The 136082-nt window shown below is 56.9% G+C and overlaps 8 protein-coding genes across 18 annotated transcripts; 2 read left to right on the forward strand and 6 right to left on the reverse strand.

Annotated features, from left to right (window-relative positions):
* Positions 1–6657: 6657 nt before the first annotated feature.
* Positions 6658–26961, reverse strand: L1CAM (L1 cell adhesion molecule). The gene is made up of 27 exons (XM_058658944.1): positions 26865–26961; positions 19255–19445; positions 14909–15014; positions 14514–14716; positions 13731–13853; positions 13459–13629; positions 13107–13218; positions 12829–13013; positions 12597–12728; positions 12356–12499; positions 12007–12118; positions 11743–11909; positions 11506–11662; positions 11186–11310; positions 10952–11062; positions 10560–10757; positions 10412–10482; positions 10030–10252; positions 9556–9671; positions 9226–9427; positions 9023–9145; positions 8771–8941; positions 8550–8669; positions 8303–8458; positions 8082–8216; positions 7870–7942; positions 6658–7625 (listed from the first exon to the last, which is right to left on the reverse strand). Exons 2-27 carry the CDS (start codon positions 19328–19330, stop codon positions 7394–7396), a joined length of 3744 nt encoding a protein of 1247 aa, XP_058514927.1. The 5' UTR covers positions 19331–19445; positions 26865–26961; the 3' UTR covers positions 6658–7393.
* A 12219-nt stretch (positions 26962–39180) lies between these two features.
* On the forward strand, positions 39181–40866 carry AVPR2 (arginine vasopressin receptor 2). The gene is made up of 3 exons (XM_004598852.2): positions 39181–39348; positions 39614–40498; positions 40660–40866. Exons 1-3 carry the CDS (start codon positions 39324–39326, stop codon positions 40863–40865), a joined length of 1116 nt encoding a protein of 371 aa, XP_004598909.2. The 5' UTR covers positions 39181–39323; the 3' UTR covers position 40866.
* A 950-nt stretch (positions 40867–41816) lies between these two features.
* On the reverse strand, positions 41817–53574 carry ARHGAP4 (Rho GTPase activating protein 4). Its single transcript, XM_058658583.1, has 20 exons — positions 53196–53574; positions 50576–50783; positions 50339–50501; positions 50153–50215; positions 49736–49927; positions 49146–49274; positions 48831–49052; positions 45929–46030; positions 45667–45858; positions 45486–45570; positions 45350–45377; positions 45097–45199; positions 44400–44460; positions 44230–44307; positions 44007–44141; positions 43800–43905; positions 43491–43724; positions 43102–43386; positions 42830–42929; positions 41817–42245 (listed from the first exon to the last, which is right to left on the reverse strand). Exons 1-20 carry the CDS (start codon positions 53260–53262, stop codon positions 42057–42059), a joined length of 2742 nt encoding a protein of 913 aa, XP_058514566.1. The 5' UTR covers positions 53263–53574; the 3' UTR covers positions 41817–42056.
* Positions 53575–56170: 2596 nt separating this feature from the next.
* Positions 56171–58822, reverse strand: NAA10 (N-alpha-acetyltransferase 10, NatA catalytic subunit). The gene is given in 9 exon segments (XM_004598853.2): positions 56171–56345; positions 56348–56459; positions 56788–56872; positions 57121–57165; positions 57270–57385; positions 57471–57516; positions 58049–58107; positions 58241–58339; positions 58699–58822. Coding segments are annotated over 9 exon segments (693 nt in total). The 5' UTR covers positions 58720–58822; the 3' UTR covers positions 56171–56235.
* A 315-nt stretch (positions 58823–59137) lies between these two features.
* RENBP (renin binding protein) lies at positions 59138–63299 on the reverse strand. 4 transcript variants are annotated; one of them, XM_058658370.1, is made up of 11 exons: positions 63193–63299; positions 62935–63044; positions 62763–62838; positions 62585–62660; positions 62265–62437; positions 61647–61871; positions 61242–61323; positions 60957–61132; positions 60740–60871; positions 59366–59453; positions 59138–59275 (listed from the first exon to the last, which is right to left on the reverse strand). In XM_058658370.1, the coding sequence occupies exons 1-11, from the start codon at positions 63244–63246 to the stop codon at positions 59154–59156; spliced, it is 1314 nt and encodes a 437-aa protein (XP_058514353.1). In that variant the 5' UTR covers positions 63247–63299; the 3' UTR covers positions 59138–59153. The 4 variants fall into 4 exon arrangements, with proteins under 4 accessions (XP_058514353.1, XP_058514355.1, XP_058514354.1 ...); XM_058658372.1 differs by lacking the exon at positions 61647–61871; XM_058658371.1 differs by lacking the exon at positions 59366–59453.
* A 3085-nt stretch (positions 63300–66384) lies between these two features.
* HCFC1 (host cell factor C1) lies at positions 66385–88232 on the reverse strand. 8 transcript variants are annotated; one of them, XM_058658201.1, is made up of 27 exons: positions 86937–88232; positions 81300–81448; positions 80963–81123; positions 80211–80419; positions 79432–79516; positions 78898–79004; positions 77445–77624; positions 77000–77374; positions 76577–76737; positions 75917–76114; positions 75265–75489; positions 75046–75150; positions 74635–74854; positions 74327–74469; positions 74092–74230; positions 73733–73953; positions 72013–73266; positions 71796–71922; positions 71349–71509; positions 70294–70870; positions 69699–70022; positions 69400–69518; positions 69172–69309; positions 68402–68587; positions 67346–67646; positions 66784–66847; positions 66385–66604 (listed from the first exon to the last, which is right to left on the reverse strand). In XM_058658201.1, the coding sequence occupies exons 1-27, from the start codon at positions 87127–87129 to the stop codon at positions 66565–66567; spliced, it is 6162 nt and encodes a 2053-aa protein (XP_058514184.1). In that variant the 5' UTR covers positions 87130–88232; the 3' UTR covers positions 66385–66564. The 8 variants fall into 8 exon arrangements, with proteins under 8 accessions (XP_058514184.1, XP_058514187.1, XP_058514183.1 ...); XM_058658204.1 differs by having other exon boundaries at positions 69699–70019; positions 70294–70738; positions 71796–73266; positions 77000–77359; XM_058658200.1 differs by having other exon boundaries at positions 69699–70019; positions 71796–73266; positions 77000–77359.
* Positions 88233–91961: 3729 nt separating this feature from the next.
* TMEM187 (transmembrane protein 187) lies at positions 91962–93110 on the forward strand. The gene has a single exon (XM_004598899.2). The coding sequence runs from the start codon at positions 92098–92100 to the stop codon at positions 92980–92982; it is 885 nt and encodes a 294-aa protein (XP_004598956.2). The 5' UTR covers positions 91962–92097; the 3' UTR covers positions 92983–93110.
* Positions 93111–124716: 31606 nt separating this feature from the next.
* IRAK1 (interleukin 1 receptor associated kinase 1) lies at positions 124717–130906 on the reverse strand. The gene is made up of 14 exons (XM_004598856.2): positions 130607–130906; positions 130334–130501; positions 130107–130217; positions 129927–130036; positions 129598–129786; positions 129374–129438; positions 129086–129200; positions 128345–128463; positions 127898–128105; positions 127048–127113; positions 126478–126714; positions 125872–126250; positions 125358–125519; positions 124717–124948 (listed from the first exon to the last, which is right to left on the reverse strand). Exons 1-14 carry the CDS (start codon positions 130740–130742, stop codon positions 124887–124889), a joined length of 2127 nt encoding a protein of 708 aa, XP_004598913.2. The 5' UTR covers positions 130743–130906; the 3' UTR covers positions 124717–124886.
* Positions 130907–136082: the final 5176 nt, after the last annotated feature.

Below are 136082 nucleotides of genomic sequence, written 5' to 3' on the forward strand. Positions count from 1 at the left end.
ACTGAGACAAAGATCTGCCATCTTCTGGTTCACTTCTCACAAACCTAAAATACAGCCAGGGTTGTGCTAAGGCAGAAAGAGTGTCCCAGAACTCCATCCAGCTCTCCTATGTGGGTGGCAGGGACCAAAGTACTGCCACCCCACTGCCACCCCCGCCTCCCAGGGCGTTGTCAGCAGGGAGCAGGGACCCAGAGTGGAGCTGAGATGCAAAGCCGGCCATGTGGATTCAAGCTGCAGGTGTCCTGGCCACAGCACCAAGCGTAGCCCTCCTCTTCCCGCCCCGCCTCCCCCCCCCCCCCCCCCCGCAATGCTTGTCCCTGAAACTCTGCTAACATGTGTTCTGTTGGATTTTCTTTCCTGAAAAGGTCTTTTTTTTTTTTTAAGATTTATTTTTTTTTTATTGCAAAGTCAGATACACAGAGAGGAGAGAGACAGGAAGATATTTCTGTCTGTTGATTCACTCCCCAAGGGGATGCAATAGCTAGAGCTGTGCTGATCTGAAGCCAGGAGACAGGAGATTCTTCTGGGTCTCCCATGCGGGTTCAGGGTCCCAAGGCTTTGGGCCGTCCTCAACTGCTTTGTCAAGTACTTCAGCAAGGGAGCTGGACTGGAACAGGAACAGCCTGGACTGAAATTGGCATGGTGGCATCAGAGTGACTGCTTAACCCGCTGTACAATGCTGGCCCATATTATCTGTTGCTTTTCTAATTATCACATTTTCTTCCCTCCCTGTCCCCTGGTTATTTTTTATTGTGTGCTGGTTATCATTTTATTGTGTGCTGGATTAGAACCAGCGCTCATATGGAATCCCAGCACGAGCAAGGTGAGGACTTTAGCTACTTGGCTTCCATGTTGGGTCCTTTTTTAAGATTTATTTATTTATTTATATTTTATAGACATATATTATAGAGAGGAGACAGGCAGAAATCTATCTGCTGCTTCACTCCTCAAATGACTGCACTGGCCAGAGCTGAGCTGATTTGGATCTAGGTGCCAAGAACTTCTCCCGGGTCTCCCACACAGGTGCAAGAGCCCAGTGACTTGGGCCGTCCTCCACTGCTTTCCCAGGCCACAAGCACGGAGCTGCATAGGAAAAGGATTAGCTGGAACTCAAACTAGTGCCCATATGGGATGCCAACATCTCAGGCACTACCTTTACCTTCTATGCCACATTGTGGCCCCTCAAATAAATAAATCTTTAAGGAGAAAGAGAACGACAATGACCCAACAGCCTCCCCACTGGCAGGATCATCCCCGGCTCTCCTACTTCCAATCTCCAGGCCCTCACTGCCAGGAGCACTCTGGAAGGACACAGCTGTGGACAAGGGCCAGCAGCCCTGGTGCACATTTGATGTCAAAGGAATTGGAGACACCTGCCTGTTTGATGCCTGCCACCGCCGGAGTGTGGTCCTGTGTCCAGTCTCTACGCAGATGTTGCAGCACAATGTGATTTGTCGGATAGAGCGTGTGCTTGTGTCACGGCCCACTAGTACAGCTGGGAAAAAAGAGTGTGAATTTCCCATCAAACCCTGGGGCTGTGCACTCCTGACCCCACCCCCACTTCTGTGGCTTCTGGACCCCCACGCCCACCCTGCTACACAGCCAGTTGCATGCCGAGTGGGGCTACAACAACACACTCTGCAGGAGACAGGCAGAGACTGCCTTTCATGGCAGGAGACCACAGTAACCAGAGGGACTTACATTTCCACAGGGTTGGGCCCACACTTCCCTGACAGAATCTACCCCCGGACCTGGTTCTCTCGTGTGCTGGTTAGTGTCTTGATCTGCCAAATGTGACCCGTCACTGTTCCACCACCCAGTCAGGTACTGGTACCTAGCCTTGCGAGACAGGCCCCTCCATCCATAGCTTTTGTGTGGACTGGTGTGTGGCAATCAGTGATGCTCTATGCTAACAGCCCATCTCAGGATTCCCATTTGGGCTGGTGAATCAATCTGGCCCAATTAGATCTTATGGACTCTCCCCTCCAACCACCAGGTCTCAGTCCCCACGCTTGCCAGAAAGTTCTGTGACTCCGTTGCTGGGAATCACCCAGAATTCATCCCTCACCTACACTCACACTGGCCTTATGCATGGATGTCCCTAGGCAGCAATTACACACCCTAAAACCCCAGAGTTCGCCGCCAGGTGGCCAGCAGGCAGAGCCTTGTGCCCAATAGGAGCACTGGCAGCCCAAAGCCTAGGACTCGGTCACTGCCTGGTGGCAGTGGCTTTGGCTTGAGTCCCCAGCATTGGGTTCGGCCTGGCGGGGGCACCCCACAGCCGCCACACTGCAGGGAGCTGCAGTTGCCCGAGCCCCAAGGTCAAACACCCAATTTTTTAAAAAAGCTTTATTTATTCTTATTGGAACGTCAGATATACAGAGGAGAGCAGAGACAGAGAGGAAGATCTTCTGTCTTATGATTCACTCCCCAATTGACCGCAATGGCTGGTGCTGCGTCAATCAGAAGCCAGGAGCCAGGAGCCTCTTCCAGGTCTCCCATGTGGGGTGCACCATCCCAAGGCTTTGGGCCGTCCTCAACTGCTTCCCCAGGCCACAAGCAGGGAGCTGGATGGTAGTGGGGCTGCCGTAATATGAACGGGCACCCATGTAGGATTCTGGTGTTTGTTAGGCGAATATGATAACCACTGCACTACGGAAACCTAGCTGGATTCTGGTGTTTGTAAGGGAAGGATTAGCCAATAGAGCCATTGGGCCTGGTCCATGATCCCTCTTTTATTAAAATGTGTTTTCATATATTTGAGGGAGAGAGAGAGAGAGAGAGAGAGAGAAATCTTCCATCCATTAGCTGAGCTGGGTCAGAAGCTGAGCAGCCAAGACTGGAATATGCATGCATTTGTAGGATTGTAGCACACCAGGTAGCAGCTTACTGCACTCAGTCAAGAGGAGATTGCTGATGCCACTCTGGGTACCCCCGTGATCCTGCATCGGACCACAAAGTAGGGACCATGACCAAGTGTCCTGCAGTTGCACACGGCAAGCGTGTTCTTGTCAACACCTTGATCTCCAAGAGAGGAAAGAATCGATTTCCACGCTGGGGCTTTGCTAGGGCCATTTTGGCTAGAGACCAAAGGGCTCCTCCAGCTTGGCAGGTCAGACGGGGGACTCCAGCACTGACACTGGCCATGCCCAGCTGCAGCTCATGCTGTCCAGCCCACAGGTGTGGCTGGCACAGACAGCTGCCTTTGCGCCCACCTGACAGTTGGTCAGGTGGTGCCTCTGACAAGGCTGGTGGGCTGAGGAAGCAAGTCCTTCCTCCTCCTCAGTCTGTGGCACCATCAAGAGTGGGTGAGCTGTGGCCAGAGGTGGCAGATGAGGGCAGCTCTGTCCAGAGCAGTGACAGGCAGAGGTTTGATCAAGAGATGGCTCAGTGTGTGCTCTGCCACATACCAGCCCTGCAGCAAGCCAAGCAGATTGATCTGGGGAACTCTGAGAAGGATTGAGGGGCCTGAGGCCATGCCCCTTCCTGCTTCATTTTTATTTAAACACCAAACTGCTCTTAGAAACCAAACGTGGGAGTTCGGCTGAGGGGCTTGGCTGGTGGGAACTTTCAGCAGCATAATGGCTGCTGAAGGTACCTCAGCCACGTCAGAATCAATGCTTAGGGGGCGAGCAAAACTCAGCTCACTGGCAAGAGCAAAAACCAGGCTGGAGCACAGGTCAAGTTGAGCTAGGCTGTCACACCTACCAGTTTGCATGAGCCTGGGATGGAAGCAGACTGAGCAGGGCCAGGTTCCAGCACCCGCCAATGAGTGGTGGGACTATGCCAAGCTCAGTCAGAGGAACCACTGCCACATGCAAGATCAATAGCTGGGAACCGACCTGGTTGGGGAGCTAAGGGGGCACCCTGGCTGGGTTGTGGTTCCTGGTGGTAAGCATGGGGCTGGAATGGGAGCCGCCAGCTGGTGCTTGTGAGGACCAGGGTAGATGTAGGATGGGCTAGGCTAGGTTTTTGCCACTGCTGAGCCAGGTGTGAGCTGCGTCGGTGTGTGGACCAGGCTAGGCTGGGCTGTAACGCCCAACAATAATAATCAGAATGGATTGAAGGCCAATCAGGAAAGGTCATTGTTCCTCTAGGTTAGGAGGTGGACTGAGTAGGGCTGGCCCATGGACCCACTGGTGTGTGCGAGATCTGGCATTGGGAGAGACCCTGATGGAGGAGCTTGGGTAACACCTCTGTCAGGACACAGTCCCTGCAGGTGAGCACAAGAACCATGATAGGGAGCAGCCCAAGACCAGGTAATGGTGCCCACTGGCATACTTGGCACAGGTCAGGGTAACCCAGGCAGGGCCAGTTCACATCACCTGCTGGCGAATCCGAGCACCAGAATGGAGTGTGGGTCGGGCCAGGTTTGGTTGCACATGTGGGCTAGGACTGGGCTAAGCTGGGCTGGGCTAAGCTGTAGCCCTCACCAACGTGAGCTGGAATTGGAGGTGGGCTGGGCTGGGCCAGGCTACAGCACCCACTGGCAAAAGCCGAGGTGAGGCAGGCCATGCCAGACCGGGCCGCAGCACCCAACCAGCACATGCAAGACCTGGGCAGGGTAGGGAGAGGGGGCAAAGATGGTAGTGGAGCTACAAGGTGCTTTCCTGCTGGACAGCCACTCCCACTGGAGAGCGTGAGTTGAGATGGGGGCAGACCAGACCTGGCACAGCTACAACACCTGTTGGCCTCATGTGAGCTGAATCAGGGAAAAGCCAGGCTGGGTTGACTGTTCCTACTGTGGCAGGCATAAGTCAGAGTGGGTGTGGGTTGGTTGGGCTCTGCCACAGCATCAGCTGGCAGATGCTGGCACTGAGGGCTAATTCTGTCAAGCTAAACTGCAGAACCACCTGGAGAGTGCATGATCCAGGAGTGGACCCAGTAGGGAAAGAGTGGGCACCTTCCTCTTGGCTTGCCACTCTGACTGGTGAGCGTGAGAACCAGGACTGGGACAGGCATGGCTAGACAGAGTGGTACCCAGCAGCACATGTGTGGGCTGGATAGCAGGGCTGGTTGAATTGAACTAAGCTACAAAGCCCATTGACAAGCACGAGAGTTAAATGGCATATAGGACAGACTGGGCCAGTCTGCTGTACATATTGGCAAGCACGGGAACCAGGGCAGGGGCGGGCCTGGTGGGGGTTATTGGGAGTCGCTCTAACTGGGCTGCAGCTCCCTCTGGTTTACATGGCCAAGTGTGTGGTGGGCAGGATTGGATTGGGTTCCAACACCCATTGGTTTGCGTAGAAGACGGGGCTGGAGGCAGAACTGACCCGGCATTTGCAGCCACCAGCATGTGTATAGGCTGATTGGGGCGACGGTCTGTGCCAGACCCTCTACTGGCAAGCACACACAGAATCTGGTCTGGGATCACCTCAGATGAAGTTTCTTTGGGGATCCCCCAACTGAACTGCTGGGCTGAGAACCCCAACCTTGAAGAGAATTGCAGGCTCCCTGGTCTGACCGTGGAGTTCATGTGTCAAAGCTGAGCCTCCTTAGTGGCTCAGTCGGAGCAGTGGACAGCATACCCAGGTGCACATGGAGGATATGGCAGTACATTGGAGCCTGCAGAGGACACCTGGTACCATAACAGGACAGAACAAATTGATCAACTAGCCAGCCAAGTGTTGGCAGTGAAAATCTGGGCAAGTGGAGACGGTAAGATGGCTATGTCAATCAGCGGATTCCGAAGAGATTTTATCGTGCTTGGAACGGCGAGATTGGCAGCCATTCAGAACAGCTGAACTATCAAAACCACTTGAGCAGTGCCCTCGGAGCATGCCCCCATCGGGGACCTGGGATGGCTGGGAGTCCGAGTGTGACTTCTCCCTTTGTCGCTCCTCTTCCCCCAGATACAAGAAGGAAAAAAGAGAATGTGGAAACAATAGTCTTACGCACTTTCCTGTAGCCCTTGACCCTTTAAGCCCTAACCAACTATGTAAAGATCATTAAAAACAAAACAAAACAAATGTGTTAATTCAAAACCAAACCCAACCAGGGAGGCAAGAGCGGGTGCCAGGCACAGTGTTGTTATAGAGTGCTGGAGTGAGGCTGTTCTCATCGTCCCGCACAGGGTACTGGCAATGGACGACTTAGTGGCTTATACTGTCACAGCTGGAGATCAAGGTCACAGGCACACCCCTCCTTCCTGGTCTGTCCCCACAGATAGGCCCAAGGTCTGCCACAGTGCAACCACAGCCAGGCACCGGGAGAGAGGCTGGGACTCGCAGCGGAGCAGGGGCCCGGAGACAAGCGCCTAGGAAAAGGAGTGAGAGCCCACGCAGCTGCAGGTTTTTATTCGCCTGTTAGTTCTGATATGTCTGTACATATATAGAGACTTCTGTTTTCTGTGGAGGGCTCTGAACAGACCAAGCAAAGGCATACGGACAAGGGCATAGCCGAGCTGAAAGAAACAATCTCTCCTTGTTCTGTGTCTGCTTTCAATTTTCCTGGGCTGGGATCATCAAAGCTAATTGCTCTAAATCCTAGAAACCACCTAGAGACTCAGACATCTGCCTACACACTAGGGGCCTGTGGGGAAAGGGCCACGGTACACACTTTCAAAGTCACGGTGTATTTACATTCCCAAGGAGCAGGAAGGATGCGGAGGGGGGGGGGGCGGGGGGAGGTGAGGCACGGGGCTGCTAAGCTGTCCTGGGGTGCAGCGTGGCTGGTGGCTGAGGCACTGGGCAGGAGACACCAGAAGACGTGCACCCGCTCCGTTCCCAGCAGCGCTAGAGGCCACTTGCACGGTGTCTGGTGGGTACTGAAGGCAGCGTGTGTGTGGAGCTGTGAAAGCCAGCAGCGGCTGGGGCATGCACCTGTGTGTGACACTGCAAGAGTGGGGACCCTGGGGTCTCCAGATGGCCTCCTGCGCACCCGTAAGCAGTCCTCGGCTCGCTTGGAGCCGAGGAGATGGCAAAGCAAAGGGAACAGATGGTGGGGACACCGAATTCTGTCCTCAGTCCCAAGCAGGCTGGCTGGAGAACGGCTGGGGGAGGGGAGGGCATTGCTGCAGAGACAGCAGCATACCCGCCCCTGCCCGGTCAGCATCTCAGAGGGTGCTCCTCGGCCACCTTCCTTCCTCCCCCCAAGTAGATGAGCAAAGCAGCACCCAAAGGCCCCTGGCGCGAACAAGGGCAAAGCAGCATGTGCCCAGGACGGGGTACAGCTGGGTTTTGGCAATCAAGTGGGGAGCAGGTGGTAAGAAGGGGATTTGAGACAGTGAGTTCCTCTCCTCTGCCCCAACTCAAGCTTCACACAGGCCTGCTACAGAGAGGAAGCAGAGAGAGAATCGCACGGTCTGGGGCACCACCCAGGCTCTGCGGAAGGGTGCGCACAGTGGCCTCCAGCTGTCCTGCACCTGTGACTGTGCGGTGAGCCAAGCCTGTTACTCGAGGGTCACGGCGGGGTTGATGGGGGACGCGGCCCCTGAGCTGTCATTGCCCCCTGCCGCTTCCTTCTCCTTCTGGCCGCTGTACTGACCAATGAAGGAGCCGTCTTCATTGAACTGCACATCCACGCTGCCTCCATAATCAGCCAGGCTGTCGTCACTGCCCAGGGCTTTGATGTCTCCGTTCAGTGATGGCTGGCTGCTGCCAAAGGCCTTCTCCTCGTTGTCACTGCAGGGCAGACGGAGGGTAGTATGTGAGTAGGATGGCAGCCAAGCCCAGCTGGAGGCACCATCTGCTCAGCCAGCCGAGGGGAGCCCTGGAGCAGCAAGCGTCCAGTGTTGCCTGCCCCAAGCGTGCACTGCCTTACCTCTCCAGGGACCTGAGGTCACCCGCAGCATAGAAAACAGAGGCAGAGAGTTAGACAGGCAAGTGAAGCTGTAGCCAGGCTGTGCCTGCAGGGCTGCTCGCTCACCTGTACTCGCCAAAGGTCTCGTCTTTCATTGGCCGGGCCTCAGAATCCACCTGCGTGTCCTCCTTATCCTTCACTGTGGACACACAGGGCAGTCTGAGGTCTCTCTCTCACCCTGGCGGGCCCGCACTCCCACTCCCTCCGCCCCCTGTCTTGGCGGCACTTGTCCCCAGCCCAGCAGGCCAGTGTGACCCGAGTGCTCCTCTCCTGGGTACCTGAGTACTTGCCGCCTTTGCTGCGCTTGATGAAGCACAGGATGACAAGGATGAGGAAGAGCAGAATGATGGCACTGATGAAGCCGATGAACCAGCCCTCAGTGGCGAAGCCCACAGGAGGCAGTCTCACGCGGCCTGAGGCAATGGAGGGGCATGAGGAGCCGCTGCACCACCGCACCCCCATGCCAGCCTCTGCTGGCTGTGTGGGAGTGGGGCCTCACCCGTGCCATTGGTCTTCACGGCCATCTGGTGCAGCAGCGTCTTCTCTTTGAACAGGTGGATCTCGTAGTGGGTGTCGGGCTGCAGGTTCCACTGCGTGTACGAGCTTTGGTTGTAGCTTACATACTGCGGTGGTGGGGAGGCATCTCCCTTCCCATCTGTACAGGTGACAGCACAGCAGTGGGGTGACCAGGAGACCCACCTCTCTAGAACATGTATCCTGCTCCCTAGGGACCCCTTTGTGCTCACCGCCCAAGGCTTTGAATAGGATGCGGAAGCCGAAGTTACACTGGCCTTCCTTGGGGATCCAGGAGATCACACTGTAGTTCTCACCCGCCATAGCTGAGATGTTGACAAAGTCCGGGGTTCCTGAGGGGTGGGGGTGTGCAGGAGCCACAGAGGGGGGTGGTTTGCAAGACAGCCTGAGCCCCCTCATCAGCCCATGCAGCGGCATAGAGCCCCCAGCTCACCAGACACCGTGGTGCCTCCGTCCCGCACGATGGCCTCACCAGGCCCCTCCCTGGTGGTGGCCTGCAGCTGGAAGCGGTATTGCAGCTTGGGGCTCAGGTTGGTCAGGTTGTGGGTGCGAAGCTCAGGATCCGGGAGGTGGAAAGACAGCTGTTCCTGACCCCCGTTGCCCACTGTGGGGATAGCTAGGTTGGCTTAGGCTGCCAGCCTGCTTGGCCACCCACACCCCTGCCCCCTGCCCCTGCTGCACGCACGGGGGTGGTAGGAGAGCGTATAGCCAGTGAGCACGCCATTGTGACTGAGTGGCGGCTTCCAGTGCAGCAGCAGGCTGGTGTCCGACTGGCATTCTAGGTGCAGCGCCTCAGGGTGGCCGGGTACTGTGGGCAGAGACGTGTACCAGTCCTTGCCCACGTGCAGGGTGGAGGGCTGAAGGCTGGAGGTGGGGAGCCACACTCACCTCCCTCTGGGGTATTGAATGTGCGTGTGCTGGCAGGGCCCAATCCCCGCCCATTGAAAGCCTGCACCTCCAGTTCATAGGAGCTGAAGGGTCGCAGGCCACTGAGGATGGCGCTGGTGACGTTTGCGGGCACCACGACATGGCCTTTCTGCACGTGCCTCTTGCTTTGCTTCCTCTGACTACTTGTCCACCAGTAGGTCACCTGCATGGTGCATGGGACACCTCACCGGGGGGAAGGCAGCCAGCAGGAACGCTCTCCTTGCAACCCCAGGGCTTGTACTATGCCACCCTGCAGAGCCATTCCCTCGGTCCCCTGCCTTGAACTCTTACGTTGTAACCCCGGAGGTGGCCTTTGACCTGGGTCAGGTCCACGGGCAACCAGCTGACCAGTACAGTGCTCGAGTTGATGATCTGCACTTCTTCCAGTTCTGGGCTCACCTGTGGGTCTGCAAACAGCCAGTGAGCTGCCAGCCAGGCTGCTCTGTGGGCTGGGGGTACTTGGGCGAGGGATAGGCTGATGGCGTAGTGCCAGGGTCTCTACAGGCTGTTTGTTAGACACAGGGAAACCAAGAGCAAAGCTAACCAGTCCCCAGTGCAACAAAGGGAGCGGCAGGAGCAGGCACTTGTCCCAGATCCGGAAGCCCAGCACATGGCCCAGCAGGTCACAGGCCATCATTATACTGAGGTTTGCACACAGTTGTTTCTGGAGGTGGGGGTTGCTGTTGTGGGGGGGATAGGTGAAGCATTTGCCTACAGCGATGTCAAGTGCGCTCAGCCCCAGGAACGGGCAGCCCTGGTACTCACAGTCCTCGCCCGAGTAGCCAATGACGACCTGGGGCTCTGGGCCCTTGCCCTGGCTGTTGACAGCCTGGACTTTGATCTCATAAGGCACAAAGGTGGACGTGTTGGCTACCACCAGGATGGGGTCGCTCACAATCTGCTCATGCCAGGCCCCCTCCATCCCCACAGGGCGCCACTGCACGCGGTACTGAAGCTGGGGCGCATTCCAGTCGATCCACCGCAGCGGCTGCAAGAAACAGCAGAAGAGAAACTGCGCCCCTTCTCCCACATCCCCTGAGGGCACCCAGCCTCTGTGACCTAGCTCCCCTGTGTCTCACACCACTGCCCCATTCATAACCAGCACAGCGCAGCAGCCACCAGTGGAGGCCTGGCCTGCGACCCTCACCTTCCACGTGATGATCATGTTGTTGGTCTCATTGCCTTCGCCCTGCACGTCCACAGGGTTTTTCTCCGGGGCTGCAAGGAGTGTACTGATGCATTAGCACGGCAGTCTCCCACCCAGGCTTTGTGCAGCAGGTATGCGTGCATCTCACCTGCTTGTGGTGTGTCTATGGTCTCGGAAGGCAGGCTTGGCTCCCCAGGGCCGTATTTGTTTATGGCAGTGACCCTAAAAGTGTAGTGGACGTAGGGCGACAGCTTGAGGGTGGTCGATGTCTGGTTCCCGGGCACCTTGCCCAGACTGTGCCATTTGCCTGGTGCCATCTTCTGGTCCTCAAATTCAATGTCATACTCTGCCAGGAAGCGAGGCAGCAATGGAGAGACCGGGGGGTTTAGGGGAAAGGGTAAGGCTCGGGGAGAGGGAACTCCAGCTCTCATTAAGGAACCTTGAACACACATGCATGCCCCAACAATCTGGGCACCCTGGTGCCCAGTCCCTAGAAGAAGGGGGAAGCCAGGAAGAGGGTGTGCTGGCAGGGCGTCTTACTCTCAATGGGGGCGTTGTGGTCTTCAGCCGGGCTCCAGGACAGGCGCACCTGGCTCTGCTTCAGCAGGTGCTGATCAGACAGCTCCAGCCGAGGCACTGGCCCAGGGCTCCCTAATGGCCAAGCAGGTGCAGAGTGTGGGCCCTGCAGAGCCTGCCTCAACCTGCCCCTCCCAGGCCACATCTGCAGCGCACACAGACACACACACATATATACACACACACGTGTGTACTTACCCACCACCAGCAGCTGCGCCCTGCTTTCCACCTCATCCAGCTCCGTGCTGGCCACACAGCTGTAGTTGCCCTGGTCGCTGTAGTCCAGACTGTAGATGACCAGGAGCCCCTCCTCAAGGAAGTACCTATGGAGGGCCCATTTGTCTCTGGGCTCTCAGCATGCCAGCTGCTCCCTTGCCATGTGGGCTCCTCTCCCCCACCCTTCTCGCCACCCTCTCCTCCTTTTGTAGAACCTGCCCCATCGAGGACTTCCAGTGTGGGTCTGGTGCTTTTCCCACTGGGTCCCTTCCACCAAGCCCAAGCTCTGCTGGGGCCCTCACTTGTCTCTGTCCCCCAGCTCCTGGAGGTCTCGCCCGTCCCCACGCCAGGTGATGTGCAGCTGCAAGGAAGGGTCGAAGGAAGCCTGGCACGTGAATGTCACCTTGGCGCCTTTCTTCTCGATTGCACTGCGGGGCCCCTGCGTGATCTGGGTTGCTTCTGAGGGCGAGGAAGGGGCAAGGCGTCACTGTGATGTTGGCCAGAGCCTGCCCCTGCTGGCACTGCAGGCACTGCCTCACCTTTGACCTGCAGGTTTGCCACGATGCTCACGTTGTTCTGGTCATTGGCAGCCTGGCAGAAGTAGCGGCCAGTGTCATTGGCCTGGAGGTCCCGGATACCCAGAGTGCCGTTGGCGTAGGGAAAGAAGCGTTCATCCCGAAGCACTGTTGCGCCTTCGTCATCCAGCCTGGAGAGAGCACGGGGCAGGGGATGGGCAGCCCGGGACTGCCACCCAGCCCAGGCACCGCCCCTCTCCAGCTCCCAGGACTGTGGGAGTCCCTCACCACTGGATGCTGGGCACAGGGGCTCCGAAGGCCTTGCAGAGCAGGTGGGCAGTGCTGCCCTCCACGGCCATGTATGTCTGGTTGTCCCTGGTCAGAATGCGGGCTGGCAGCTCTGGGGGAGGAACAGGGTCAGGAAACGGGCCAGGCCTTGGGGCCACCACGGTCAGAGAAGCACAATTCACCCATGGAGCCCCACACCATCTAAGTGTACATGAGTGCTGGGGCGCAGCGTACGGCCCGCCTCTTCCCAATGCCTCCTGGACAAGCCCTCAGGCTGGCACCAGTGGCATCCAGGCTGCGCCTCCACCCTTTCCACCCGCCCTGGGCAGCTGTCCTGGCGCTCACTCACGGACTACATAGATGTAGGCATTGGCCAGCAGGACCCCATGCCGGTTGCGGGCCTCACACTGTGTCACCATGGTGTCACTAGGCTGAGCATTGCTTAGAATGAGGGCGCCATGCTGGATCCGGTATTTCTGGTCCCCAGGCAAATCTGTGTAAGACAGGTGGGGTGTCATGAGCTCGGGTGCCCCTCCTCACCCTCCTCTTCCTCCCAGCACTCTGGCGTCTCTCCGTGCAGCCCTGCTCACCATTCACAGGGATCCCGTTAATTCTCCAGGTGACTTCCGGCTGGGGCCTGCCCTGAACTTGGCAGTCCAGGCGGACGGTCTCTCCTGGCCCATACAAATGGCTCTGGGGCTGGTGTAGCCAGTAGGGAGCAGCTACAAAGAAAGGAGAGGCGCTGAGCCCAAGGCTCCCTTTCCCCCAGGGATAGGCAGTAGGTGTGCCAGGGAGGGTGGGCAGCCACAGGAGGCCCCATACCCTCTACGGTGACATAGTAGGCATGCCGGGCAGTGCCCAGCGAGTTCTCAGCCAGGCAGCGGTACTCGCCATCATCCTCCTCACCCACATTCATAAGCTGCAGGGTCTTATTGTGGTTCTGGTAGGTGACGCGGTCAGTCGGCATGGGGCTGCTGGGCCGCAGCCACTTGATGGTGGGTGTGGGGCTGCCCGTGGGAGAAGAGGGGAGAGAAGTCAGGCACCGATTCGCATGGGTGGCCCCAGACTGGCCCGTCACTGCCCCAGGCAGCCCGACTCACAAGCCCTCTGCGATGCACTCCAGCACCAAGGGCTGACCCTGCAAGGCCACCAGGTGGCTGCTGGAGTTGGCGGGGAAGAGAAGGCGCGGCTTCCTGTCGATCATGCTGTTGGCTGCCAGGAGAGAGAGTGTGGGTGGCCTGGCTCACTCCTCCTTTCTTTTGCAGAGTCACAGAGCTAGCGCACTGGGGAGTCCCCCGATGAGCCCCCAAACCTGTGCTTCCTCGTGCTAAGGGGAGAGCCCCATGTCTGCCCTCAGCGCCTGGCTGGGAGGGGCCCAGGGAAAGGTGGACTTGGGAGGCAAGTGAGCTCTGTGATCAGATGGCACGTGGGTCACAGCTGCAGGGCACTCACTGGCCTTGACCCGGAGGTCAATGGGCTCCTTCTGAATGATGGTCCGTGTGCCAGGGAAGTGGGCATTGCAGATATAGTCGGAGTGGTTGTCTGAGGTGATCACGTTGGCAAAGTAGAGGTTGCCATTCTGGCCCATTGTCACCCGCTCATCCTGTTTGATGTGCAGGATCTCTGTGCATGACACACGGAGCAGCGATCAGGGACTCCCTCAGGGAACGGCCCTCCCAGCTCCGGCACCCCAAGCCCACACAGCAGCCCTCGCTGGCACGCACTGCTGTTCATCCAATAGATCCGCAGCGGCTCAGCACTGGGCGGGGGGTTGCAGGGCAACACCACCGATTCGCCTTCCTCCACCTCCACAGGTTTCACGTTCTCCTTTGGCCACTTAGGGGCCCCTGGAAGACACAGAGGTGCTGACTCTGTCCTGGTCAAGGCAGCACGCAGGCAGGAGAGAGCAGGAAGCTGGAGGCCAGGTGGCCGGCAAGGGTTAAGCCTCCATGCTTCTCCCCAAAGAAAAGCTGAGGAGGGGAGGCTGAGGTGTAGCAGTGGGGGAGGGACAGCCCGGGAGCCACAGACCCTTCCATCATCCTGACATGGAAACTATGGCAACGGTTCCCAAGGTAACCAGAGGGGTTGTTATGGGAGGCAGAAAGCTCAGAGGATGGAGCACGGTGGGAAAACCCCAGGGAAAGGGACGCTCAGAGAAAGACCCAGCCCAAGAGCAGGACGGAGCGAGGGAGCTAGCCAAGTGGGGTTAGAGGGGAAAGCAGCGGAGTCAACAGAAGGGGCGGGTCATGGGCACACACAGGCCTGGGAGTGATGGAGCAGGAAACAGGGACAGAGCAGTGAGTGGGGCAGAGACAGAGGGGACAAATGAGCACTGAGGCGGGTCACCTGTTGCAAGCCCCCCACCGTTGCCCCAAGGGGAGCACCAGACGGGGCACCGAAAGGGAAATGGTCAGAGCTGAAGAGGAAGCAGGCATGGTGGGCGAGGGCCGGCAGCGCACCTGCTGGGGAACAGCAGCTCCCCGTGTGCACCCTCTGCAGCGACATACCCTCAGCCATGAGCTGGATCTCGTGCGACATGGCCGTGCCCAGCTTGTTGCTGGCAAAACAGCGATAGACGCCCTGGAAGCGCTGGGGGAAATTGCTGTTGTTGCCCATGATGGTGAAGGAGCCAGAGTGGGGCGCCTGGTACACAGTCACTCCCAGTTCCTCCTCGGGCTTGAAGTGGACACCATCCCGTGTCCAGCGGAACCTGTGTGCACAAAATACCTTGGCACCTGGGGTAGGCACTGGCTTGCAGAAGTGACAGCAGTTAGTAGTCCCAGGACAAGACAAAGACTCAGTGGCATGAGGGAGGTCTGCCACTTCAACTCAGAAATTAGGGGGCCACAGAGTCATAAGAGCCGGAAGCTGGGGGGGTTGTCAAAGGGCAAAAGTCACTCACTCCACTTCTGGTTTGCCACTGGCCTCACACTTGAGGCTGATGTCATCTGTGGGGAAGACGACCAGGCGTCGTGGAGACTGTTCTGTGATGACTGGTGGCTCCATGACTGGGGACACAGTACGGAAAAGCAGTGGTGAGGGAGGCGTCTGGCTAGCCTCATAGCCCCCACCCCATCCCGTCGTGGGAAAGGAAAGAACTAAACAGAAGCTTGTGGGGCTGAAAAGTGGGGGCGGAAGGAGAAAAGGATACAGAGCCAGTTAGGGATCCCGGCAAACAGGTGACTACAACAAAAGAAGGTGAGAGAGGCCGCACAAAGAGTACCACACAGTTGAGAGAACCCAGGATGGGCCCGGCGCCTGCATGGCCTTGGCCTTCTGACATATAGCCTCCCCCTGCCACAACTTACCATGGTATCCTTCATCTGAGCCATCCAGGCAGCCAGGGAGAGAAGGGAGAGATGGTGACAGGCAGCCCAGGCGGGGCCCATGCACAAACGGCGCTGGCAGCAAGAGACCCAGGATGGACTAACATAGCTCACCCCAGGTTAGGCCAGGGACCCGGAGGAGTCAGAGAAGTCAGGCCAGGCCAGGGGAGCCGCCGAAGGCTCCAGAGAGCAGGGAAAGGGGAAAAAAAAAACTGCTCCGGAATGGCCTACACAACGGCCCCTGCCCCTTGCCTGAAGCCAGGGCCCCTGCCCACTCCTAATCCAATTAACAAAGCTCGGTGTTTTCAATTACCCAGGCCCAGTGTGCAGAGCTCTCCTCCCCTCCCGCTCCAAGCCCTCCCAAAGGTCCTCTGCATGGGAGTTTTCAAGACTCACAGACCAGCCTTTGCCCCACCCTTCTTCCTCTCAGGCATCCCTCCCCCTCCCTGGGGCAGAGGCCAGAGAAGGAGGAAGAAGGGGGAGGGGAGTGACGGGCTACTGTTGACAGCTTTGTGTCAGCAGATGACCTCAGTGTGAGGGTCCAGGAAGGGAGGTTGGGGGCTCCCGGGGGACGAAGTGGCAGGGAAGGGGCTGGGGAGGGGCCAGGCTGGCTGCTGGAGAGCAAGCTGCAGGAGCCAGAATGACACAGAAAACCAACTGAGTGGAAGAAGCAGAAAGCAGACAAAGCGGGAACAGCGAGAGAAGGGGTGGAAAGGACGCTTCCTATGGGGACTGCCTGGCTAGCACCTGGACCACACCAGGATCACCAGGCAGCCTGGGAACCACTGTGGGCTCTTGCCTACCCCTCCCCAACCTACAGTTTTCATGTAATTCTTCCCTGCCCCTGACACTTACAGATGCTCGGCTGTGCTGGCTCACCCCTCTGGTAGAAAGGCAGCCCTTGAAAAGCAGTGATTGCCTGGCACAGCGATGGGAGACAAGTCAGGCTGCGGACACTCCTGGGGATGGCCTAGGATGGGATGTCACAGCGGCTGTGGCTATATGGCTGTCTTACCTGACTCCACCTGCAGGCTTCGTTCTGCATGTTTCCTTTTCCCCTGGGAGTGTTGTGTTGGACACCTACTACTCTGTGTGTATGAATGACCATGTTCTGAGTTTAAAAACTTCATTTGGGGAACTGGCACTGTGACACAGTGAGTAAAGCTGTCATCTGACATGCCAACATCCCATAAGTGTGCCAGTTGGAGTCCCAGCTGTTCTACTTCTGTTCCAACTCCCTGCTAATGCACCTGGGAAAAGCAGGTGGAAGATGGCCCAAGTCCTTGGACCCCTGTCACCCAAATGAGAGACTTGGAAGAAGTTCCTGGTTTTACCTTGGTCCAGCACTTGGGGAGTACACCAACAGATAGAAATTCTGTATCTTGGGCCCAGCGTGCTAGCCTAGTGGCTAAAGTCCTTGCCTTGCATGCGCTGGGATCCCCTATGGGTGCCAGTTCATATCCTGGCTGTTCCACTTCCCAACCAGCTCCCTGCTTGTGGCCTGGGAAAACAGTCGAGGACGGCCCAAAGCCTTGGGACCCTGCACCCACAAGGGAGACTCAAACAAGCTCCTGGCTCCTGGTTTCAGATCAGCTCAGCTCCAGCCATTGCAGCCACTTGAGGAGTGAACAAGAGATGAAAGATCTTTCTCTCTGTCTCTCCTTCCCTCTGTAAGTCTGACTTTCCAATATAAATAAATAAATAAATAAATAAATAAATAAATAAATAAATAAAATTTAAAATAATAAAAACTTCATTGGGGGGCAAGTATTGTGTTGTAGCAGGTTAAGTCACATCTTACTTAGGTCACCCACATTTCATAGCGGAGAACCTCATTCAAGTCCTAGCTGCTCCATACTTCTGATCCAGATTCATCCTAAATACCCAGTCTGGGAGCCAATGGATGATGACCCAAGTCCTCGTGTTCCTGCCATCCCATATGGGATATGTGGCTGGGGTCCTGGGCTCTTCACTTTGGCGTGATCTCTATTCAACTGTTGACCTCCACAGGTATTTGGGGAGCGAACCAGTGGATGAAAGACCTGTCTCTCTCCATCTCTGTCACTCTGACCTTCAAATAAATAAACTTTCAAAAACCTTCACATGTATACTGTTGTTTCTGTTTGTGTAGCATTTGGTTGCATATGGGAATCTGTCTCCATGCTGTGTTTTTTGTTTGTTTTGTTTTATATTTTGTGTTTTTAATTTGAAATGCATCCATTTCTCTTTTTTTAAAGATTTATTTATTTTTATTGGAAAGTCAGATATACATAGAGGAGAGACAGAGAGGAAGATCTTCCATCCGATGATTCACTCCCCAAGTGACCGCAACGACTGGTGCTGTGCCAATCTGAAGCCAGGAGCCAGGAGCGTCTTCCAGGTCTCCCACACGGGTGCAGGGTCCCAAGGCTTTGGGCCGTCCTCGACTGCTTTCCCAGGCCACCAGCAGGGAGCTGGTTGGGAAGTGGAGCTGCCAGGATTAGAACCAGCGCCCATATGGGATCCCGGAGCGTTCAGGGTGAGGACATTAGCCGCTAGGTCACCACGCTGGGCCCATCCACGCTGTGTTTATGGGGGCATCCCCAATGTTTGTCCTGTTAGCCCCTTTTCACTTCCTCTAAATGCTGACTGTGTTCCCCCAGCATGGTAAGTGCCTCCCAAGTTCATGTCCTGGCATAAGTTCCTCCTGGGCACTCAGTCTCCCCCACCCCATGACACCCTGTGAAATGTGCTGACAAGGCCCACCAGGATCTGTTAGAACAGTGGGTGTCCAGTCTTTCATACATAAGAGAAAATACCATTGCAGTAACAATACCTGCCATGTGCTAACAGCCTCATTCACAAATATACAGACCAGTAATTAACAGCAATATTGCATGCATACATTTATCTGTATCAGAAATCAGATTCACAAATATTCCCTCAATCAATCGTAACCACATACAATCACACATACAAATACAGTGTATGGGACTCACAAGTAAACACAAATACTCAAATCAATCTCCCCCAAACTCCCATACCTACCCATGACTTCCCACAAACCCTAGAAACCCAGATACATGTTCCTGCAGTTCCACCACCACATTTGCACCAAATAACTATCCAGAAGCATCTAGAAGGATACTAGACTACACCCATGTGTTTGTTCCTGTCTCAGTTGAAACATGGAGCTACAAATGGTCGAAGGTGGAATCACATGTCAGAAGGGCAGGCAAGTGCCCAGCATGACAGCTTAGCGGCTAAAGTCCTCATCTTACATGTGCTGGGAACCCATATGGGCGCCGGTTCTAATCCCGGCAGACCCACTTCCCATCCAGCTCCCTGCTTGTGGCCTGGGAAAGCAGTGGAGGACGGCCAGATGCATTGGGACCCTGCAACCATGTGTGAGACCTGGAAGACGCTCCTGGCTCCTGGCTTCAGACTGGCTCAGCTCCGGCCATTGTGGCCGCTTGGGGAGTAAATCATTGGAGGGAAGATCTTCCTCTCTGTCTCTCCTCCTCTCTGTATGACTTTCCAATAAAAAAAAAAAAAAATCTTTTAAAGCAAAGGGCAGACAAAGCTTGAATAGAAGCCTCTGCAAGAGCTGGCTGAGGCCTGAGAACATGCCCACTCTCTACCTGACATACCCTTGGTGGCAGGTAGGACTGGCAGAGGACAGGTGGAAGAGGCCGAAAAACCAAGAGCCCAGCGGATGCCGCTGTCCACGGTACTGAAAAGCCTCAGGGCTTGTGCCCCAACCACTGTCCATGGTGCTGACACACTCTGTGCACCCAAAAGCTCCTAGGCCCCTCTAGCCCACCCTAAATCCCAGGAAAGGAGGGAGAGATTGTAGAATGGGGAGAAGGTGAGGTGGAAGAAGATAAAGAGTGGACCAGCTCAGCAGCAAACAGAGGCACTGAGACTGCCATCAGCTACTCACATTCCTTGGGGATCTGGATGAGCAGACACGGGCTGCATAGGAAGAGAGGCCACACGTACCGCAGCGCCGCGATCATTTTTCCGGCAGTGCCAGCGGCTCGGCACAGCACAGAAGGCCTGGTCTGGCTCAGGCTCTGACCAGAGGGAAAAGGGCTGATGGGTGGCTTGGGGCGGGAGCTGCAGGTGGAGGCACTGGGAAAGAGGAGAAGGGAAGGGAAGAGTGGGGAAAGAAGGGATGGATGTTAGTGACTAACATCTGGGAGAACCCAAGCTCCTGGCTCCGCCCACAGATCCGCCCTCAGCCGGCCAGTTTTGCTAGCCCTGCCTCCACCACCCCACCCCACCGTGGAGGCAGAAACCTGGCAGAGACTGCTCTGGCTGGGCTTGCAGGTTGCCTTTCATCACCTCCCTGTTGTCCACACCCTCCCTGCCAGCTGCCTCCTCAGCACCAACTTGTTGCCCCCATCAGCTCCTCTGTGCTTGCCAGAAGGCACTCGGTGTGCGCTGTTACCATGTGTGTCTGGATTTGACTGTGAGCAGGTGTCCATGGGAATGTGTGGGCGTGCGGCTCTGGATAGGGAGTATGTGCAACCATCATGAGGTGTGTGATGCAGCCCGTCTGCTAGCTGTGTGCTAAAAATCCCTATGTCTTTTACCTCTGCGTGAACACCCAACTATGTGCACACACATATGCAGAACAGAGCTAACCGCCCCCTGGATGTGGTGCAGAGTTAAAATTGTGATAGAAAGGCTTTGCAATGGGTGGAGAGACGAGTAAGTAAATGGCCCCAAGATGGATGTGCTCCAGAGAACAAATTCACTGAAAGGAAAAAAGGGGGAGGGAAGCCAGCCATCAGGACTCAGTAGAAGGAAGACGGAGGAAGGAGGCCAGGTGAGAGAGGTGATTGTGGCCTCCCCTTCCAGATGCTTTAAGCCAGCAGTGGTCAGGACAGGGGTCACAGAATGCTCTGGGACATTTCCCCAGTGTCCCTTACGGAGTGTCTGGCAGTACTAGCTTATGAGTGTTTTCCTGGGTCTTCAGGGTTGAACTGATGACCACCCCTGCTGCTCTTGTCACAGTGCAGAGTTGAGCCTCCAGGCAAAACACCAACAGAATAGGTGCAGTGACCTCAGATCTGTCAGAAGGGAACCAAGCGGGATGCTCAGACCACTGTATGCCAGGGGCGACCTGGGAAGCATGGCCATGCAGCAGGCCACCTGGGGCCTGGGAGCAGGGCATCAGGACCATTTTCCACCACTGGAGCTAGGTTGCGCGGTCCCCCTCCCCCCAGAGCCAGTGTGAGCAAGTGGTCCCCAGGGGCCAGACTTCAAGGCCTGTAGGAAGCAGTAGGGGACTGAGATCAGAGAGCAGGCGATCAAGCAGTAGCCTTGGGAGCCTGGGCAAGCAAGAGGGAGAGGAGGAGGGGAGGGAAAGTGCAGTGTAGTGTGGTCCCCCCTCCTCTCTGCTGCTGGAGGAAGGATGCTCCTCCAGAGAGGAAGCTTGAGGGCTGTGTGTCAGCCTGTGGTGCTGGCTCCTCCATGTATCCTCCAAGTCTAGCTTCTCAGAACGGTGTCCCACATGTACCCACAGGGGACATGCAATAGCTCCAACCCTCCAGTCCCCTCCTTTGCCCCATCCAACTGCCCCTAGCTTCACATGCAGCCTGCTGGTATTTGGCATGCAACTTGCCTCCACTCTGGGTGCTCGGGTGACAGGCAGGAAGACAACAGAAGGTTGAGAAGCCCCTGACAGCTGGGAGGGGCTCCCCCTTCACTCCTCCCAGCACTGCCTCTAATCTCTCCCCACCCCTCAGGCAATGACAGAGCAAGCAGCTAAGATTGTCAGCTCGGCAGCACCCCCCCACACCCACACCGCCCACCAGCATCACCAAGGGCAAAGGAGCAGGGGAGGGGGGACCACACTACAGATGGAGCCAGAGCCAGGTCTGCCAAAGGTGACAGACAGGGTGAGAAAGGAGGCAGGAGGAGCTGCAAGAGAAGCTGAGCAGTGGGGCGAGGGAAGGGGCAGAGGGAACAAAGGACGCCCAGACAGAGCTGCTAGGAGAGCAGAGCCCAGACAGCACAGAAAAGAGGAGCGACACAAAGCGGAGCGGCAACGGCAAGCTTGCCAGCGACCCATGAGGGCTGGGCCCCCGGAAATGCGCCCACTGTCACAGCAGCCCGTCCCCAGGTGGTGTACCACATGAGGGGCTGGGAAGGGTGGGAGAAGGGTGTGGATGAGCCCACGGGGCATTTGGAGGCTTGGCCTCTATGGTTGGGATGGAGCAGCAGGGCAGAGGGACCTGGAGGGAGACGAAGCCCCACAGCAGCAGCAGCAGCAGCAAGTCCCTGCCCACTTGTGGCACTGCTGCCAGGCAATGGTTGTAAAACAAGATGAATGACCCACTGCTGGCATACCCCGGCATGCCAGGGAGCAGGTGGGGACCCTGCAGGGAGAGGGAGGGGTGGAGGGGGAGAAGCCGCTAGAAGATCCCAGCTGATCCTTGCAACATTAACAGCCGCCCCGTGGAGGGGCGGGGGAGTGAGAGGTGCACACACATCCACAGGCATCACCACGAGCATGTGTGGGTATGGGTGTGTTCGTGTGGCTGGCTGTGTACAAAGGCGAGCTGTTTGCAGGTGGGTCCAGCCCCAAACTCATCTTCACCAAGTACATGGGACTCATATACACACACACGCACGGACATACACAAATACACATATATGTCTAGACACACATACATATACTAAGCAGGCAGGGACACAGGGCACAGCAGCAGCCCAGGGGCCCAAGGATGGGAGAGCAGGGGCAGGCCCATTTGGCACTGACGGGGCTCCAGTCAGGGCTCTCTGCTTTGCCACTGAAGTAGGCTCTGGGGAGGAGCCAGGGAGGTCGTGGAGCCCGCAAATGGCATAGGCGCCACCGGCTCCCAGGTCCTGCCCAAGAGCCTTCTCCAACCCGAGAATGATCAGGTGCTGCTGCACTGTCTGCTGGGAATGTCGGGCACAAGAAGGCAGAGTGTGGGAGGGGCTCTTCGTGCCTGTTAAGGGGTGTGGCAGTGTGGAAGTCACCTGCACCCTGGCACTGCATCCCTTGAAGGCCTTTCCTCGCCCTCTTCCCCACCCTCTACCCCGGCTGGCAGGTTTCCATGGTGATGGAGCACAGCTCAGCTCTCTGCTGGCAGGAGAGGCTTAGGGGAGTTGATTGGATTACTTCAGTAATGCAGGAAGGAAGCTGCTGGAGACAGCCCCCAGGGTAGCTGGAGGCCCTAAAGTGTGCTTCCCGCCTCACCCCTCCCTGGGCCCACCTGGCACTCTGGTCTCCAAGGCAACCCGGCCAGCTCACCTGCCATGATGCATTCTCCTTGAGGGATGGGGGGAGCACCTGGGCCTTTGTGAGTGGGAGCACAGTGTTACCAAAGGCACAGGGCAAACCACCCTGGCCCACCACACTGCACTGAGTGCATTCGGGACCAGAGCGCAGCACATCCGAGGGACTCCCCAAACTCTTCTCCACAGGCCAGGTGAGGAAACTGAGGTTCAGAAAAAGGCACCACTGTGTTTTGAGTTGCAATGCTGGAACTGGTACTCACCATAGGTGAGGCTCAAGACAAGATCTTGAGGCTCCTAAAGCCACCCCTCCCCTCAGAGCCTATTTGCCAAGCAGATGGTAGGCAAAGGGGGCAAGAAGGGAATACAGCCTTTGGATGCAGGGCACGCAGAAGTAGGATGTGACCAACGGCACGTCCCAGGTCTCAGGTCACAACAGGAGCCTGGCCGCAGACCATGCATGCACCGAAGGCCAATTCCTTTGCTTGCAGACAGCTGGGCTTGGTTATCCCTCACCCCACCCCCAGTTCACTCAGACCCCTTTCTTGAGCCCACAGGCCTCCTAGAAGGCCCTTCAATGCAGTCAGAGCTCAAGGACTGCAAGGGCTGCTCTGCTGTACTCGGGGCAGATGGAAGGCAGCGAGCAGAGGCGCTGGGCTTCCCAGAGCCTGAGAAAGCAGTGGGTGGCACAGGGGCTTCGCCAGTGAGCCAATGACAGCGAGCAACATCTGTGAGGGCCTTCCGGAAGCAGACCTACAGGGCTGGAGAAGTTGGTGGGGGGGTGCTGAGCAAAGCTGCAGAACCTGCAGCCAACGCGGGCCCTTATCTTCAGGTGTGCCAGCCATACCCATCCATCCAAGACACCTGGGGGCCTGGAAACAGCTCAGCCCCAGACAGGCTCCCCACTCGCCAAGGGCAAGAAGTACACAGGAAGCCTAGGGCAGACAATGCTGCCTCTGTCCTCCCCAAGGCCTTGGCATTCCTAAAGCATGAAGAAAGGCGGCTGGGGAGGGGGCCGAGGCCGTGGTCCTGCACTGCAGTCACAGGCCTGGCTGGCCTCCGTCCCACGGAAAGCAACCACCGCCCTTGGCCCCACCCCTTCCCAACACTGGCCCTGATGGGGCATTTGAGGGCTTCCCGTGGCCATAGGGAAGACATGTGTATGCACACTCTTTCCCGCATGTGCACATGTGCAACCAGATATGTACTCCACACACATGCAAATAAGAATGCTACAAGATATGCGTGCCTACACACACACGCCCCAGCCTGCCAGCCCTCCCATGCAAATCTCAACCAGTTTGTCCTCTCGTTACATCACCTGATGCTTTAGATAGGATCCTGCCACACTTCTGCACCATGAACATGGACAAGTGCATAAGACCATGGAGCGTGCCACACTCCTGTCCTACCCAGCTGACACAGCTGCTGCCCTGCTGGGTTTGGGACCAGAGACGGGCTGGGCCTCCTCTGCGTTTTTCCAACCTGAAAAGGGCCAAGGTGAACTCCTGAGGCCTTGGGTGAGGGGCACTGGACAAAGAAAAGCTTCTAGAAAGGCCATCAGCCTGGCCCCTCCCCCGGCTCTCTCCTTTCCTTCCAGCCATAGTCCTTAGGAAGCCACAAAGACCCTGTTGATATCTGGTAGCAGCCTAGCCACACAGGCTACTTCCCACTGCTGGCTGCCAGGTATCCCCTCCATTCTCCAGGTCCCCACCTGGAGTGTGGAGCCCCAGTAAGGAGAGAATGGTCACACGCTCTCTCTCACACACACACCCAGTGTTGGGGCTTGCTGCTTTGTAGGAGGCCTCTAGAAAGGGAAGGGCTTCCGGCAACAGGGGAAGAGCTCAGACACTAAAAGGGGGAAGCAGAGCGAAGAAGCTCTGCATGTGGGGCACCGGCAGAAGGAGAAGGGAGCACCCCACTCGTATATCAGGTCACCCCTGCGGGAGAGGAGTGGGGGCAGTTAACAGGAACAATGCCAACAAAGGGATGTGTAGCATGGGGCAAGTCACCAGAAGTGAGAGTGTGTGAGGAAGAGAGACAGACAGACACGTGGGACAGGGGCAGGGCAGGTGGCCACCGGCTTTGGAGTGGGAATTCGGAACAGCTGCCCCTCCTGTTGTCCCCACTGCACGCTTGGCTGGCATCCCCACCCCGGCATTCTCTCCACAACCCCACCTTTTCCCCCAGACCTTGGTGGGGCTCGCTGGTGCTGCAGACCATGGCCTGAACAGCCACGCTGAGCCGCAGCACCAGGTCACAGCACCCTCACTGACTGGGCAGGGACTGTGTGTCTTCAAAGGAAACTTAACAATCAGTGAGTATGCGCCTCATGTGACAGCCTGAAACAGCGAGGGCAACTGTCATTAGGAAACAGGCAATATGGCAGCAGGCAAAACTGCCTGTTCTGCCCCTCCCCTGCCAGTCTCGGGGCCAAGTGCATGCCAAGGAAGGCACCTGCCACAGGAATCAATAGCATGGATGAGGGAGTGGAGAGAAAGCCAGTCAAGGCATCCGCCTAACTGGAGTACACTCGGCCAAGACCATCATTCACACTGTCTTCCTTTCCCCTTCACATATAAATACGTAAATAAGTAAATAAATAAATAAACCGACTCCAGACCTACCCCAGGAGAACGAACAGGGTGCAGGTACACGTGCCCCCAGTGAATGGCACCCCACCCGCAGGCTGCTGGGCACGGCCCCACCCCGTGGGGCTCTGCAGGGGGCTAAGGCAGGCACTGAGGGAGGAGCCTCTTGAGGAGACTTCTAGCAAAGCAGGGAGGCCGCCAGCGCTTCCCTGTGGGTGGCCAGATCACCAGCGCTGCTTAATTTCTTTTGTTCTTTGCTGTGGTAACTCGAGACGCTTTCCTGGCAGCATCACCTACCCAGCCTAACAAGCACGGAGAGAAAGACATTGGGGCTGTAGCCAGGGAGGTGGGCAGGGTCCTGCCCCAATCCTGCCGGGAACTCACCATGTGGCAACAGCAAGAGCCTGAAGGAGTGGCAGCCGCGAGGCACACAGGTGCTGCCACTGCTGGGGTGCTTTGCCAGCTGAAGGGCTGGGCAGGGGGAGTCCCAGCAGGCAAAGTAGAATGCCCTCAGCACAGCCACCCAACAGGGGACAAGAACACTGGGGCACCATTGCACTGGCCACAGGCGGAAGGTTTGGCTGGACCCAGTCACTCTCACAGCCACATGAGTCAGCAGAGATGGCCCTGGCCTGTCCAGAAGTCCCTGCCCTCTGGGTGGCGTCAGCCAGAAATAGGGCACGCACCTGCAGGGATGTGCCAGGCTGCCGTTGCCTACTTGTGCTGGGTGTCCTCTGTCAGCCCTGCCAAGCAACTGACCTAGGAAGGAGGGACTAGGGGCTGAAGCCCTCATCCGTAAGTGCTACGGACAGGGAGACCCGCAGTGAGACAGGGCCAGGGCCCCAAGCAATGTTGCTGTCCCGAAGATCCTGGCCCTGAGCCAGTGAGGCCCTCCCCTCACCTCCACCGTGCAGGCAAGGCTCGCGTCCTGCAGCTGCACGCCAGTCAGTGGCCCAATCGGCCTCTACCCTGCCCCGGGGACGCTCCCGGAGCCTTGGTAGGGCTGTGGGGCCTCGGGCGTTCCCGCGGCCCGAGTCTGGCCCTGCAACAGGGGCCGGAGGGGGGGTGCCCCGGCTGGAATTTGGAAAGCAACAGAAGAACAAAGCCCTCCCCACTCGGGCTGGAGGAGCAGCCAGCGCCCTGTTCGGTTCCCTCCCCTCCCCCCAATGCTAGGGCAGGTTAGTCCCGTTTCCCTTCGCCACGTTGGGACCCGGATTGCCAGGCAAAACAGGGCCCGGTTCTGGGAGCTAGGGGCAGCCACGCCCAGGGCCACACCCCACAGCGGCTGGTGTGGGGCGTTTGGATGCGTTCCCGCTTCCCTTCTGCCAGGCGCGCACACAGCTATAGGGGACACGTCGTGTTCTGCCCTACCTGGGCACCCAAACCCTGTCTGACCGCCCGCCTGCATGTCTCAGGACCCTCCCAGGTCCACACTAAGGGCACCGCCCGGGCTCCCTCTCACCTACAGGGCTCCGGCCCCCGGTCTTCCCACCCCGCCCCGCTCCCGTCCTCGGTGCCCAGAGTCTACGTGCCGGCATGGGTGGGGCTCCAGGGCAGCCGCCCATAACCACCGGCACGGCCGTGCGGTGCTCCCTCCTGGCCCCCGCCCGGGCCAGGGATGGCGCTGGGGGCGCGGCGGGTAGTAGCCGCGGCCGCAGCCCCGGCGCCGGGGCTGGTGGGGCCGCCTTACCTGCGCTGCAGCCGCCGCTCGGGCTGGCCGCCCAGCCTCGGCGCACGCCGGCCTCGGACTCGCAGCCCGAGCGCGTCTGCGAAGCCGATGCCGCTGCTGCGGCAGGGGCGGGGCGGGGCGGGCGCGCACGGGGGAGGGGGAGGGGAGTGAGATCACCTCCCGGCCCCCGGCCCCGCCCCGCCGCGCGCCCGCCCCGCCTGGCCGCCGACCCCCGGCGCGCGGGCCAGGGACTCCCTCGGTGCTCCCCTCCTGCAGCTCAAAAGGGGTACCCCCCTTCCCGCTCCCAGGTGTCCCCGACCGAGAGTGTCGCAGACGGAGCCCGCCAGGGAACCCCGGCCGAGGAGGCTCGGCCTGTCGTTGCCCCTGAGGACCTGGGCTCCGCAGTGGAGGAGGGAGTGGACGGGGGCAGCGGATTCCCCCCTCGCCAGCCCGCACCTGGCCCGGGAGGCCACCTGCCCGGCACCAAATGCGACGTGCTCCGGGCCGCGCCCTGCTCCCTCGCGCGTGGACCCTTCGCCAAACCCTTCCCTGCCCGTCTCTGACGCCCGGTCCCGGGCCTTCCGGGAGGGGCGCGGGGGCGTCCCTCCGCAGCCTTCCAGGAAGTAGCTGGGAGAGGCGCGGACTGCGAGGCATAGGCGACGCCCGGGGACAGGGGTCTCGGAAGGAGGTGCCTTCCGGCTGCCACTCCCAAGTCCTCACGTTGGCGCCGGGTTCCCCAGGCCGGTGTCATATTTCTTTGTCCTGGGGACTGGCCTCGGCCCGACCTTTCCCGCCAGCCCTGCTAGAAAGGCATGGGGAAGAAGCGCCCCTCCCAAGCGCCCGGCGACTGTGACCTACCAGCCCAGGCGAGACGAGGCAGAGGGGGCGGGGATTCCAGGATGCAACTAGCTGGCCCCGGCCTCGGGGCAAGGAAGGCCCGGGGCCCAGATGGCAGATTGCAGTCCTGGTGGCCACGGTATTTTTATGGGCATGCCTGTGCCCGCTGAAGCGTCCCGAGGCCTGGGCTTGGCCTCCTGAGAGCCCTGAGGGGTGCAGGATCCCTCCCGGGGGAGCGTAGCTGGTCTCCTGACCTGGACTCCTGCCCCCTTTGGAGGACCTGCTCCCCAACCCCCATTGCATGAAAGGGGAGACTGGGGGTCCTCTCTCCTGGATGGGAGGACATAGAAGATGAAGGGCTGGGAGACAGGCAAGGGGGCGGAACAGCCTAGTACCACCTGCGGCGCCACTGGGCCCAGCACCTGGAGAGAGCCCACCCTGGCCGTGAGGCTGGGGGCCCCGAGCTGGGCCCAAGGGGGGGATTTTCCATGAAGCATTGAGCTGTAGTCCACTTCCTTCCCCGCGGTGATCCGGGCTCAGATAGGCTGCACTGGTAGCTGGCCACAACTTCTCCACTTCCTCCCCCGTGAAGTCCCTAGCTTTGGCAGATCCTGATTTCCACGATGCCTTCCCTAGGGGCAGAGCCAGAAGGGACTAGAATTCATTTAGTACACACCTGCAATGTATAATGCAGGGTTCCGTGTCTCTTTAAACCAAGAAAAAAAATCATTACTATTCTTCCAGTAAATCCCATTGAGCAGGCCTGCCACCCACTTGCTCTTGTCCTCAGTGTGTCCCCCCAGATTAGAACTAGTCCAGCCAAGCGCTAGCCTCATGTTAGAGACCCAGCATGGCCAGAGTCACTTGCTCTCCAGGAGCTCATCACAGGCACACAACTCCGCTTGACAGGCTACTGTGTCTGACCCAAGGTCACACAGAGGGCAGATGGGCCAACTGGGGCTGGAGCTCCCTGCTATTGAACGGCCACGCCCTTGCTCTGGTCTGCGCACCCACCTAGATGGACCATTGGGAGCCCAAACAGCGAGGAGAGAGGCCTTCAACGGGGGTAGGGGGCAAAAAGACAGTGGGCTCCTGGCCTTGTGAGCACCACGTGGCTCCCACTCCTTCCCTGTCCGTGTGCTCACAGCTCTCACTGGGCTCTGCTTTACTTTCATCCAGTCTCACAATTACATGCATGTGTGTGTAGAAGTGCAATTCACACAGAGTGAAATCTGCCCTCTTGAGGTATACAACCATCTTCACACTTCCACATGCCTCTTTGTTCATATAAGTGTGTGTGTGTGTACACATACAGATAGAAACATATTGAAAGGCACATATATATTGAAAGGCAGAGGTAGAGCGAGAGACAGAGATCTTCCATCTGCTGGTTAACTCCCCAAGTGGCCACAATGGCCTGGAGCCAAGCCGATCAAAAGCCAGGAGCCAGGAGCTTCTTTGGGGTCTCCCACATGGGTGCAGCGTCCCAAGGAATTGAGCCATCCTTTGCTGCTTTCCCAGGCCATAAGCAGGGAGCTGGATCAGAAGCAGAGCCACTATGACATGAACCGGTGGCCATATGGGATGCTGGCACTCCAGTTACAGATCCACCAATACCAGCTTCTCACATGCCTCTCTGCAGCTCATCACTGCCCCTGTAATGTCCTCTAGCCCCAATGATCTGCTGTGTTTTGTAGACCTTCCTACAAATGAGTCATAGAGTATATGTTCTTTTTTTCTGGCCTTTATAATGCAGCATAACTTTGGAGATGTGTCCACGTTGTGTGTGCCTGTATGTCCCTGTTCCTTTCCATTACATGCTAGGTACTAAATGACAGTGGGGTTCTTTCCAGTTTTCTCGCAGCCACATGACACTGTTCACGGCATGCATGGCCAGGCTGCTGAGGGAATCTGTCAGGAGTGTGCTGATGGGCCCGGGCTGATTTGGTTCTTTGTCATCCATACGTATGATGCAGTTGCTAACATGCGTGATGGCCACAGTTCTATTTGGCATTATTCATGTCAGCTGCCACAGTCTTAGCTCCTCCCTGGGAGTAATGGTGTCCAGTCAGCATGCCCTAGGTTAGGGTAGACGCGCCGGCTCACTCCAGATCATGCATAGGGGCCCCAGGCACTTGGGGAGCACCTCCACAATGTCCTGCCAGCTCACTGCCTGCCTCCAACACACCACCCATCCAGGTCGCTCTGCGTCCCTCGCTGTCACATCCGTTCATGGCCCGGAGAGTGCATCTTGTCGATCTGCTGCAGTTTCTCATTAAAGGGCACTTGGTGGGAATGAGGGAGATGGGCAGGGCTGGCTGGGGAGTGGCCACGTGGCCAGGAGCCCAGGCAGAGGTGCCCAGCTGTGCTGTCAGAACTCAATCAAAGTCTCCCGCATGGGGCCCGGCAGTGTGGCCTAGCGACTAAAGTCCTCGCCTTGAAAGCCCCGGGATCCCATATGGGCGCCGGTTCTAATCCCGGCAGCTCCACTTCCCATCCAGCTCCCTGCTTGTGGCCTGGGAAAGCAGTCGAGGACGGCCCAAAGCCTTGGGACCCTGCACCCGCATGGGAGACCCGGAGGAGGTTCCAGGTTCCCAGCTTCGGATCGGCGCGCACCGGCCATTGCGGCTCACTTGGGGAGTGGATCATCGGACGGAAGATCTTCCTCTCTGTCTGTCCTCCTCTGTGTATATCTGGCTGTAATAAAATGAATAAATAACAAAAACGTCTCCCGCATGGGCACATGGGTGGCAGGTGTCCCATCACTGAGCCCTAGCCTGTGCCTCCCAGGAACTGCATGAGCAGCAAGTCAGAATCGGAAGCTGGACCGGGGGCTCCAACTCAGGTACTCCAATGTAGGATGCAGACATGAGATAGAACGAGAGGCAGACTGGCACTATAAGCATGGCTTCACCCACTGCACCACAGTGCCAGCCCCAAATGCAGCCATCTTAACTGCAGTTTCAATCCCAAGGCCAAACACCTAGGGCCTATTTAGCTAGGTTCTAGGGGGAGCATGGTAAGCAAGCTGAGGCTGTGAGCTCAGGCTGCTGTGTACCAGTGGCCCCACTGGGGCCGTGACCGTGGCTTTCTGGAGTTGGGACTCTGCAGGCCACTGGGCAACCACTTGCTTGTCGCTGCTGTAGCCAACAGGGGCTGGCATTGAGCTTCCAAGCATGAAGCTGCTGCTTATGACTGACATCCTGTGTGGGCTCTGCTTCCCACCCAGCTCCCTGCTTGTGGCCTGGGAAAGCAGTGCAGGACGGCCCAGAGCCTTGGGACCCTGCACTCACATGGGAGACCTGGAAGAAGCTCCTGGCTCCTGGCTCCTTGCTTTGGATCAGCTCAGTTCTGGTGGTTGTAGCCACTTGGGGAGTGAACCAGCAGATGGAAGATATTTTCTTTCACTGGCTAACTCTTCAAATAAATCCTGCACCTGCGTGGGAGACTCGGAAGAGCTCCAGGCTTCCAGCTTCAGATCGGCTCAGCACTGGCCATTGCGTTCACTTGGGGAGTGAATCATCGGACGGAAGATCTTCTTCTCTGTCTCTCCTCCTCTGTATATCTGACTTTGTAATAAAAATAAATAAATCTTTTTGAAAAATTGTATTTAAAAAATTTAGCAATACAGAAAAGGGGGGGAACTGACATTGTGGTACAGTGGGCTAAGCCAACACCTGTGCTGCTGGCATCCCATTTGAGCATGGTTCAAGTCCAGGCTACTCCACTCTAATCCAGCTCCCTGTTAATGCACCTGTGAAGGCAGCAGAAGATGGATCAAGTCCTTGGATCCCTGCTCCCACATGGAAGACCCGGATGGGGTTCCAGGTTCCTGGTGTCAGCCTGATCTAGTTCTGGCAGTTGCAATCATTTGGGGAGTGAAGCAATAGATAAATGTGTGTGTATGTGTGTGTGTGTGTGCGTGTGTGTGTGTGAATGAGAGAGAGAGAGAGACAGAGTTGGAGAGAGAGAGACTATATCCTGGGAGAGAGAGGGAAAGAGAGAGACTCTGGCTCGAGAGGCAGAAGTGTTCATTTAAGTAATTTTGTTCATGCAAACCATGCGGAGGCCTGAACCAAGTTCCTGGCTACCAGGTTCCAGTCTAGCCCTGACCCAGCTTTGCCTATTGCAAGTGCCTGGAGAGGAAACCGCCAGATAGAATCTCTAGCTCACTGTTCTTCTGACTCTGAAATAAATAAATGAATGAAACTTTAAAATAAAACAGTATGGGTCTGGGAACATCTCAGATGAAGTTTCTTTGAGGATCTCCCCAATCGAAATGCCAGATTCAGAACCCTAACCATGAAGAGAAGTGCAGGTTCCATGGTCTGCCATGAAGTGCAAGTGCCAGAGCCGAGCCTCCTCAGAGGCTCAGACGGAGCAGTGGAGAGCACAACCAGGTGCACATGGAGGATATGGCAGTCCATCGGAACCTGCAGAGGACACCTGGCACCACAACAGAGGACAGAACAAATCGATCAACTACCCCAGCCAAGTGTTGGCAGTGAAAAACTGGGCAGAGACTCTATGATGGACTATGTCAATCAGTGGATTCTTCAACGACCTCATCGTGCTTGGGGTGGCGAGTTGGTAACAATTCATAACTGTTGAACTATCAAAACCACTTGAGCAGGACCCTCGGAGCATGCCCCACATCAGGGACCTGGGATGGGTGGGAGGTTGGGTGGGGCTTCTCTCTGTATCTCCCCCTTTACCCCAGATACAGGAAAAAAACCAATGTGGAAATAATAGTCTTACCCACTTTCCTGTAGCCCTTGAGCCTTTGTGCCCTAATTAACTACGTAAAGATTGTCAAAAAAAAAAAAATAAATAAAAAAATAAAATAAAGCAGTGCAGAGCCGCTGCTGGGTCTTTGGTTGGGATGCTGCCTCCCATATGGGAGGGCCTGGGTTCAAGTCCCTGCTCCATTTCAAACTCTATCTGCCCTCTCACACAGAGCCTGGAAAACAGAATCCCGGATGAGTTTGTGACATTGACTAAGTGCGTGTTGCAACAGACATGTGGCAAGTGAACCTGCAAAGTGGATAGGTCTCCCCCGTCTCTCTGTCTTCGAAACAAATGAAATTGGAAAAAATGGATGGCAGCTGAGTCCGGCACTGTGGTGCCCCAGGCCAAGCCACCACTTGGACCACCATGTGCCACAGTGGAAGGCTATTCCAGCTGCAGCACTGCTACCCCTGCTGACACACCGTGGAAGGCGGCCGATGGGGGGAGAATCAAGATGGCGGAATAGGGTAAGGACACGTTTAAACTGACGGAAAAACATTTAATCAGGATGAAGCAGAGAGGACATATTTCAGGAAATAGGAAAGGACAGAACAACAGCAGAGGGGTACCTGGAGACTGACAGACACAGGAAAGCAGCGGACACAACGGTGTGGTGTTGCAGAGACTGATACTCCAGCAGTATTCAGCAAACGGCAATCTGAACTCCACCAGCAGCCGGAACTCCACCAGCAACCAGGTGGGAAGGGACTTTCACTGGGAGCTTGGGAGGTGAACCCAGACAAAGAACCATCCGTCCTGCTGGTCCGTTTGATTTGACCAGGAGCAGAGACAGAGCAGCAGATCTCAGACGGGCAGTGTGAGAACAGGGTGGATTTCATAGCCCAGTCAGCCCCCTAGAGCCGAATTGGACACCATTTTGCGTAAGGAGGCAAAGGTAAGGGAAAGGACTGAGCATATGCTGAGCTGGGAGTGAACTCGTTTTGACTCAGGGAACTGCAGCAACGCAGCATTCCACAGGTTCCACCCAAGACAGGTCTAGGTAGCCCTCAGATCTGACTGCCAGCAGATCAAGAACTCTAGTAGTGGTACATCAGGCGCCATTTTGCGCACTGTGTCAATAGCTTTAGGACTGTAGGGGACAACAGTGAACTGCATATGTGCTGAGCTCGTGAGAACTCGCTGAGGTCCGTGGATTGCACTGGTCCCGCAGGAAAATAATACCGACTGTGGCATCGTACCGGTCAAATAGGTCCATGTGGCACCCAGACCTAACGTCCAACAGGTTCCAACAAGATCAGAGCCACCAACAACCTAATTATATAGGACACCTGGTGTCTCTAATCCTGGGACCTGCTCCAACCGAAAGTGGGAGAAAGGTTGCAGAGACAACGGTGCAGCCTCACCACGGTATCACAGGAGGTGGAGAGTGGTGAGCCAAGAGCTGGGGCTGTGGAGACCACGGTGGAAGTCTGACATAAGAACCCAGACCTGGAACTCGCTGGAGGTTGTGGCACAATTGGCTGCAAGCAAAGAGTTGTGTACCAACTGCAATAAGTAAAATCGCATTGTAGACCTGTGGGTGACACAACTTAGAAATCTGCCCCAAGGAGAAGACTCTGCTAACCAGAAGTACAATGACCAAGAGCAAAAGAAGAGACAAAGGCACAATGAATAATACTGAAAACTCCCCTGCAAAGGAGCAAAACCCAATGCCAACCTCAGAGTTCACTGAGGAAGACATCGAGAAAATGGGGCATACAGAATTCATAAAACTCATTTTAAAGCTTCTGATCAAAAATGAGAAACACATGCAAGAGTTCAAAGAATTTAAGGAAGCAATAAAGCAAATCAAGGCTGATACATCAGAAATGAAGAACACAGTAGAGCAAATTAAAAGTACAGTGGAGAGTCTCCAAAATAGAATGAAGCAAGCAGAAGAAAGAATCTCAGAATTGGAAGATATTTCCTGTCATCAGGGGGAAGCAAACAAAAAGCTGGAAGCAGAGCTGGATCAGGCCAAAAAAAGTATTCAAGAATTGAAAGACACTATTAAGAGACCTAATATAAGAGTTATGGGAGTCCCAGAAGGTGCAGAAAGAGAAGCTGAGTTTACAAATGTATTTAATAAAATAATAAAGGAAAATTTCCCTAATCTGGAGAAAGAATTGGGAAACAAGATCCAGGAGGGGCACAGAACTCCCAACAGCTTGACCAAAAGCGATCTTCACCATGACACATGATCATCAAGCTCTCTTCAATTGAACATAAGGAAAAGATCCTTAAACGTGCACGTGAAAAAAATCAATTGACATAGAAAGGAATGCCAATTAAACTCACAGGAGATCTCTCACAGGAAACTCCACAGGCCAGAAGAGAATGGAGTGACATATTCCAGATTCTAAAAGAAAAAAATTTTCGGCCCAGGATAACATATCCAGCAAAGCTTTCTTTTGTCTTTGAAAATGAAATAAAATTCTTCCACAGTAAAGAAAAGTTAAAAGAATTTGCCTCTTTTAAACCTGCCCTACAAATAAATGATACTTCAAGATGTTCTCTTCACAGAAAAGAGGAATAGCACCTACCAAAACCAAAGGCAAATGGGAAGAACATCCCAGTAAAATGACAACAGAAGACTAAGCCAATGAACAACCCATTCCTAAAATGACAGGACCAAAGTACCACCCATAGATATTAAACTCTGAATGTAAATGGCTTAAATTCAATCAAATGGCATAGATTAGTAGACTGGATTAAAACACAAAACCCATCTGTTTATTGTCTGGAGGAGATACACCTCACCAACAAAAATCAGCAGAAACTATATCACATGGGTTTTGTTGTTTTCTGTCGGTTTCATCTCTTCAAAACACTTATTTCTGATTAAATCATTCAATGACTCATAGATCATGCAGTAGCATCATTTTCTTCAAGAAAGTTCTTGAGTTTCATTTCTTCAGCTACACGTTAGTCATTTAATAGCAAGTTATTTAACTTCTTGGTGTTGTTAATTTCTTGTTTCTCCCTGATGTTGATTTTGTTTTGTGGCTTTTCATTTAAGGGGATGTATAGCAGCTGTGTAATGGAGACTGTCATATCTAGTAACATGTCATTTAACCTCATGGCATTGTAAATTTCTATTTTTCTTTCTATTGTTGATTTTGTATTATGACTTTTCATTTAAGGGGATGTACAGTAGCTGTGAAATGGAGACTAACATCCAGATGTGAGGATACAATGCAGTATGCATTTCTGCTTCCAGACAAAGATGGACTTACAATGAAACTGTTTACTGTATCTTGACAATAGGATGCTGGACTCTCTGCCATCGTCCATGCCCGCAATGATGGACATATGATTGTGTATGAAGAACTATATGTTAGTAATGATATAGAGGAACTAGATGGAGGGAGGGAATTGGGGAGGGGATAAGGGAATATGGAACTGTATCATCAAATGATAATAATAATAATAATAAAATGTAAAAAAAAAGATTTAATTTTTATTGGAAAAGCAGATTTACAGACAGGAGGAGAGACAGAAAGATCTTCTGTCTGCTGGTTCACTGCCCCAGCGGCCGCAAAAGCTAGAACTGAGCTGATCCAAAGCCAGGAGCCAGGAGCCTCTTCCAGGTCTCCCACGCTGGTGCAGGTCCCAAGGCCTTGTGCCGTCCTCGACTGCTTTCCCAGGCCACAAGCAGGGAGCTGGATGGGAAGCGGGGCTGCCGGGATTAGAACCGGCGCCCATATGGGATCCCAGTGACACAAGCGGAGTATTAACTTGCTACACCACGGCACCAGCCCCATTTTTCAATTTTTTAAAAATTATGTTCATTTACTTGAAAATCATGAGTGAGAGAGAGCGATCCTCCATCCACTGCTTCATTCCCCAATGGCTCCTCAGAGCTGAAGCTTGCCAGGAGGAGAGCCAGGCAGCAGGAGCTTCTGTCACATCTCCCACATGGGTGCTCAGGCACCTGAGTCGTCTCCATTGTCTTCACAGGCACATTAGCAGGGAGCTTGATGGAAGTGAAACAGCCAGTGAGCCTGGCGTGGTAGCTTAGTGGCTAAATCCTCACCTTGCACGCACTGGGATCTCAAATGGGTGTTGGTTCGTGTCCCAACTGCTTCACTTCGCATCCAGCTCCCTGCTTGTGGCCTGGGAAAGCAGTAGAGGACGGCCCAAAATCTTGGAACCCTGCACCCACATGAGAGACCTGGAAGAGGCTCCTGGCTTCAGATTGGCTCAGCTCTGCCTGTTGTGGCAGCTTGGCTAGTGAACCTGCAGATGGAAGATCTTTTTCTCTGTGTCTTCTTCTCTCTGTATATCTGTCTTTGCAAATACAGAAATAAATGAATCTTTAAAAAGAAGAAGAAGAAGAAGAAGTAACACAACCAGGACACGAAGAACGCCCGTAAGGCTTGCCAGCATCGCAGCCAGCAGCTTACCGCACTATGCTACAGCAGCAGCCCTTGCATTAGTTGGCTGAGGCGCTTCTCTCCTGGGTCCTTCCCAGACTTCCCTGGGCTGGGTAACAGCAGACAGGCGCACCAGGGAGCAGAGAGGGCCACAACTGGCACCTTGCTTGGGGGTATCTGCTCTATGTGGCCACATTGGAGCTGAGCTGGCTTCCTCCATCTTTCTGTAAGCATCCTCCCACACCATCCAGCAGGGTTCTCAATGGAAGGAAAGAAGGTGTTCCAGGGCTGCTATCGGGGCATAGCAGGTTGAACCACACACCCCTTCTCAGTGTCACTCGGGCTCCACTCTCTTGTGGCCTAGGTGCTTGGGGCCCTGACACTCTTGTGGGCGATCTGGCTGGAGTTCCTGGCCTTGCTATTCTGGTCATATGGACAATGAACCAGAAGACGGAAAATATATTTTCCTGTCTCTTCCTTCCTGTCTGCCACTCGGCCTTTTAAACAAATCAGTAGATTGCTGGTGGTAGCCTCATGCCCAGGCCTTTGACTATCTTACTGCCACCATTTGTCTTTCCATCAGTCAGATGAGGCCAATTGAGAGGAGCCATCATGTGACAAGGAGATCTGTCCCCTGGATTCCAAGCCCCCAGGGCAGCACACAGCCCAGCACACAGGAAGCCCTGGGCTGGGACAAGAGCTGTGCGTGGTGGCTTTCCCTGGAGTGTTCTAGTAAGAAGCCTGCAGGATTTCTATAACGCACGAGGGCGCTGTGTGCAGCACGTTGCATCCTTACCAGGCACGAATGGGCGGCACAGGCTCCCATGGCCAGGTGGTGCGCATCTCGGTATCTTTTTTAAAAAAAAAGATTTATTTATTTTTATTGGAAACACAGATTTACAGAGAGAAGGACATACAGAAAGATTTTCCATCTTCTGGTTCACTCCCCAAGTGGCTGCAACAGCCAGAGCTAAGCAGGTACGATGCCAGGAGCCAGGAGCTTCTGCTGGGTCTCCCACACGGATGCAGGCTCCCAAGCTTTGGGCCGTCCTCCAATGCTTTCCCAGGCCACAGGCAGGGAGCTGGATGGGAAGGGGAGCTGCCGGGATTAGAACTGGTACCCATATGGATCCTGGCACGTGCAAGGTGAGGACTTCAGCCACTATGCTACCCGTGTCTCCGTATCTTTGGCAGGCACCCACCGCAGCATCCTGTGTATCCCCTAAGGACTGGGTATGGGGAAGGCACAGAGCTGTCTCCAGGTTCTCCTCGTAGGAGGAGGAGGCCTTGGCAGCTGCAGGCCTCGGGTATGGTGGGAAGTCATTTGGGGCTCCAACCCTGCAGATGAACAAACAGCAAGTAAGACAGGAGCCCCGCCCAGAGCAGTGGGCCACGGCTCGCTGGCTGGGGCTGGGCTACACAGAAAGCCACCCGGCTGCAGGGGCTGCAGGGGCCGGACAGGGTCAAAGCAAAGCAGAGGGAGGGGGAAGGGCAGGAGCAGGTACAAGGAGCACAGGGCCGGGGCACCCCAGCAGGAAGCACGCGTGCGTGTGCATGCGCGTGCAGGAGTGCGTGTGTCTATGTGTGTGGGGGAGGAGAAGGCCAGCGCCTGGAGGGCAGGCCTCTTCCCGGGGCAGGTGCAGCCAGGGCGGGGCGCAGGAAGAGGGTGGGGGTGTCCACGGTTTCCACAGGCCCCTGGAAAGGAAACTGGATCTCATAGGGGCACTTAAAACCCTGCGTGGCCCCCACCACACCACCTCACTTCCTGGCCCTTATCACTGCTGGGCCCTCTTTGAGGGCAAGGAGGAGGAGGGGGAAGAGGAGCCGGTGCAGGGCTGAGTTCTGCGTGGTGGAACTCCCTGATCCCGTGTGTTCCAGTAAGGTGGGCTGCTTGGCGTGGGGGTGGCGGTGGGCAGCTGGGCCTGAGCCTGGACCACAGGCACTGGGGCCAGGAAGGGGTGTGGAGGAGGGCGGCTGGTGGAGAAGGGCGGGGGAGGAAGTCCTCGCCTGGGCAGCTCACCGGGAGGCTGGCTCGGGGCGGGGCGGTGATGGAGAGCAGAGCCGGCCAGCAGCCACCTTCACACCTCTGCTCAGCTGCCAAGGAGCCCCCAAGAGCAGCCAGGTAAGGGGCTCCCTGAGGGACTCCAGGGAGGTCCAGCCGGCCCCTCTTCCACGCCGTGCTGTGCCATTTCTTGGCTTTTGTTGGGGCAGGGGGAAGGGTGTAGGAACCTGCATTCCTGCCCTAGGGGCAGATCTGGGTGGGCTGCCTGGGCTGCCCTGGTTTCTGACCGCCTGTTCCTCTGCCTGTGAGAGCAACTGTCCCTCTCTAGCCCCCTGCAGGCACCCACGCCAGGCAAGCGCTACCCCAGCTTCTGTCCCGGCTGTGGCGCAGAGCCCCCAGGACGGACGGCTGGCCCCTTGCCCAGTGTGGGCCAAGTTGGGCCTGTCTCTGGCCGCTGACACCTGCCTCAGGGGCACCATGGTCATGGCGTTTACCACTTCAGGTAAAATTCCAGCTGCCAGCTGCGGGGCTCTGACTGAGGGAGCAGGGGTAGGGGGATGACAGTGCCTCTCCAGGCTGGCGGGCAGGATCCCCACTCCCCGGCTGGGGCTGCTCTGTTGCACCCCTGGCCACTGGAGCCTGGGCCACAGACTTGCTTCCTTAGGGCTGGCAAGCAAGGGAAGCAGGAGGCACTGGGCAGGCACCCACTGGGAGCCGTGTGCCTGTGCACAGCCCCTGCCTAAGTTGGCGTCCCCTCTCCCACCCAGCCTTGCCAGGACCACTCTCTCCACCCAGCCCACCCAGCAACAGCAGCCAGAAGGAGCCGCTAGGCCCCCGTGACCCGGTGCTGGTTCGTGCAGAACTGGCCCTGCTCTCCACTGTCTTTGTGGCCGTGGCCCTGAGCAATGGCCTAGTGCTGGGGGCCCTCGCCCGGCGTGGCCGGCGTGGCCGTTGGGCACCCATGCACGTCTTCATCGGCCACTTGTGCCTGGCCGACCTGGCCGTGGCGCTGTTCCAGGTGTTGCCACAGCTGGCCTGGGACGCTAGCGACCGCTTCCACGGGCCTGACGCCTTGTGCCGGGCCGTCAAGTACCTGCAGATGGTGGGCATGTACGCCTCCCCCTACATGATCCTGGCCATGACGCTGGACCGCCACCGGGCCATCTGCCGCCCCATGCTGGCGCACCGCCAGGGAGGTGGCGCTCACTGGAACCGGCCCGTGCTGGTGGCTTGGGCTTTCTCGCTCCTTCTCAGCCTGCCCCAGCTCTTCATCTTCGCCCAGCGAGACGTGGGTGATGGCAGTGGGGTCTTCGACTGTTGGGCCCAGTTCGTGGAGCCCTGGGGCCTGCGTGCTTATGTCACCTGGATCGCCTTGATGGTGTTTGTGGCACCTGCCCTGGGTATCGCTGCCTGCCAGGTGCTCATCTTTCGGGAGATTCATGCCAGCCTGGTACCAGGATCATCGGAGAGAGCTGGGGGACGGCGTGTAGGGCGCCGCACAGGTGACCCCCATGAGGGAGCCCGTGTGTCAGCAGCCATGGCCAAGACCGTGCGGATGACGCTCGTGATTGTCATTGTCTACGTGTTGTGCTGGGCACCTTTCTTCCTGGTGCAGCTGTGGTCAGTGTGGGACACCGAGGCGCCTCGGGAAGGTGGGTGTGGCTCTGCCTGGGGCCGAGGGGGGACTACTCAGGCTTGGCAGCCACATGCCTCTGCCCTCCATGCCACCCGCGGCTGGAGGCCCCCATGCGGGCACTAGGGGCAAGCTCCTGCACAGCCTCGGCGGCCACAGCCTGACTCCTCCCCACCGCAGGGCCCCCGTTCGTGCTGCTCATGCTGCTGGCCAGCCTCAACAGCTGCACCAACCCCTGGATCTATGCCTCCTTCAGCAGCAGTGTGTCCTCGGAGCTGCGCAACTGGCTCTGCTGTGCTAGGAGGCGTGCTTCTCCCAGCCTGGGGCCCCAAGACGAGTCCTGTGCCACGGCCAGCTCCTCACTGGCCAAGGACACTGCCTCCTGAGAGCCTGCCCGGGCCAGCCCTGAGAGCCGCCAGCAGAGAAGGGCCTGCACTGACGGCCAGAGGCTGGGAGCTCATCGCTGCCATCTTGTGCAATTCCTGCAACACACGAGGCCTTCAGACTCCGAGGCTGCCGCTCCTTTGTGCCAGGCAGGAAGGCAGACTGCGGTAGAGCGCCATGGCGTCTGGGGCTGCTAGGCAGCCTTCTACCCCACCCTGTGCTCCCAGGACTCACCTGTCCCTTGTCACACCCTGCCCTCCAAATAGAACTTACAGCTCAGTTTCTACACATCGTGAGTTTTCTGTGGAGGGTTCTCCTGGGATAAGGAGCCAGCAGGGGCGCAGGCACTTCATATGCACATGCGCGTGCACACACACACACACACACACACAGCACCTCACGCCACAGACATACGCCCAGATTTGGTAAAAGGCGAAAGATTTAGACGATCTAAAGAGAAACTAGAGTATATATGCCCAGATTTGGAACCCAGAAGGCTGGCAGCCAAGCCTTTAAAGCCACACGACTTGGGGGGCCAGCATGGTAGTACATCAGGTTAATCCTCCGCCTGCAGCACTGTCATCCCATGAGCGCTGGTTCTAATCCCGGCAGCTCCACTTCCCATCCGGCTCCCTGCCTGTGGCCTGGGAAAGCATTCAGGATGGCCCAAAGCCTTGGGACCCTGCACCCGCATGGGAGACCTGGAAGAAGTTCCTGGCTCCTGGCTTCGGACTGGGCCAGACCTGGCTGTTGTAGCGACTTTGGGGAATGTACCAGCAGATAGAAAGTTTTTTTTTTCTCTCTCTGAGTTTCAAAATAAATAATTTTTTAAGGCACAGGTTGCAAGCAACATAACCTATGGGTAGACAGCTGCAGGGTGCCATGGGTCTAAACTGTTAGCACAGTGTGGGCATGCCAGGGGCACCCCCCACACAAGACAGAACTGGCTCACATCAGGCAATGAGCACATAGGTCTTTATGAGTTATCACCAATGCCCACCCAGCCACCCACACCAGAGGCCACCACTGAGCGAAGCCACAGAGGGGCGGGCCCCAGCTTCCTTGCTTGGCCACCTCCTGGAGGAGCCTAAGCTAGGACTGAGGGCAACCAGGGGGCCGGGGGCAGTGGGCAACCTTGCCAACAGCCCTCAGGAAAACAGGGCAGAGGCTGGCCAAGAGCTAGCCACGACAGCTCAGTGTGGCTTCAAGGAGGAGTCCAGGCCCTGTGGCTGGGCCTCTGCTGGGCCACTGGAGAAGCCTCGGCTTTGGCTTCGGCGGCCACAGGCTGCAGACTGTGGGCTGCGGGTGCCAGAGCCAGAAGAGGCAGCAGACGTCTTTCCTAGCAGCTCTTGAAACACGGACTCCATGCGCTGCGCCACAGCCTGCAAGAAAGATGGAGGGTGCAGTTCCCCAGCTCCCGTCGGCTTTCCCTCCTCCTACTGCATCCTCCAGGGCCAGCAGTTGCTCTGCGTAGTTCTGCCCCCAACGCCCCCTGCCTCCCCACCCCCGCTTATCTACCCCGACCCCTCTCCCTGGATGAGACTTCAGCCCGTAGCTGCAGGAACCCGCAGTACACTATGGACTCCGGGGGCGTGGAGGGGGATTGATAAGGAGGCGAGTCCAGGCTGCCCCAGCCCCCCAGCACAATCCACATAACTTCCCAGCCACCCCTTCCTGCCTCCTACCTCCCTGCCATCTGGCCCTCTGCTTCTTCCCTGGTGTGCCAAGCACCTGGCACATCACTGCCTGTCACCTAGTTTGGCTCTAAATGCCAGCCTTGAATTCTGCCCAGAGCTCTTCACACACAGGCACCCCAGCAGGCTGCTCCAACAGCCGCAGACTTGCAGCTAGGCCAAGGGCTCACCTGCCACACAACCCCACCCTGTGCTCCGGCCTTCCTTCTGACCAGCCCAGCCTTCTGCCCCTCAGAGCTCCACCTCCGATCTGCTCAGCACCTGCCTCCTACCTTGTCCACCTCCACGGGTCGCTCGGGGGGTGTGGGAAGCAAAGAGTGGCCCCTGCGCCCAGTGGGGCCTGCAGTCTCCGCTGGGGTGCACAGTTCAGGCCTGCAGGGCACAGTCAGCAAGTCCCTGGCTGCACTGGAGAAGAGGTGCTTCCCTCCGGCCTCCCATTGCACTGCGGCGACACCCAAGTCCAGCCCTTGCCGACCGGCCGGGCCCTCACATCTCCTCGGTGGCAGATAAGAAGTCAGCGCCACCCTGCGCACAGCTCACTCACCCAGCAGGCAAGGAGATGTACTTGTGGGGAATGAGCCCCCGTACACCGCCGAGCTCTCCCCGCCACCAGTCGCTCGAGGCCCGCGTGTGCAGCCGCAGCACATCCCCACGCTGGAAGGTCAACTCCTGTGCCGTGCGGCCCGTGTACGCGAAGCAAGCCACGGCCTCCATGCCGGCCTCCAGGTCCGAGTGGGACACTGGAGAGGCCCCCGGGGCAGGCATGGAGGGGGGCCCCTCAGTGTCTTCTGGCTCCAGCTCCCCTGGCAGGCTCTCTAGCTGCATGCCCCTGGGGCGGTGGAGGGGGTGGTGAGGCAGAGGGAGGCGAGTGAGGAGGCCAGGGGGTCTCCCCTCCACCACTGCCCTCTCCCCCAGGCAGGGCCGAGGCTGTACCCCAGGCAGCTGGCAGCTGGTGGTGCCATGCACTTCTCGTACACGGGGCCTGGCAGCACGGTGGCGGGTGGGAACACCCTGGCCGGCTGCATGATGAGTGTCTGCACCAGCTGGTTCAGGCGGCCTTGCACGGCCACAGGGTCCTGCCCCGTTGGCACAGGCAGCAGCGTGGGTCCGAAGCATACAGCCAGGTTGTAGGGGTCCATCATGTTCTCGTCACTGTACTGGGCCAGGCTGTGGAAGGGTACGCGGGTCACGGCACCTCGCTTCCCCCTGCGCCCACCCTGCCCCGGCCCCTAGAATACTCACTGGTTGAGGAAGGTGAAGAGGTAGCGCAGCACCACCAGCACCGAGCCAGGCAGCTTGGCCAGCAGGTGGCTCACAGATTCCACCCGTTCGGCCACCGACTCCAGCTCTATGGGACAGTCCCGCCCCAGCCCAGGAGAGGCACATGAGCAGGGCAGTGGAAGCCGGCCAGCAGTACCCCCGCTCTCCCAGCCTCAGGCCTGGTCTCACCTGCTGAAGCCAGAAGCTCCTGAAACAGGTCCAAGGGGAAGAGTGGGGGATCCAGGCTCCGGAAGTAGAGCTTCAGCACCCCGGCCACCGAGTCCAGGTCGTGGGCTGTGCAGCCTTCCACCAGCGGGTCCTCCCCTGCAGGTGCAACTCACAGGTGAGGAGGTGGAGCACACCTGCCTCCCCCCCACCGCCCCTTGCCGCCAGCCCACCTGCCTGTCCCCACCTCTCTCAAAGGCATCGCGGATCTCTGAGACCCGAAGCTGGGCACCTGACACCCGGAAGATGCCCTCATGCTGCAGGCCTGCAGGGCGGGGAAGGAACTGGTGAGTGCCATGGGGTCCCACCCCGTGCCAGGTGCCAGCGCCCGAGGGACCGAGCCACTCTAGCTCTTACCATTCAGATTAATGAAGCGGATACAGCTCTCCACCACCAGGGGCACAAGCTGGCCTGAGCTCTGGAAACAGAGAGGGCGTTTACTGCAGAGCGCTCTCAGGCTCGCACATGGCTTTTCAGCCTGTGCTGCGGCGGCACAGCACTCGGCACAGCACTCGGCACACAAGCCCAGCGCAGTGTGCTCCAGGGTCTCTAGGTCTCTGCCACTCCCGATGCTAGTTTAGGGAGTACTTTACATTATGTTGGCAGAGTGTTAATTGCTGTGATATAAAAATGCATAAAATTTTGTACATTAACCTTGAATCAAGTGACAATGCAGTAACAGGTTAAAGCCACTGCCTACAGCACCAACATCCCACTTTGGCACTGGTTCAAGTCCTGGCTGCTCTACTTCCCATCCAGCTCCCTGCTAATGTGCCTCTGGGTGATTGGACCCCTGCCCCATGAGGGAGCCCCAGAAGAAGTTCCTGGCGTCTGGCTGGTCCAGCCGTGCCCATTGCAGCCACTTGTTGCTGGTTACAGCTGCTCCCTCCCATCGGTATTGCAAAGGGGAGCCCAGCAGAAGCTCACAAAGGCCTGGGGAGGGAGGGCCCACAGGCTCCCACTCTAGGAGGGTCAGGGACACAGTGGCTGGAGAAGCACCAGCAGGTGCAGTGTGGGCTAATGGTCAGTTCAAGGCCCAGGTGAGACCAAGTACCTGGATAAATGTCTCCATGTCTCCCCCAAAGAGTCTCTGGTTATACTGCGAAGTGGGGCGGGGTTGGCGGCTCTTCTGGAACCTTCTCTGCATGTGTTGGGTTCTGATGTGGACAGGAGATGAATGAGGGGGATGGGCATAGAGAAGAGAATGTGCCACCTCACAGCCCAGTCACTCGGAACCCTGGGCCTCCCCAGTGCCTCCCAGAGGGCAGTGGTTCAGTGGAAAATGAGGCCAGGTAGGAAGGACTCACCGAGACAGCGCCTGCTCTGCCTTGTCACCTGGGGAGAAAGGATATTGGGCACCCACAGAGAGAGGCATGGCTCGAAGGCTGAGGGGCAGAGCAGGGCCGTTGCTGGGTGGGGAGGGCCTGGAGGATGGAGGCATACCTCGCTGGATGGCCTCCTGCAGCTTCTGGTGCTTGGCCTGCAGCTTGGCGAGGACACTCCGTCCGCTCAGGTACTCCTGCAGTTTCTAGAAGCCCCGAGAAGCACTGCCAGTGTTGGCCGCGCCCAGGACCTCTGCTCAGCACCCCTCCCCCGGCCCAGGGCCAGTGCCATTCTCCCCCACCGTGGTGTAGAAGGTCTCTGTCTCCTGCTGCTGGCCCCGCCTCCGGCCCAGCTGGCGAGTGCCCGGGTCTGAACTGCTGGACTTGAGGGACTCGCTGGAGGGGCTGGCCTGGAAAGAATCCAGTGCGTCCCCATCCTCCGATGCCACCACCTCCAGGAGGGCCTGCAGGGTTGCCTTCAACGTCTTGTTCACCTGCAGAGGAGGCAGCAGGGCAGTGGTGGGAAGGGGCTGAGCAGCAGGCTGCAGGCCCCCATGAGCATACCTCCTCGGTCTCAATGCTCTGTCGGTCCAGGCGGCTTCGGATGTTCTGGGCTCGGGGCAGAAGTTCATCCCTCAGCTCCATGTCTACTTGGATCTCAGCCTCCTGCAGGGAGCAGTGGGCAGGGGCTACCAGCTGAGTCTGAGCACAGCAAAAACACCCCAAACAGCCCCAGGAGAACCAGTGTGGCATGTGCAGGCAATGGGATCATGCTCAGCCCTACAACGGCATCATAGCAGGTGGGCTGTGCACTCCTAGCCAAGCGCAGTTTGAGCCCTAGCCCCACTTCTTCTCCATGCTAACCCTAGGAGCAGCAAGTGCCTGAGTCCCTGCCACCAAGCCGCAGGAGTTCTGGGCTCCTTGCCTCTGACCCGACTCAACCCTGGCTCTTGTCCATGATCTCTAGCGTTCTTTCTCTCTCCACTTTAAGTTCGTTTAAAAAAAAAAATATTTGTTTGAAAACCCAAATGACAGAGAGAGAGAGGCACACACACAGACACAGACACACACACACAGAGCAAGTGAGAAACAGAGACCTTCCACTCTTGTACCCGCTGGGTCACTCTCCGGATGGCCTCAGCCACTGGGCAGGGCCAGGTCCGGCTGGGGCTGCACCTGAGCCCCCCTGTGGGTGCAAGGCCCAAGCACTTCAGCCATCTCCCACTGCTTTCTCAGGCCACAGACAAGGAGTTAGAGCGCAAGTGGAGCGGCCAGGACCATGGCAGCAGTTTTACCTGTTACACCACAGCACTGGTCCCTGAAATAATTTTTTTTTTTCTCATTTTTGAAAGGGTGAGCATTGTGGCACAGTGGTTTAAGTTACTAGTTAGGAGCCGGTGGTCCATGTCAGAGCACCAGTGCCAGTCCTGGCTCTTCCCCTTTTGATCCAGTTTCCTGATAACACAGCCAGGAAAAGCAGCAGGTACCCAGATGGAGTCGCAGGCTCCTGGTTCCAGCCTGGCTCAGCTCTAGCCATTAGAGCTCTTTGGGGACAAAGTGACACAGTGCAGCAGTGCCAGGGCCGCACATCCCGGAGTCCCCACGGCAGAGCTGACTGGGCAGCTCTGCGAACACACTCGAGTCACAGAGTGTGACTCCTCACTGCCGTGTTGTGTGGCATGTGAGTCTCATTGCAGTAAAGCTGCTTCTTTCCAACAAATGGTGGCGAGGAGGGTGAGGCCCCACTGCCTCCCAGGGACAGGGCAGCTGGGAAGCCGGCCCACTGCAGCATGGAAGCCACTGCTTGGCTGAAAGCCATGCTGGGAGGCCACGCTTTGGTTCTTGTTTTTCACAGAATATAACTTCCAGGTTTCTAGTTTCTAAGAAAATATTTATTCATTCACTTTAAGCAGCAGAGTGATGAGAGAGAGAGAGAAATGTTCCATCTGTTGGTTCACACCCAAACGGCCAGGGCTGGGCCAGACTGAAGCTAGCAGCCAGGAACTCCTTCTGGGTCTCCTATGTGCCTGGGCCACCCTCTGCTGTTTGCCCAGGGATGTTAGCAGGGAGCTGGAATAGCAGCTGGACTCCAAGCTGCATTCAGATATGGGATGCTGCTATTCGAAAGTAGAGAATCAACCCACTACATGATGACACAGCACCCTGAGGAGTTCCCTCTTTTAAACATGTAAGTATTCAGAACTTGGGCATTGTAGGGTTAATTTAAAATTAAGACTGCAGGGCCCGGCGGCATGGCCTAGCGACTAAAGTCCTCGCCTTAAACGCCCCAGGATCCCATATGGGCGCCGGTTCTAGTCCCGGCAGCTCCACTTCCCATCCAGCTCCCTGCTTGTGGCCTGGGAAAGCAGTCGAGGACGGCCCAAAGCTTTGGGACCCTGCACCCGCGTGGGAGGCCCGGAAGAGGTTTCAGGTTCCCGGCTTCGGATCGGCGCGCACGGGCCCGTTGCGGCTCACTTGGGGAGTGAATCATCGGACGGAAGATCTTCCTCTCTGTCTGTCCTCCTCTCTGTATATCTGACTTTACAATGAAAATAAATACATCTTTTTTTTTAAAGATTTATTCATTTTATTTTATTTTATTTTTTTAAAAGATTTATTCATTTTATTACAGCCAGATATACACGGAGGAGGACAGACAGAGAGGAAGATCTTCCGTCCGATGATTCACTCCCCAAGTGAGCCGCAACGGGCCGGTGCGCGCCGATCCGAAGCCGGGAACCTGAAACCTCTTCCGGGCCTCCCACGCGGGTGCAGGGTCCCAAAGCTTTGGGCCGTCCTCGACTGCTTTCCCAGGCCACAAGCAGGGAGCTGGATGGGAAGTGGAGCTGCCGGGACTAGAACCGGCGCCCATATGGGATCCTGGGGCGTTTAAGGCGAGGACTTTAGTCGCTAGGCCATGCCGCCGGGCCCAAAATAAATAACTCTTTAAAAAAAAAATTTTACAAGGGACAAAAGTTCCAAGGAGAAATATGTTGCCTGCAACATCCTACAAAAGAACATTTCAAGCCTGAATTCTATGCGTGGCCATAAAGCAGCAATGGAGAGCAGGAAGGGCATGCAGAGGACAAACCAGGATGAGGGAACCCATGCGGTGGGAGCACTCCCAGGAAGAGAGCTCAGGAGAAGCACCAGCCTGAGGATGCCCATGGTGTCGCACACGGCTCTTGGGACCGTGGGGCCCCTCAATCGCACTGCGGTCACAACTTAGAGGGATTCAATTACTAAGATGCAAGTCAGCCACCAGAAGCCAGGAGGAGAGAGCAGCTCCAGGCTGGGCTGGAGGAGTTGTGGGCATCCTCTCCTCCCCAATTTGCAACATGTAAATTTTCCCAAGATGCAGGAGGGCGGTGTGTGGCCAGCTGCACGGCCTCCACAGGGAGCATCCTAAGCACAGGTACACTGCCACACTCACCAGCCCCACGAAGCCCTCTGCCACGTGTCTCACCTCATCCCCCTCATGCGGCTGGTAGTCAAAACGCAGTGGGGGGCAGAAGGCACTTGCATGCACCTCAAGCACCTTGGCCTTGTCCCCAGGAGGGTCCAGGGCCTCCACGGCCTGTTCCAGGCTGCCCAGGCCCTGCATCTGGGAAGCTTGGGTGCGGCTCTCAGCGGCCATGTAGCTCCGCAGTGCCTGCCCCAAGGCCAAGTGGAAGCCTGTGTCACAGTACTGCAGAGAGGCAAGGAGACACTTGAGTGTGCACAGCGTACACCAGAAGCCCCGGGCTCCCTGGATGCCACTGCGCAGCCAGGCAGGACTCACGTCAATGAGGTCCAGGACGTCCCGCAGGTAGTAGTTGCTGACTGCGGCATTGACGCTCGCCAGGCTCAGCAGGTACTCATTGCGTGCCTTCGTGCACTTGAGTTTGTGCTCCAGGAACCTGGCCTGGCGCTGCTCAGGCGGATGAAGGGAAGGGCGCTGGGGTCACATGCTCGATCTCTCCCTGTCTCCCGTGCCAGCCCTGAGCCCAGGAGACACACCTGCTCCCTGGTTGCCACGAGCCCTGCCCTCTTGCCTGGCTCCCAGCACCCAACTCTCCTCACTGACTTCTCCCAGGACAGCAGGTTCAGGGGTGTGGAACTACAGACCGGGTCAATCAATCAATCTGTGAAGGTGGGAGACCTGGGGGCCGCCCAGAAGCAGATCAAGCCAGTGGGGGAGGGGGTTACACACAGGAAAAGGCAGGGTCTGGGGAGAAGGGACCACAAAGGTCATCTTGGGGGGACAGTGGCAACAAGAATGACAGCCTCACACCAAGCTTCCCCCTTCCTGCGCCCCCATCAGCCACCTCCACGGCTAAAACCTAAGCAGCAGTGGGGCAGCACTCGCGGGCCCTGACCCTACAGCTGCACCTTTTCCAGCAGCCGGCTGCCTTTCTTGACGGAGCTCTTGCGGAGGGGCCCAGTCTCCATGGCAGCAGGGCCAGCTGTGGGGGCGACCGGGCCAGTCCGGCCTGCACGCTTCTCTTCTTGGCGCTCAGCTTCTCGCAGCTTCGCCTCAGCATTCATACTTTCCACACGGTACAGCTGGTAAGTCTTCTTGGCCTGTAGGGAGGCCAGGCTAGGCAGTTCCACTGTAGGCCATGGCCACGGCCAGCCCTGCCTCACTGCCCTCCTTGCGGCCCACACGGGGCTGCCAAGTGAGAACTGCACAAGCCCATGGGGGCAGACTGCTGGGACACAGAGGAAGCCCCTGCCTGTGGTCTGCTCCCCTCCCATAGTCTCCCCTAGAGCCCTGTGTGGGGAAGTGAGCCCCCTGCTAGTGCTCACCGCCTGCAGCTCTGACACCACCTCCAGGAGCTCCTCCTGCAGCTGCTGCACCAGGTCCTTACTCTGGAGGTCGAGCAGACAGTAAGCACCCCGGCTGCTGCTCAGCTCCTCCCAGCTCCCATCCTGGAGCTGCAGAGCTTGTGTGAGGGTTGTCGCCGCCGCGGGCCGCCCGGACTACAGCCTCACCTTCTTGACGATGCGCCCCACGTCCTCAGCGATGTGATTGAGGCGTTGGGTTAAGCAGCCGGCCAGTGCCTCACCGAAGGCCGCACTCTCCCGGCTCTGCTGGCGTGTATGCTGCAGCAGCACGGCCCAGCAATGTAAGGGCGACAGGAGCAAAGGCTCCTTGCTGTGGGTGCAAGGGGACACTCAGGCCACGCCACAGGACTACCTTCCACCTTACAGACAGACACTGCTACCTACCGGAAGCTTTGGTGCTCCCGGCCACTGCCCCCAAGGCGGCCTCCACGGCTGGAGAAGCGCTCTGCCAGCTTCTCCAGGCCCCGGGAGTACTCCAGCTCCACCTCGGCGCGGCGGCGTGTGAACTCGGCCAGCTCCTGCAGCAGCTCCCGTCGAAGCTCTCCCTGTAGCTCCAGGCAGCGCAGCTGCTCATTCAGCTGTCCACGCATCTCTGCAGAGGACCATGGGCTCAGGCCGGGCCGGGCCGGGGCAGGAGCACAGACCACTAGCCTGGAGCCCAGGCTAAGAGTCGTGTTAAGGCAGGAGGCAGGCACTGTGGGTCACCCACAGCCAGGTAGAAGTGAAGGACAATGATCAGAGCCAAGTGGTTGAGCCAAAATGGGCAGCATGTTGCAGCGAGCGCAGAGCCCCACCTTGCCCATGGCTTTCTCTGCCCTCCCGGGCTCTGGAAAGCTTCCCCTGCCACTTCCTTCCTGCTCCCTGTAGTTGCTCAGCAAGCAAGGCTGCGTGAACTCCTAACCTCAGGGCCAGGAGAGCTGCCCACAAGCTGCAGGGAAACGCAGCTGCGCAGTGGCGCAGTGAACTGCTGGCCCAGGTCTTCTGTCCCGTCAGGCAGAGCCGCATCCTGGACACCACACACCTTACTATTGGCTAGATTTGTGTCAACTCTGCTTCCGGGGCATGCCCTCTCTTGCACAGCTAGGCTCAAAATGTGGGGTAGGAGGGGGGCACAGATAGCAGCTGGGCAGACATACAGCAGCATGTTCCAGAGCAGTGGTAGCTAACAAGACACATAACAGGCAAGGGCAGGCAGAGGTTTGCGGATGGCGATGAAGAAGTGGCGGCGCTGCAAGTGCGGGGGCCCGGCAGGCCTCCTATGTGCGCTGCAGGCCGCAGGCCCCACGCAGCACATGGGAACGCTGTGCCAAAGGCATTTCTGTGCTGCTGGCGAGCCTACAGGGGGGCGAGCCTACTCCCAAGTTGGTGCAGGACGAAGCTCTCTTCCGGAGTCCAGGCATTGCCCCCACCCCCAGCGCAGTGGCTCGGCGAGGGGCTTTCAACCGGAATTCCTGAGCCGGAATGATTCCTCTCCAGCGCCAGCAAGCCTGCGCTCAGGCTGCATAAAGGCGAGCCTCGGCTGGGAGCGCCCCCCTCTGGTGAAACGCATCCAGGGTAGGGCAGAACCCAGGACAACGCGCTGGTGAAGGAGGGGGTGGGGTTGGGGGCCCTCCGTGAGTCAGAGCACCATTTGGGGAACAAAAGCAAGTTTCATCTCCCACCAGCCTCCCCTTGAGCTGCTGGCACACACATGTTCTAAGCACGGACACGTACTGCAGGTGAAGGGAGCAGCAGACGCGCTGTGCTCCTCAGGCTACCCAGGGGAGCCCCGCTCCGGTCTCAGCACATGAAGGCAGGCTAGCTGGCGTAGAACCACAAGCACAGGAGGATATCAGAGCCATTCCCAGTGGCCGAGCGCCGTGACTCTCCCAGGGCAGCCCGGGGCCGCAGCAGCGGTGCACAGCACATGTGGCCCAGGGAAGGAGGGAAGGCCCCACAGATTGGAGTCACAACACTGGCCCGAGGCCCCAGCACCACTTCCTGTGAGCAGGCCACTTGCTCTCACTTCTGCCTCCCAAACTGTGAGGTGCTGACCTTTCAGATTTCGGAGAGCTGAGGCAGTGACCCTGCTAGCGTGCTGGGGTGGGGGGTGCAATTGAGGTTCCAAACAGTGGAGGCCCTGACCGAGGAGCAGCAGGTGTGCAAGCCATCCTTGTGACCTAGCAGCCATACATTGCTGAGGAAAGCTGCAGTCTTTCAGGCTGCTGGGCTGTGGAGAAGGATGCTGGTACTGTTTACGTGCATCTAAGACACGCGGGCGGCAGGGGCTGGGACCAGCTCCCGGCAAGTCACCCCAAGCCAGCTAGCGCTGCACAGGAGGGCTGCGCCACAGCTGCTTCATACGCTCATTTTATCCTGCCTCCTAGGCAACCTACCACAGGTCCCTGGGCCTGTGGATACCATCTTTAAAATGCAGCAGAGAGTGACAAAGGGGAGAGGTGGCTGAAGGCTCTAGCACCTTACATGCTACCGATTTTCCGTTGCAAAGCTGGTCTGGCCTTGAATCCGACCACTAGAAGCTTGACAGAGCTGATTTGCATGTGATTTGCACAGAGGTGTTTACCAGCCACCCTGTTGAATCTCTCAAGCCAAGACACAGCCGCCATCCCTCTTTGCTGGGGGTGCAGGGAGGTGACGACGGCGCTGCTAGAGAGGGCGGCAGCCCATTTGCTTTCACTGCTTTAGTGTCTTCCCCACCCCCCAGCAAAGTCAAAGCATCCCACGTCGCCTTCTCAAGGGCATCCCGGTTCATGTGGCCAGCACGCGAGGAACAGGGAGCTCGAAGCAGAGTGGAGAGGGGCCGGAAGGAGGAGTGGGGACCGGTGGGATCCAGCAGGCCCGCAGGGCATTGGGGCTCCCTCCTCCTCCCACGTCCGGGAGTCACATCCCATACCAGGTGGCAGGGGGTGGGGGTTGGGGGGGGAGGACGATCCGCTTTGAACTCTGCCGCGACCTTCAGGGCCTCAGCAGGGAAGCAGATCTGGAGCACCGGACGCCCTCTCACCTTTGATTTGCGTTTCGTACTCAGCCTGCGGCCCCCGCTCCCGCCTCAGCTTTCCGTGTGCGGCCATGACGGCCGGCCAGATGGCAGCGCCGTCGAGCCCCGCTGCTCCCACGCGGCCACGAAGAGGCCGGGCGCTGGGACCTGGGCCGCTGAGCCCAGCACCCTGTTGGGCTCCGCCCCTCGCAGCCCCGCCCCCAGCGAGGCCCCCGACGAGGCGGGGCCAGACGGCCCTGGTTTGGCATGGCCTCCCTGAGGAGCTGGTGGGGGGCTGTTTCAGAGCGCCCCTCTCAAACCCCACTACTCCCCGGCCTCATTATCCCCTCCCGCTGGGCCAGCCCTTGGGCTACCTGTGCCCACTGCCAACCTGCGCCACCTCAGTCGCCCCCACCAGCTCCAGATCTGAGCCTCCCTAGCCGTCCTCTGCTTCCCCCAGACTCCCAGACCTTGCTTTCCAGCAGCCCCAGCCCTGAGACGGGCCTAAGGAGCCCTGGGAACTGGGGTGGGGCTCGTGGGCTACTGCTGTGGGGGAGGGAGCAGGGTGAGCCATGCTTCCCCTTCTGCTCTAGCCTAGCAGAGGAACAAGCCTCATTTCCTCATAGGTGGTTAGCACTTCCTGCTGCCGGAAGAGGCTCCTTTGCCTTCTCCCCCCTGTAGCTTGCACCTGCCTGCTCCTGGCCGGGGGTGGGGCAGAACACTACACGCAGCCTCTCACACCAAGCTCTCTTCCCACCCTGCACTGCTCTCCGGGCCTCCCTATGCAGAGGTAGTACATTTCCTTTCAACAGCTTTCCTCCATGCTGCCGGGGAGGCCGGAGACAGGTGGCAGCTGAGCCAGACTAGATAACTGTGCGGTGGGATGGCAGGCAAAGCATGCAAGTTTCAACAGCATTGTGGCCTCTCATCCTTAGCCAGCCCCTCCCTGCCAAAGGAAGAAACATTCCCCGGGCTGCCTTGTCCTCCCAAGCCCATTCCCAAGGTCAACGCCTGGGAGGTTGCCAGACCCTCCCAGGCACTGCAACACTTGCAGTAGCTGACGGCAGACGTGCCCTTGTTGGCTTGGAGTCCCAGCTTCCCTCTAACGTACACCTTCGGAGGCAAGTCCTTCACGTGCATGGGACACCTGACTGTTGCCTGGCACAGCCTGGGCTGTACGGGGCATCTGGGGAACGGGCACCTATCTGAGCTGGCAGGCAATGGCTGCTGAACTGACATCAGCCATTGTTTCCCAAAGCTGTGTGCTCAGTGCTTCTCTGTCTCCTTCAGCTCATATGGGGGTTAACCCTGCATTGTCGCACAGCCTTGTCTGAAGACTGACAGGTACTGCTGCTGTCAGCACACAATTGCACCGGCCCCAGGGGAGGAGCAGACTTAGAGGCCCGGGCAAACACAGACCCTGGCGCGATGGCTCACTGACTAATCCTCCCCCTTCAAGCACGAGCATCCCATATAGGCGCCGGTTCATGTCTAGGCAGCTCCACTTCCCATCCAGCTCCCTGCTTGTGGCCTGGGAAAGCAGTCGAGGACGGCCCACAGCCTTGGGACCCTGCACCTGCGTGGGAGACCCGGAAGAGCTCCTGGCTTCAGGTCGGCTCAGCTCCAGCCCTTGCGGCCATTTGGGTAGTGTGGCAGTGCATGGGAAGTGTGCCTGTGCTTTCTATAAATCTGCTTTTCCAACAAGAAAAGAATAATAATAAAGCTGGTAAACGTGAGGAGGAGGGTGCACATCGTCGTGAGGATTTGCACAGGGTAGATGCAGTGAAGCGTTGTTGTGGGAACCGGAAAGAGAGGCCATTGATGTGCTGCCTCCCCTCCAGGAACAGGTACTCGGAGTGCAGGTTGATGGGCGTCGGGCTATTCTTAGCTCACTGCCACACCGGCACTCACTATCCACACAGCAGGAGAAGCGCTGTACCCCTCCGGCAAGCTCGCATCCTGCCTGCAAAGCCGCGGCGGCGGCCCAGGACTCGCAGCGGAGGACGGCGGACGTGCCGAAGCGCTGGGCGTGTTTGAGGAAGGCGGCCTCTGCCGGGCGCCGTGGGAACCTCCATCAGCTCCCGCCAATCCGCGCCGGGGCGCGGCCAAGGTAGCACGCATGCGCGCCTGCCCTCCGCCGACAGACCAATCGGAGCCTGGGAGCGTAGCTCCCGCGGCCTGCGAAGCGCTGGAGACTGACGACGGGCGCGAGGGGCGGGACTGGTCCTTGCCCTGCGAACTACACAAAGGGAAGTGCGCGCAGTGAGCCAATGAGCGCCAAGCGTCCTCCGAGCCGCGGCTGTGCACAGGTGCACCGTAGCGGCCCGCCCCGCCCCTGGCCGGAGCCGACCACTCGTCAGGAACCAACGTAAGAGAAAGTTGGGGTCTGGAAGCGGGACAACCTTGTGGCTGCTGCTGTGCAAGGGCCTCCAGGGTGGTCAGAGTCCGGGAGGTAGGCAGAGAACCTGGTGCAGAGCCCCTGGCGACGGGGGAGTGCTGCCCTTAGCAACAGTGTCTCCTACACAGCATGCCCACAAGAAGAGGCTGCACAAGGCACACGGTGGGCAACAAGCTCCTCCTAGCTGAGTAGCTTGTCTGCCAGTCTAACTGCACTAAGGGTCCAGATGAGGGCTCAGGTCCAAGAGGGAAGGCAGGGCAGCGATGCCAGAGGCTGCCTGCCAGCTGTGTACCTCTGGCAAGCGCCAGCCTCAGCTAGCTGAGTACAGCCAGCACACTCCCAGGAGGAGCAGGGTTTGGAGCAGGCTGCAAACCCCTGGCTGTCAGCACAGCCCGGAGCATTCCCAGCACGAGGGCCTCCTTGCCCGGGCCAAAGCCGTCACACTAGGCAGTCACACTGGCACAGTCCTGCCACTTCTGCCATCCTAGTTGGACACGGCGACCTGCTCACAGCACTGGAGGGGGTCATGAGCCTCCAAACATGCTCACACCCCCTCACGCATTCTCAGGCAGGCGCGCGTACACACACACACACACACACACACTCCCCAAGAGCACAGGCTGAGGTTTATTGGGAGGGCTCGTGGGGCGAGGCCAGGCGGGGGGCAGCTTAGGAAGCTGAGTCGGAGGCCTCGGAGCTGTCCCTGACGTCCGTGCTCTCTGTGGCCTCACTGGCCTCGCTGAGCTCCTTGCTGTCCCCGCCACTGTCATCAGCAGGCAGCCCTTCTCCTCGGCGCAGGCCTCGCCAGGGGCAGCGAGCGCGTTGCCTCTGTTCTCAATGGCCCCCAGCACCACGTGTCTGCCTTTCTCCTTCAGCTCCAGGTGTCTCCGCAGCTGCCAGGCAGAGCACAGGGGGAGGACAGACGGCCTTAGCTCCGGGCAGTGGAGGAACAAAGCCAGCCTGGCCCCACGGCAAGAACCAGACCTGGTAGGGCACATAGCCCCTGGCTAGGCTCTGCCTCCCCAACAGACACATGACACCAGGCAAGGTCCCAAGGAGGAGTCACCATCAGGACAGTCAACATTCCATACTTAGGTGGTCCCGCCTGCTGTCCTGCACACTTGACAATATGACGAACGACTGAAGTGTGGCCAGGACTTGCAGCAACAGACACGGGGCAGAAACCCAAAGCTGCTCACTTTCCCCAGCAGCCTGGCTCACCTCCTCAGCCATGTGCGTGAGGTCTCGCTTCATCGCGTACGCATCTTCCCCGTCCGCGTAGTACTTGGGCTCTACCTCACTGATCCTGGGGGGGGGGGGGGGACACGGAGCAGGCTGCAAACCCCGGGCTCAGCTCCTGCCCTGCGGATGCTACTGAAGGGCCTCCGGAAGGAAGCCAGGCCAGGGCAGCGCAGCCGGGCCACCCGCAGCAGCACCTCCCTTTGCCACCCCGTACCCCCGCCTGCCCCAGCCAGCTGTGCCTGTCTGGCGTGCTCACCCACGAGGCCTGCACCTCCCCTGGGTGGCCGGGCTGCCGGCAGGTGCACTACTTACTGGAAGTTGAGGGTGTTGGAGTAGAGGTGCAGCGCAGCACGGTTGCTGTGGGGAATACATGCTGCTCAGAGCACAGCCCGTGTCCCCCAGCCCTCGGGCACCCAAGCCCAGGACTGCCCCTATGCGGGAGTCCTCACCACCACACACACCTTTTCCTGACATGCAGGGAGACGTATTTGGCGTTGAAGTTCTCGATCATGGCTCGTGATGCCTGGTCCATAAGCTTCTGGGCCAGGCCGAGGCGCCGGTGGGAGCGTTTCACAGCCTGATGGGCCAAGGAGAGCAGGGCATGGGACCAAACAGCTACTCCCACTAACCCCAAAGCCTGGGTGATCAGGGGCACTACGCACCAGCGAGGTGATATGTCCGTGCGGCACGTCGTCCGGGTCCTCTTCCCTGGCGGAGAGAGGGGACCGGCTGGAGAGCAGGCTGCTGCTGGGAGCTACTCCTGCACCACACACTCCTCGGGGAGGACTGGTCCCCAGTGCCTCCAGACCCAGACAGGCCGCGGCGCACTGTCCCCTACTGCCTGCCACCGCAAGGGCCACAGCCTGCACCTGGCATGCACTGTGTCCTCAGGCAGCCCCGGATGCGCTTGGCTTTTAGAGGGGTGGCCTGGGGGCGGGGTGCACTTGGAGCAACTTCCCAGCGAGAACCCCAGTCAGTGAAAGGGCACAGTTACTAATTTTGTATGTCAGGGGTTCACTTGTAACAAGAGGAGCCAAGAAACAATTGCACAGTGCCAGGTCTCAGGCCAGGGAGCAGGGGAAGGAGTTGTGCCTGGCCCGCCTCCTGCAGCTGGGAACTTGCAATTGTACTGAGAGGAGAAAGCATTGCCCACAGCAAGAAGAGCAGGTGCAGACACGCGCCAAGCAGCCCCTCTCCCCCACAAGCAGCCTTCTTTCTGCCTTCCGCCTGTGTGACTTACATTTTGGCCAGAACATAACCCACAATCTTCCCATTCTCGTCCTCAGCAATATAAGAGAGCTGGGAAAGCAGAGAAAATGGAGGTCACGAGCCCACGCCAGGCGCCCCAGCCCCGCCAGCTCCGGGCCTGCAGGCGGCCAGGCGGGGCCGCGGCCGGGGAGCAGGTGCCCAGCCCTCCGTGGCGCCCGCGCACCTGCGGCCAGGACAGGCCGTGGTAGAAGTAGTACTTCATCTGGTAGTTCTCGGGCAGGCAGAGCAGGTTGCAGTGCTGCATGTTCATCAGGTCCTCCGGCTGCAAGGCAAGAGAGCGCTCGGTCCCGGGGCGAGAGCCGCCGGCGCGGGAGCCTGCTCCCCGACTGCCCACCTCCTCGTCCCCCACCTCCGCCCCCCAGGCTGGGCAGGAACGTTAAGTCCCGCACCGTGCACAACGCCTGGCCCAGGGCCGCCGTACAAATCCAGCAAGGAGCGGGAGCGCCCGGAGGCACCAGGAAACTAGGCAGTAGAGTCCCGACATCAGCCAAGAGGGGGTCTGCGCCTCCTTCATCGCCCCCGCCTTCAGCGGACTACTCTTCGGGCTGCTTCACTCTCACACCTTTGCCGGCCCCCCCGGGAGCATGCGCACGCGGCCAGCTCCGCGTCACGGCCCCTCACCCTCGCATTGCGGATGTTCATAACGGCAGAGAGGCTTTCACGTCCAAGAGGGTCAAAAAGGTGCAGTCAGTTGCCACCGCGCTCCGAATCGACGGCGGGCCTGTCGCGGGCTGCGGGGACCAAGGTTGGGAGTGCAGCCGGGCTCTCGCGGGGTGGCGGCGGAAGAGGCGACGCGCGCCGGCCTGCCACCGGCCGGAAGTGCGCAGCCGCCGGACCCTCCTTCCTGGGCGCTCGGCCAATGCGCGAGGTGCCCCAGCGCGCGGGGTGGGCCTGTGCGTGGGGCGGGCTTGCGCGCCGAGAGCCAATACGCGGATCTGGTCAGCGTGCGGGGCGGGCCTGGGCGCCGCCGGAGCTAGGGCGCTAGGGATCGGGAATTGCCTTTGCTGCCCGGCCGCCGCCCCACAACCCCGAAGCCCACAGAGGCGCGTAGACGAGCGGGTGGGGCAGGCTCAGTTTTATTGCGCTCCTTGGCGGCCAGGGACAGCGGGCGTGGGGAGGGCATCGGCTGCGGTGCGGCTCAGCAGGGCCTCCAGCATCTCCTCGCACAGGGCTAGGCACCGCGGCGCGTGGAAGCAGCCTGCATGGAGAAGGAGGGTGGACGGATGGGGAGCGCCGAGGGCGAAGCGTGTGCCGCGAGGTCCTACAGCCCGCTCAGCCCCTCACTCACCTTTGAAAGGACCGCCCTTGATAGTAAGAGCTACCTTTCCCTCTTGGTTCAGGTAGCCAAACCATTCTCCGTACTGGGGATCACGAAACTGGAATAAAGATGGTGAGAGCGAACGGCCCTAGCACCGGCCCAGGGTGCATGGAGCGCTCAGCAAGGCCACTGCAGCACGTCGGAATTGGTGCTCTGTGCGGTATACACTGCACTGAATTCGCTGGAGTGTAAGTATACTACGTTGCAAGTCACACCGAGAGAAACAAGGAACCCTGCTGGCGAGCCCCTGCTGGCCTGTGAAGGGCAGGGGTCATTGCGCACGTCCAGGAGGAGAGCTGACGTCGTCCTTGTTCACTAAACGCATCTGGTCTTTGTTCCGCCCCTGCCAGATACCCCACTGTCCTGCTGCTCTGGGGACCAAATCAGAGCGCCAGTCCAATTGAATGTGGTGCTCTGGGCCCTGGCAAGGTAGCAAAAGATGACTAAAGTCCTTGGGTCCCTGCCATCCTTGCAGGAAGTTGGGACGCAGTTCCCAAGTTCCCAGCCCCAGCCTAGGCCAGACCTGGCTGCTGAGGGACCCAGCAGATGTTACAGCCTTTTTTCCTCTCTGGCCATCACTGTGCTTTACAAATAAATGAAGAAATCAACTGTTTTAAAAAATGTCTTCCCTCGCGTTGCATTTCACAGAGTCAGACCAACGGGGCTGCAGGTACAGTTGCTGCTGGGAAGTAGGGACAAGCATGTGTGCTGTTCCGAGATGACTGTCCACGAGACAGCACACCAAGAAATCTGGGAATCCTTTGGGGTGGCCAGGAAGCTGCAGGATGCTGATTCTTTGTTCACAGTCCTCACGGAAGATGGCATGTCCCTGCTGGCTTCCCAGGCCATGCCCCGCAAAACATACTCTTTCCAGCTCCCAGCATGGGGCCTCAGCAAGGGCACCCCAAGCTTGCCCTCTCCCCTCCCTCATAACTGTCTCTTGCCTCCTCCTTTGCCGACCTCCCTCCCCCTGCACTTCACCTCTGTGCACCAAACTTCCTCTACCTCCTGCTCCTAGCTGCGTGGCCCGGATGGCTCCCACTGACACCTGTGGCTCTGGCAGCTTCGGCCCCTTCTCTTGCCCACGCTGACTGCCCTTCACTCTTCTCCCCTGCCACTCAGCTTTGCACTCAGAGGCTCAGGTGGGTGATAGCTCCCCTAGCGGCAAACTCTCTTCTGTCCAGTTATTTTCCGCGGTCCCATCCATGTTTGTTTACATCTGCCACAGTGTCCCCACCCCAGGGGCTATTTGTTAACTAAACAGACTCCACTGGGGGGGGCCTCCGGGAGCTCTGAGACCAGCACCTGCCCCTCCTCCCTCACCCACTGGGAGGCAGCACCAACCTGGCGGAAGGTGTACTCTGCCACCTGGCAAAAGATGCGTAGCAAGGCAGGGTCACCGCTGTCCCTGTAGCCCATGAGGAAGGCGATCATAGCTTCACTGTGTGGCCACCAGAGCTTCATGGACCACTCCAGCTGAGAAGGCCATACGCATAGGCACCTGAGAACCTCGGCAAGCCACTTCCTGCAACTTCCCAGCCCCTGAGGTGTGTCCTCATACCTGCGTGGGGCACAGGTGGTCGGCATCCTGGAAGTAGAAGAGTCCTCCATGTTCGGGGTCCCACCCGGAGCGGAAGGGCAGCCAAAGGAACTTGTCGATCACATAGGCTCGAAGGTTGGGGTCCCCTTTCCTGGCAGCATGACACAGCAGAAACCAGCCTGCCTCCAGTGCGTGACCTGGTGGTAGATGGGGCTCGGGGGTGGGCTGCCTGAGCCTGCTTCTTCGGCACACACAGTCCAAGGCTTAGGGCTCCACTCCAGCTCCCCGGACCGCTCTGAGACTCACCTGGGTTCTGGTGTCTGCCCAGGCAGCCCTGAAGCTCCTTGCCATCCTCCGACACATGTTCCAGAACAGCCTGCCCATCCCTCTGCAGGCAGACAGCAGAAGGTACTCCTGCTGGAGCCCTTCGCCACCAGCCAGAATAATCCATCCTCCCAGATGCCTCCCGCCATCCTTCCATCCGTCTGTTGGAGCAAGCCAGGCGGCTTTCCAGCTCCCAGGATTCGCCTTGGGGTTCTGGCAGCCTCCCTCCCTGCAGCCCAGGGCCCCAGCACTGCCAGCTCTCTGGGCCTGCCTGTACCCTGCTTGTGCTGCCTGGGGCCCTGAAGCTTCCCTAGGGGCCCAGCCTCTGCCCATGCCTGCCTGATAGCAGGGCACCCTTGGAGGGTGAGCACTCGCTCTCGACCTCACCTGGACATGCTGCAGGATCCTGTGGGCGCACCAGTCCCCCAGCTCTGCATATTTCCCTGCCATCTCCTCGTCTGCCTCCCCGAGCTGCTCCACCAGGCTGAGCACCATCATGGGCACTGCCATGGACTCGGCCGCTGGCGTCCCTGGGAGCTGGGGCCGGCCCAGCCCGGATGGGTCCTCCCGCACCCAGCGGACGATCTGATCCATCATCTGCACAGCCTCACTCTGCAGGAGGCAGGGGAGGACGAGGGGCGTCCTGGCTGAGGCTGCAGCCTGCTTGCACCCTGGGTTCCCAAGGGCTTGGTCCTGGGTGTCCTGTGCTGTGCTTCAAGGACTCCTTGACGCAGGGGGCAACTCTGGGCCTGGCTCCACTGCTTGGAGGGGCAGGCAGCCCCTGGACAGTGAGGTTGGGCTGTGACAGCACAAGGAGGAGGGACAGGGCATGGAGGGGTTGCTGCCCACAGCCGCTGTGCAGGGGTGGGGGTTTCCAGAGGTAAAGAACAGTTGGATGGGAGAGGGAAGGTGAGGCACGCAGGACTAGGGCAGGGGACCTGCATTCCAGGTGGTGACGGCAGTGCAGGCAGAGCCCCAGGGTGACCCTGAGCCTGTCAACCGCACCTGGTAACGTGCTTCGCCTGTCACCCTCCAGAGCTCGTTCATGGCCATAGTGTAGAAACACTCGCTGAAGATGGTCCGCTGCACCTTGACCGGGCGGCCATCTCGAGTGAGCACAAAGGCGCACTTCTTGGCAGGAGGTGCCACCCGAGCGTAATGCAGCAGAAACTCACCACCTGGGGGTTGGGAGGTGGGGTGCTGAGAGCCACTGCCCCGGTCCCCATCCCGGCCCCCCAGCACACGTAGCTTTTCCACTTTCCCGGCTCCTGGCTCACAGGATACACGAAAGAAGCTCCAAGGAAGACAGCAAAGGAAGGTGGCACCTGCTTTGGCAGAGTCCAGAAGTGAGGAGCAGCGGAAGCGCTTGAACTTGCGGTATAGGTGACAATACATCCACACCTGTGGGGTCAACAGAAAAGGGATTTGGGTGTTGGTGCCGTGGCTAGGGTGACGGTAGGGGTTTTGGGCTGGGAATGTGTACTAAGGCAGGCATACCGTTACCTGTCTGCCCTGCAGCCACACGTACTTGAGGTCATCGTATACCTGCCCATCACGCCCAAGGCATGTGAAGAAGCCCCTGTGGGATGGGCCACACATGGTGAAGGGGCTTGGTCTACTTCCCCCCCCGACACCCAGGGGACCTTGAGGGTGGCAGGGCTAGGCCACAGCGCACCCGTACTCGTAGTCATGCGAGTGCTGCATCCAGAAGGCCACCACGCGGTCCAGCTCTTGCCCCACGCGCTCCTTCCATGCCTGCAGAATGCCCCGCTCCTGCTCCATGTCCTGCTGGGAACTCGTGTGGGTTCACAAGGGCCCCAGAGGAACTGCTTTCCAGCCCTCAGGGATCGTTCCACTCCCTATGCCCCCCACCCCCGCTGCTCAGTGCCATGCCTCTGACCCCACCGTCCCTGGGGACACTCCAGGACAGTACCTCCTTGCCATAAGCCCCACCACCTGCCTGTTGCACTTGGAGACCCCTGCTCATCCCTCCCTGTCCTCCGGGAAGCCAAACCGAACTGGCCTCAGCCCCGTGACTGCCACTCAGCTGATCAAGCAACGCCCCACCCACCCCCTGCTCCTCAGAGTTCCGCAAGACTCAGGGGCGGAGCTTGGAGGCTCTGTCCCACGCACAGCCCAGCCAAGACCCTCCAGCAGCCAAATCCTCCTTGGGCACACGATGGCGTCTATGAGACACCCTCAGCTCCACACTGACTGCCAGGGGAGCAGGTCAGGACACTTTGGGACCCTGGGGGTGGTACAGAGGGTGGTCTGGGCAAGGCAGTGGCGGGGGTGGGGGGGGCGGAGACAAAGGACAGGAAATCACTGGAAGCACCGGAATAGGCAGGCCCTCCTGATCTGTGACCTCACAAGGCAGGCTGATATACTCTGATGAATTTGTTTCTCAGCAACGCTGAGTAAGCCCAGGGAGACCACTGGAGCCAACTTGTCCACGCAGGGCGGCAATGCCTCTGGGAAGGTTGGGTGTCTGCCATACAGGTGTCTGCTCTGTTTTTTTGTCAAGCTGTGTTTTTTTCTTGTGAATTTGTTTTTGGAAAGGCAGATTTACAGAGAGGAGAGTCAGAACCATCTTCTGTCCACTGGTTCTCTCCCAAAATGGCCAGAGATGAACCACTCTGAAGCCAGGAGCCAGGAGCATCTCCAAGGTCTCCCACGCGGGTACAGGGTCCCAAGGCTCTGGGCCGTCCTCCACTCATTCCCAGGTCACAGGCAGGGAGCTGGATGGGAAGTAGAGTAGCTGGGACACAAACTGGCCCTCCTATGGGATCCCAGTGCATGCAAGGGGAGGATTAACTAATTGAGCCGTGTATCAGGCCCCACAGCATGCTTCTGTGCGCCTGCCCTCCCCGTGCATGCATCCCGAGCTCTGCCAGGTATTAGTGTGGCCCACAGGCTGCCCTGAGGAAGGGAGGCCAGTGGCTGGCAAGCCAATGAGAGAAACAGTGTGCTTTAACACACTTTACCCACTCCCCTACCCCCATTCTGGGACAGCCCTACAGGGACCCTTCACCCCAGCTGTCCTCCGAGCTCCTGCTCTGCCAGGAAGCAAACCATGGCTCTTGCAGTTGAGGTGGGCAAGCGAGCCTGGGGGTGGGGTGTGTGGTGCCGACCCCACAACGAAGCCGCATGGCCCCATGAAGTATTGTCTGGACAGGGTGGACAGCCCCAGGCCTCTGCCTGCTATCTGCAGGTGGTGAGGGCACACAAGGCTGCCCGGAGGTGTAAAGTGGGCCTGCACTGGGAAAGGACAGGCAAGAGGTGTCTTGGAGACACCAACGCCCTCCTCAGGCAGGCCTCTCTCGTCCTTTCCCTCCACGGCCACGCCCTCCCACGCAACAGGAGCTGTACTCGGTCTACCACGGCTTTCCTGCAGGAGGGAACAGGCTGAGTTGGCATCCCCGACACGGACAGGGCCATACTGCTCAAGGCCTCCTAAGCTCGCTGGGGATCTGCCAAGCCCTTCCTGCCCTAGTCCAGTCCTGGTGGGGCAGGGAAGCACAGGTGGCCTGACTGGCAAATGAACACACACCAGGCCTGCCCTGCAAGGCAGCGGAGGCTGGATCCATAGGCCATGGCAGGAGGCCTCTGCTGCGTGGGTTTCCATTCATGAGAGTCCCCAACACAATGAGACACCAGATGGTTATTCAAAAAGTCTTTTAATTGTTCAAAATAGCACAAAACGACATCGCACTATGGTAAATATTGAGTCACAGGGGTTACTCTACAATAGATGAACAAGGTACTGGTCTCAAACGAGAGAAATCAAAGGGCGCTCGGGGGAAGGTCAGGGATAAAACAACAGGACCAGGCAAGTGGGCTCCAAGGTGACTAAACGTGACATCTTCCACAGCGAAATATACTATAATACAACAAACCAGAGGCCCCAGAGTGGGCAGGGCACAGGTGGGGGAGGCCAGCCCCTGCCACACCACCAGAGATGGGGGAGGGGACTGAAAACGTTGGCTGCTCATTTGAACTCCTTCTGCGGCCTGTTGTACAAAGCCTTGCCTGTTACCTAAAGCGCAGACAGACAGAAAATGGGCCCTAAGCCCCAAACTGCTGAGGACAGTCCAAGGCAGGAGAGAAGGTCTGGCCGGAGGGCAAAGAACCAATTAATGGAGCTGGTGGTAGGTGCTTTAGTCTACTCACATGCCCCAGGCCCCGGGTTTGGCTTCGCAAAGCAGCCCTTCAGGGCACCTGTGTGAGTCGGAGAGGCTAAGGGGCAGAGAAGAGGCCTGGCTCAGCTCATCAGGGGCAGAGCGAGCAAAGGCAGCAACCGGGAAGGGCAGTGCCTGCTGGTAGGCCCCATGTGGGGAGTCCATACCTTCCTGCCCCAGCTGCCCCCTGCTTTTCCTCTAAAAAGATCCCTGCCAAGGAGAGAAAAGGAAAGAAAAAAAGAAAAAAACAAAAAGGAGCGGGGGGGGGGGGGGAGAAAAAAAAAGCTGATACACAAAATCCTGTACACAACTAACAACAACAACAACAAAAGGGACAAAACCCCACACGCTAAGGCTAAAATTACAATAAAAATGTTAACTTCATCCATTTCAACTTAAAAAATACAACAATGCAGCAGTTGGTGATGCGCCCCCAGCTTCAGAGCCAGGCTTGGTGGGAGCCAAATGGTGCCCCATCAGAGGCCTTCCCGGCACTGCTCAGCCACCCACACACCCCCACCTGTCCTCCTTTCTAGTCCTTGCTTAAAGGGGCAGGGAAGAACAGGTGAGAGCAGAGGCCTTGGGGAAAGCATGTGAAGCTGCTGGCTAGGCCCGGGGAAGGGATGGGGGAGGCTGGAAAGATAAGGGCCATGAGACCAACAAAGCACACGGCCACCTGGGCCAGGGCATGGGGAAGCCCCCTGAGCGCCCTGCTCCCCACCCAGTCCTCAGGTCCCACTGCAGCCAGCAGAGAAACCAGGAAACGGGCGCAGGCTTTGAAGTGTGAGCGTTTTCTGTCCCCTATAAGTTTCCATTTCTCTCCCTCGGTGGTCTCTGAATTCTGCAGTCTAGCATGGTGGTGAGGCCAACATCAGGGGAGGGGAAGCAGGCTAGTCTCACTTGCTCGCTGCTTTTTCTAATCTGCCTTGTTGCTTCCTCCCAACAGCCAAGGTCAAATGTGCTTGCTTTATTTTAAAAACACACAGAAAGATCAGAGGCCAGTGGCTCGTGAGGGTAGCTGTGCACCCTGGGGCGGGATGGGAGGCAGGGATGGGCCCCGGGGGAGGGGGTGGTTCCTGAAGCGGGAGGGGGGCTGGAGGAGAATGCAGGTGCTGGTCAGCTTCCTCCTACTGACCATCTGCCTTAGATTTCTTTGGAGCAGATTTCCTTGAGGATGGAAAAAGGAGAGAGTTAGCGCGGGTCTCTGTGGCACTGCATTCAGCATCAAAGCGGGCAAGCAGGCTGGGGTGCGGATCTGGGGGTGGGGACACATGGCACTGGTCTGCGTAAGCTCCCCCAGATCATCCCAACTGGAGAAGGTTCCGTAAAGGTGTTCTTTTGCTTACATTTCTGGAGAGGACATGGGCCGCTTGCTGGCTGGCTTGCTGCCAGAACCATCTTTGTTGGTTTCTGAAACACAGAGCGACGGGCAGCGTGAGCAGCAGGGGGACTATAGCTGTGTCCCGCCCCCGCCCCCCCATACACAGATCACAGTGCCCCTTTTCAAGCTGGCCCTGGGCCCTGTTAGAAACCCTCTCAGCTGGTAATGCAGCAAGGTGGAGGAATCCGCCATGGGGGGGAGGGTTTGGGGAATCCCAGTGCATATGGGATTGTGTCACATAATGCAATGTAATTAATAATTAAAAAAAAAAAGCAAAACCCTCTCAGCTTAGCTCCTACCTACCCCCTCCCATTTCCCGTTTTTGCTCAGTCACAGGGAGCTGGGGTTCCCTGGCTCGACCTGCCAGCCTCCTCTGGACATGCAGTTCCTGCCTCCCTCAGTGTGGCACAAGAACCTGCAGCCAATGACGTCGGGCCAGGGTGGTGAGCAGGGGGAGCTGCCTATGGCAGTACTGCCTTCCCACTGCACCTTCCGAGTGGCCCAGGCAGCCCTAGGAAGCAGCTCACCTTGCAACCACCTCACTTGGGTGGCTGGGCCATAGCCCTTCTCGTTGCGGGCTGCGATGCGGAAGATGATGGCGGGCTTTGTGGTATAGTCAATGTGGGCATTGGAGAGACTGGAGGACTGCACGAGGCAGGAAGGGCTGGGCCCGCAGTATACCCGCATGAAAGCCAGCTGCGCCGGGGCCGAGCTCTTGGGCTCGCTGCCGGCCTGTGAGCTCTGGATGGCCAGGTACACCGAGTACTCTATGATCTTGCCGGAGGTCACAGAAGGCGGCTCCCACGTGAGGTGAGCACCGTCTGGACTCTAGAACAAGGAAGCACAGGGTCAAGGCTTGCCTCCTGCATCTGTGGCCCTGGCCCAACTGCCTGTCCCTGGAGCAACAGAGCGGGCAGAACCTTCCGGAACAGACACCTCAGATGTCACACAAGCCTTTTTTTTTCAATAATGGCATAGAAACATTTGACATAAAGACCTTTATAAAGAGATCTGCCCTTAAGTGGAAGCAATAAAATGAACTGAATTCCAAACATAGCCTCGGACTGTACCTGGTGTAGTGCTTCAGACATCAATTGACACTGTCACATCCCACATGGCAGAACCTGAGTCCGAGTCCTAAGCCTGGCTCCGATCTCTGACTCCAGGCTAGCTACTAACGTGTCCCTGGGAGGCGGCAGCTAAGGACTCGAATACAGCTGCCTTCCTGTCACCCATGGGGGACACCTGGAGTTCTGGCTTTTTGCCCTGGCCCGGCTCCAGCTGTTGTGCATGTCCGGGGAGTAAACCAGCAGATTTCTCGCTGTACCTTCCTTGGCCTCTCAAAGGAAACGGAAACAATACCCATATCCTTCCCACACTCACTCCGCTAGGTGTGACTAAGCCGCTCAATGCCTCACCGTCCACATCTTGAAGACCACAGCAATGGAGGCACAGGCTCGTGTGCCTTAGTGCCTTGGCCCACAAGCTTGGGGCCCCTCCTGAAGCATCCCTGTGAGCCAAGCTGCCCTAGCACAGACAAGGAACACCTCGTGGCAGAGGCTACAGGTGGCAAGACAACTTACTTTGCTAATTTTAATGGCACATGGGGCCCCTGGGAAACCAGGGAGACATGTCTTAAAGGCAGAGATCTCACTGAATGGCCCCCGACCGCAGGCGTTGATTCCAGCCACACGAAACTTATAGGCCGTGCCTGGCTGCAGCTCCTGCTTCTTCAGCTGGCTGTAGTCAGGAACAGTGCCCGAGTCATCCTGCGCAGAGAGAAAACAAAGGGTCACAGGGCCCACTGTTAAATAGGAAGTTGTGAGGCAACCATTTGCCACCATACCCCATGTCCCAGTGCCTGCTCCAAATTGTGGCGCCTCTGCTTCCAGTTTAGCTCCTTGCTGATGCACAGTACTCATATTGGGCCACCGCCACCCATGTGAGAGACCCCAGGGGAGTTCCTGCTCTGCCTCAGCCAGGCAGGCATTTGAGGGTGTAAGCCAGCACATGGAAGACATGTCTCTTCGCTTTTCAAATAAAATAAGGGAAAAATAACAGTAGGGTGATAGTAGCTCTAGGCCAGTGAGAGCACTTTGGTCACCTGCACTTTGGCCACCTGAGACCACAGCAGGTCCAGGACCATGAGAGCCAAGGGAGAAGGACAGCAACAGCTGCCCCCCACGGCAAGGGAGGACAGTGAGGCTGGGCTGCCCTGGGCCAGCTACTACTCTCATATCCCCAAAGCTTGCTACTGTTTCGCACGCAGAATGGGGGGGAAACTCTGCCCCTTGACCTCAACTGGGCCCCAACATGGAGCAGTTTCCTCTGAGCCAACTCTGGGGATACTTACATCTGATGGGACAGCATCATCTGGAGGCAGGAAATAGTGTGTCACCATTACGTTGGTGCCCTTAATGACCCCTACATCAAACCACTGGTTCTCTTTCTTCACAGGAGCTTTGCTGGGTGGGGGTGGCAGATCTGGCTTCTAGAAAACAGATCAGCTGCTCGGCAACCAGGGCTCAGAAACAGGGGCACCCATCCCACCTAGTATCCCGTTCCAGTATACCCAACTCACCACACCCAAGGACTCAATGCCATTGGCGACTTCAGTCAGAGTAGCTGCAGCCTGGAGCTTTGCGGGACTGGCTACCACAACTGGCTGGGGGGCCACAAATGTGCTGGATGGGGCCAGGCCTGGGAAGAGAGACAGAGAGTGTCAATGGGAAAGGTTCCAGAGAGGGCTTGCACATGGGTGCTGGGCCTGCTAGCATCTTCATGCTATCTTTTGCAGGGTCCTGCCCACACAATCACTAATTTATCCCCAGATCTCAAGAGTGCCCTAGGCAGGGATCAAGGCTCCAGCCCCCTACTCACTCTCAGTGGCTGTGGAGGGAAGCAGGGCCACGGTGCTAGGCACAGCTCCAGCCAGCTCACTGAGACAGTTGCTCTCGATGGTTGGGTCATTGAGACTATCCGCGGGAGCCAGGGCCTCTGTGGGCAGGTGCTGCTGCTGGGCCTGGGCCTGGGCCTCTTGCAGTTGCTGCTGCTGCTGCACCAGTGCAGCCAGCTCCTGCTGTGTCAGCACAATCGGGATGGTGGTGGCCTGGCCTTCTTGTCCCTCTGCTGACAGGTGACCCAGCTCTGCCTGTGTCACAGCTGCTGCCGCCTCCGATGTATCCATGGGCTCCCCGGTGCCTGCTCCAGGATCAAGCAAAACGGTACTGAACAGAAACGTTGGCATGCATGTCCCAATGAATAAAGACTGTCCCTACCAGAGGCTTTCCAGGCTGCCCTCGTCTCACTGCAGGGGCCACCCGAATACTTCCCATACACTAGCCCCACCAGTCTGGAGCCCACTAAGTGACGCTCCCCATTACGTATGAGTTGGGCCAGCTTCTCTTCCCAGGCTGTCCCTGTCACCTTCAGTCTCGAGCCGTCACTCCTCAGGAGGGTCCTGGTGGGCACCTACCCATGACAGCTTGCTGTGCAGCCTGCAGTACCGCCTGGATGGCCAAGGCCTGGGCTTCCTCGGTGGCCGCAGCCTGGGCAGCTGCTTCCGCGGCAGCAGTCACTGCCAGCTCCTCAGGGGTGAGGCCTGTTACCATGAGGGTGGTGGTGCCCGCCTGGGCCTCGGCCATCAGCTCTTGGGGAAGTGACAACTGGTCTACTTCGGACTGTGTGGGAGGGGGAGGCTGCACCACCACAGCAGCCACCACTGCTGAGCTGGGAGGCTCCTGGCCCGAGGACGGGTCCCCTGTGCTGCTCAGATCCACGGCGGCCTGGAGCTCAGGGCTCTGGGAGGCTGACAGGAGCTCGGTGGACTCCCCCATCAGGGGCGTGGAGGCCGGCTGCAGGAGTTGCCGTGGTGGCAGCTGCTGGCGAGGCCCTGGTGAGACCTGGAGCTCCTCTGGGGGCTGCAGGATGTCAACAGCAGAGAAGGGCATGTCAGAAGATTCTGTGTTGGCTATGGTCACGGTTATCGTGGCTGGGATGGGGACTTCGGTAGTCAGAGCCCCTGGGGTAGTCTCAGTCACAGATGAGATCTTCTAGAAAGGGAGAGAAGCCCCCGTCAGAGGGGAGGAGCAGGTGGCCGGAAGCAGGCAGTGGGGCTGAGAAGCACGACAGCCGCTACCTTTCCCTGTGGCCCTTAGAACTTCGTCCTTGCCAGGCTACCTTCACCCCCCATGGGATAGCACAAGACATAGTGCAAGAGGAAGACAGGTCCCTGGGATGCCCTAGCTACAGCTCACCTGTTCTGAGGATTTCTTACCTAGACAAGGGGGCACGCGGATGCCACTCTACAGCCACCTCCCACCCCCCCCCCCCGAAACCTCAATGCTATAGCCTGATCATAGCCTCCTTTCCTGTAGTCCCCAAGACTGTCCTTTTATGGCCTGGAAAATGGACCAGGAGTGATTCCATGGCTGGTGCAAGAGTGACACCTGCTGTCCAACTTGGGAACACCACGTACCAAAGGCACGGAGGGAGCAGGGTGCTAGGAAGGCAGGCACCTTATAATCTTACCGGCACAGAGGGACCTGGGACAGGTGTAGACTGTGTCACGGTAGTCACGGCTCGCGGCAGGGTGGCAGACACAGTTGTGGTGATGGCACCGGCACTGGTTAGGCTCACGTCACCCTGGCTGTTCTCTACCTCTCCCTGGTCACTGGCAGCTGGTGGGGGGTCTGTGGGGTGACAGGCAGGAGGCCACTCAGCAGGAGCTCCCAGGATTCCATCTGGCTCCAGCACGGCACAGCTTCCGCTAGCCTCCAGGCAAGACAGGATAGGAGGGTCTCGTGGAGCAGGGACCCCTCGCTTGGGTTGGACACTGCCAGCACACCTCTACTGCAACCTGCTGGTAAGTCGGATGGCACAGGACGTGCGGAAACAAGACGTTCTGCCCATCTCTAGTTTCCTCTTCGAGCCCTGGGAGACCCCAAGTGCCAGGCCCACCGGCTTGCTTTCACTCACCTTGGTTTGAGCTCATGTTGGAGGTGACAGTGGTGGCTGTGTGTGTGGTGCCCGTCTCGTGGGTCTCACAGGGGGGGTTGGAGCACACCCTTTGTGTTGGGAACGGAGCCAGCAACGTGGCACCAGCCTGTGGAGTGACAGTGGGTGGTGCTGTCACCTCCAAGCCGGACTCTAGGGTCCTGTGGGAGGCGGTGGCGTCAGGGAGCAGGGCACCCACACTGACGGACATGGTGGTGCCAGTGGAAGTGGTCTGGTGCGTCTCACAGGGGCGGCTTGCGGGAGGCTGCTGCCCACCCTCAGGCTGGCCACCACCACCATTTGCGGTGGCGGTGGTAGCTGTATGCGTGGTGCCCGTCTCGTGGGTCTCACACGGTGGGTTGGAGCACACTCGCTGGGCGCTGCCTGCATTGGAGGTAGTGGCGGTGTTGGTGGTGCCCGTCTCATGGGTCTCACATGGCGGGTTGGAACAGACTTGGGACGCAGTCGCCGAGGGGCACAGCAGGGCCTCCAGGGCAGCCACAGTCACGGTGCTGGGTGAGCTGGATTGGAGGCTGTCGCATACAGATGTGAGTGGCCCCCGGACGGCAGTGGGGGTACTGCCCGTGGGCATGTGCAGGGTCTCCAGCTGACGCCCCAAGGGCACATTCTTACTGCCTGGTCCACTTGGACCAATTCTGCTGCTGAGAGGGGCCAACTGCACGAAAGTTGTGCCATGGCCCCCGGCCTCCAGCGCCACACTGGGCCCCAGGAGTGGGCTGGCTGAGTAGGGCACCCCAGTTGCCATCACCGTCATGGTGGTGCTGGTGGCGCTCGTCTGTCGAGTTTGGCATTGGGACTTCATGGTACCCGGGGTTCCCTCTGACAGCCCTGCAGCCACACCGATCCGGACCACAGTGGGTGTGCCGGCAACACACGTGCGACGGGTGTCACGCTGCTGGCTGGCCCCAATGCTAGCCATGGCGGTGGTGGCAGTGCTGGTGGTGCCGGTCTCATGGGTCTCACAGGGCGGGTTCAAGCAGCCATGCTGTCCGGCTATGTTGGAGGTGGCGGTGGTGGCTGTGTTGGTGGTGCCAGTCTCATGGGTTTCACAGGGCGGGTTGGAGCAGACGCGGACCACGCTGCCATTTGGCTGCCCTACAGCTGAGGTCACAAGAGAGGCAGCTGCCTCCTGCCTGTCGCAGACAAACTGCACTTGGGTGGGCTGGGGGTGTCCCCCAAGGTTAGCCACGACCGTGGTCGTGGCCGTGTTGGTGGTGCCTGTCTCATGAGTCTCGCAGGGTGGGTTGGAACACACTAGCGTCACGGTCCCAGGCTGCACGTCGCCCTGGCCAGAGTCAGCAATGGTGACTGTGGCCGTGGGCTGCTCTGTGGTGGGCGAGGCCAGGATGGACACAGGGAGGTCATGCACAGGCTGGGCCTCAACACCACTGGGTGCGGTAATCAGAGTAACCTGTGTAGGCTGTGCCACAGGCTGTGGGAGACACAAAAACAAAGGGTTACTGCTACAGTCATTCTTCCTGCAGGCCTGTGCCAACCCAGGCCTCCGACTCTACCCCTAAAGCCATCAGCCTGGCAAATCCATGATCCAACAGGCCTCCGATCCTAAGATTTTGGTTTGGTCACCGGGAAGGAAGTGGTACCTTGCCTCAAGGGCAACTGGACAGAGAAGGGGCTGGCAAGGCCCAGGCAGGTGGCAAAGGCAAGCCCCGCGTCTGGGCAGTGGATCCCCAGTGACACACAGAGGCCATGGAGAAGAGAACGCCAAGTACATCTGAATCAACACTTTGCTCCTCAGTGAGGTTGCAAGAAACACCTAACGCCCAACACCCCCAGACGGCCGAGGAGCAGGCTCCACCAGAGACTACATGATGGCAGACCAGCCTATGAAGCACCTGGGAGCGTTGCTGAGCACTGTGCTACCCCAGGCCCCACCCTACCTGCATGGTGATGGTTGGGGTGCTGAGCCCTGCAGCTGCCGTCAGTGTGGTCTGTGCGGCCGACACGGTGATGGCAGTGGGGTTGATCACCTGGCTTGACAGGGTGGCAATGGTGCCCAAGGTGGTGATGGGCGTGGCCAGAGAGGCACTGGTGCTGTGGACCCCAGCTCCAGCAAGGCTGGTAGAGACTGTGCCTGTCACAGTGCCTAGGGTGGTGACGCCTAGAGGGAGGGAGCAGGGAGGTAGAGAAGGGGTGAGGCCCAGGGCTGCAACCCACCTTTCTAGCAGCTTCTCCCTGGGCCAACTATGCAGAGGTGCTCCAGGGAGGAGGGATAGAACCTGGCCTGCGGGCTACATACCTGTGGTACCCTTCACAACCAACGTGGTCACAGCTGGCTTGACGGCAGAGACAGTGACCGGGGTGACCAGACGGACTCCCCCCATTGGCACGGTGCGGAGGATGGTGCCTGGTTGTCCAGGCGCCCCCTTTAGTACCACCTAGAACAGCACAAGGGAAAGTGTCACCAACATTACTGCTAAGCTGGCTGGGCTAGACTGGGTCTGAGACCGAGGAAAGGGACTGGTGTGCTTCACCTGGGTCACTCCCTGCTGTCCATGGCCAGTGGCAATCTTGGGAACAGCAGTAATGATTTTGGCAGGTGCTCCAGTTCCCGAAGTCATAACCTTGGTGGTGATGATGGTGATGGGGGACTTGATCCCCGGAGTGCTGGTCACACCTGCATGGGGAGAGGCACCCAGGAGTTAGCCCGTTGTGGGCTCCTAGGCCTGCTATCTCTCAGCTAGTGAGGTGGTCCCTGCTATCTCCCTCCAGACCTCTGAAGTGAAAGGCAAGTAGAAGGAGGTAGGGGTAGCACCCAGAAGGCGGGGGCACAGGCTCATACCGGTGGCGCCTGCCTGCGTGATGATGGCTGACATGGGGATGGTCTTGATGATAGTAGTCGTGCCAGGTTTGGTGGTACTGGGAGAGACGCTGCTGATGCCCAGGATGGTGGGCTTGCTGCCCGCCCCACTGGCCTGCGTGGTAGTGATGATGGTGGTGGGCTTGCCATCTGCAGAGGTCACCAGCTTCAGGATTGTTCCCGCTGGCAGGGGCCCTTTGGTCTGAAAAGGGTTAACAGGCAGATGAGCTGCCCTGAAAGTTTGGGCAGCTAAGGTCTAAGGTGCCCAGGCCATGCTGGGTGATGGGACTGCTCAGCAACACATCTTGTGGGGAGTCCTCCAGAGTGGCCTGTGGCCTAGCACCCATTCTTACTTATGAGGAAGATGGGGGGACGGGGGGGGCCCGAGTTCACCTGGATTATCTGAGTTACGGGGCCTGTAGACGCCTGGCCCGTGACTGCCGAAGTCTGAACTGGTTTTGTTTGGACCACTGACATCACTTTGCCCAGATTGGAAATCTACAAAGGAAAGGAGGGAGTGGGGAGTGATCTGGGAACCAAGCAAGGCCCTGGGGAGCAAGTCACCACGGCCTGGCAGCTCTCACACGCACCCAGCTGTCGCCTGTCACTCACCAGGGCACTGCCTCCTGGCACAGAGATGGGGCTCTTCACCAGGGTGATGGTCTTGGTGACCCCACCCACCACCGTGGTCACCACCTGGGCTTGCTGGGCCACCGTCACGGTCCCTGACTTGTGCACCGTGATGATGGGACGAGTGGATGTGTTGGCAGCCGAGGAGACGGACGTCCCGACCTGGGCGGCTGCAGTCTTCAGCATGCGGGTGGCTGGGTTGCTCACCTGGAGGGGCGACAGAGGACTGATGAGCACACCCACTACCCACACCGCCCACGGGGGGGGGCTCCCAGGCCCAGCCTCACCTTTCCGCCCCGCCCCCAGCCACAGCAGCACTCATTTGTGAGGACACAGATGAGTGGTCAGAGCCCCTGGGGGAGTCTGTCACGACAGGAGCTGCCAGAAAGGGGGAGAAAGCCCCGGCAGAGGGCTGAGGGCCACAGATCTAGCTTCAGACTGCCTCACGCCTCCTGAAAGGTGACAGTTTCTTCCACAGCCCCTGCGCGCAGCACTTGTGGGTTAGTCACCCTGAGGGTTAGTCACCGTAAGGGTTAGTCCAGTGTGCAGGCGTGAGCGCTGGTTTTGGCTGAGTGACCGGCACTCCCCAGTTCTTGGGCTGCTGGGACACAGGAGCAGAGAACTGAATGCTCACCATGACCGGCGAGGAGGCCACCTTCACAGCAGCCGGGAGCGTGGTAGTGCCGGGCGCCACAGCCACAGTTTTGACAATGGTGGTGCCTGCTGGGACACTCAACACCGTGGGCGCCGAGGAAGGCGGGATCTTCTGGGTGGCAGCAGCTGCAGCTGCCAGTGCAGCCATCCCGCTCATCTGGGGGTTGCTGCCGATGACCTGCGGTGGGCACAGGCGCATGAGGCTACAGGGCACTGCCTGCCGCTGCTCTGCAGGCCTCAGTGGAGGGGCTCAGCCCTGCCCAGGGAGCCTGCCTCTCACCAGCAGGACCTCTTGGCTTTCCCTGCAGCCGGCCCCAAACACAAAGGCCTCCTACCACCGAGCAGGCACAGTAAATCTCAGCAAAAGACCGGAGTCAGATTCAGCTCCATTTTGCACAGCCTGGGTAAAACCCAGCTGGCTAGCAACCCCCCTCGGGCTCCAGGACATGAAAGCGAACATTCAAAATGCCCTCAGGAGCAGGTGGAAGGCAAAAAGTCTTTTTGAGACAAGAACTCACAGGGTCATGTGGAACAGGTGCAAGCCAGGACCTGACCTGACAGAGCATTTCAGATGCATCCCACCTGATCCCCGGAACATCCCCCCCTGCCCTACGAGCTGAACCCAACAGGTGTTCCTCACCGTCCCTTGGGCACTCTGTGTTGGCACAACCATTCGCACGCCAGCAGGCAGGGAGGTCACAGTGACAGGAGCTTTCCCAGCTTGGCTAGCAGGTCGCATGGTGACCAGTGGGGTTCCTGTGGTGGCCTGAGGTCCAGTCACTTTGAGAACAGCAGGAACACCTGCCAAGCAGGGCTCACCATCAACATGACACCCGCCACAGTGCCTCCCTAGCCCCTCTGCTAAGTTCAGCACACCAACTCGCCCAGCCGCACTCAGTGTCAGCTCTCTGCCTCGGAGCCCTACTCAACTCAAGCAGCTGGGCCTTTGCCTCCCGGTCCTGCCCACCCTCAGCACTGAGAGCCTCAAGGTGCCAACCGACTACTTGCCCTGATGAACCACAATGGCAGCCGCTATTCAGGCGCTGAATGCCCCTAGCCTTACCTTGAGTCCTAGCTGCAGTGGGCACAGCTATGGAGCTGCCTGGTACCGTTGGCAAGACCTGGATGGTGGTGGTGGTTGGGGGCGCAGCAGCAGCCTGGGGCAGGAGCGTGATGCCTACTTGGGTTAGTGGCTGCACGGCAGGTGCGGCTGCTGCTGGGGCAGGACTCTTAGGAGGGTTGGTGGGCACAGATGGAACTGGATTGGGTGTGGGGGAGGTGGCAGTAGCAGCCGTGGCAGGAATGTCATATTTCTGGAGCTGTAGAAGGTAACTGTCGGCCGTCGCCACTGCCCCCCAGCTCACCTCCAGGGAATTGGTGTTGGCTCGCACCAGTTGCACCCGGGCTGGGGGAGGTGGCTTTTCTGTAAAAAACATGACTGGTAAGGGGGGTGGGTGTGTAGCTTCTGAACTGGTAGCAGTGAATGCTCAGCCAGGACTGCAGCTTACCTGTCTCTAGGTACCAGAGGTCCTTACAGCACACCTGGTTGTTCCAGGCCTTGCGATAGCCATCACGCCCACTCCAGATGTACAGGCGGGTATTGATGGCGACTGCGCAGTGGCCGGCTCGCGCTCGGGGAATGTTGTCCTCCAATGTGTCCATCAAGATGGTTTCCCAGGCCATGGTATCTAGAGTGGAAAGAGGGCGGCGGTCAGTAGCAGAAAGCACTCCCAGACTGAACCTTTACCCCTTTTGCTGTCAGGGATGGGGAATTAATACCAGGAAGTTGCCAACGCTTCCTAAGTTAAAAGCAAACAAAAACCCTATAAGGCAAAGTATTGGGGGCAACAAGTTAAGGTGCTGCTTGGGATGCCTGCATCCCATACCACACAGTGCTGGCTCGAATTCTAGCTACTCTGCTTCCAATGCAGCTTCCTGTTAACACAGCCTAGGAGGCACTTGGCTCCCTGCCACCCATGCAGAAAACCCAGATGCAGATCCGGGTTCCTGGCTCTGGCCTGGTCCACTCATCCTGACTGCTGGGGGCATTTGAGAGTGAACCAGGAGAACGGGAATATATTTCTCTCTCTTGCTTTCAAGTAGATGAAAATAAATTAACATCTGAAAAAAAAAAACATATAAACTGGTAAATCACAAATGGAAAACAAACACCTGGGAACATACTTGAACTGCAGTTTTACCTCCTACCATAGCAAAATAATCAAATCATGCACAAAGACTGGTGGAGGAGACTGCAATCTGTGGAAAACTCAATCGGAGGATCTCCCATGAAAATGTACGCCCTCAGTCAAAATGAACGCACGGCAAATGTCAGCTGGGGTGCAAGGAGGGCACAGGCTGGGGACTGGCCCTCAGGGAGCTTTGGTCACCTATCAGGCTTGGCCAAAGCAGTCTGTGTGGCACTGCTAGCACCACCTACATTGGCACAACCTCTGTGCGTGTGATAGCAAGTCTACACTTAGGTGTTTATCCTTCGCAAACGTGTTCACGTGGGTGGGAACTGTACAAGGATACTCACAGAGCAGCATCTGTACAAGCTATGGCACCTTGACAGTAACTCAAGAGAACGAGGCTGCTCGCTCCGAGACATAGGAAACGACAAAGGCCAGCTGTGTCCAGCCATTTGTTTAAGAAGAGCAAAGCAGCTGCAGCTAATGCTTTCGTGTGGAGAAGTCTCCGCAGGGTTGACAGAACCCCACCCATGTGCTGGGAGGAGGGAGGGAGCTCTGCACCGTGCGTGCTTCTGTATTGTCAGGTGCTGGACCATGTCAACGAAAAGAGGGGAACATTGCTTCCAAGTATTCTGCCCACTGCATACTTCTGGTAGATTCTAAAGGGAGCCACGGGCCCAGCTTTGCTCCCTGCACATCCCCCACACAGCCTGCAGGGTCGAGGAGGGTCAGCCTCCTGCAGGCCACACGGAGCCCGAGGAGGCCATACCCAGGTTGAGACAAGCCAGCGTGTTGGTACACTTCCACTCCTTCTCGTGTGTGGCCACTTTGACGTCATCCATGACAAGAGGCACCCAGCCACCAAACACGTACATTCTGAGAGAGGGGGGGGAAGAGTAGGAGAGGATTGTAGAGGAGGCACCAAGTAGAGGCCTCCTCTCCAACCCCCCCGAGTTCTAAGCACCTTCAGTTCTCCGCTCCCCCCGGGAGTCTCCCGGGAGCATGAGGCCCTCTCCTGCCTGCTGGCTCAGCCCTCCTAAAGACCCTGCCTCTCCCTCTGTAGTCGCACAGCGTCTAGGTGAGAGCGTGTACACAGTCCAGATGGAGGAGCCTCACGCGCCCAGCGAGGCTCTCAGGCCCGGGCCTGTGTGCAGCCCGCTCCGTGCCCGTTTTCTCATGGGGTGCATCACCACCAGCCTGATGAAGCTGGGCAAGAATTGTCCCAAGCAGACGAAACGAGCGCCTTTTGGGGTGGGGCTGGTGTCGGGCCAGGGAAGGGGAAAGTGGCCGAGTGGCTACTCACTTGTTTCCTATGGTGGTTGCCGAGTGGAGGCTGCGAGGAAGAGGTGCCACCCCACTGAGACTGGGCTTATTCCATGTCAGGGTGTCTGTGTAGAAAGAGGGAGGGTTATCTGTCCTGGGTGGGACACCGGCAGGGCTAAGGAAGGCAAGCTTGACCTCAGTGCAAGAACCTCCTGCCCCGGGGACCTCCTACAGCCCCTGACTGGCCCCCTGGCTACCGCTTGGATCATCCAAGCAAGTGTGTCTTCCACTGTGTACTAAGCCCTTGCTCAGAGGGCTCAGGGAGCTGCCAGCCCTTCCCCGTTGCCACAAAGCCCACTTAACCCATGCTCCTTGCCAACCCAAAGTACTCCCGCACTAAGCTTTCTGAGTGCCAACTCTACTCTATGGGACACAGCTGCCTCTAACAGTTGGCGACCTGCTCTCAACCCACCACCTGGTTATCGACCCAAAGCCCCCAGAGGCCTCCTGGTCTACCAACATCCAATCTTACCGACCACTGACATGTCAACAGTGACTAACCCAAGTCCTGAGGATTCTATCCCAAGAAAGGTCTTCATCTCTCCTCTCACTCTCCTGCAAGCTAGCAAACTACTCAGGCAACACAGTTCTTTTTTTAAAAAAGCATTTCCACCAGCAAAATGGGCACCTCTAGCAGTCTCAGACCCTAGTTCACCACAACTAGAATAAAGCGCTAAGCAAGCCACTTGTCTGCCATGAGCCCCACTTCAGCATGTGATGGTAGTACCACTGCGACACCACCACCCTGCTGCTTCTTACCAATATCCAGGGTCCAGAGGTCACCCAGCCTGCAGCCACTCATCCCTCCATAGATCACCAGCTTGGATTTCTTGTTATCCTTTTCCGTGTAAACCACAGCAGTATGTGACTCCCGGGGTGGGGGCAGGACTCCATACGTGATGGGGATATCCCAGGCTACCACTCCGGAGCCTGGCCGCAATTCCAGGATGTATAAGTCATTGAGGTACCTGGTGAAGACCAAAGATGTGTCTGTGGGTGCACATGGGCTTAAGAGTTGTTCCACCCTTGCCCCTGAAATGCTGACTGCGGGAGCGCAGCAAAGCTGCAGGGCCATCTTGACTTCAGACACAGCAGTAAGCCCTCTTGGCCTGCCACACACACAAAGCCAGGCATTATTCAAGGGCCTCTCCAGAGCAAGAAGCAGTGTCAGCTTGGGACTACCTCCGGACAGAAAGGCCGTCGGCCAGGGGCCTTGGAAAATCCCCACCAGGAAATCTGGAGCAGAGCAGGCAGAGCCGAATAGGGTCCAGGCCAAAGCCAAACAGGTTTCCACACAGCCCACCACCTCCCCCGGGCCCACGCCTCCTCCCACACAGCCTGAGCAGGACTAGACTTGCCAGCTGGAAGCCTCCATGGAGGGTATCTAACACCACTCTCATGTCCCAGCCCCCCAGCACAGGAAAGGGACTTGGCCATAGTCGGGTTAGCTGGCACATCTGTCCCCAGACACACCCTCCCCGGGGAATGGTAAGAACAGGACTGAATCTCACCTCGGAATGTTGTTTTTGGGGTCCTCACTATCATTGGCCAGACCCCCAAACAGGTAGCATTTGTTGCCCACGAGGGAGAAGCTGTGGCCGAGCCGAGGACACGGAGGGGGGCCATTTTTGGGCGTCTTTGCCTTGAGTCTCTTCCACTCCCAGCGGCTTGCCTGCAAAATCAAGACTTGGAGATGGGCTTTTGGGGAAAAGGCTGCCCTGGCTGTCCATACCTGTGTGCTAACCTGCAGCGGTGAGGAACATAAGGGGGGCTACAAGGGGCTGGGGGCAATGTTGAGGAGGCATGGCAATGGAGGGGGCAGCTCTAAGGGGCTGTACGCTCTGTTACCTGGAGTTCGTAGAGATCGTTGCTGTATTTCCCATATTCCACCATCCCACCAAACACCAGCAGGCGAGTACCATCACACACGAAGCCATAGGCTGCACACCCAGGAGGGATGTCGCCTCTCACAGCCGGGATGAACCACTGGTTAGTTGCTGGGGAAGAGAAGGAAGCAGGCGTCACAGTCCCTGAGGCCTTCAAGGCTTACAGCCCCCAGCCCGGATTCCCTGCAGATTGGCCCATCCCACACCACCGGGGCTCTGTCCTTTGTCCCGCCTCCTGCTGCTGTCTGGCCCCAGCCACTCCATCCAAGGTCTCACCAGTCCCTAACTTCAGACCACTGCCAGTCTCATCAAGGGCATCGTTAACAGTGAGGAAATCACTCATCAAGATAGCTCATGGGTTTCTGGGAACCTCACCACCAACTTCCTTCCCCTACTGCTCAGTGGCTCACCAGAACCAAGCTTCTCACTCTGAACCCCCTCACCCAGGCCCCAGGCGCCTCTGGTCTCCTTCCCTGAACCTCACACTTGCCAGCTGCTGTGTGTTTGGCCAAGGCCCACCTCCTGCAGGAAGCCCGGGGGGGTGGGCAAGGAGCGAGGTCAGCCAGGAGCAGCTCAGCCTCACAGCCATGCAGGCCGACCTCCTGGGCCTGCTGCCTCCGTGTCTCCTAGGTGACGGGCCTCTGACTCGCCTGTAATGCTAGTGCCCCTCCCCCCAACGCCTCCGCCATCCAGAACATTCTCTAGCCAGAGGTGGCAAGGCATCCATGCAGCACTTCTGTGACAGAAGCGCCTCAAATGCCATCAGTTTGGGGCGGGGGTGGTGGGAATGGGGGGTAGTCCACACTAGGGGGAGGATGAATGAAAACCCAGGTTCCGCTCGGCCTTTCCGTGACGCCCGCGGCTGGGCATTTAGGCGCTGCTAGGGCTCTGGGCTGCCTCCTCTGCTCTGCTACACGCCAAGCTGATTCCGCTCCAACTAGCTTCCGGTGACATATAAGCCAAGACCCTCACTCCAGCAGCTGGGCCCACCCTGCCAAGCAGAGGCAAACACAGTGTCCCCCAGGGATACAGCAGGACTACGGGAAGGTACTTCTTTGGGGAGGGGACTTGGGAGGCTCCTGCGGATCAGTCCCAGCTGCTGACTTTCCATACAGGATGCTGTGGTATTACAACATAATAAGAAACACATTTGCTTTGCTGGTCAGAAAATCAGTTTGTTTTTTTCTTATTCAGATGCATTTGGGGAGAAAAAAACACTTGGCCATGATCACTTTCAAGCCTCTGTGGCATGGTGGGTGGCCCAAGTTCTACAGTGTCACCCCCGAAGCTGCGCAGGCAACACAGCCAAAGGGGCTGGCCCTGGAGGCAAGTGCCTCCCCAGCACTCCACTAGCAGACCCCACAGGTGGGGCTGAAGCAGGCTACCGTCCCCTTGGCAGTTTTTAGCTGAGTCACTGCGACTCCAGACCACCGGACACAGCCCTCTCTGCCTTATTCCTAACAGGAGAGCTGTGACAACCCATGCATGCACACACTCAGCTGCCCAGAGCCCCACCACTCTCCACCCCGCCTCATTCCCAGTGCAAAGACCAAGCACACAAAGTGGGAGTTTTGCATGGGAAACCAAGTCAACCGTGCATAAAACGGGAGACATCGCCTTGAAACAAGTCTCACCCAAGCTGACAGGAGCAGAGCCAACCCTTCGTGAGCTCTCTGTCAGGCAACAGAGGCCAGCAGAGCAAATGGCTCACCTGGGCTCACTGAACACAACAGCAAGACAACAAGCCTATTCCCCACTGATGTAAAGTGATGGTGACCTCCCGAAGGGCCCTACGTGCAGGCGAGGGAGAGAAAGCCAAAGGCAGAGGGCTTAGCCCATGGCTTTTCCATCACCCCTCTGAGCAGTGATCCCGCAAGCCAGGCTCCAAGTGACCTTGTCCCTAGGGTCCTTGAGCACTAGGAGCCTCTACAAGATGCAAGAGGTAGTCATCTCATTCTAGAATACTCCAGTCAGGGCACAGGCTGTTCCTGCTCTCCATCAAGACTAGCCTGCCAGGGAGTAGAGTTCCTGGTATAAAGTCTAACTCTAACAGCACAAGTCAGCCAGCTCTCTCACCTTCTTCCCGCCTTTGAAACTCAACAGCTATTGGCTTCCAGCCACCCCCCCGGTTGTGTATGTGTTGGGGGAGATAACATGTCACCCAATTTCTGACCCCTTGTTCTGGCTAAGTCCAGGCCTGTCCCTGCTCTGCAGGCTGGCTTTCACCTGTGGGCAGCCTGGAAGGTGGTTACTGCTTGCAGGCTTCCCCAGGGAGCACTAGTCAGCCTGCTCCTTCTACCAGCTCCGTCGCCCCTCTTCCAGCTTTTCTGTTGTCCCTCCACCACCTACAGACCCCCAGGGCAGGCCTCCTTCTTCACCTGGCGCGCTCCAGAACATCTCTGTGACTCTGCTGCCCCAGAAGCAGACCCACACTTGAATGCACACTCCACAGGGCAGGAAGGCTACAGGCTCTCTTTGAGCCCGGCCCTCGGGAGCCCCGAGCTGGGGAATGTAGTAGCAAGACAGGAACAGAAAGGGCTTCTCCGAAGAGGTGACACTGGTGCTGGGCCCTGAAGGCTGAACAGGAAGTGACTGTCCAGAGCCAGGATGTGACAGTGGTTTTACTCATGGCCAGTTCAACGCGGGGCCAGAGGAGGCTGGAGCCATTTCCAAGGCAGTGGCCTGCAAAGCCACACCAGTCCCCCACCCACTGCTAGGGGGATGCTGCACCTGTCAGCAGACCTCCATTATAAGTTGGTCCTGCTAGCTATTCTCCAAGGCTCCTTTTTACTGTGATGAGGCGGATGCTGTGGTGCAGCCAGTTAAGCTGACACCTGGGGTGCCCACATTCCGTATTAGTAAGGTTCAAGTGCCAGCTAGTTAGTTCCTCTCGCTCTGATCTCGCTCCCTGCTAATGCATCCTGCGAGGCAGAGGATAATGGCTCCAGGACTTGGGTCTCTGCCATCCTTACGGGAGACTTGCTCCTGCCTTGGCAGTGTATGAAGAGTGAAGCAGCAAATGAAGATCCCTCTCTGTCAATCTACCTAGTTTGTAACTCTTAAAAAGAGGTTTATTTATTTATTTGGAAAGGCCTGGGAAAGCACTCAAGGACGGTCCGAAGCCTTGGGACCCTGCACCCACGTGGGAGACACGGAAGAAGCTCCTGGCTTCAGATCACCTCAGCTCTGGCCGCTGCGGCTGCTTGGAGAGTGAACCAGCAGATGGAAGATCTTTGTCTCTCTTCCTCTCTGTAAATTCAACTTTCCAATAAAAATAAGTAGATCTTAAAAAAAAAATCCAATAAATGAAAACTGAAAGAACCTGTGACCTATGAGGTTACAGAAGTGGGTGAACAAGTATGCCAGTCAGCGGGGTACCACCTGACTCTGCTCAGAACCGCGGGGCTGATCTGCCCTCACTGTGTGGCAAGGACACTAGCCCCTCGAAGACCTCCTAAAGGCCTGTGCTCATTCCTTGGCAAAGGGGAAGAACCATGCCTCTCCTCCCCCACCCCAGGGACTCTTCCTGGGGCCTCTGGGCCCCACCAGACTGCAGAACTAGCCCGGCTTTCACCTTTGCATCTCAAAGACAGGAATGCCCGGAGAGGATTTCTCCCCACAGATGAGTCTTCTAGAGGCACAGGCCTGTATGCTGCCACCCCAAGGAAAATGAGCCAAATGAAGCAACAGAGGCGGCTGTCGGGGCAGCGAGGATGGCTGGGGACACCCAGAGCCCCAGCCCAAGATGGGGCCATGTGGGTGGGCTCTGAGGGCCCGTCAGTCAATACGTGCAATTTCGCCCAAAACAAGGGTGTCACCAGGGCCAGGAGCAAGCAGCCGGCTGCTGGCTGCTCTCCTGACAGGTAGCCTAAAGAATGCGCGGTGTCAGTTTGCAAACAGCTCCCGGGGAGGACTTCCCGGTCTTCACTTGAAGTAGCCCTGTGGAAGGCTGGCTAGCCTCACACACACAACCTGTCTTTGGAGACTGCTAATGACTTCTCAGACAAAAGTGGTCAATTCATTTTAATAAACTCCTGAATATGCAGAGGCCCCAGGAAGCCAAGAGAGCAGGCAGGTGGACTTTGGAGCCGATTGTAATTAGGTCCCTGCCCTACTTTCTAAAATTGCATTTCCCTGCCAGGCAGCCTGCTTTGTGCCTTAGGAGAGTGGGCCCAAGAGGTTGCAAAGGTGCCGCTCCTGACGATAACATCGCCAAGCACAGTGCGACCACTGCCCTTGCACTTGTGAACCACCACGGCTGGCTGGCAGGCTAGCAGGGAGACCGCACCAATCATCAGCTCTGTGCTACAGCCCCTGCCTGCCCTGGGAAAGGCCCCACCCCTTGGATGCAACAGGTACCAAGGGACTGGGGCAGAAAGGCTTGCCAGCAAGCTTTCTTTCAGTTGGGCAGGGGGTGGAGGGGTGCACCTGAAGGAGAGCCCAGCCCCAACCATCACAGGCTCAAACAAATCTTGTTTGAGGCTCCTGTGGGTAGCTCCCCGCTCGAAGAGCAAGGATGCGAAGGAGCAGTCACCAAATAGTTGTGGCCCTGTGGTAGGCAGGCTGGGATGCCAGCACAAGCTCACCCTTCAGGTGGGAGGCAGTGTCCCGCAGTGTCCCAGACTAGGGAGACTGGACACAGGGACAGAGCAGCCCTGAGCGCCTCTGGGCTGGGGGGGGGCTCTTTCTGCCACTGGGAGGCTCTCAGGGCGCACGCGCGCGTACACACACACACCCCTATGCTTACTGAGGGACCTGTGGTTGCCGGAGAAGGGCACAGGTAGCTGGGCTGGGGAGGGGGCAGCCCTGTGCACCCCAGGGCTACGGCAGACAAAGCTGTGGAGGAAAGCTGCGGGCATTCTGCAGCCAGGCTCCGGCAAGTGCTTCTCTCAGGAAGAGCAGCAGCCGGTGGGGGACCTGGGTACCGAGACTGAGCCCCCTGGCAGGCTGCTTTTTTCGGGGGGGGGGGAGGCAGGAAAGGCAGTAGATCCATCCATGTCACAGCCCAGGCGAGGCGTGGGCCCAGCTAGCCCACTGCAGGCCAACGCGCACACCACCTCCTACACTCCCCCTCCCACAAGGAAACGCCTGCCGACCGGGCCCGGGGCTGCTGCGCAAGGCACCCCCTCAGGGGGGCGGCACCGGGCCGTCCCTTCGGAGCGCCCACCCCGCGGCCAGGGGCCGATTTAGAGCTGGAAAGCAAAAACAGCCCCTGGGCTAGAATGGGTACAGGCGACCAGGAAGACGAGGGCCGGCGCAGAGCTGCGGGGGAGGGAGGCTCCGGGCCGCCGCCGGATAACGGTGTCGGGGTGAAGTCACTAGCGCCGGTGACAACCCTCCCCCTCCCCCGCGGCACTAGAGGGTTTCTCCCGAGTAACGAAGAGCAACCCCCCCAAACACAGCAGAGTCCGGGGGTGTAAGCGAAGCGTGGGGCAAAGCAGACAAGCCAGGCAGATCGGGGCGCGGGGGGTACGGGAAGATGGGGTGAGGGGAAGAGGCGGGAGGGGGACGGGAAGCTAGAGAAGCGGGAGGAGGGAGGAGAGGGTGCGCGAGACGAAGCGAGGGTAAGACCCGAGGCTCCGGCGAGCCTGCCACTCACCGGTGTTGTACACGTGCAGTTCGTCCACTATGCCCTCGTTGCCGCCGCCGAACACCACGATGAGTTCCTTGATGGCCACGGCGCGGTGGCCGTGGCGGGGTCGCGGTACGGGACCCGACCAGCCCACCACTCGCTTCCAGCGAGGCTGCAGCAGCACTGTTGCCGAGGTGGCGGGCGACACGGCCGAAGCCATGACTCCAGGAGGCGGCGCGATGGGAAGGGGTCGGCACACGGCAAAGCAGCCCCTCAGTTGCTCTATCACACACCCCCCTCAGTATAAGGCAGCTCTCTCAGAGAAGCGGTTCCTTACACGGCGGTGGACGACTCCATGGAGGCCGCCATCTTAACTACCCTCCTTCCCTCTGCCTCTTCCCTTTCTTCTCACTGCTCCCGTCTCCTCGGGAGCCTCCCAAAACTGTTCAGCGCCTCAGCCCGAGAAGCTGGAAGCCGCCGAGTCCAATCGCCCTAACCATTCACCCGGACGCTCTCGCTTAGAAGCTCGGGCGGCAGGCCCTGGGAGCCGCCATCTTGAGCCGCCTCTCTCTCCTCCCTTCCTCAGTCGTAGCCCTCCCCCGCCGGAAATGGCGGAGCCCCGGCCCGGTTCCCACACCCCCAAGTCCCTAGCACTGCCCGGCTTCCGGGGCGGGTGGAACACAGCCACAAGCGCCGCGGTCGTTCCAGCCCCGCCGGCGCTCAGACCACAATTGTGGGAGCCGCCATCTTGAGACCGTCCCGCTTCCCCGCCCAGCGTTCAGTGCAGCCGCCGCTCGCAAAGCAGCCTCGACACTGCTAAGCAACGCAGGCGCGCGCGAAAGCAGATGAAAGCAGCTCCAACTTCCGAGAGCCCCTCGCGGGACTCACAGCGTACGGCTGACGAAGTCTTGCACCTGTCTTTAGTCCGCTTGTGCGGCTCAGACTGCGCCTGCCGCCCTGGGAGCCGCCATCTTGAGACTAACTCCCCCTTCCCCCCCTATTCTCCTCCTCCTGGGTCAGTTCTTGCACTCCAAACCAAATGCAAGGCAGCGTCCGCTCCTCACTTCCCTCCTTGTAACTCCTTCCCACAGAAGCCGCTCCAAAGAGCAGAGTTAGGCCCCGAAGTGATGACTGTACGGCAGGCGGAGCGATAACGGCAGGGAGCTCATGCCTCCTCCCTGGGAGCCGCCATCTTGTGTGAAGAAGCAACAACTAAACATGGCGGCGGCTGTCGGGCGAGGGGGCGGAGCCGGGCAACGTCATTGCTCCCCACCCTCCGCCCTCGCACGGATTCGCCTCTGGGCCCGAGCTGCTTAAACGGCCCAGGCGGAAGCCGGCACCACAGTGCGCTGGGCTAAAGCTCGAGCGCTGCTTGGCTCCGGGACGGGGGCGCCCCGCCCTCCAGCAACCCCAGAGCGCGCCGGCACGCCTCCGCCCTGGGAGCCGCCATCTTGCCACTTCCCTTCGCCAGGCCGTCCGCGGGCGTCAACAGCGACTTTTAGCACAAAACAAAGATGGCGGCGGCTCCTGCAGAATGCCCGGATGAAACTGCCAGCCCCTCAGACACGCTGGGCTCCGCCCCCCTGGCCCCCCCCCGGGAACTGGCTCCCGAGTCGCTAAAGGCACGGGCGCCCAAGGGGTTGTCTTTGATTGGCAGTGGGCACAGGGGCACCGCTTGCTAAGCGAGGAGGGGATAGGGCAGAGACGTGACGCGAGCGGCCCCGTTTCGCACGGCCTGCAGCCGCCAGCCCGGCCGGAGGCGGGGCGCGTGGGCGGTGACGCAGCCGGGCGCGGGAGCCGAGGGGCGGAGCCGCCGCCGCTCCCAGGCCCGCCGGCCCCGCCCCCGCGGCCGCTCGCGCCGCCGCAGAGAGCCGAGCCGAGGCCGCCGCGCCCCGGCCGCCTGTCCGCCTGCCCGCCTGCCCGCCTCTCCGCCTCTCCCCCGCCGCGCTCCCGCCGCACCGGCCGAGCGGGCGGGCAGCCGAGCCGAAGGCGCCCGCAACGGGCGGGAGCGCGGGAACGGCCTGCGTCACCGCGCGTCACCCCGTCCCGCCTGCTTCCCAGGCCCCGCGCCCCGCCCTGCGCGCAGGCGCACAGCTGCTTTTCGGGTCCGCCCTTTTTTGATTTGAATTTCCCCGAGCGAAGCGAGAGAGGAAAAATACCCGGATGGTGATCGCTGGCCTTTTCGCGCCAACACTGTAAGTTCTCACAGCAACCTTGAGCCAGGGGCCCTGGCAGCGCTGGGGCCTGACGTTTCCCAGGCGGCATCAGTGGGGGCACTGGAGTGCAAGGCTTGGAACCTGATGTCCTGCAGTACCTAATGTGGCTCGAGGACACGTGATCTCCGCATTTGAGCTCATCTTTATTTCAGTCATCCTCTAGTCGGAATTTGGCATTTCCCACAATTACAGCTGTAGACAGAGGAGCCCAGAGGGGCAGCCATACCTGTGTCTTTGTGGCCAGTAGAAATGCATAGATCATTTGAGATCCTAGAGCTTTTCCTGTAGCTTGCCAGTAGATCCCTTAAAGAAGCAAACATGGTAATGGCCTCTGAGCAGACTAGGAAAATTGCAAATTTGTTCTCTCGGTGCCATTGGAAGTACTCATTTCAGAAAGGGCAAAAGTCACTTCTCAGCCTTTGGGCTAAGAACAAGCGTGGAGAGAGGAAAAGAGATTTGTGGGCCAGCGCAGGAAGAGCCCGCCGCTTCTGCGGCTGGGCACTGACTGCCCTGTGTGAGCTTGGCCAGTCAGACCTCATCCCAGTCGCTCTGCTGACTCGCCTCAGGGAGGTGGGCAAGCACAGAAGGCCCCAGGGACCCCAGTGGCTCCTGGTGAAGCTCCAGGAACGGCTGTTAAACCCCTGGGGACACAGCCAGTGGCTCCGGACATGCGACGACATGCGACGCCGACAACGTCACTGGGACTTATGTGACTCTGTCCTATAGCCTTCCCGGAGTGCTTCTTCCAGCGGCATAGGTTAGCACTTGCAGTGTGGCAAGGGAAGGTCTGGGCACCCCAGCCCCTGGCAGTCCAGCTGCAGTCAGGAGCTGCAGGGGAAAGTCCCAGAACGCATGACAGCTGAGTGGGGCTGTGCCAGCTGTGGCCGGCAGGGCTGAGAGGATGCGTGGCAGAGAAGGCAAGCACCAGAGAAGGCTTGCACCAGAGAAACCCCAGGCCCTGGCTGCGCGCCCGGGCGTGACCTGACCACTGGAGAGCAAATGCTGGTTTACCTGGTCCCCAAGGCAATAAAGGCCAAAGGACAGCAGCTTCCCCCTGCCCAGGACAGCCAGGACACTCTAACATTGCTGTGTGGCACCTGAGGCACCTGACAGAGCAAGGGGATCAGAGGCTGCCCTGCCAGTCTTCCAGGGAAGCCTCCACCAGCGCGTGAGGTGGCTGCTGCACCTGCAAGGATCCGGGTGAGCTAGCCTCCACCTGCCAACAGCGAGGCAGTACCCACAGCCAGCAGCATGGCCTGTCTTATCCCGTCCCAAGACAGAGTTCTTTATATATAGAAAACACTGGTTTATTTCTATTGGAAAAGTAGATTTTACAGAGACCCATCCTCTGGCTAACTGCCAAGATCGCCTCAATCAAGGCTGGCCCAGGCCAAAGCCAGGAGCCAGAAACTTCTTCCGGGTCTCCCACACGGGTGCAGGGTCCCAAGGCTTTGGGCCGTCCTCAACTGCTTTCCCAGGCCACAAGCAGGGAGCTGGATGGGAAGCGGGGCCTAGTTCCTGGCACAACAACGCAGAACATTAGCTTTTTGCACTACTACAGCAGCCCCTAGATATGCAGTTCTTAAAAAAATGGGACCCATCGCAATGGCTCAGTTGGCTAATCCTTAACCTCCAAGTGGCAGCATCCCATGTGGACACTGATTCATATCCCGGCGGCTCCGCTTCCCATCCAGCTCCCTGCTTGTGGCCTGGGAAAGCAGTCGAGGACGGCCCAATGTGTTGGGACCCTGCACCTGTGTGGGAGACCTGGAAGAGGCTCCTGCCTCCTGGCTTCATATCAGCGCAGCTCTGGCTATTGTGACCACTTGGGGAGTGAATTAGCAGATATTTTTCTCTTTCCCTAACTCTGACTTCAAAGTAAAAATAAATAAATCTCTTTTTTTAAGATTTATTTCTATTTTTATTGCAAAGTCAGATATACAGAGAGGAGGAAAGACAGAGAGGAAGATCTTCCATCCGATGATTCACTCCCCAAGTGAGCCGCAACGGCCGGTGCTGTGCCAATCCAAAGCCAGGAGCCAGGAGCTTCTTCCAGGTCTCCCACATGGGTGCAGGATCCCAAGGCTTTGGGCCGTCCTCGACTGCTTTCCCAGGCCACAAACAGGGAGCTGGATGGGAAGTGGGGCTGCCGGGATTAGAACTGGTGACCACATGGGATGCTGGCACCACAGAGGGAGGATTAGTGTGCTATGCCACAGTGCTAGCTCTGCAGTGATGTATTTGTTAACTACTAGACCTGAGTTGCTGAGAATCAGTGAGAATGAAATTATCTCAGGTTTTCTGGCTGCTGTTGTGAACCTAGGAAAGGGAGTTTGGGGCCGAGCCCTTTGGAGAGGTGTACGGGAGTTGGCTTGAGGGCCTTGGCCTGGGCTTGCTCTGCTTGCCAGCATGGCCTAAGATTCAGGAACTCAAACCGCACCTGATGCTCGCTATTTCAGGTGAGTGCACCAGGTCGAGGACTTTGGGCCTGGGAACTTGCACACCTGCCAGCTGAGGAGGCGTCCTGCTCCGGGGCTGGGGAGCTTTGAACATCCACATGCAGACTTCAAGGGGCGCTGGGCAGTGAGCAGGGCTCACAGGAAAGAAAGGTCACACACGGAGCCAAGAGAATCTAGAGGCTCTGGAGGCTGGGGCAGCGAGGGCTCCCATGGGGTTTTTCTGCCTGAGAGCCATGGAGATGCAGGCTCTTCTTTGGTTTATTTTTTTCCTAACCACACTCTTTTTGTAACCACAAAGGAAAGAAGCATACCATTCCTGCGCGTGGGCCAGCCAATCAGCGGGCCTCCTGCCTTCCTCCGGCCCCACGCCGCCACCATTCTGGGGCAAGGTTGCAGCATCTGCATCGGAAGTCCCTGGGCCAGCTTCCTGCCAGCTCAGCTGTGTGGCCAAGCTGTTTGCATCTGAGTTCAGAGACAGACACACAGCCCTCTGAGGTCGTCTGCGCAGTCCTCATGAAGCCGGAGACGAGGAGGGCCGTGTGCCATGTGGTGCTGGCCAGCTGCCTGTGTGCAGCCGCCGTGTACATGGAGGCTTTTGAAGGTGTTCTGGTGCAGGTGGGCTATGAGCACTATGCAGAAGCCCCAGTCACCTGCCTCCCCGCCTTCCTGTGCATGCCCTTCAACTCCCTTATCAACCTGGCCTACGTGGCCCTGGGCCTGTACTGGTTGCGGCTGGGGGCCAGCAGCCCGCAGGATCAGTACCTGAAGGACACCTTTGCCACCATGGCCCTGGTCTATGGCCCTGTGCAGTGGCTGCGGGTCGGAACTCAGGCGCGGCCCGCTGCCTTGCTGGATCAGTGGTTCACGTTACCCATCTTCGCGTGGCCAGTAGCCTGGTGCCTGACCCTGCATGGTGGCTGGCAGCCCAGGCTGTTGCTGTGCGTTGAGGGCCTCTCCCTGTTCAGTTACAGCCTCGCCCTGCTGCACCCCCAGGGCTTTGAAGTGGCCCTGGGGGTGCACGTGGCAGCCACAGTGGGCCAGGCACTGCGCATGCAGTGGCTCTGTGGCAGTGTGGCCACGGCCACCTACTTGGCTCTGGGCATGCTCTCTTGCCTGGGCTTTGTGGTCCTCAAGCTCTGGGACCTTCCGCTAGCGCGCTGGCGTCTCTTCCAACACCTCACTGGTCACTTCTGGTCCAAAGTGTGTGACGTGCTGCAGTTCCACTTTGCATTTTTGTTTCTGACCACCCTGAGCCACGGCCTGAGCCCCCACCCTGAGGGAAAGGCGCGCCGCCATGTGCAGGCGGTCACTGAAGCCTGTGTGCTGCCAACTGCCTGGGTCCCAGCAGACCACGCAGCACACCGTCCTTCCCCTGTGCGGGCCCGACTGAGGTACTGAGCCACCCACCTCAGCGCAAGCCCTGTACGTGCACATGCTCTTCTTGTAACTCAAAAATAAACCTGTGAGCCTAAGAACCCATCACACTTTGGCCAGATCTTTGAGGGGGTGGCCACAGCTGGGCAGGCCAGCACTAATGCTGCCAACGAATGTCCCCAGTGGTGCTTGGGTTCAGGGAACTGAATCACACGAATTGCAGGCCTAGCAGGTTGCTGGAACTGGAGCTGAGACCACACACAGCATGCCTGCATGAAACCATTTGGTGTTGAGTCGCTGAAAGTCTCCTGTCTGGGCATCCCTGGAGAGACCCAGAGCGTGGTTGAGCAGCTCGAACCTGCCTGGCACGAGGGCCTAACAGCATCTCCTGATGTCAGGTTGGCATCTGCAGGTTCCACTGTACACTGCCCTTGGACAAAACAACTTTAGCTTTTTTATTTTAAAATATTCATTGGGCCCAGCAGTGTGGCCTAGCAGCTAACATCCTCGCCTTGAACGCGCCGGGATCCCATATGGCCACCGTTTCTAATCCCGGCAGCTCCACTTCCCATCCAGCTCCCTGCCTGTGGCCTGGGAAAGCAGTCGAGGACGGCCCAAAGCCTTGGGACCCTGCACATGGGAAACCTGGAGGAAGTTCCTGGCTCCTGGCTTCAGATTAGCACAGCACCGGCCGTGCGGCCGTTTGGGGAGTGAATCAGCAGACCAGATATACGGAGAGGAAGGTCCTCCATCCGATGATTCACTCCCCAAGTGAGCACAACAGCCAGTACTGTGCCGATCCAAAACCAGGAGCCAGGAACTTCTTCCAGGTCTCCCACACGGGTGCAGGATCCCAAGGCCTCGGGCCATCCTCGACTGCTTTCCCAGGCCACAAGCAGGGAGCTAGATGGGAAGTGGAACAGCCAGAACATGAACCAGTGCCCAGATGGGGTGCTGACACTTCCAGGGGTAGGATTAGCTAATTGAGCTATCCTGTTGGTCCCAAATGACCGTTTTTGGTTTTGTTTTGATTTTTTATGATGTTTACATACTTGATTACAGTGAGAGGATTGAGGACCATTGTTTCCAATTTTCTTTTTCTTCTTCCTGTATCTGGGAGAAAGGGGGAAGGGAACAGGAGAAGCTGCACTCGGCTTCCTAACTGCTTCAGTAGCCTGGAATAGGGCACGACCACCCAATGTCATCCCAGGGTCCCCAATGTGGATCATGCTCCGAGGATACTGCTTAAGTGGCTTTGATAGTTCTGAGATGCTGTTGCTTTCGTTGCTCCAAGGTTGAGGAAATCCTTCCAAGGTCCATTGGCTGACAGAGTCCACCTTAGAGTGTGCACAAAGCTTGACTGGGAGGGCTGTCCAATCTTGTCTGCCCTCCATGCTACTAGACGTCCTCTGCAGGCATCAATGAGCTGGCCGTCATGCATCCCATGTGCATGGGCATGCTGTCTGCTGCACAGATTCAACAACTAAGGGGGCCCAGTTCTGCCACATGCACTCCATGGTCAGACCTCATATCCTGTGATTTTCCCTGTGGTTGGAGTTCTAAATCCAAGCAGTTCAGTTGGGGTTTGGACATGTCCCCAAAGAAACCTTGCCAGGCCTGACTCCTGTGTGTGCCACCAATATGGAGTCTGGTTCATTTTGTTACCCACATTAGCCTATGCAAACGGGTGGTTGCAGTTGCTGGGTCAGTTCTGTCTCCAGCCCCATCTATTACACAAACCAATGAATGCTGTGGCCCATCCCAACCCTGGCCACCACACGCTTGGTCCTCATGTACACCAGCGGGAACTACAGCCCAGTCAAACCAACCACCAAATCCCTAGCCAGGCCCGCCCACAACTCTGGTTACTGCACATGATGGTATGTACAGCAAACTTGTCTGGTCGGCCCCACATCCCATCAACTCTTGTACAGATTAATGGGTGTAATTAATTAATTATGTAATGAAGCCTCATCAGCCCAACTGACCCCACTGTCCAGCCCATACTTAGACTGAAGAAGCCAGGAAATGAACCAGCACCCAGCCAATTGAGCCATCATGTTGGCCCCAGGTGATAGGTTTAACATTTTTTAAAGATTTATTTGATTTGGGCCCGGCGGCGTGGTCTAGCGGCTAAAGTCCTCGCCTTGAAAGCCCCGGGATCCCATATGGGCGCCGGTTCTAATCCCGGAAGCTCCACTTCCCATCCAGCTCCCTGCCTGTGGCCTGGGAAAGCAGTTGAGGACGGCCCAATGCATTGGGACACTGCACCCGCATGGGAGACCCGGAAGAGGTTCCAGGTTCCCGGCTTCGGATCGGCGCGCATCGGCCCGTTGCGGCTCACTTGGGGAGTGAAACATCGGACGGAAGATCTTCCTCTCTGTCTCTCCTCTGTATATATCTGGCTGTAATAAAAAATGAATAAATATTTAAAAAAAAAAAAAAAGATTTATTTGATTTGAAAGTCAGATATACGAAGAGCAGAAGAGACAGGGAAAGAACTCCCATGCCCTGATTCACTCCCCAAGTGGCCACAACGGCCAGAACTGCGCTGATCAGGAGCCTGGAGCCTCGTGTGGGTCTCCCACACGGGTGCAGGGTCCCAAGGCTTTGGGCCGTCCTCCACTGCTTCCCCAGGCCACAAGCAGGGAGCTGGATGGGAAGTGGAGCTGCCGGGATTAGAACCGGCGCCCATATGGGATCCTGGTGCATGCAAGGCAAGGATTTGAGCCGCTAGACTACCATGCTGGGGCCAATTTTTTTTTTTTTTTTTTTAAGAGTGAGAGAGGGCCCAACGCAATGGCTCAGTGGCTAAATTCCCTGCTTTGCATGTGCTGGCATCCCATATGAGTGTCAGTCGCTCCACTTCCCATCCAGCTCCCTGCTTGTGGCCTGGAAAAACGGTCAGGAAGGCCCAAAGACTTGGGAACCTGCACCCATGTGGGGGACCCGGAAGAGGCTCTGGGCTCCTGGCTTCGGATCAGCTCAGCTCCAGCCATTGTGGTCATTTGGGGATGGAAGACCTTTCTCTCTGTCTCTCCTTCTCTGTAAATATGCTTTTCTAATAAAATAAATCAATCTTATAAAAATAGGGATAGAGAGGTGTTTACTCACTTGAAAGCCAGAGTTCCAGTCACCCCACAAATGGCCGCAGTGCCTGCCACTGTGTCAGACCCAAGCAGGAGCCTGGAATGCTCTCTGAGTCACCCACATGGGTGCAAGGCCCAAGCACTTGGGCTGTCTTCTGCTACTTTCCCACGTGCATTAATAGGGATCTGAGTCGGAAGCTGAGCAGCTGGGACCTGAACCAGTGCCTGCCTGGGATGTCCTCGATGCACACCCTCTTCTTGCCAGTTCCACCAGTGCTAATTGAGAAGTAAAGTGGATAGGCCCCAGCATGATAGCCTAGTGGCTAAAGTCCTCGCCTTGAAAGCCCCGGGATCCCATATGGGCGCCGGTTCTAATCCCGGCAGCTCCACTTCCCATCCAGCTCCCTGCTCGTGGCCTGGGAAAGCAGTCAAGGACGGCCCAAAGCTTTGGGACCCTGCACCCGTGTGGGAGACCCGGAAGAGGTTTCAGGTTCCAGGCTTCGGATTGGCGCGCATTGGCCCATTGTGGCTCACTTGGGGAGTGAATCATCGGACGGAGGATCTTCCTCTCTGTTTCTCCTCCTCTGTGTATATCTGGCTGTAATAAAAATGAATAAATCTTTAAAACAAAACAAAAAAAGAAGTGAAGTGGACAGGTGGAGAAGCCCCCTCCGCCCCGCTCTCACTCATGTGTGTGTCTCTTCGGTTCCACACCCCAGGGGCCTCAGGGCAGCTGCCAACCAACCGTCAGGAGGCTCTTTGGGTTTCCTGTTTAGTTAGGGGGCACAGATGGTGTGCTCCAGCAGCATGAGCATCCCCAGAGTCACTGGCTAAGTAGTCAACAGAGGGCACACCAATGGGGGAGCTGTGTCATGGGCAAGCATGGAGCCGGCGGCAGCCATTGATCAAGGGCCCCCTGAGAAGGTGTGCACCTTCAAGCTGCGGGCCCACCACGCTCAGTAGCCCCGAGAGCCTCTTGTCTGTGTTTTGTTTTGCTGCCAGGCAGGCTGCCCATGGGAAGCTGGGAGCGCAGCGAGGGAATGGGGGCGGGGGAGGGGTGCCCTGCAGAGCCCCTCCTTGCCCAGGCGAGGCTCCCTTAGTAAGAGAATGAGTGTTTCGGCCCCATGTGCCCCAGGCACAGCACGAGGTTGGCTGATGCTGTCAACTTACAGTCTCTTCTGCTAAAATGTGGTGGCCCTTCAGCAAAGTGCACAAACCACAAGCCCGGAGCCTGGGCGAGACAGGGCACCTGCCAGGTCACAGCCTGTACCTCCTCCCCAGACCCTCTGGTGCTTCCTGTGGCCCTGCCTGCTCTGTTCTCAGCACTGGCCTCTCTGCGGCTGGGTGCCGGTGGGGACCAGATGGTGCCCCTTCCACAATGTGGACCTAACGGTTGAGACGTTCCTGTGTTGGGAGGGGTCGCGGAAGCCATCTGGGCCAACCCAGTCCCTTCACAGAGAAACAAGCGCGAGGAGTCGCACTTGGCTGAAAATGTTGCTGCTCGGTTGCTTGCTCGCCTTCTAGTAATGTCTTTTCTCCTGGCACAAAATGGTTTTGTGAATTTCACTCTATGTAGAAGATACAAGCTTGGCAGGACAAAACAAATGAGCAGAGAACATGCACGAAGACGATCCCCAGAGCAAACCTTCACAGGCTCTCAGGACATGCATGCACTCTTTAAAAAAGGAAAAAAGAATAAGAAAGAAGATAAAGAAAAAAAATTCATTTGAGACCTAGGCGTGGCATAATAAGCTAAGCCTCTATCTGCAGTGCCAGCACTCCATATAATTGCTGGTTCAAGACTCACCAGCTCCACTTCCCATCCAGCTCCCTAGTCCCTACTTATTGGAAAGCAGTGGAGGACCTCTCTCTGCCTCTCCTCTTTGTAACTCTGCCTTTGAAGTAGAAATAAAATAAATACAGGGCCTGGCACAGTGGCCTAGTGGCTAAAGTCCTCGCCTTGAACGCGCCAGCATCCCATATGGGCCACCGTTTCTAATCCCGGCAGGTCCACTTCCCATCCAGCTCCCTGCTTGTGACCTGGGAAAGCAGTCGAGGACGGCCCAAAGCCTTGGGAACCTGCACCCGTGTGGGAGACCTGGAAGAGGTTCCTGGTTCCCAGCTTCAGATTAGCACAGCTCCGGCCGGTGCGGCCGTTTGGGGAGTGAGTCAGCAGACAGAAGATCTTCCTCTCTGTTTCTCCTCCTCTTTGTGTATCTGACTTTCCAATAAAAAAAAGAAAGAAAAGAAAGAAAGAAAAAGAAAAGAAATAGAATCTTTAAAAAAACAGGCAGTTGGAGATCTTCCATTCATTGATTTAGTCCCCAAATGGTCACAACAGCCAGGAGCCAGGAACTTCCTCCAGGTCTCCCACACAAGTGCAGGGTCCCAAGGCTTTGGGCCGTCCTCCACTGCTTTCCCGGGCCACAGGCAGGGAGCTGGATGGGGAATGGGGCCACCAGGATTAGAACTAGTGCCCATATGGGATGCCAATGCATGCAAGTTGACAATTTAGCCGCTGAGCCATTGCACTGGTCCCGGTGTATAAATATTTTTAAAAAGTGAATGTGACACAGGATTCTCTGCCCCATTTGAAGTCTGGGTGAGGGACAGCAATTCCCTTTCAAAGTGGAGCTCTAGGAGCTGTGTAGCCAGGCGGCCGGGCAATTAGGTGGCCAGGTGGCCGCAGGCGGTCCCCTTGCTCGCCTCTGCCAGGTAGCCTTTTTTTTACCCCTTCCCTCAGGCTCACCTACATCACCAGGGTTGCTCAGCTGAAGAACTTGAAATCCAACAGAGTCCCTTTGGACCCAGCCCTCCTTCCCCGACGCCCCCACCCTCGCCTGTGAGCTTGCTTGTTGGCTGGCTGGTGCATGGACACTGTGGCTGCCACTCCCTAAGTGGCATGCCATGTACGGTCACTTTACTTCTCCATCTCTGCCTTTCAAGTAAGTAAACCTGTCTTAAAAACAAACGGGGAGAAAGTGCCGACTGGGCGTCGCCGCCCAGTTTGCTGCTTGCTGATTGGATGGAGGTGAGCTACAACGTCACTTTTGTTCTCATTCACCTTCCCAGCTTAGAAAGAAAAGTAAACAAAAAACCAAACATACATGACCGTGTGAACCAGCATTCCCAACTGCTGGACATTTCTCCAAATGACTTGAAGAAGGGTCACAAACAGTCTTTTGTACCTGCAAGTTCAAGTTCAGTGCAGCACGGTTCACTGCAGTCACGAGGGGAGGCTCGCTGGTGGAAAGAGGCAGCAAGCCGCAGCCTGGAGAAGGCAGGGCTTCGGGCTGAGGCACGGCTGCACTTTTGCAAGTTGGAAAGAATTCTGCAGGTGGATGATGATGAGGCTGGCACACAGTATGCACGAGACAGCTGCTTACCATAGCCATCATCATTTGGGCATGCTCCAGTTAGGAGAGGATTCTTGGGTGGGTTTCTTGAGGAACTGCCACCCAGTTTCCCATAATTCCCACTGTGCTTTGGATACCCCGTCCCCATAGCCTGGTCCGCGGATTAGCTCTGTTTTCTAGCCACCCTTCTAACAGATACAGCCTTACGTGGCAGCCATGCTGAGCAGTCACCGCCATGGCCGCTGCTCCCTGGGCTGTCTTCACATGGCACATGCTCTGCCAGTGGGCATGACTGTGCGAGCTTCTTGCAGATCTTGGACTTTCACCCATGATCAGGTGTATGTCTTCCAGATCTACTCATCCACTCCATGACTGGTCTTCACGCTATTACTTCCTTGGCCATGTGTGAAATTTTTAGTTTGTAAAATGGTATATCTTACCTCCTTTTAAAAAGATTTGTTTTTTAATTACAAAGTCTGATATACAGAGAGGAGGAGAGACAGAGAGGAAGATCTTCCGTCCGATGGTTCACTCCCCAAGTGGCCACAACGGCTGGAGCTGAGCCGACCTGAAGCCAGGAGCTCTTCCGGGTCTCCCACGCAGGTGCAGGGTCCCAAGGCTTTGGGCCGTCCTCGACTGCTTTCCCAGGCCACAAGCAGGGCGCTGGATGGGAAGTGGAGCAGCCAGGACACGAACCAGTGCTCACATGGGATCCCGGTGCTTGCAAAGGGAGGCTAAGCCAATTGAGCCACCATGCCAGGCCCAGTAAATCTTATTTTTAAAGATAGCTTGTATCTTTCCTTATTGGCGAGCAAGAGAGACAGAGCTACAGAGAAGCAGACAGACAAAAAGACCCCATCTACTGCTTCATGGCTCCACGGCAGCCTCACAGGAAGCATTCGAGGCTGGACCACAGGCCAGTGCCCACTCTGCGGAACAGTACCAGATTGACCAAAATGGGCAGATAAAGGGACAAAGAACAAGAACGAGAAAGGATCTTAGTAGAATCCCACTGTCTTCATGCAGGAATAGTGTTGGCATCAACCTAGAAAGTGCCTGGCACCAAGTGCAGAGGGCACACGTTCCCCTCCACACACCTGCCCTGTCCTGAGTTACGTGAGCTAAGTTAGGAGCGAGGAAAGGAGGTGTCTGTCTCGGCAAGCGTACCAGGTGCTTGCTTTTGCCTGGAAGGTGCTTTTAGCAAAGCAAAAGTGCCTTCCCACTCTTTGGAGTTTCTAGTCTTGTTCTTTCTTTTTTTTTTTTTTTTTAAGAATATTTTTATTGGAAAGGCAGATGTACAGAGAAGAGAGAGACAGAGACAGAAAGATCTTCCATCCTTTGATGCACTCCCCAAGTGGCCACAAAGGCCAGAGCTGAGCCAATCTGAAACCAGGAGCCAGGAGCCTCTTCTGGGTCTCCCACGCAGGTACAAGGTCTCAAGGCTTTGGGATGTCCTCTATTGTTTTCCCAGGCTACAGGCAGAGAGCTGGAAGGGAAATGCAGCAGCTGGGACATGAATCAGTGCCCACATGGCATTCTGGTGCTTGGAGGAGGAGGGTTAGCCGGTTGAGCCATTGCACCTGTCCAAAAGTTGATGAGTTTTGTTCCTGTCTTGACTGTTAGCTGTGTTTTGCTCACTGAAGCTGCCATTTGCACCGTCTCTCACGGTCTCCTGTTGCTGCCCCTCCTGATGCTGTGACCAAAGGGTTCTATCTTTAATTCATCTCGCTTTGCTCACTGCGTTCTCTGCATGCAAATTCTTCTTGTGTGTCGCACTGTCCCCCTCCTCACAGTGTGCTGTTGGGTTCCTAGGCCAAGTTTTTCCTACCTTTTTTGCAGGACCTTGTTAAGTTAGGGTGGTTAAAGGAACTCCAATTCTTGCTTTGCACATAGGAAAGCTCTGTAAGAACAAGTGGGATGGGGAAGATGATGGCGGCCATTCTTAGAAAGTGAAGCAGAGGACCTGGCGCTGTGGCCCAGTGGCTAAAGTCCTCGCCTTGAACATGCTGGGATCCCATATGACCACCGGTTCTAATCCCAGCAGCTCCACTCCCCATCCAGCTCCCTGCTTGTGGCCTGGGAAGGCAGTCCAGGATGGCCCAAAGCCTTGGGAACCTGCACCCACGTGGGAAACCTGGAAGAAGCTCCTACCTCCTGGCTTCAGATCACCACAGCTCCGGCCATTGCAGCCACCTGAGGAGTGAATCAGCAGACAGATCTTCCTTTCTGTGTCTCCTCCTCTCTGTGTATCTGACTTTCCAATAAAATAAAGATTTTTTTTAAAGATTTATTCATTTTATTACAGCCAGATATACACAGAGGAGAGACAGAGAGGAAGATCTTCCGTCCGATGATTCACTCCCCAAGTGAGCCGCAACGGGCCGATGCGCGCCGATCCGAAGCCTGGAACCTGGAACCTCTTCCGGGTCTCCCACACGCAGGTGCAGGGTCCCAATGCATTGGGCCGTCCTCCACTGCTTTCCCAGGCCACAAGCAGGGAGCTGGATGGGAAGTGGAGCTGCCGGGATTAGAACCGGCGCCCATATGGGATCCCGGGGCTTTCAAGGCGAGGACTTTAGCCGCTAGACCACGCTGCCGGGCCCTAAAGATTTTTTTTAAAAAGAAAATGCAGTAGATATCAGATGATAGCTTTGTGAGCTGACTGGGGCGTCTGTCAGACAACATCCCATGATGGCCAGTAGCGTTGAACACTATACCATATCAGCAAGACAATCCAAGGAGACCATTTTCAAATCAGAGGAGCGCACACTGGAAACATCTGGGGAAATACCCCATGTGAACAGATGCACCCAGTCATTAGCTGCAGAAGTAATGTGAGAGCAAGAGAGTGGTCGCTAAGCAAAAGCAAGCTAGAAAATGCTGGGGAGAAAAGGCCACCAGTACACAAGGTCCATGTCATCTTTATAATGTGCAGTGGTTCTTGGCTAACAAGGTAGGCTTCAGTTGGAGAGGTGGTGGTAGGGTCCCGGGCTGGGTTGCACCACATTCCCCTTAATTCCTGAAACAACCTGAGTCCAAGTCCATTTGTATTTCTTTGCAAACACTAACCTTGGAGCTCATGCTATGCTCGCCCTGCCAGGGAGTCAATCTTGGATCAGCAACAGACTGGGAGCTGAGCCACTGGCATGGGCAATTCCTCCCTGCCTCACCGTGTCCCCTCTTGATGGCTGGTCCAGAACACAAGAGCAGGTGGTGGCTGCAACAGTGGCTGCCCTACAGCATGGCGGAGGTGGAGCATGTACTAACAATATTTGGTGATGCCAGGAAATTCTTGTCTTGGAAGAGGGCGTGGCAGACAACGCCATTGCTGTTTTCAGGAACTTCTGAAAATTCACTCATCTGACCATTACAGAACTCAACAGGCTTCCACAGCAGTCCTGGACTCCAACTCAAACCCCAAGGCTGTTTGTTCTTTAAGGTTGTCTTCCAAGCCCTGCCTTTGAAAGACAAAGTAACAGGAAGGGGGACGCAGGGGGAGAAGGCTTCCCTAAACAGCCGGGAAGTGCACTGGCAGGGCTGCGCTGGGCTTAAGTCCAGGTGAGCGACGAGACCCACACCTTTACTTGCTTGTTCCCAGGATGCATCAACAGGGGAGCAGAGGTGGGACTTGATCCCAGGCACTAGGAAATGGGATGTGGGTGTACCAAGAGGCAGCTCTACTGCTGCCCTCTGCAATCACCCATCAGGTTTTGCTGCATCCCAATAAGATTGCCCTGCACCCCAAAAGCCCTGCCTACGCTTGCCACACCCCAAACTCTTGCTCAGGAACAACTGCCACGGACCTCACCCTTCCAAGCAGCTTAGCAGGCTGTGTCAGGGTGGATGTGTCCCTCGGCAGGACAGGCTGGCAGCGGCCTGGCTCAGCTGGCCCAGCAGGGTGCCGTGCTGCTTTCACAAGAGCGGAAGTGAACAGTGTGCTCTGGCTCTCTGTTTGTTCTCTGCTGCTCATCTGAGTTAGAAAATCTGAAACCAACATTTCCTAGCCCCTGGTAAACAAACTCTGACAGCAAACATCTCTTCCAGTGCTCATGACGCCAATTCTGGGACCAGGGATAGCTTTTGGTTCTGATGTCCAACAATGCTAGGAAACAGAAAAAGTGAATGGGTTTGTGGTGCCAGGAAACCCTGGCTCTGCGAAGATAGAGCTGTGACCCCGCACCAGTCCTGGCCACACCCCTAGCGTGTGGCCACCAATAAGAAGCAGTTCTGTCACATCCTTGGCCTGATCCCGGTTGCCCACCCTAGAATGTCCGTGATGAGACTCAACTTTGTCTTCCAAAACTCAGCTCTGTCTCATCTACTGTGATTGGGAAAGTGGGATACTCAGGACCTGAGAAAATATAGGGTGGATTTGCTCTTCAATTGATTTCTTTAAAGTTTTTGTAATTTGATCAAAGTTAGCATTAACATTAATTTGAAAAAATCTATTTGTTGAGCTTAATGCAATGGTTCAGTTGGCTAATCCTCCCCCTGCAAGTGTTGGCATCCCCCTATGGACGCTGGTTTGCGTCCTGGCCTCTTCATTTCCCTTCCAGCTGTGGCCTGGGAAAGCAGTCAAGGGCGGCTCAAAGCCTTGGGATCCTGCACCTGCATGGGAGACCCAGAGAAAGCTCCTGGCTCCTGGCTCCTGGCTTTGGATTGGCTCAGCTCTGGCTGTTGCAGCCACTTGGGGATTAAACCAGTGGATGGAAGGTCTTTCTCTCCGTAAATCTGATCAGCCTTTCCAATAAAAATGTATTTATCATCTGAGAGGCACAGAAAGAGAGAGAAAGCCTTCCTAATCTTCTGGTTCACTTCCCAAATGACTGCGCTAGTTGGTACAGGCCTGTGCCTGCCTCCAGCTGGGAGGCAAGAATTCAATGCAGCTCTCACATGTGGGTGCCCATCACCTGCGGTAGCAGGGATTCAAAACAAAAGGCAGGAATGCAGCCCAGGTAGGCCCATATGGGACTGGGGTGACTCAACTGTGGGGGCACTGCCTGGCCCTGGCTGCCAGGCAGACTCACAGAGACACAGAAGAGTGGCCCAGCCCAGATGGTCCCGGGAGGCAGGGGCAGAAGCAGTGCCTGCGCAATGCCTCAGGAAAGGCGAGAACGGTGCAGTAGGAAGCTGCATGGGAAATACAGCTGGACTTGAACCCAGGCCCTCTGCCACTGGATGCGGGCAGCCCCGAGGCCACTGTGCTGGTCAGAGAGGAAGGCACGGGTGGCTTAGCTTTCCTGGGTGCTGTCTGTAATCCTGGCTGCGCTGCAGCCAAGCACACATGGCCTGCGTTTCTCTCGCACTGTTCTTTTGCAGAAAATCTCAAAACATTAAAAGATGGCAAAAAAAAAAAGCCCACCATGATTGTTGAGTGTGAGAAGCCTTTTGAAGGCTGTCACTCAAGTTGGAGGCCTTTTTTTTTTTGCATCAAAAATAATGAGGGAAGTGCAAGGCGCATGGCAAAGCAGGGGAGAGTGTTCACAACAGACCTGGGAAGAATTCAACCCACTAATAAAAAGAGTCAGGGCCATAAATAATGAGATGTGCTTTTTCAGTCTGCGTTTGCGAAGGCTGCTGGAGGCTAAGGCGGCTAAACACAGCCAAATGACCTAGCAGGCTGTTCTAGTGAGCGGCAGATAAGGATCAGAGGAAAAAGCCAAAGAAATATGCTGCCCCCCCCCTCAGGCCAACCAGCGCCAGCTGCAAACACCAACCCACTGCAGGCTGCACTGAATCTACCCCAATTATCACAGGGTGGGGGCGGCGGCTGCCACGCCCACTGCTGCCTCTCCAAACTTCCTAGAAAGGCCAGACAACAGGTCGACAGCAAATTCCAGGAAATGCCAAGTCTTTCCCAGCAGTGCCACCCTCTGCCTGCAGATTACGTGGCCCTAGACCTGGGGTGGGTGTCTTGTTTTAATTTTTCATCTACTTGAAAGCCAGAGAGGGCCCCCAACGGGTAACTCCCCCAGTGTTGGCAGGGCCAAGACTGACTGGGCCAGGTGGAAGGCTGCATTCTGGCCCCGCAGCTGGGTGCTCTGGGTGCTGCCAGCAGGGGCCCAGAGAGCCGAGATTCCACTGGCTCCTTCTGGTGTGTCTGCTTTCTTCTGCTAACCTTCAGCCACGACTTGCCCAGTGGTTGGTTCCCTTGTGCTCAGAGAAAAGACGCTGGCGCCTCCCACCCTCTCCCCTAGCCCAGCCCAGCCCTGACCACACTGTTGCGAGGAATCTTTCTCAAGTGTGCAAAAGCCAAGCAGCAGCGCGAGGACACACAAAGTGGCTTCAGTTGGGCCCTGCGCGGCAGCAATGACATGTGCCAGGCGTGCAGTCCCGGAGGAAGGGAGGCTGGCCTGAGCTCGGCACAGTGGCTGGGTGCTGGGGCACAACCCAGTTTTACAAATGGAGCAGGTGGCTGCGTAAAAGTGAAAGCACCCGCTCTTTTTTTTTTACTAACATGTTCTAAAAATACCCAGGCTGGAAAAAATGAAGCCAGTGGCTAGTGTAGAACCTCTTGTGAGCCGAGCCGGCCTGATGGCTTCTCAGGCTGCCCGCCTCGTTGCCTTAGAAACACAGCACGGGGGGGGGGGGGGAGGGGCATGAAGGCAGTGACTCAGCAGAAAAGCCAGCCCAAGAAGGAGGCCTCCACTCCCTGTTGCTGCCTGCGGACTTCCATGCTTTTCTGAAACGACAGCCAGGGCACATGTGTGATGTCACATTTGCAAGCTGCCGAGATGATTAAAAATGAGGCTGGTGTCATCTCCCGGCGCCCTGTCCCTCAAAGGCCTCTGCTCTACTTAACATGCATCCTGCGTTTCTGGGACCTTTGGCCTAGTCCCTCCTGCTGACACTGTCAAAGCCACGCTCTCTCCCAAGTGCGTGCTTAGTGTTGCCACAGTAACTGCTGGCCGGCAGACCCCAAGCATGGGTCTTGAAGACCTTTAGGAAACAAAACAAAACAAACAAAAAAGCCAAGCCAAGAAAGCATTGCTAGTGGCACAACTCCAAGAAAAGCCAAAGGGGAAGCTGAAAATCCCGGGCCTTGCAAAAGTGACTACCACCGCTGGTCATGACTGTGGAGGGACGGGCATGACATCACGGTGACAGGGACTGATACACAGCCTCAGGAGGAGGCGGAGGGAGAGCGAGCCAGGGCACAGGTTGCCACAGTGGCCCACGCCCAGGGTGCAGACAAGGTTGAGCAGGGTGACTCCTTGGCGGCGTCCTGGAGACTACTGAGCCCCAGCTACATGCAAAAAGCCCACAGCGAACTCAACTCCCGAGCAAATGTCGGCTGCAGTTCCCACGGGGCCGCACACCAGCACAGGCAAACGGCGCGCCTGGCGGAAAGTTTTCAAGTCACAGCGGAATGCCAAGTTCCTGAGATGCTCATGGCCAGTGAACATGAAGGAAGGCAAGCCCGCTCACAGGGGGCGCCATCGAGCTTATGGTGACCTTAGTGAGAAGCGAATCCGGGAGGCCTTGCAATATAACCAATGAGCCGAATAGCAACAGTTGGACAAGAAGCAGCCCTAAGTCAGAGGGAACAGAGAAAGGCAAGCGGTTAGGGTTTCCTTAGAACAAAGCAGAACAAAATCGGAGAAGGCACTGTGGTGTAGCAGGGATCCAGCTCCCTGCTTGGGGACCCTGGGAAAGCAGTGCAAGAGGACTCAAGTGCTTGGGCTCCATAACCCATGTGGGAGATTCGTAAAAAATTCCTGGCTCGGGCCCAGCATGGTGGCTTAGCGGCTGGAGTCCTCCCCTTGAACACACTGGGATCCCACAAGGGCGCCGGTTCTAATCCCAGCTGCTCCACTTCCCATCCAGCTCCCTGCCTGTGGCCTGGGAAAGCAGTCGAGGACGGCCCAATGCATTGGGACCCTGCACCCGTGTGGGAGACCAAGAGGAAGTTCCTGGCTCCAGGCTTCACATCGGCGCAGCTCCGGCTGTTGTGGTCACTTCGGGAGTGAGTCATCGGACGGAAGATCTTCCTCTCTGTATATTTGACTTTGCAATAAAAAATAAATAACACCTTAAAAAAAAAAAGAAAGAAATTCCTGGCTCCGGTCCACCTACTGCTGCGGACCGGTCCGCCTACTGCTCTGGACCGGTCCGCCTACTGCTGCGGACCGGTCCATCTACTGCTGTGGAAGCCACTTGGGGAATGAACCGGTGGACAGAATGGACGGAATTTCTCTCTCGCTCTGCTTTTTGTTTTCTTTTTAAAGATTTAATTGTATTGGGAACGAGAAGGAGAGACAGAAAAATCTTCCATGTGCTGATTCACTCCCCAAGTGACCACAGTGGCCGGAGCTGAGCTGATCTGAAGCCAGAGCCAGGAGCTTCTTCTGGGTCTCCCACGCGGGTGCAGGGTCCCAATGCATTGGGCCGTCCTCGACTGCTTTCCCAGGCCACAGGCAGGGAGCTGGATGGGAAGTGGAGCTGCCGGGATTAGAACCGGCGCCCATATGGGATCCTGGCACGTGCGAGGGGAGGACTTTAGCACTAGGCTACCGTGATGGGGCCCCTAACTCTGCCTTTCAACCTTAAAAAAACAAAGTTCCCATGTACAGTTACCAAGGCAACTGAAGTTCTTTTTTTTTAAAGGGCACACAGACCCTGTGTTCCTCCTCTTTCTTTCTTTCTTTCTTGCTTTCTTGCTTTCTTCCCCCATCCCTCCCTCCCTCCTGTCCTTCCTTCCTTCCTTCCTCGTTTCCTTCCTTTCTTTCTTATTTCTTTATTTTTACGGGAAAAGCAGATTTACAGAGAAGGAGAGACAGAAAAAGAGGTTTTGCATCCACTTTTTCACTCCCCAAGTGAACGCAACAGCCAGAACTGAGCCGATCCGAAGCCAGGAGCCAGGAACTTCTTCCAGGTCTCCCACACGGGTGCAGAGTCCCAAGGCTTTGAGTCATCCTTGACCACCTTCCCAGGCCACAAGCAGGGAGCTGGATGGGAAGTGGAGCAGTCAGGACTCAAACCAGCGCCCATCTGGGATCCCGGGGTGTTCAAGGCGAGGACTTTAGCTGCTAGGCCACCGCGCCAGGCCTCAGCTCTGTTTTTCAGACCCTTTACATGCAAATTCCACATTCCTGGGGGAAAGGAAACCAGGACAACTCCCAGGCCAGCCCATGGGCAGCCCATGGGCAGCTGGCTGGCTCCAGCACATCTGCTCTCCACACACCCTCACCGCTGGGCAGGACAGCCTGGTCTGACACCCACAACAGTGTCATGATGCACTGCGATGCTAGGAAGAAAGCACCTGACGGAGTGCTGGATAAACCACACTAAACCAAACGGGCCCGGCAGCATGGCCTAGCAGCTGAAGTCCTCACCTTGAATGTGCCCCGGGATCCCATATGGTTGCCAGTTCTAATCCCAGCAGCTCCACTTCCCATCCAGCTCCCTGCTTGTGGCCTGGGAAAGCAGTCGAGGACGGCCCAAAGCTTTGGGACCCTGCACCCGCGTGGGAGACCCGAAAGAGGCTCCTGGTTCCTGGCTTCGGATCGGTGCAGCACCGGATGTTGCACTCACTTGGGGAGTGAACCATCGGACGGAAGATCTTCCTCTCTGTCTCTCCTCCTCTCTGTATATCTGACTTTCCCTAAAAATAAATAAAAATCTTTAAAAAGAAAAACCACACTAAACCACCCAATTGCAGGCAAGCAGCAGAGTGCATGTGCCACAAGCAGCTTTTCAGAATAAACTCTGTATTTTAGTTTTAAAGGTTTGTTTCTATTTTTGTTTTTTTTAAGTTCTAAAGTAAGATTTATTAGAAATAGATGAGAAAGTAGACTCCCATCCTAGTGATGGGAGGGGGCCTCGAGATCCTCTGCCATAGTGGCAGGGGGAAAGGCAAGAGAGAAAAACCCTAGTCCCCTGCCATAGTGGCAGGAGGAAAAGCTAAGAGACAAAAACCCCTGTTTCTATTTTTATTAGGCAGATTTAGACACAGAAGGAAAGAAAGATCTTCCATTTACTGGTTCACTCCCTAAATGGCTGCAATGCTGGAGCTGAGCTGATCTGAAACCAGGAGTCAGGAGCTTCTTCCAGGTCTCCCACGCGGTGTGGGGACCCAGGGCTTTGGGCCGTCCTCGACTGCTTTCCCAGGCCACAAGCAGGGAGCTGGATGGGAAGTGGAGCAGCCAGGACTCACAGCGCCCACATGGGATCCCAGTGCATGCAAGGTGAAGATTTAGCTACTGAGCCATCACGCCGGGTCCTAGAAGTAAGTTTTTAAAGAATTATTTTTTATTTATTTGAAAGGTTCAGTTACAGAGGGGGGGAAGGAGAGAAAACGTAAGTGTGGGGAGCGGGAGGGTGCTAAAGCCGCTCCTGGGATTGGGAGGGGCCATTGCAAGATGGCGGCTGGCCCAGGGCCAGGAGGTGGAGTTGGTCTCACCAGCAGGTAAACAGGAAGTCACAGGGATAGGCTGATGCCCTCGCTGCGATTATGTCATTGCTACTGGCCTATCACCTAGCACCAAGTGGACCCATGGGGAGAAGTGATTGGTGGAGAACGATATAAAAGTAGCCGGTAAAAGCGGCAGAGGAGGGGACAACCAGGAGAAAGACGGAGAGAAGTACAAGGGAGAGGGGAAGAGGGGCTAAGGTCTTCGGGTGGAAAAACTAAGGCCTATGGGGAGGAAAAGCGGCAGAGGGGGGTACAAAAGCGGTACAGCAGCAATGCAGACCTACTGGAGGAACGGGAAGAAGGGTGGCGGAGAGAGGGCTGGAGAAGTGGGGAGGAAATTAAGACCAATGGGGACGGAGCAGCGGAGAGAAGGGTATAAACGCAGCCGCTTTTGGCAATAACGGTCCGGTTGTGGTTCTGGCTTTTCCCAGACCCTCAGAGTGTGCCTTGTCAGTAGTGTTGCTGCTGGGCGGTGACACGTAGGCAAGAGATATTCTGATCTTGTTCACTCCCCAAGTGGCTGCAATGACCAGAGCTGAGCTAATCTAAAGGCAGGAGCCAGGAGCTTCTTCCAGGTCTCCCATGCAGGTGCGGGGTCCCAAGACTTTGGGCCATTCTCGACTGCTTTCCCAGGCCATAAGCTGGGTGGGAAGTGGGGCAGCGGGAACTAGAACTGGTGCCCATCTGGGATGTCAGCGCCACATGTGATGGCTGTACCCTCTATGCCATAATGCTGGCCCCCATATACTGTTTTTAAATGTGATTATAGTCTATTTATAAAAGCAGCTAGAAAATTTGAAATTTTTCTTTCTTGGTGTGCAGAACACCAGTCAGCACTAGACAAGGTAAAAGGAATCTCTATACACCAAATGAAACCTTCCTCCAGGGTCATCTTGCACTGCAAAATTGCTACAATTACTGAGCGAGCATCTGGCACTCTCAACAGATTTGGCTAACGTACGAAGCCTTAAAAGGCACTGAGCCTCTGAGGAAGATGGATACGGCAATCATTCTTTCCAGTCACTTGTCTGTCCTGCAATGACTGGGTCAAAATGACACCAGATGAATCAGCAGGTATATAAAGTCGTTCCAAACTCCTGGCATGGAAATGGCACACGCAGGGTCCACACCAGGGCATGCACAGGTGCCCAAGCACCCCTCCCTCTCCACAAATCTGAAGGCTTGGAAGATTAGCTCAGCTCTGTCCATTTATTTTTATATATAAAAAAATGTTTCCTAGAAGGTAGAAAAACTAGAATTCCTTTTTTATTTTTTTTAAAAGATTGATTTATTTTATTACAAAGTCAGATACACAGAGAGGAGAGACAGAAAGGAAGATCTTCCGTCCAATGATTCACTCCCCAAGTGAGCCGCAACGGCCGGTGCACGCCCATCCGAAGCCAGGAACCTGGAACCTCTTCTGGGTCTCCCACGCGGGTGCAGGGTCCCAAGGCTTTGGGCTGTCCTCCACTGCTTTCCCAGGCCACAAGCAGGGAGCTGGATGGGAAGTGGAGCTGCCGGGATTAGAACCGGTGCCCATATGGGATCCCGGGGCGTTCAAGGCGAGGACCTTAGCCGCTAGGCCACGCCGCCGGGCCCTAGAATTCCTTTTTAAAAGATTTATCTATTTTTATTGGAAGGGCAGATTTTCACATGAGAAGGAGAGGCAGAGAGAAAGATCTTCCATCCATTTATTCACTCCCCAGGTAGCTGCATGGCTGTAGCTGAGCCAGGAACCAGGAGCTGCTTCTGGGCCTCCCATGAGGGTGCAGGATTCCAAGGCTTTGGCCCATCCTCAACTGCTTTCCCAGGCCACAGGCAGGAAACTGGATGGGAAGTGGAGCTGCCAGGATTAGAACCGGTGCCCACATGGGATCCCAGCGCCTTCAAGGCAAGGATTTAGCCACTGAGTCATTGTTGCGGACCGAAATCTTGAATCCCTGCTTCCCATGTGGGAGACCTAGAAGAGTTTCTTGGCTCCTGGCTTTGGATCGGCTTAGCTCTGGCAGTGTGGCAACTTGGGGAGTGAATCATCGGACAGGAGATCTTCCTTTCTGTCTCTCCTTCTCTGTAACTCTGACTTTCCAATAATGAATAAACAGACAGGGTGGTGTTGCAAGAAAGAAACAGCATGAGGGGCCCGGCGGCATGGCCTAGCGGCTAAAGTCCTCGCCTTGAAAGCCCCGGGATCCCATATGGGCGCCGGTTCTAATCCCGGCAGCTCCACTTCCCATCCAGCTCCCTGCTTGTGGCCTGGGAAAGCAGTTGAGGATGGCCCAATGCATTGGGACCCTGCACCTGTGTGGGAGACCTGGAGGAGGTTCCAGGTTCCCGGCATCGGATTGGCGCGCACCGGCCCGTTGCAGCTCACTTGGGGAGTGAATCATCAGACGGAAGATATTCCTCTCTGTCTCTGCTCCTCTGTGTATATCTGGCTGTAATAAAATAAATCAATCTTTAAGAAAAAAAAAAAAAAAACAGCATGAGTTGCCGCTCCTGCCTGCTGATGACATAGTGGATGACGGCTGCTGTTCTGTCACAGAAGACTGGCTCCTGCTGGCCCAGGGAGCCGAGGCCCTTATGTTGGCTTTTGCCACTTGTCTTGTGGGAGATGGCACGTGGGAGTCACGGCCTGGCGGGGGAGCACACAGCGATGGCAGTCCATAGTCTGCGTAACTCACTGGGACTTGGCAGCACATTTGTGAGTCATTTCCAGTTGGTGACAAAAAGAAGAAGCCTGTCCCTGCCACTTCCGTGAGGCTGGGCCGCTTGTCTCGGCTGTGGGAGTGGGCCTCTGGATGTCACAGGCTGAACAGAGTGACTGCATGATGAAGCATGAGCCAAATGACATCAGAGAAGGACTTATCAGTGGAGTCCACAGGGTAGGGGCAGCTCCATGCATGAGCAAAGGGACGTGGCAGATGGCCCAGGATGGCCCGCAGCGTGAGGGAGCTAACTCACTGAAGATGGCTGAGAGTGAGGAGGAGGCCGCTCGGCCTGCCTCTGAGGAATGCCAGCTGCCATGAGGCCCTTGGGGAGAACCCCTACACCCTTGCTCAACTTAACCCCTGCCTGCCTGGGGCCTGGAGCCACGGACACAAGACCCTGCCGCTTTCCTCCCTTCTCTAGGGCTGTTCATGGCTCACTGTACCTGCAGATTGGCTGTGTATGGTATATTGGGGTGTGTGTGCATGTGTGTGCCAAATAAATCCATACTGGGCAAAGACGCAGACATGCACAGCCACCTCCTTGGAGATGTCCTAGCTGTGCTTGCTGGTGTCCATGACAACAAGCCACTTAGAAGAGGAACAAAACAATTGCAAGACGACGTGCTGGGCTGTGCATGGGGCAATGACAGGCCTGAAGAATCCTTTCCAGGGGACAGCACTATGACGTCTTGCGCTCAGCCTCCACCTGTGCTGATGCCATCCTACATGGGCACCGGTTCAAGTCCTGGCTGCTTCACTTGTGACCCAGCTCCTTGCTTGTGAGGCAGGAAAGCAGCAGGGGATGGGCAAGTGCTTGGGCCCCTGCGCCCGTGTGGGAGACCTGGAGGAGGACCCTGGCTTCCCAGCAGCTCGGCTCTGGCTGTTGCGGTCACTTTGGATATAAACCAGTGGATAGAAGCGCTTGCCTGCTCCCTCCCTCTCACCTTCTAACACTAAGGCATTCGAGGTTAAAAATAAAGAGGGACCGGCACAATAGCCTAGTGGCTAAATTCTCACCTTACATGCGCCTGGATCCCATATAGGTATCAATTCTTTTTTTTTTTTTAAGATTTATTTATTTTTATTGGAAAGGCAGATGTACAGAGAGGAGGAGAGACAGAGAGGAAGATCTTCTGTCTGATGATTCACTCCCCAAGTGAGCACAATGGCTGGTGCTGCGCTGGTCCGAAGCCAGGAGCCAGGAGCTTCTTCCGGGTCTCCCACACAGGTGCAGGGTCCCAAGGCTTTGGGCCATCCTTGACTGCTTTTCCAGGCCACAGGCAGGGAGCTGGATGGGAAGTGGAGCAGCCGGGATTCAAACTGGCGCCCATATAGGGTCCTGGTGTGTTCAAGGCAAGGACTTTAGCCGCTAGGCCACGCTGCCAGGCCCAGGTGTCAATTCTTATCCTGGCGGCCCCACTTCCAATCCAGCTCCCTGCTTCTGGCCTGGGAAAGCAGTCAAGGATGGCCCAAAGCCTTGGGACCCTCCCTGCTGCTTGGGACCCTTTGGGCTGCTAGGCTACGCCGCCAGGCCCAAAACTTGAGTTTCAAATACAGACAGAGAAACCTCCTATCTACCAGTCACTGCCCAAGTGCCCAGGCCAACAGCAGGAGCCGGAAACTCTACACTGGTCTCCTGCACGGATGGCAGGGAATGACGTAGCTGAGCCATCACCTGCTATCTCCCAGGGTGCACGTGATCAAGGCCAGTGTGCACTTGGACCAGACACTGTCCCACTGCGAGTCTTTGAGTGGCCCTGGGTGGCAATATTACTGGTGCACTAAACATTACCTCCAGCCTTCCTCTATTACAACATCTATTACAGGTAGTTCTTCAATGCCAAAGATAATGCCACATGTGAGGAGCTGCCCAAGATCTTTAAATAAAATTGGAACAGTTCAACAGATCCTTTAGATGTTACACACATACTGCCGTATGGCCCACCAATCCCACTGCAGGGAGATGGGCACAGGAAGCAAAGGCCTGCCCTGAGAGGGACAGACAGACAAAGAATGAACCTTACTCAGGCAGCAGAAGCCAAGCAGGAAAGGCACGTGAGTGAGGCCGAGAAGGCTCCAGGCTAGAAGGCGAGGAGGGTGGGGACTGCAGGCCCCGTGCTTCACGGGACACTGAAGATGCTGTCCTATGGATGGCAGTGACAGTCACACAACTTTGTAAATACCTCTGGCGCTGTCGAGGGGAGCCCCTGAAATGAGCGGGGCTGCAGGGGGGTCCTGTGAAGGGCACTGAGTGTCAGGAGTCATGTGATGGCTCAATTAGCTAGTCCTCCCCTGGCAAGTGCTGGGATCCCACATGCGCACTGGTTCTAATCCCGGTAGCTCCACTTCTCATCCAGCTCCCTGCTTGTGGCCTGGGAAAGCAGTTGAGGACGGCCCAAAGCTTTGGGACCCTGCACCCGTGTGGGAGACCTGGAGGAAGCTCCTGGCTCCTGGCTTCGGATCGGCACAGCACCGGCCATTGTGCTTACTTGGGAAGTGAATCATCGGACGAAAGATCTTCCTCTCTGTCTCTCCTCCTCTCTGTATATCTGACTTTCCAATAAAAATAAATAAATCTTAAAAAAAATGATGCAAAGACACACTGCATATTCAGGACATTTGAATGTGCCTCTCCCAGAAGGGCCAGCAAGCAAGTGCACTGAAGACCCCTGTGCCCTTGCGATCAAATGCGAAAACCAAAGGGCACACGGTGAGAGTGCCTCCAAGGCCGCGTGACCTGGTGGCATGCGGCTGCAATTCCAGAAGCACAGCTCGTGTGTGTGAAGCCAGGCCAGCACTGCCCTCACCTAGGGACTCCCTTACTCCGTTTCCTGCTTCTGATGGGGGTGGGGGCGCAGCTGCAGTCCCAGGCCCGGGCAGGGAGCCCAAGCTGCCTCAGCTCATTGTGGGGAAGAAGTGGAGGTGACACGGTGAGGGGGGCTGCGGCCTGAGCACCTGCTATTTCCTTGAGTGTCAACGTGAGTTGTTGGTGTATCTGTGTGTCTTTTTTTTTTTTGAAAGTCAGATATACAGAAAGGAGGAAAGACAGAGAGGAAGATCTTCCATCCATTGGTTCATTCTCTAAGTGGCTGCAATGGCCGGAGCTGAGCGGATCCAAAGCCAGGAGCCAGGAGCTCTTCTGATTCTCCCACGCAGGTGCAGAGTTCCAAGGCCTTGGGCCGTCCTCAACCGCCTTCCCAGGCCACAAGCAGGGAGCTTGACGGGAAGCGGGGCTGCCGGGATTAGGACTGGCGCTCAAATGGGATCCCGGCGCGTGCAAGGCGAAGACCCCGACCACTACGCTATCATGCTGGGCCCAATTTCATCTCTTCAAAACACTTTCTTCTGATTAAATCATTCAATGACTCGTAGATCATACAGTAGCATCATTTTCTTCAAGAAGGTTCTTGATTTTCATTTCTTCAGCGACACATTAGTCATTCAGTAGCATGTTATTTAACCTCATGGTGTTGTTAATTTCTTTTTTTCTTCCTGTTGTTCATTTTGTTGTGTGGCTTTTCACTTACGGGGATGTATAGTAACTGTGTAATGGAGACTATCACATCCAGATGTGAGGATACAATGCAGTATGCATTTCTGCTTCCAGACAAAGATGGACTCCCAATGAAGCTGTTTACTGTATCTTGACAATAGGATGCTGGACTCTCTGCCATTGTCCATGCCCGCAATGATGGACTATGACTGTGTATGAAGAACGATACTATAGTAATGATATAGGGGATCCCAGTGAGTGGGGAGGGAGCTAGGGAGGGGGTAAGGGAATCACCCCAAAATAAAAGATTTATCTATTTTTATTGGAAATGCAGATTTACAAAGAGGAGATATAGACATCTTATTTCTGCTGGTTCACTTTCAGTGGCCACAGTGGCCGGAGCTGAGCTGGTCTGAAGCCAGGAGCCAGGAGCCTCTTCCAGGTCTCCCATGTGGGTGCAGGGTCCAAAGACTTTGGGCCGTCCTCCACTGCTCTCCCAGGCCACAAGCAGGGAGCTGGATGGGAAGTGGAGCAGTTGGGAAATGAACTGGTGCCCATTTGGGATGTCAGTGCATGGAGAGGGAAGATTAGTCATTAAGCCAACATGCCAGCCCCATTATCTGTGTTTTAAAGTAACTGGGTTCTCATTTTTCTTTTCTTTTTTTTTAAGATTTATTTATTTTTATTAGAAAGGCAGATATACAGAGAGGAGGAGATACAGAGAGGAAGATCTTCCGTCCGATGATTGACTCCCCAAGTAAGCTGCAACGGTCGGTGTTGTGCTGATCCGGAGCCAGGAGCCAGGAACTTCCTCCAGGTCTCCCACGTGGGTGCAGGGTGCCAAGGCTTTGGGCCGTCCTCAACTGCTTTCCCAGGCCACAAGCAGGGAGCTGGATGGGAAGTGGAGCTGCCGGGATTAGAACCGGCACCCATATGGGATCCCGGGGCTTTCAAGGCGAGGACATTAGCTGCTAGGCTACGCCACCGGGCCCTTACTTTTCTACTTAAAAAAAAATTTATTTGTTCATTGAAAGGCAGAGTTGAAAGAGAGAGAATCTTCCACCTGCTTCTTCACTCTCCAAATGCCTCTGTAGTCAGGCTGCAGCTGGTCTTCTATCTACGTGTCCCACCCGGGTGCAGGGGTCCCAGCGCCCAAGGCACCACCTGCTGCCTGTTAGGGTATATGTTACCCAAGGAGGTAGCTCCGAAGCAGCTTAGAGGCCAAGACTTGGAGCAGACGCTCTGCCAGGATGTGTAGCCACGGGGGCAGCTGAACCTGCCGTGCCCCACGGCCACCTGCAGCCTGAATCACAAATATTTTCTCCATCTTGGGTTGGGCTGAGGGCAGATGTGTGCATGCTTGTTTAAATGGTGTTAAGGAGGCTTGCAAGCCCTTCCTGGGGCCCGTGGCAGGTCCAGGTTTGGCTTCCTATCACTGGAGGAAGCAGGTGGTGGTGGGAGCCCTGGCATTGAGGTGCCTGTTGCTTGGCAGAGCCACCTCCCCTGGAGTCCAAGGCGGAACTCCTGGCTGCATCTCGGCCTGCTTCACCCCAGCCGTTGCGGGCATTCGGGAGTAAAGCAGTGCACGGCGGAAGTCGTTTCTCTGGCTCACTCACTGAAACACATTCCACAACTCCCTTCCGCTTGAGCACGGCTTGGCCTTGGTGACTGCGCACAATGCTATCAGTCCCAGGCTGAGCCACGGACTTCCTGGGAAGCTTGCCCTTGGGTGCTAGCAGCATAAACACCGGCTGCCCGGCAGCAGGCAGTGCGCTCTGCTGGCAGGAGAGCAAGCTCATGTAACAACAGGTGATCGTCATTTTTAGCCCCCAGTTCTGGGGTGCCTTGGTGCATGCCGGGAGCTAACTGGGGCAGATGCTTTGCTGATCTGAGTGGTGGTAATCCCTTATTTGTGTGTGTCTATTAAAAAGTTGTGGCTGATTGGGGGGTGGGAGTTTGGGGGAGAAATCCCAGTCTATACGAAATTGTACCACATAATTTAAAAATTCAATATATATAATATATATATGTACATATAAAAGAAAAAAGTTGTGGCTGGTAAGATGGCTCAACATGCTAATCCTCCACCTCAAAGCACTGGCTTTCCATATGGGTGTTGGTTCATGTCTGGGCTGTTTCATTTCCCATCCAGCTCCCTGCTTGTGGCCTGGGAAAGCAGTCGAGGACGGCCCAAAGCATTGGGACCCTGCACCAATGTGGGAGACCAAGAAGAAGCTCCTGGTTCTGGATTGGCTCAGCTCTGGCCGTTGCGGTCACTTGGGGAGTGAATCATCAGACAGAAATCTTCCTCTCTCTCCTCTCTGTATATGTGGCTTTCCAATAAAACAAAATGTTGGGCCCGGCGGCATGGCCTAGAGGCTAAAATCCTCGCCTTGAACGCGCCGGGATCCCATATGGGCGCCGGTTCTAATCCCGGCAGCTCCACTTCTCATCTAGCTCCCTGCTTGTGGCCTGGGGAAGCAGTGGAGGACGGCCCAAGGCTTTGGGACCCTGCACCCGTGTGGGAGACCTGGAAAGAAGTTCCTGGTTCCCGGCTTCGGATCGGCACAGCACCGACCGTTGCAGCTTACTTGGGGAGTGAATCATCGGACGGAAGATCTTCCTCTCTGTCTCTCCTCCTCTCTGTACATCTGACTTTGTAATAAAAATAAATAAATCTTTAAAAAAATAGTATGTGTGTAACATGCAGAAAGAGAAGTAAGGATACAACTGCCATGCACTGGCTTGGTGGCATGGAGTTGGATCCTGGAGTCTGGAACAACCCAGGTGCGCTATGTGGAGGCTGGAGCGCAAGCCGAGCCTTTACAAATGTCCCCAGGGCCGTGTGTCAGCAAAAGGCTGTAAGCTGGAGCCGGAAGTGAAACCCACACATTCCAGTAAGAGTGGCCCTCATGAAAAAAAGCAACAACACTTGTTGGCAAGGTTGCGGGGAAAAGGGAACCCTACTCCATTGCTGGTGGGAATGCAGGTTGGTACAGCCTCTACGGAAATCAGTATGGAGAACATTCAAACAACTCAAATTCAACATACCGTATGATCCGGCAATAGCACTCCTAGGAATATATCCAGAACACTTGTTTTATGAGAAACCAACATGCACTCCTATGTTCATAGCAGCACAATCAGTAATTGCAAAAACATGGAAGCAGCCAAAATGCCCATCAGCAGAGGATTGGATAAGAAAGCTATGGTTCATCTACTCCATGGAATACTACTCAGCTATTAAAAAAAACAAAATGCAGTTCTTTGTGGCCAAATGGGCCAAACTGGAAACCATAATGCTAAGGGAAATGAGCCAATCCCAAAAGGTTAGATACCACATGTTTGCCTTAATTTAAGATGATATGATGTTATATAAAACATGTTATTTTATGTATCTATGTTATATGTTGTGTATAAACTAAAACTGAAATGTCAATGAGGCGACCACAGAAGGTAGTCAAAAAATCACATTTGTTTACAACATATTGGTTACTCAACACTATATCAATTAATTCCACAATGAAGCTAATAGTTGCCGAGGGTATGTGGGAGCCTTTAATTGATGGGGAGGATACTCTGCTGGTTCTGCCCTCGGACCAGACGGGGTCTCCCCAAGAAGCTGAGGAACGTGACTGGACTATAAGATGTTGGACTGAGTTTAGTTTACGCTTGCAAAGAGGGAATCCCAACTGAACTTGAGCTGTGGTTATGCAACAAGGTGGAGGAATCCACCATGGGGGGAGGGTTTGGGGAGGGGTGGGGAGAACCCCAGTACCTATCAAACTGTGTCACATAATACAATGTAACCAATGAATAAAAAAATGAAATGCAACTAACTAACTAAATAAATAAATTTATAAAAAAAATAAATAAAGAATTACTAATCCTAAAAAAAAAAAAAAAAAGAAACCCACACATTTCAGTGTGGCACATCTTTGAAGATATCAATATTTTTAAACACGTATTTATTTGAAGAGCGGATGTAAAGAGAGGAGAGACACACAGGGGTGTTTCACCTGCTGGTTCACTCCCCCAAATGGTCAGAATAGCTAGAGTTGGCTGATCAGGAGCCAGGAGCCTCTTCCAGGTCTCCCACGCAGGTGCAGGGTCCCATGGACTTGGGGATCCTCTCCTGCTTTCCCAGGCCACAGACAGGGAGCTGGATGGGAAGTGGAGCAGCTGGGACATGAACAGGCGCCCGTACGGGATGTGTGCCCCACAGGCTTAGCTTGCTATACTATGGTGCCAGGTCCTACATAGGCTCTTCAAACCATAGCTAAAAAACAATACAAAGATGGGCACAGTGTGAAGGCTAGGTGGCTAAATCCTCATCTTGCACGGACTGGGATTCCAAAGGGTGCTCTGTGGGTCAGAGATTGAAAAATTACTCGGGGACCCAGCGTGGTGGCCTAGCGGCTAAAGTCCTCGCCTTGAAAGCCCCGGGATCCCATATGGGCACCGGTTCTAATCCCAGCAGCTCCACTTCCCATCCAGCTCCCTGCTTGTGGCCTGGGAAAGCAGAGAAGGACGGCCCAAAGCCTTGGGACCCTGCACCCATGTGGGAGACTTGGAAGAATCTCCCGGCTCCTGGCTTCGGATTGGCGCAGCACCAGCCGTTGCGGTCACTTGGGGAGTGAATCAATGGACAGAGGATCTTTCTCTTGTCTCTCCTCCTCTCTGTATATCTGACTTTGCGATAAAAATAGAATTAATGTTAAAAAAATTAATTAAGAAACGTCACTCGGGATGCCTCCAATCCATTGCAGAGGCTCTGGTTCAAGTCCCAGCTCAGGCACTTGCAATCTGCATTACGGGGTTCCTGGCTCCTGACTTCAGCCTGGCTAGCTGTTGTAGGCATCTGGGGAGTAAATCAGCAGGTGGACATTTCTCTTTCATGCGAAACGAAAATCCATTAATAACAAGAAAATTAAAAGGAAAAGAATGCAAGAAGCTAAAGAAGGAAAAAATCAAACCGAAGCCTTGAAGCTCCGAGTCAGAAGTGGCCATTTCATGCCGGGCAAAGCAGACTGCAAAAGACGGTAAAGGCGGCCGAGCAATAATCAAAGCAAATGGTCAGTTTATCAAGAAAAAGATCTGGCATGTTTCTGAGCTGACTGAGAGAACCTGCAACACACGCAGCAAGGAGAGCCCAGTGTACAGGGCCGGCTGTGGGTGGCTGCTCGGCACCAGTGCCCTGGCCTGGGCAGCCCTCCTGGATGCTCCTTTGTGAAGGTGCAGAGGAGCACCCCAAGGAGAGGCCCTTGGCGAGGAGGGCCACCATGGCAGCTCAGCTCCCCAGGACACAACATGTCAACTAAGTCATGCAGTAGGGAAGGGGTCACAGGCAAAATCAGAAAGCGTTATGGAACTCAATGACAAAATAGATATCCAAACGCGTGAGAATGTAGCTAAAGCATTGACTAATGGAAAATTTATGGCTTTAAACAGTTGGATTAGAAAAGATGATACAGTCCCGGCTCGATAGTGTAGCGGTTAAAGTTCTCCCCTTGAACGCACCCAGGATCCTATATGGTCACAGATTCTAATCCCGGCAGCCCCACTTCCCATCCAGCTCCCTGCCTGTGGCCTGGGAAAGCAGTCGAGGACGGCCCAAAGCCTTGGGACCCTGCACCCGCCTGGGAGACCTGGAAGAGGTTCCTGGTTCCCAGCTTCGGGATCAGCGCAGCACTGGCCGTTGCACTGACTTGGGGAGTGAATCATCAAACGGAAGATCTTCCTCTCTGTCTCTCCTCCTCTCTGACTTTGCAATGAAAATAAATAAATCTTAAAAAAGAAAAAGAAAAGAAGATACATTTACGGGTCAGCTAGGCAGGCTAAGCCTCTACCTGCCAAGCCAACATCCCAAAACGGAACCGGTTCATCTCCCAGCAGGCCTGCTTCCCATCCAGCTCCCTGCTGTGGCCTTGGAAAGCAGTGGAGGACAGCCCAAAGCCTTGGGACCCTGCATCCGCATGGGAGACCCAGAAGAAGCTGCTGGTTCCTGATTTTGGATTGGCTCAGTTCCAGCCATTGCAGCCACTTGGGGAGTCAACCAACAGATGGAAGGTTTTTCTCTCTGTGTCTCTCTGTAAATCAGACTTTCCAATAAAAATAAATAAATCTTCGACCTGGCGCGATAGCCTAGTGGCTTTAGTCCTTACCTTGAACGCGCCAGCATCCCATATGGACGCTGGTTCACATCCCAGCAGCTCAGCTTCCCATCCAGCTCCCTGCTTGAGGCCCGGGAAAGCAGTGGAGGACGGCCCAAAGCCTTGGGAACCTGCACCTGTGTGGGAGACCCGGAAGAGGCTCCTGGCTCCTGGTTTTAGATCAGCTCAGCACCAACTGTTGTGGCCACTTGGGGAGTGAACCATTGGACGGAAGATCTTCCTCTCTGTCTCTCCTCCTCTCTGTATATCCGCGTTTCCAATAAAAACAAATAAATCTTAAAAATAAATAAATTTTGGGCCCAGCGGCGTGGCCTAGCAGCTAAAGTCCTCGCCTTGAATGCCCTGGGATCCCATATGGGTACCGGTTCTAATCCCGGCAGCTCCACTTCCCATCCAGCTCCCTGCTTGTGGCTTGGGAAAGCAGTCGAGGACGGCCCAAAGCCTTGGGACCCTGCACCCATGTGGGAGACCCAGAAGAGGTTCCTGGTTCCCGGCTTTGGATCGGCACAGCACCGGCCGTTGCGGCTCACTTGGGGAGTGAATCATCGGACAGAGGGTCTTCTCCTCTGTCTCTCCTCCTCTCTGTATATCTGACTTTCTAATAAATTGAATAAATCTTAAAAAAAAATAAATAAAATAAATAAATCTTAACAAAATAAGTTTTTACAAAAACAAGTAAATTCAAGGAAAAAGAAAAATGCACAAGTAATAGAAATCAATGAAATACAAGGTTGATTCTTTGAAGTTGCCATTAAAATTGATACATTTTTGGTGTGGGCATTGTAGCACAGTGCGTTAAAGCTGCTGTTTGGTCCCTGACACCTGTGTGCCCTGGCGTAGCCACAGTCATGTGGCCATCTGGGGACTGAATGAGCGGGCCACAAGAGCCCTCTCTCTGCAACTCCACCTTTGAAATAAATAAATAAACTTAAAAAAAAAAAGATCCTACAGATGTTAAAAGGCATGATAAGGAAGTATGATTAACTTTAAGCAAAGCTAAAAATACAAAATTCCTTAAAAGACACATCTCCACAAGTCATCAACTTGGTATCAGCGGCACGAGGTCTGAATGGCCTGGGAACCAACACAAAGCTCTCTCAGAAAACTCCAGCCTTCCCAAGACCTTTGTGAACATAAAAGGAGGCATCTTAGGAGGTCTGCATACCCGAGGCCGACACAGATATTCTCAGCAAACTGCAGACCAATCTCCTCCACAACACGGGTGGCCACCTTCTCGAGTTTATTAGCAAATGGGAGTTGGCAATACACAAAGGCACTGCAGAGAAGCTCACAGAAAATGCAACAAATGAACCTATTTTAGTGCAAAACTCTTTTATATCTATGCCATTTTTTCACAACATGTTTTTTCTGTGAAGCATTTTTTTAAGAAGATTTATTTATTAGGACCCAATGTGATAGCCTAGCAGCTAAAGTCCTCACCTTGCACACGCCAGGATTCCATGTGGGCACTGATTCGTGTCCCAGCGGCCCTGGCGCTTCCCATCCAGCTCCCTGCTGTGGCCTGGGAAAGCAGTGGAGGACGGCCCAAAGCCTTGGGACCCTGCACCCGCATGGGAGACCTGGAAGAGGCTCCAGGCTCCTGGCTTCGGATCGGCTCAGCTCCGGCCATTGTGGCCGCTTGGGGAGTGAACCAGCGGATGGAAGATCTTTGTTCCTCCTCCTCTCAGTAAATATGACTTTCCAATTAAAAAAAAAATCTTACAAAATAAAATGCTCTGCTTCCAAATTCACCTGCTGTTTGTAATAGAATCCTCAGCAAACCAGGATATCCTAAAGAAACGCAGCGCCATGGGGCTAAGGTGCTTCATTAACAGGGCAAGATGGCATTGCGTGCCTGGCGGCAGGGGCAGGCCCAGAGTGACTGCACACGCTGAGCCAGCCCAGGTGCTCCCGCGACACAAGGTGCCACCCCACGACTCAACAACGACCAGCTGCGACGGGAGGCACCGATGCCCCCCATGGTGGAGTCCCCTGAATTCTCTCAGAGGCAGAGCTGTGGGTCTGTGGCCGGCTGGCACAGAGAGCCCGCAGGGCAAGGATGCACAGATGCAGCCAGAGAGCAGCAGGCATGTTTTTATCACTCTCGGAGGACTTGGGCACCGTGCCCAAGGCCTAGCTTCGCAGGGCATGTAGTGTGACTCCGTTCCTGTTCGTGGCGCCAACAACCTGTGCTACAGCTTCGGGCTCCTTCCTCCCGTTGCGCTCCCTGCTCTCTGCCCTGTTCCCAATACCCTGCTTCCTGCTGGCGGAACGCTGGCTTTGGTCCAAGCCGGACGAACCGCGCTCAGTGGTTGGCTTGCAGCCCGAGTACGGTGCCCAGAGCTGGCCTGAAGCAGCGGCAGGACCTGTCAATTCATGCTGCGGAGGGTTCGTGGGCTGGCTCCAGCAGCGCGCCGCCTTCTCGCCCACACCCGATACCTGCTCTCGCGGTCCACCACTGCCCCCCGGCCTCTGAGGGGTCTTGCCCTAACAGCAGCCTCCAGCAGCAGGCCCCAAGGGCCCCAAGCCCTGCCTGGACCACACCCATGGAGCAGCTGGGGTGGCCGCCTCATCTTCCCAGTCAGGCTGGGGCCTGCACCCCACTGCCTGTGCGCCCCCAGGGCACAGGCCCTGAGAACTTGCAGTCGTGAGAGCTTTGCCTTCCGGGTATCAGGGGATCTGCTTGGGCCAGCAGTCAGCTCTGAAACTCCTCACTCTCTTCCGGCCCTCGCCTGTCCTCCGGTCCCAGGCCCAGGCCTAGGGGAAGGAAGGAAGCAAGGGGAAATGCCACTTCGCAAAGGGACACACTTCCTGTTGCCATAAGCCCCGCCTGCTTTTTTCTCCTCAGCTCCCGGGTCGCTGCTGCCTGTTTCTAAGAGGCTTTTTCCAACAGTGCTTGCAATAGAAAGTTCCTGCTGGGCCTTCGAATTTTCTAGAAGCACCATGTGTGTGTGACTGCATGTGAACCCATACCTGAGGAGCACCCCAGGGTCCCCCTACAGAAAGACATAGGGCCCACGCCAAGTGACAGGGCGTGGTCTCCCTAACAGACCAGTGTACAGTGGGCAGCTCGAGGGCGCATGCTCCTGCCCGCGGGTGTGGGCATGGATGTGCTGCTAGGCTGGCAGGGCCCCTGGGAAGCAGAGGTGGAGCTGCCTCTGGGTACCTTGGACAGAGCTGGACGACAAGAGCTGCAGGCTGTCCAGCACCCCATCCTCGTACAGTGCCAGCTTCTGCAGCATCTTCTGCCGGGCGGGGTTGATGATAATTTGCGGGGCCTCTGATGACGATGGTGACCATGAGGAGGCGCAGCTGCCCAGGGGCAATCCTGGTATGGAGACGGATCCTCACACTTACAGCCTCACACGCCTGCCCAGCCCCCAGCTTAGCGCCGTTCCCCGGGCCTCAGGACGGAATTCGCCAGCGACCTATGAGTCCGTGGAGCGAGGCAGGAGGCTAGGCCTGGACAGAGCCTGCCTTCAGCCTGGCTCCCAGGAGCTGACTGGGGAGCAGGGTAGGGAGCTGGCTCTTTGCTCCTGCCTCCCACACCAGCCAGCACGAGCCGGGGACTGGCAACAAGTCATCCTCCGTGCCCTCGTCCTTATCTATGGCCTTGAGCTTGTTAAGGTCAAGGAGAACAGAACAGCTGGCCTCACAGCAGGCCCCTGGCCCCGAGTTACCTTCTACAGCCATGGGCTGCAGGCCAAGGCCACGCCTCCAGTTTGGCTGCACAACAGCGCCCCCTTGAGTACAGCTGGCCTCCTGCAGGGACGGTGGACCCAGACAGCCGCTGGGGGCCAGGTGGCAGGAGTGCAGGGCTGCAGACAGGCCAGCGACGCTCTCATCACTCTCAACGGGTTGGTTGGGGCTGTCCTGGAGCCGCTCTGCACTGCTCTGGATCAGGGCTTCCGAGGGTGCCGCCAGGCGTGGCCATGGGGGGCTCGCAACGTGGACACCGCTGCTGGCGGACATATAGGAGTTCTCCTGTGGGGAGGAGGGGCTGCGACTGGCAGCCAGCCCCACCAGGGTAGCCTGCAGTTTCTCCAGCATCTCGTACACCTGCGGGATAGACAGAGTGGCTGGCGGCAGGCGGGGCAGCAGTACAGAGGACTCGGGGTGCTTGCTGACATGGGGACTAGACCAGCCAGCGGCAACAGCATCGCCCCTCTGTCCCTCAACTGTTACCCTTCCTTCTCCCCATAGGAGATGGCGGCAGACCCTGTCAAGAATGGGCCCCCCACCCGGGCAGCTATCTTGTGTACTGCTTTGTGTCCCCAACAGGCTACCTGGGTCATGGGGGGTCTCCTCTTGGCGCGGCGCTGCAGGCAGCAGCAAGCCACTCGGCCCAGGGCCAGGCCAAGCTGGGGCTGGCAGGGCCCAGGCCTGGGGTCCAGGTGTTTCTGGAAGATCCGGGCGGCGATTGGGGCAGCCCAGGCGTCTGCAGCCACGCCCACTGAGACGGTATTCTGGGCGCTCTTCAGGGACACCCCAAGTGCCTCGGCTTCCTCCTCCACCAGCTCTTTCTGCAGGACATCCTGTGAGCACTGCGTGCCTGCTGCTGCCCCCAGGTTGTCAGCAGACGGCAGTACACCAACACATGGGCCCCCCTCGCGAACACAACGGGTGGTGAGTACCCCAGGCTGCTGCTAGGCACACTGGGCTCGTGTCTCCCCAGCAAGGGAAAGGAAGCTGCTCGGGGCCCTACCCACTTGGGCAGATGACCCAGCAACAGCCAAGGCAGGCTTCCACGAGTGGCTGTACTTCTGGAACAGTCTACCTTCTAGGGCTGCACCTGTTGGCGATCAGGCCGGCAGCCCCCTCCCACCCTGCCTCCTGCCCCACCTACAGAGGCTCACCAGATACTTGGTCCTGGCACCGTGAGTTCTCACAGCCCTCTGGCCGGCCAGGGTCTCCAGCACGACCTGGAGAGAGGGGACACGATGGGCAAGGTTGCAGTGGCCCCTGGGATGCTGCTGGCCCAGGCTTGGGCAGGGAGGGGCTTGGGTGCTGATTTGAGTTGCAGCTGCTCCACTTCCCATCCAGCTCCCTGCGTGTGGCCTGGGAAAGCAGTGGAAGATGGCTCAAGTCTTTTGGACCCTGCACCCACGTGGGAGACCTGGAAGAGGCTCCTGGCTTCAGATGGGCTCAGCTGCAGCCGTTGCAGCCATTTGGACAGTGAGCCAGTGGTTGGAAGGTCTCTGTCTCTCCTTATCTCAACAAAGCTCTGCCTTTCAAGTACACTAAATATATGTTAAAACAAAACAAAACAAGCAAACAAACCAGGGGCCAGCATGGTGGCTCAACAGGTTGGTTGGTCCCTTATCAGCAGGAACCGGAATCCCATATGGGTGCTGGTTTGTGTCCCGGCAGCTCCACTTCCCATCCAGCTCCCTGCTTGTGGCCTGGGAAAGCAGTCGAGGACGGCCCAAAGCCTTGGGACCCTGCACCCGCCTGGGAGACCCGGAAGAAGCTCCTGGCTCCTGGCTTCGGTTTGAATTGGCTCTGCTCTGGCTGTTGAAGCCACGTGGGGAGTGAAGTGGCCGAAGGAGATCTCTGTCCCGCTGTCTCTCCTCTCTGTCCATTTGCCTTTCCAGCAAAAACAAATCTTGGAGAATATGACGTGACAGGTGCAAAGGTAGCTGCAGGCTAGGGAAGGGAGGGGCCGAAGCTGACCTCCCGCACACCCCTGCCCACGTGGCAGCTCACCACCCCGAAGCTGAAGGTGTCCGTGTCCACGGACAGCCTCCCCGTTTTGATGTAGTCCTCGGGCAGGTAGGCCAGAGTGCCCTGCACAGTGCGCGTCCTAGCCACGGCACTGCTCTGGCTGGTGCTGGCCCCGGTGAAGCAGCTGAAGCGGGCCAGGCCAAAGTCTCCCAGTTTCGGGGTCAGTCTCTCATCCAGAAGCACGTTGGAGCTTGAGGAGGGAAGAGAGTGACGTCAGCGCAGCTGGGACCCACCCCCCCCACGACCCGGATGCACCGCACAGGCCGCTGGGACCCCCGACGACCCGGATGCACAGGCCGCTGGCTCCCTCGCATGGCCCACACCTGCTCCCTGCTGGGCATGCCCTGGTTGGAGGTCCCAGGGTATGCCCACTTCTGACACCAGCTGACTGGCACAGGCTGGCTGCCCTGAATCCAGGGCCCTCCTTACCTCTTGATGTCCCCATGGATCAGGCTGGGGCTGTGCCGATGTAAAAACTGAATGGCCCGGGCCGTGCCCAGAAGCACGTCTAGTCGCTGAGACCAGGAGAGGCGGGTGCCAGCCTGCGTCTGGGGGCAGCAGAGGGAGGCTGAGGGACGGGCGTTCTGCAGCCGCCACCTCTGCTGCTCCTGTTGCTATATGGCCTGCAGTGGGCCTGCTACTTTCCTCTTGAGGGACAAACTGGTCAGGAAGTGCTTGTCCTAGCTCATTCTTGGGGGGCAGATCCTGGGCGAATACGGGACTATTTGCTGCCTGGCAGTCCAGCCCAGTCCTCAGACTTTACCAAGAGTCCCAGGCCTGGGGCCAGCAGAGTGGCCTAACAGGCTAAGCCCCTGCCTCTGGCACTCATACTCCATATGGGCACCGATTAGTGTCCCAGCAGAACCCCTTCCCATCCAGCTCCCTGCTTGTGGCCTGGGAAAGCAGTGGAGACGGCCCAAAGCCTTGGGATCCTGCACCCGCATGGGAGACCCAGAAGAAACTGCTGGCTCCTGGTTTTGGATCGGCTCAGCTCCGGCCATTGCAGGCACTTGGGGAGTGAACCAGCAGATTGAAGATTTCTCTGTCTCTCCTTCTCCATGTAACTGCATTTCAAATAAAAATAAGTCTTTATTAAACAAACAAAAAATCCCAGGCTTGCTGCCGAAGTGCCCGCAGATGCCCGGTGCTCTGGGGGCTTGGTGAGCCTACCTGGTGGTGGAGACAGTCCTGCAGAGAGCCATTGGCCAGGAAGCCATACACGAGGCAGTAGCAGCCGCTCTCAGCACAGTAGCCAGCAAAGTCCACGATGTTAGGGTGCCGGAACCTGCGTTTCCAAACAAAGGTGACCCCTTGCCTCTGGCTATCAACCCTCACCTGTGCCATGGGGCCGGACGGAGCGTGTTCCTTGTCGGGCCCTCAGCTAGGTTAGGGCTGACAGGTGTCAGGTCCTGAAGGGGTCAGGGTGTTTCTTGTCCAGCTGGCAGGGCCCCAGCTCACCTGGACAGCTGCTGTACCTCTGTGAGGAAGCTCTGCTTCACTGTGGCCCACTCGAGCTCAGCTTCCTGTGTGCACAAGGGGCCGTGGGAGAGCAGGCAGGGAAGGCGGTCAGTCAGTGTGAGGCTTCCTGCGGCCAGCGGCTATGTGCCCTTGCACTGGGCTCAGAGAGCCTGGGTGGGTTGCAGCAGGCATGAGGCGAGGCCTGGCGGCGGGGTGGTACCTACCTCCTTCAGCCTCTTGACTGCATATATGGTGTTCCTCATCACCGCCCGGTACACGCACCCAAAGCCGCCCTCCCCAACTTGGAGCTCCTTGGAAAAATTTTGAGTGCCCTGCGCAAGCTCGCAGAGGGGCCAGCAGAACAGAGACGGGTGGCTTGTGTGCAGCAGGGAGGCTGGGTCCTCTGGCCTGGGCTAAGAGAAGGGAGTCGGCATGAGACTGACCCTTTGGTCCGCAGCCCCGTTCCGGTTGCCTCCCAGTTGACCCAGTTTGGCTGACTGCTGACTTTCTTCCTCTTTGTCTGGAACCTTCTTTGGGGCTCAGGGGCGCCTACCTTGGTGGAGGAAGGGGCTGGAGATGGCCGTGGAGGCTGCAGGGAAACGACGACATTTGGGATGGAGTGACGTTCGGGTCCCAAATGTATTCCAGGAGGACCTGGAGCAGCTTCATAGAGATGCCAGTGAGCGGCAGGCTGAGAGCAGTGGCAGAGGCTGGCGCTAGGAGCCCCTCTTACCTGGGGAGGGGAAAGTGGTCGCGGCGGATTGCACCTTCTCGGGCTTCCAGTCCTTGGTGTCAGAGGATGTGGTGATTCGGCTGGGGAGTGGAAGAGGGGAAGGAGGGCGCCCTGGGATGCCAAGGAAGGAAAGGCAGGTTGAGGCCTCAGGCTGTGGGGTGGGGGTTGGGGCGGCGGGAGTGGGGGCCAGCCCCCCAGATCCCGGGTTTCTGGGGCCACACGCTCACAGGCCGTGATGATGTCCCGCGCGCGGAGCAGCTGCAGGTGCGTGAGGATGTGCACGAGGTCAGCTACGCGGGCGTTGCGGTTGATCCACGGCCACAGCACGCTGGCTGTGCGCTGCGCCGAGCGCTCGCAGAGCCGCAGCTCGGTCTGGTCGCGTACGATCAGCGCCGCTGCGGGGCCGCGGGGGACGAGGGGGAATCAGCCTGGGGCACCCGTGCGCCCGAGGCCCGCATCCCCGGCCCTCCCTCCGCCCTCCACCCTCTCCCGCCACCCACCGAACTGGCACCAGTCGGAGGGCTCCAGGGCGTCCATCACTTTGTAGAAGCGGCACATGACCCAGGAAGGCACCTCATACAAGAAGTGCTGGGCGCCGGGGACCGTGGGCTCCCCCGGGTCCGGTCCCCCGGCCATGGCCGCCGCCGCCGGCCCAGGGCCTCTCAGGGCCACGGCGGGGGCGGGCCTGGGCCGGCCAGCTCCGCGGACTCTGACTCACTTCCCCTTCAAACCGGCCTCGTGCGACGCCCAGCGGGGCGGAAGAGGCGGTGCCCCGGGTCGCCGCCATCTTGCACACCGCCGCGGCACCCCTTGGCCACAAGAGGGCGCCCTGTGCCGCCCGCGACGGTCCGCGGGGAATGGCCCCCTCACCGGGCGAGCCGCTCACGTGAGAAGTCAGCGGCAACCGGGGGATCACAATCCTTTGCCCGGGTGCCATGTGTGACTGAATGATGCAGAAGGGCTCCCAGCACTTGGGGATAAGAGATAGCAAAAGCAGAGGGTGTTCCTGAAAGGCAACTCAGATCCTAGCTGATGCAAAGTACTCACTCGTGAGGCCACTCTAAGTAGTCTGGGCTTCACTTGGAAGCTGCTGGAGAGTGACCAGGACTTCAGGCTGCATGGCAGTGCACTACAGAGACCTTCTCGCCCCGCCTCTGCTTCCCAGTCCCTGCCCCTTTGGTGGTGAGGTTGGATACAGGGAGAGTGGGCTGCAAGTGTTCACCTGCCCAGCTGCGCTTACTCTTTGCAGGAGCTGCCGTTTTCCGTCATTGCTGACTGCCTTCCACGCGAGTGTGTCTCAACAACACGCCTTGAATCTGTTCCTAGAGGTGAACCTTCAGCCCCTGCTGTCCATCCTCCATTTTCTCTTTCAAGATTTGTTTGAAAAGCAGAGTTAGAGACAGAGTGTGAAAGAGAGCCCTTCCATCTGCTGGTTCACTCCCTGACTGGCCAAAACGACTGGAGCTGAGCTGGTCCAAAGCCAGGAACCTGGAGCTTTTCTTTGCATCTTCCACATGGGTACCGGGGCCTAAGCAGGGAGCTGGAGCACAGCTGCAGCAGCCGGGACTCAGACCTCCACAGGCCTTCTGTCGGAGCTCCCCTGACAATGTCACTTCTCCCCAAGCTCCGAGGCCCAGCCCCGCCCCTCTGGCTTTGCCCTCCTGATTTGCCTTCTCTGCCCACTCCTCGGCCCCGTCGCCTGACATGCTGCAGACCCCTCTTACCTGGACACACAGTCGCTCGCTGTTCCTCTCTCCCCAGATGATGGGAGCTCCTCAGGCCCCAACCCCATCACAGCAGTTTGCTGTTCTTGAAGTCCCAGCACTGCTACCAGCTCGTCCTTGCCTGCCCACCTCGAGTGCACCTTCTCCCACAGGGCTGAGCTCAAGCAGCTAGGCACTGCTGCACCTGTGCAACCTGCCTACTAGGCACATGGCTGCATCGCTGTCTCCAGCGAGGTGCCCTCAACGAAGCAGGGCGCCCTTTACCCTCAATCCCTCGGCAGCAACTTACGGCTGCTCTGGGAACCAAGCCTCCTGGCCAACCTGTGCCCCGCAGATGAGGCCAGCTCCACCTTCAGCCCCAGGAGCCTCGCTGGGTTCTACCAACTCGGGTGTTACCACAGGCACACACATTCAGTCTGCGGCAGAGGACATGTGGTCCTTGTAGAACAGAGCTGGTATTCACTGACCGCTCCAGGCCAGGAGTGTGGAGGGTAAAGTCGGCAGGCCACTTGGAGAGTCCACTACGCCACGGCACTGTGCACACAGCCTCCTAAGGACGCCGTCAGGGAAAGCCTGGCTGGGGAGCAAGCCTAAGAGTCAGCAGAGGACCCAGAGCCCCGAGGCGCACCCCTAGAACTAGCTGTGCTGTAGGCACCTTCAGGCCGGGTCTTCCTTGGCACGCCCTGGAGGATGAGGCGGCTGGTGGGGCCAGGGAGGAGGGGCAGAGCAGCTGGACACCACACTGTCGGGGGCTGCAGGGGACTTGGGTCTTACAATGAAAGCCCAGACCTTGAGTCACTTTCACAGAGAGATTTATCGAGAATGCTAACAGCACAGGATACAGAACTTCCCAACAAAAGGTGCAAACGCGTCACTTAGAAAGGCATGCTGAGTATTCTTTGCTTTCACATGTATTAAAAAACTTACAAAAATAAAAGAAAACTGCGTGCTGCCCATCTTTTCAAATAGTAAAAGAACCTTATGAAAAAACCACTTGATTTTACAACAAAAGACACAAACGGACATTTTTATGTAAATTTATAAGGCAAACTCTTTATATAATAAATAGGTTACAGGGATTCAGTGTGGGGGGTGTTTTTGAAACGTATACAGGTACATTCAGACAGGTTTACTGAAATGGTACAAATTTCCTTAATAAATTGCCTTTTGTTTTTAAATATATCAGTGCTTTCAGTCATTTGGCTATACACAAAGAACCTTTTTTTTGAACACTACAAAAAAGCAATCAATATTTTTAATTTTTAAAACGACCTACTTAATTTCTAAAGTAATTGTCCCAAAACACAAAAACGGAGGGGGAATGTGACTGAGTGTTGAGGTGTCTCCAGTGAGCCGCCCCAGGCACACCTCCCCCTTCGTAACCTGGCCCCACAGGGCTCAGCAGACGCCCCCCTTGGACGCTCAGTGTGATGCCCGCAGCTCTCGCACGCCCTGTGCTAGGGGGCAGCATCGTGGAGACCCAGAGGTGCTCCCCAGTTCACAAGCCCCGAAGCGCGTCTCCGGAGGGCAGAGGCTTCTCCAAGACCCTCTATTGGTGTGGAAAGGGAAGGGGATGCCTCATGATCGAACCTGGCATTGTCCTGGGATGGGATGGTGGGACAGACTTGGTTTTGTAGGAGGGGTAGAACAAGGTGTGACAAGAGGGTCTAGAACAAAGACTGGTGGTTCCCCCGGGGCAGGTCTTGCCTCTCCATGGAAAAGTTGTGCCAGTAGGGGAGTGGCCAATCCATCTGCCGGTCAGCCTATCTCTGGCCTGCCCCCCAAGTGGGCGCCCTAGGCCCACTTCTGAGTCAGCTCTGCCTGTACGCAGCCCCTCTTGGCTGCCCTCAAATGAACAGATGACAATGATGGCCACGCTCTTGGTGAGAGGACAACAGAGAATCTACCGGGTGCAACCGAAACACTTTTTGACGACTTTGAAAATGGTAAGGTCTCCGTTCTCTCGGGCTGCAGGCTGGGCCTGGCAGGCTCTGGGCTGAGCTGGGAAGGGACGCTATCTCCTCAGGGCTCCCCCGGCATTTCACGTCCCCCTCCCTCTGAATGTTTTTGTTTAAAAAAAAAAAAGAGAGAAAAACAAAACAAACCAAAACAAAACCAGAAAGACAGGTGTCTAGAAGCATTTGTCTCTGGAACAATTACTTTAAACATGGTTACAATACAGATTTCAGTTACTTAGCAAAGTTCCTTTCACCCACCAAAAATTACACAAATAGAAACCTCAACAGCACAGTTAAGAGGACCAGTAGAGAGAACCTCATGTTTGGAACACAAAAGGAAAAATCCAAACCAAACCAAACCCAAACAGAGAAACCCCAGAAAGACGAGGGGCGGGCGGAGGAGAGCCACCACAGCGCAGGTCAGCGTCCAGGGGCACAGCAAGCTACTCCTCAACTCCTGACTCCGGAGCGGCTGGCATTGATTGAAGCAGTGACAAATCAAATGGCAAAGGAGGCCGTGGTAGCAAGGGAAGGAGCGGGCTTCGAGGTCGGCACGCCTTCTGCACTCCAGCGTCCAGCTCCCAGAAGCACTGAGCCTGCCGGCCGCTCTAGCTGCACGGGGCTGGAGGTCACCGCACGCACCGCCGACTCGGTGCGGACTTGCCGGCGGTCAGAATGCCCGTACGTGCACACCCACCTGGTAGTGGCCCAACACCAGTGACAACGGCCTCCTGGCCTCCTTTGCCAGCAGCCCTGGCAGGGTGGTAACGGACGTCACAACCCATGGCTAATACTGAACCTGTGGGCCCAGGACGAGGCCCAGAGGCCGGCCTGGCCCCGCTTCCTCCCAGGCCAAGGGGTTGCCTGGCCCTCAGAGGGCCTGAGGCTGTTTCTCTTTCGGACTCAGACCTCAGAAAGAAGCAATGACACAGGGAGGGGAGATTTTGGCCCTGGTGATTATAATGCTCTCTGCTTTGGAAGAACAAGTTTCTGGATTTTATTTTTTGGTGTTTTAAACTACTTAAAAATGATCAAAAAGAACCGTTACAGCAAAACTCTCTGGCAGGTATTGCTTAAGAATGACAAAAAAGCAAATGCAATTACTGGGAAGGAAGGAAGAGAAAGGGACATCTCTGGAGTCTTCCCTACTTCTCAGAGGGGACCCCCTGGACTGTAGCATGTGCTTCTGGGGTCCCCTGCCTTCCGTCTGGTGCAGCTCACTGGGCACTTGGCCCATCTTTCTTCAGGTTCCCAGACTTGGCAAGTGGGAGGGCTGGTCTGCTCTGAGCCCTGCTGGTCATGGGCTTCCCTCACCGGTCCCTGGGGCGTCGGGCGGGCAAGGCAGGGCAGGGCTGAGCCACCCTCAGCCTGGGGATGCAGTGCGCAAGCTGGCACTGCCCAGAGCCTCCTTCCCTTGGCACAGGGAAGCCCTTGGAAGAAGCGCACACAGACCACAGATCTGCTTGCACAGAAAGAGTGACCAGCAGACAGATTTGTCAGTTTTTTTCTTTTTTTTTTTATTTTCCCTTGTCCTATGCTATGGTTATCAGAAATATTGTAATTAAGCAACAGGTATAATTTTAATAGGTCTCTTTTTCTTTATGTGTGGAGCCACAAGCAAAATGAGTTTATAATTGTGCAATATACATATATATATATATATATAAAAATTCAACTGCTTTGTGTGTCTAGTCGGTGCGTTAAATAAAAGGGACAACAGAAAACTAAGAGCAGAACTAAAAAGCCAAGCCCAAGCCCAGGTCTGCGGAGACGAAGCTGGCCTACGTGGAGTCTCTAAGTCACTGGGTTTACTTGGGTCACCAGGGTCAGGAGCTTTGCCCCTGAACTCACACACACACTGCACACAGGGAGGGGGCCATCAGGGGACAGGAGCCAGGCCGCTAGCCGTTCCGCCTTGCCCTGCTGGGCAGGACCTGAGGGACAGGCCAAAAGAGGGGGGGGAAGCAGAGGGAGCCCAGGCCTCCTGTGAGTTGCCCCACATGGACCGGAACTGCAAGGTGCCATCTTCCTGGGGAGAGGGGGCAAGGTGGCCTGGGGAGGTGGCAGGTGACCCTGAGGCCAGCTGCACAGCCACTTCCCTCAGCCTGAGGGTAGTCAGGGGACTGAGTTCCTGCCCGCTGCAGGCCGTGCCATGGGCAGAGGTGCCTCCCCATTTACGCTCATTCATGCTCGCTCGGGAGCAGGCTTGGTGAAGATGCAGAGACCGTGGCAAGGAGGGTCCTTGGGGACAGTTCCAGGAAGGGGGTGGGCAAGAGTGACTCCCCAGTAACAAA

The sequence above is a fragment of the Ochotona princeps genome, chromosome X (genome assembly GCF_030435755.1).
Source record: "Ochotona princeps isolate mOchPri1 chromosome X, mOchPri1.hap1, whole genome shotgun sequence".
Classification (NCBI taxonomy): Eukaryota; Metazoa; Chordata; class Mammalia; order Lagomorpha; family Ochotonidae; genus Ochotona; species Ochotona princeps.

Excerpts from the sequence above, each read along its gene's own strand:
- L1CAM (XM_058658944.1), bottom strand. The coding sequence starts at position 19,330 with ATGATCGCGGCGCTGCGGTACGTGTGGCCTCTCTTCCTATGCAGCCCG. Across the intron at positions 10,758-10,951 it reads CCACAACGCCCCCATTGAGA|AGTATGACATTGAATTTGAG; the intron begins GTAAGACGCCCT and ends GCTTCCTGGCAG. Across the intron at positions 8,459-8,549 it reads CCTATTCAAAGCCTTGGGCG|ATGGGAAGGGAGATGCCTCC; the intron begins GTGAGCACAAAG and ends TCACCTGTACAG.
- ARHGAP4 (XM_058658583.1), bottom strand. The coding sequence starts at position 53,262 with ATGGCCGCACACGGAAAGCTGAGGCGGGAGCGGGGGCCGCAGGCTGAG. Across the intron at positions 50,502-50,575 it reads CGGGAGCACCAAAGCTTCCG|CAAGGAGCCTTTGCTCCTGT; the intron begins GTAGGTAGCAGT and ends TTGCACCCACAG. Across the intron at positions 46,031-48,830 it reads AGCCGCATGAGGGGGATGAG|GAGGCTGAGATCCAAGTAGA; the intron begins GTGAGACACGTG and ends TGCTCCCTGCAG.
- TMEM187 (XM_004598899.2), top strand. The coding sequence starts at position 92,098 with ATGAAGCCGGAGACGAGGAGGGCCGTGTGCCATGTGGTGCTGGCCAGC.
- IRAK1 (XM_004598856.2), bottom strand. The coding sequence starts at position 130,742 with ATGGCCGGGGGACCGGACCCGGGGGAGCCCACGGTCCCCGGCGCCCAG. Across the intron at positions 127,114-127,897 it reads ACACCTTCAGCTTCGGGGTG|GTCGTGCTGGAGACCCTGGC; the intron begins GTGAGCTGCCAC and ends CCCTCTCTCCAG. Across the intron at positions 126,715-127,047 it reads GTGCCAGGACCAAGTATCTG|AAAGAGCTGGTGGAGGAGGA; the intron begins GTGAGCCTCTGT and ends GATGTCCTGCAG.
- RENBP (XM_058658370.1), bottom strand. The coding sequence starts at position 63,246 with ATGAGCAGGGGTCTCCAAGTGCAACAGGCAGGTGGTGGGGCTTATGGC. Across the intron at positions 63,045-63,192 it reads GTGGGGCTTATGGCAAGGAG|GACATGGAGCAGGAGCGGGG; the intron begins GTACTGTCCTGG and ends AGTTCCCAGCAG. Across the intron at positions 62,661-62,762 it reads TGTGGCTGCAGGGCAGACAG|GTGTGGATGTATTGTCACCT; the intron begins GTAACGGTATGC and ends TTGACCCCACAG.
- HCFC1 (XM_058658195.1), bottom strand. The coding sequence starts at position 87,129 with ATGGCTTCGGCCGTGTCGCCCGCCACCTCGGCAACAGTGCTGCTGCAG. Across the intron at positions 71,510-71,795 it reads CAACATGAGCTCAAACCAAG|ACCCCCCACCAGCTGCCAGT; the intron begins GTGAGTGAAAGC and ends GTCACCCCACAG. Across the intron at positions 68,588-69,171 it reads ATGATGCTGTCCCATCAGAT|GATGACTCGGGCACTGTTCC; the intron begins GTAAGTATCCCC and ends CTCTCTGCGCAG.
- AVPR2 (XM_004598852.2), top strand. The coding sequence starts at position 39,324 with ATGGTCATGGCGTTTACCACTTCAG. Across the intron at positions 39,349-39,613 it reads CATGGCGTTTACCACTTCAG|CCTTGCCAGGACCACTCTCT; the intron begins GTAAAATTCCAG and ends TCTCCCACCCAG. Across the intron at positions 40,499-40,659 it reads CACCGAGGCGCCTCGGGAAG|GGCCCCCGTTCGTGCTGCTC; the intron begins GTGGGTGTGGCT and ends TCCCCACCGCAG.